Raw genomic sequence first — 143,700 nt, forward strand, 5'->3', positions numbered from 1 at the left:
ATGGGTCACGGACATCAACACAGACGCACACTGCTGCAGAGCCACAGACCCAGACATGGCCCTGGAAGGTGTCACGGGCCAGGACCTCACCGTGGCCTCAGGAGTCTTCACAGGCTCCTCACATCAGGCTCCCCCTCCGCTCTCCCCTGGAGGCTCACTTCCACCCCTCCTTGTGCACACACACCCTTCTGCTTCTCCTCTTCTATCTCTCCACCACTTACTTGTTCATCTTAGTGGCTCCCGGGGCCTCTGTGGTGCCGGGCAGAGGTCCCCCTGTTCCCTCTTACTGCAAGGCCTTTATGTAGACTATTCTGGAAATCTGGACTCTCTCTTGCCCCACTGCATCGAGTTGTCTACGCAATCTTTAGCTACTGGCTCAATTATTCCTTGTACCTTTCCCTTGTTAGGCTCCTCTGAGAGATGCTCCCAGCCCAGCCCAGGACAAGATCAAGTCTTCCCTATGGATACTGGTGTCTACTGCTCCAGCCCTGTTCCTCAGCGTGCCATCTCTCTGTGACTAGTGGATGAATGCAGTCTTCTCCCATCGAGCTGTGAGGAAGAGATCTTGGTTGTCATGTTCAGTATCACATAGTAGGTGTTCAACAAATGTAGATTGACCGGGTGTGTGTGAATGTGTATGTGAGTGTGAACAGACCCAGGTCTAGCTGAATTAAGGCTCCAGTGGCCAGAGACAGACTCTACCAGCTAAAGAGCCTGGGAAGAGGAGGAGGCTAATTAGCAATTCATTAGGATCCATTTCCAAGTCTATAGTCAATGCTAATGACTTGTTTGTTTAAAACAGGAAGTTCTGTTCTCATTAAACCCATTAGTAAGTGAAAATGTTTCTGGGGAAGTCTGGCCTCCCACACTGGAGAGTGATATCAAGGCTGTAGCCCCTCTTGTGTAGACTTTCCTGGATTCGGCAAAACAGGTGCTGCAGGCGGGAAACACCTTAGGCTCATCTCCAGCTTCCCCAGCCTTCTGCCTCAGAGGGATGTGAAGACCCAGAATCCTAGCTCATCAGAGGACATCGTGAGGCAGGATTGCCAGAAAGGAGAGAGGCCGTGCTTGGCCATAGATGCTTAGGCCTTAAGTGTGGTTCATTGACTTTTTCAGACCTGGCTGTCCTGGGACGTTCTATGTAGACCAGGCTGGCTTCACATTCATGGCGTTCTGCCTGCTGGGCAAGCCTGAGGTTCATTGCTGTCTTAACATTTGTCTTTATATTAAAAGAATACTGTCTTCACATAGGCAGACTCCACATAAAAGCTAATTTTGCTGTGATTCCTACCTAATTCATAACTGGTTAGGGATCTCAAGGAGCAAAGGGCCCTCATTCCCCCCCCCCCCCCCCCCCGCCCCAGTAGCCTTGTTTGTTGTTTGTTTGTTTTTCCAGAAAGGGTTTCTCTGTATAGCCCTGGCCATCCTAGAACTCACTTTGTAGACCAGGCTAGCCTCGAACTCATAGAGATCCACCTGCCTCTGCCTCCCTAGTGCTGGAATTAAAGACGTGCCCTACCACCACCTGGCTAATTGTCAATCTTTTGAAAAGAAATTATTAATCTATTCATATTCTCCCCCATTTCTCCCTCCCCCTCATTTGCATGCCAGGACACACGTGGTGAGGTTACAAGACACTCTGAGGGAGCAGGTTCTCTCCTCCCACCATAGGGGTCCTAGGGCTCAGTGCAAGTGCCTTTACCCACTGAGCCACCTTGCCTGCCCAGTTTTCTAACTGCTCCCTGTTACCTCACGCCTCTGCATGCTGAGTTATGCCCAGGAAGCTGTGTCTCATTTGTCTCCTGGAAGCTGAGCATCATCGGGGGACGAGGGTGCCCTTCCTGGGCCTTACACACCTCCTGCTCACAGGGACCTTAAGCTGTCTCTGAATGCTACTGGCCTCAGACTTTGCACCCATTATATCCAGTCCTTGAGGCTGTGTGGGGTTCTGTGTACCTTTAATTCCAACACTTGGGAGGCAAAGGCAGGCTGATCTCTTAGTTCGAGGCCAGTCTGGTGTGCAGAGTGAGGTCCGGGCTATGTAGAAAAAAAATTCAAGTTATTGAGTTCTGCTGGGAAAAGCCACTGATCATTCTACTGAGGAGAAAGCTGATTCATCAAGGTTGCAGTGCTGGAGACGCATAGCTACCAGAGTGCAGACAATAAGCGACAGTCGAAAGCCCAGCCTTAAATGGGGCATCTATACCGCATGCGTGCAAGCAGGCAGGTACCACACATACATATGCATGATCTCACACACATACACACACACACACACACACACACACATATATATACACACACTTGAATACACACACGCATCCCCTCACACATAGCATAATACGTGTATTCATATGCAACCTCACACACATGCTCACACATGTATGCACACACAACCTCACACACATACACATACTTGTATGCATGCTTACACACACACACTTACATGTACACATACACATATGCATGCATGGCTAAAAACACACATAGCATGCATAGAGGTGGAAAGGGGACACGGTGGAGAGGATATGGGGGGGAATAGAAAGGGAAATCAGCTAGGGGTGGATATGATTAAGATACAATGCTACACGTATGGAATTGTCAAAGAATAAATAAAAGATTGTTTTAAAAGGGTGCATGTCTGGCCTGTACAGTAAATAACAATGCCAGGGCTCTAAGCCAGAGCCAAACAGAGCCTGGAGAAGAGATCCAAAATCAACCTGTCTGAGGCAGTGCAAGCCGCCATTCCTCAGGGAGCCCTCGAGTGGCAGCCAGCTGTCTCCAGGCTCGCCCTGCCCTGTCACACTTCCGCTGCCCGCTGCTCTCAGGCCTGTCCCATGGTGTACTGAATGCTGTACCGGATGCTGAAGGGCTTCGCTCTCCCTCTGCTTCAGGCTCCTCCTGCTTGCCAGCCGCAAGGTCTCCCCGGGTCTCCCATCCACTTCAGCCCCACCGTTGCTCCACGAAAGCATCCCAGCTCCGTGGTCTTCACTGTGGCTTCAAACCCCAGCTGCAGGCCTGCAGAGCCCTCGTGGGGAGATGCTGCTACCCTGCCTGCTGCTACCCTGCCTGCTGCTACCCTGCCTGCTGCAACCCTGCCTGCTGCTACCCTGCCTGCTGCTACCCTGCCTGCTGCAACCCTGCCTGCTGCTACCGTGCCTGCTGCTGAGCTACTGTGTCTTCCCACACTAGCTGGTCGGTCAGTTAGCCCTCCTCTGGGCCGAGCCCCTGGGAGGCAGCATTTTGAATCTTTGTCTCTGGGCCTCAAATGCTTCTGATGTTTCAAACCAGCAGCTTTAGGGTCCTGTTATATGAGCCCTGATGTATCTGATCATGTGATATTAGCAGCTTTGGGTTCAAATCCAGTGGTTGCTCTTCAGTTCTTTGGGTTAACGGGTGTTGAGCTATGTGTGAGGTTATCTATAGAATGAAGCTGTGTTTCTGTCCATGGTGCTGAAGACGAGGGCCCAGCTATAGTCCCTCAGAGAGGAAAGGGGGATTAGGATCTGGAAACATAGCGCAGATGGTGACAGGCAATGTCCCAAGAGTGTGTCCCCAGAGCCCTGAATTCAGCCTGGGCAGTCAGGAAACCCTAAGAGGCCTGGTCTGCCTCGTCTGTGCACAGAGGAACTAGATACAGTGCTTTATATAGTGTTTATAGTATTTATTTAACCATCCCACCTGCAGAGAGGGGTCCACATGATGGGACACCCCCTCCCCACATAACCATATCAGTGTGAGCTAACTATAGAACTATAAATCCACAGAACCTTCCATTTAAAAAATTGTGTGTGTGTGTGTGTGTGTGTGTGTGTGTGTGCCATGTGTGTGCAGTTGCTTTGAGAGGCCAGAAGATGTAATCTCCTAGCAGGGGTATTGGAGATGATTGTGAACCAGCTCAAGTGGGCGCTGGAAGCTGACTGATTCATCTGGAAGAGCAGCCAGCTCTCCAGGTCAGGGACATTCTGTTTTAATGATGAATGTTTTTGTAGGTTATACATGCATTTGAAAAATAAAATAAAATAGGGGGCTGGAGAGATAGCTCAGTGGTTAAGAGCACTGACTGTTCATTCAGAGGTCCTGAGTTCAATTCCCAGCACCACATGGTGGCTCACAGCCATCTATAATGGGATCCGATGCCCTCCTCTGGTGTGTCTGAAGACAGTGTACTCATAGAAAATAAATAGATCTTTAAAAAATAAACTGTAAAGAGTACTTTCTTTTTTAAAAAAAACCTAATATTTATTTATTTGCTTATTTATTTATGTTTGGTTTTCCAAGACAAGATTTCTCTGTGTAGCCCCAGCTGTCCCGGTGCTCACTTTGTAGACCAGGCTGGCCTCAAATTCACAGAGACCTGCCTGCCTCTGCCTGAAATTAAAGGAGTGTGCCACCACACCTGGATAAGAACACTTTCTGAGGATATCTTATCAGCCACCCTGTTCTGCTCTTTAGAGGCTGCGCTTGAGAACCCTCTAAGAAAGCTGCCTTGAGCCAGGGTCTCCCCTACTTGGAACAGCAGCTGTGTTCTTCATCTCGGAGCTATACATGAGCTGTCTCCTTCTGGAAGGCCGTGAGACACTCCACACATATCCACCAGGCACTCATTAGCCGGTGATTCTGGCTAGACTTTTTAGGTTACTATAAATCTTTTATTAATGCAAACATGTACCAGTGAATATGCCCCTTGTCACCCCTAAAAATGGGGTAGAAAAATTCTGAGGGCTGGAGAGCTAGCTCGGTAGTTAAGAGCAGTTGTTCCTTCAGAGGACCTGGGTTCATTCCCAGTACCCACGTGGCAGCTCACAACCATCTGTAGTTCCGGTCTCAGGGTATCCAAAGCCTTCTCCTGACGTCTGTGAGGACCATGCATGCCCGGAATGCACAGATGTATGCAGGAAGAACACTCACACCCATAAAATAAATCTAAAAAACATAAAAGAAAATTATGGAAAAGCAGTCAGTCGTTCTGCTTATATGTCTATGTGAGAGTGTCAGATCTTGGAGTTACATACAGGTGTGAACTGCCGTGTGGGTGCTGGGATTTGAACCTGGGTCCTCTGGAAGAACAGCCAGTGCTCTAACTGCTGAGCCATCTCCCTAGCTCTAAAAGACAATTCTGAATAACTGGATTGCTAAATCAAAGGGTACATAAGCTTACAACTCAAGAGTTCTAGGGGGCAGGAGGGTGACTCAGCTATTAAAGAACATATATCAGAAAATCAGGGCTCAATCCCAGCAGCCATGAGACTGTGTGGCTCACAGCTGCCTGCACCTTAACTCCAAAGGATGCAATGTGTGTGTGTGTGTGTGTGTGTGTGTGTGTCGCCAACAACCATGTGTACCCAAACACACATACATACACACACACACATGCATGACATACATGTTATTGAAAACAAATCTAGCCGGGCAGTGGTGGCACACGCCTGTAATCCCAGCACTCTGGGAGGCAGAGGCAGGAGGATTTCTGAGTTTGAGGCCAGCCTGGTCTACAGAGTGAGTTCCAGGACAGCCAGGGCTACACAGAGAAACCCTGTCTCGAAGAAACCAAATCCAAAAAAAAAAAAAAAAGAAAAGAAAAGAAAACAAATCTAAAATACACCTCTACTGTTTGTTTTTAAATATGTGGCCTAGCATTGTTCTAAAGAAGTGCACAGTCCAGTGTGTGTTTGTACTACACATGTACAGTACCCACAGAGGCTAGCAGACAGCACTGGGTCCCTTGTAAGTGGAGTTACAGTTGTGAGTGCCCATGTGGGTCCCAGGAACTAAACCCAGGTCGGTCCTCCACAGGAGCAGTAAGCACTCTTAACTGCAGACTCGTCTCCAGCCCTCTCATTCTGTTTGCTTTAGGAAATAAAAGAACAGTAACATTGGCATGACTGTGTGGTAGAATTTCTGTGCTGGGCAGGGATGTGGAGTGTCTCATCTGCTCCAGATGGCTTGATTCCATGATTGTGTTGCTTTTTGTCTTTTGCTTCAACACACAGAGCATCTGATATGTGGTTGTTTTTGTAAATAAGGAAAGTCAACACACAAACACACCTCAAAGATGATTTTAAAAAAATGAGTCTGAAGCAAAATGAGTGCCCGTGGCCTGGGAGCACACTATATTACCCCAATACCGTGTTCCAATGTGGTAAGCGTTATGAATACTTCAGTGCCACACAGGAAGGGAAGGGCCGAGCAGGGACACCTTTGCTGTCAGCCTCAGTCTTTGTGATTAGCCCTTGGGCTGCTGGAAGCTAAGGGTCTCTGAAAGAATTGATCTAATAGGCTGGAGGATATCAGCTCAGACACAGTAGGCAAAGAAAGCCTATTAAGGGGCTAAAAATAGCTCAAGATAACCCGGCTCCCGAGCAGCAACATTCCAACGCTCCACAGTCAGGTAGGTTCAAGTCAGTCAGTGAGCTTTGCAGAATCCCTAAAAACAACGCTACCCCAGGGAATGGTCTGTGCACCAGTTCATGTGTTGTGTATGCTGCCCAGCCAACCTCCAAGGAACTTGTGCCAGTTACAAACCCATCTTCCGTAGTGTCAACACTGTCTCAAAGCAGATGTTTTAAGAGGTGGGATTGGGCTGGAGAGATGGCTCAGTGGTTAATAGCACTGACTGCTCTTCCAAAGGTTCTGAGTTCAAATCCCAGCAACTACATGGTGGCTCACAACCATCCGTAATGAGATCTGATGCCCTCTTCTGGGGTGTCTGAAGACAGCTACAGTGCACGTACACATAATGATAAATAAATCTTTAAGAAAAAAAAAAAAAGAGGTGGGACAATGCTCGGAAACGGATCCAAACCCTTCTTCACAGAGCAGATGGGACACCAGGCTCATGAAGATGGAAGGAACACCCAGGGTCACCTACAGCTGGTACCAGTTTGGTTCCTGTCTCTGGTGCCCTGGGACAGATTGAGAACTCACACAGGTGAGGTCCCTGTGTGAGATGGGCCATTGTGAGGTGGGGCAGTGCCAGGTCTCCCTCTACTGCACACCAGCTCACTGGGAGATGTGACGGATTTTATATTTCCAGAAGAAACTCGTGGTTCTCTCTATTCCCGTCCCGCTTCTTGCCCCACCCCCACCTCCCCTCTTTTCCCTTAGAAGCAGCCTTAGATTCTGAAGATGCTTTCTTTACTTCTGAAGCCTGTGTGGGAGGAAACTGAAGACGTGAGGGTACTGACTGAGAGAAGGGTGAGACCTAGCGCTGTTGTGCAGGAAGAATAGCAAATTACCCAAGGACTGGGACCAGAAGTGGGTGGTGCGGTGCCGGCAGGCAGCCATCCATCGGCGCCGTTTAACCCTTTCCTGCAGCAGGAGCTCCTTGGTGCCCGGCCACGGCTGCCTCAGGGGGCATTTCCACAAATGGTAGGTGCTGAAGGCTTTGAAGTGAGGAGGGCCCACTCCCTCTTTGGACTTTGCAGTCAGGCTTTGGCTCTGGGTAAAACTGTAGGAAAAGGTAGAGGAGCTCCTAATGTCACAGATGATTCCTGTGGGAAATCAGGCTGCTTTTCAGGCATGATTTGAAAAGCCGCTGCCTCCCAAAGTCAGCGGTGGTGGGGTGGGGGTGGGGGGCGATGCCATTTATAAAGCAATCAGCGCTTCGTGAGAGTCCCCCATCACTCAGAATTATTTTCTGAAATTTGGCCTCTGTTCCTCACTCCGGAGGAAAGGCAATCCGGGCGCACGGCGCGCAATCAGGCGGATGGGGAGGACTGGGGCGAGCCACACAATGGGAGTGGGGCTCCTGCATTGTTCTGCACAGCTGGAGCTCAGGAAAATCATTTCCAGGGCTCCTCCAGGCCGCTCGGATGGAACCCGAGGAGGCCTCATCAGAAGCCCCATTCATCTCACTCCGTACTTTTAAACTTTAAAGCATATATTTATGTGCCTCAAGTCGCTCGTGAACCACCACGCGTCAAACAGTTCGGAGCTGATGGAAGAGGTGCACGCTCTCGTCCTGGGACTTTCAGAAACACAATTTCATTGCTGGCCCCTCTCCCTCCCCGTTTCTTCCGTGTGCTGCCAGGAGATGGAGATCCCAAGGATGCTCTCGACACATTCTGGATGGAGCATTTTCCAGGATGAAGGGGTGGAGCCCTCAAGGCTGGACCCTGGGTTTGGCATTCAAAGCTCTCTGTAGGTGTGGCCTCAGCTTGGCCACACACCCCTTCCCAGCCCCCCTTCCAGAAGGTTGTCTCTGTGACAGGCTGTAAATGCAAGGTGATAAATGGCTGTCATTTTCCTCCTCTCCATCTCGGTGTCTGCAGGCAACTAAACACAGCTCTAGCTTTAAGGGAAACGACACTACCTTAATCTCTTCTCCACATGGTAGGGTGAACTAACCCGGAACTTGTGCTCCACCCTGTCTGTGAAGATGGAGATCAGGGGTTGTTCAATTGTGGTTAGAAGGGGATAAACCAACCCATTTGCTTATTTTTATGAGACCTTTGATCTAAAATGATCTTCATATTCTCTAAGAGGATGTGAAGGAGCTGGAACAAGAAGCACAAGGGATGGTAAAATGCTTGTGTTAGGATTCTAAGCTCCACCCCACAATTACCTGGCAACGGCCAGGTATGCCCCACCCCATAGACCTGACCCACTATAAAAGGGGCTGCTTGCCCCTCCTCTCTCTCTCTCTCTCTCTCTCTCATCTCTCTTGCCTCTTGGCACTCTCACTTCTTTGCCCCTCTTGGGCTCTCCTCCCCTCTCCCCTCTCCACGTGGTCATGGCCTCCTTCTCTCTCTCTCTCTCTCTTTCTCTCTCTCTTTCTCTCTCTCTGCCTCTCTCTGTCTCTCTCCACTTCCCATTAACTCCCATCCTCTGCCCTGAATAAACTCTATTCTCTACCATGTCTGTGTGCATCTGGTTCCTCATGGGGGGAAGAGGTGCCTGGGCATGGGCCCGCCTAGGCACCCCCTTCCCCCACACTGCCGTGCCACACTCTCTAAACCCTTTTCTCTCTTTTTATGACCCCATCAGCTTGTCTTGTAAGGATGAGGATGGAGTTCAATGCCCAGCACTGGCAGGAAAGCCAGGTGCAGTGGCACAGCTGGGAGGTGGAGACAAGTAGACCCCTGGGGCCCTCTGTCCAGCCTGCTGTGCTTACTAGGTTGAGATCCAGGCCAAGCAAGAGACCTTGTTTGAACAAATCAGGTTGAGTGGCTCCTAAGGAAGGACACCATGGTTGACCTCTGGCCTCCCCACCATACACGTGTGCATTTACATGTACATCTGCATGCATGTGCCTTTCTCCCACACATATGTGCACCCACAACTAACAGACATGCACATACACATAAATCTAAAAAAAAATTTTTTTTTTTTTTTTGGATTTTTTGGTTTTTTTGAGACAGGGTTTCTCTGTACAGCCCTGGCTGTCCTGGAACTCACTCTGTAGACCAGGCTGGCCTCAGAAATCCACCTGCCTCTGCCTCCCAGAGTGCTAGGATTACAGGCGTGCGCCACCACCACCTGGCCTCTAAAATATTTTTAGGGGTGGTTAGAAACAGGGTTTCTCTATGTAGCAGCTGTGGCTGTTCTGGAACTCACTCTTCAGAGCAGGCTAGGTTCACAAAGAGATTCACCTGCCTCTGCCTCCTCTGCCCAGCACAAATTAACATTATAAAAGGGTATTAAAAAAAATCAGGCCTCCCAGTGCTTGAGAGGTAGAGGCCGGCAGAACTCTGAGTTCAAGGCTAGACTGCTCTACAGAGTGAGTTCCAGGACAGTCAAGGGTGGTTACCCAGAAACCCTGTGTGTGAGTGTGTGAGTGAGTCTCAGGCTGGGCAGTGGTGGCACACGCCTTTAATCCCAGTGGACTAAACTGAACAGCAGGAAGCCTGGACTTCAGTGGCCACCTGGAAAGGCTGCAGACAGACATTTCTGATGGATAGAGGCTGCAGGAGAACAAAGGTCACACCAGGGAAACAGGAGCCAAAGGCTGGAGAAGGCATGTGGAGTCTTCCGGCCTCGGTGCACATGCTAGCTTAAGGCTCTTAGCACTCCCACAGCAGGCAGCATGGTTGTAGACAAAGGCAGGGAAGCCTCTGCCTGCGAACACAGCTTTCACTCCCCTTCTGAGAAGTCACCGCATTCCCCAGGCCCTGGCTGGGACCCTCTGCTCTCCCTAGTCCTCACCTTCCTGGAGCTCTTCTCTGCAGTGGAAACAGCCAGCAGCAGCCGCCCCAGGCAAGCCCTTTCCCAGGTTAACACCGCCCGGATACTGCATGTCTCCTTCCTACAGGTCCGACAGAAGTCCCAGTGTTTGCACTCTTGAATTAGCTTTTGTCTAGCCCCAACCTGCAGTTCCCTTCAGCTCAAAGGCTGGTCATGCTGAGGGCTAACCAGGGTCTGTCTGTCTCAGCCAGCAGTGTGCTGGAGGACCATGCAATAGCCATGGCAGCAGGTTAGAAAGCAGGAAGCCCTGGTGGAGGCCCAGTCACAGCGAATGATACCAGTTTACAGAACGGATTCCTCTTCACACAGCTTTTGGAAGAGGCTAAGGCAGAAAGTGCACGTGAGTGATGGGAAGTGGGGCTTGGAAGTATAAACGACCATCCCAAGATCGTAGTCACTTGGAGGCGAACGCCCCCAGCTCTGATGTTCTTTCTACAATGTGGCGCCTCCAGCCACCTTCCCAGGATGCTCTAGGTCAAGTTCTACGTCTCCCTGCTCAACAGAACCCTTTACCACCTCTAGTAGCTCAAATACACTCAGAACATTGCTGTTTTATTTTTCTTCATGTGTGTTCGTGCACATGTAGAGGCAAGAGCTCATCCTCCAGTGTTTTTCCTCAGGAGCCACCCACTGTTTATTTATTTATTTAATGGACATTGCTATTTTGTCTGCATGTATGTCTGTGTGAAGGTGTCAGATCCCCTGGAACTAGTGTTACAGACAGTTGTGAGCTGCCATGTGTGTGCTGGGAATTGAACCTGGATTCTCCAGAAGAACAGCCAGGATTCTCAATCACTGAGCCATCTCTAACTCCAGTTTTAAAATCTGCCATCCACCTTTTTCTTTTCTTTTTCTTTTTTGGTTTTTTGAGACAGGGTTTCTCTGTGTAGCCCTGGCTGTTCTGGAACTCAGTGTGTAGACCAGGCCGAACTCAGAAATCCACCTGCCTCTGCCTCCCAAGTGTTGGGATTAAAGGTGTGTGCCACCACTGCCCAGCCCATCCACCTTTTTGTAAAAATAATAAAAATTATGTGTATAAGTGTTTTGCTTACATGTATGTATGTGCACTATGTGAATCCCTTGGGGGGGGGGTCAAAAGGCATGGTCAAAAGACACCACTAGAGTTCGTGGTGATGGTGAGCCACCACCCCAGCCTCTACCTTGAGACAGGCTGGTGGAACTTACCAAGTAGGCCAAGCCTGTCTCCAGTTACAGTGTGCCAAGCCTGGCTTCTCTGCGTGGGTTCTGGGGATTGGATTTGGTTCCTTATGCTTAGAAGGCAAGCATTTTATTAGTTCATTTGTCTGCCCAATCCTTCATTTCTTTCTTTCCTAAGACAGGGTTTCTCTGTGTAGTTCTGGCTGTCCTAGAACTCCATCTGTAGACCAGGTGCTTTCCAACTCAGAGGTGTGCCTGTTCTTCTTCAGAGAGCTGCGATCAGAGGAATGCACCACTGCTGCCCGGCATCAATTCCTCATTCTTGTCCTTGGTTTTATTGTTGTGTGAGTGTAGGAGTATGTGCCTGTGCCTGTGTGCCGTTTTCTCCTTCTACCCTTACATGGGATCTGGGGTAGAATTCAAATTGCCAGGCTTGTGTGGCCTTTAATAGCTGGACCATCTCACCAGTCCTTTTCCTGTTTTTGAGATAGGGTCTTACGTATCTCAGGCTGGCCTCAAAACTCAACATAGCCAAGGATGACCTCGCTCTTCTGAACCTGCCTCTCTCTAGGCCTGGCATCACCCCGTCTGTCTACAGTGTATTGGTGCTATTGCATACTGAAAGGAAGGAGAAGCTCTTCCGCTTCAGCAAGCTGGAAGTGGGGGAAGGCCCACTGTGGGACACCCATGCTAACAAGGGCTACCCTGAGTCAGATGGGCAGGCTCAAAATTAAAGTTGTCTGAATATAATAACAGAGGCACACTAATTAGTTTTTTAAATCAAGTATAACATTCTGCCTGCTGGACTCTGAAAGCAGCTTAGTCTATTTTAACTATTTGTGGAGCAAGAGTGGGTTTGGAGCACAATGACAATCCCTCCTGTGCTGTCACCTGTGCCCCCATCAAGTCACCCTGGGAACATAAGCCACACATTAACCAGCTGTAATTCTCCATAAGGTGTGCCACCTTGCTGACCTGTTTTCTCATTTGCCAGAGGCTAGAGAGTGAATTAGCCGATCATTTTGTTTTGGTAGAGTTGGGAACAAAGCCACCCCAGAACTCAGTTGGAAGAGAGCCCATGATACCACATGCTGCCCTGGGCTCTCAGCTTGGGGGCCCAGGTGAAGTCTTGGGGGTTGTCTAGAGTTCGGTGACATCAGCTAACTGACATGGGGGCTGATGCTCTCCATGGTGGCAGAGGAGGGGCCCAGAACTCAGACTCAGAGCCTGCCTCTCTGGCCTGACCCCTGGCACCTTTCAGCCTTGCATGGGCTGTTGAGGTCAGAGAGGAAGCCCATGAGGACTCGTCTGCCGAGTCGTAGCCACCAAGACCCGAGGGGGCTGGACACCCCCTGCCCAGGCAGTGATCAGTGGAACTAGTCCAGTGTCCCTCATGTCAGTGAGGGGCTGATGCTTGGGGATCAACATCTGTCTGGTGCCGGATTCCTCAGATGGGAAAGAAAAAAGAATTTGCTTTCCTGACTTTTCTACAATAACGGTAGCTACAAGCTATACACGCTTGAGGAAGGTTCCCGGCACTCAGGCACCCCAGGCAAAGGCAAGCCTGAATGGGGACTTGGCAAAGCAATATTTGGCAACCTAATGAGTGAGTGGTGACAGCTGGGCACACCATTGACGGCTGCTACAAGGAAAGTCATAGCTGCTGATGGAAGTGAGTAACATACCTACGGGGGGGGGGGGGCAAAGCCAGGAACCTGCCCCCCCCCACCTCCATACCAGAAAAAGGGTCACGCCTGGCTCAGCACTACGGCTGTTTCCCAGTTTACAGAAGTCCTGGAAGGGTCTGAGCTGGCCCTGTGTGAATGCAACTAGTAAATCCACGCAGCAGAAGTAGGAGGCCATGGAGGATGTAGACCAGCGGCTACATTCTAACGGCGGGTTCCCTGGAGGGAGAGATGGGTATGGGAACGGGGGGGGGGGGGGGGAGCAAGAGAAAACACGTGGAGACAAAGCATGGCTTCCGGTTCAAGGCTCCATCTTTAATTCCTCTCTCCCAAGACACAAAGGCAGGCCAAGCCCCTCCCCTAAAGGCTGGAAACAGGCTCTTCCTCTTCTTCAGAAGGCGGTACAGGCTGCTATTCTTGAGAACAGTGGGCTGGGGGAGGTCACAGAGGAGACAGCAAACCCTCCAAGGAAAGAGAGGTGCAGGGGAAGCTGTAAAGTAAGAAGTATTCGGGGACACAACAGTACCCCAGTGTATACAGCTCACCTTCACTCTGATGTGACGGGGAAATGAAGACACTGAGCATCTGAAATCACTAAAGGACCCCTCCTGGGCTTTTTCCATATGGCACAGCAGGCATTTGAAAGCTTATGTCAGACACCTGGGATCTGAGAGTCACCCCCCCCCCCCCATCAGTGAGCTGGGCAAGCGAGCAGGGCTGTGTGTGAAGCAAAACTGGCCAGAGATTGAGGACCCTAGCTTACGCTGGTGAGTACATTCTGTGTGTGGTGCTAGACTCAAACCCAAGGCCTTGGGCACATTTTACTACTTAGCCAAATCCATCCCAGCCTTTACCAGGGCTCGTATGCTAGTACCAAGAGTTAAAACAACAACAACAACAACAACAACAACAACAACAAGCCCCAAGCTGATAGGAGTAGAGAGACTGCTCAGCAGGCAGTTACGAGCACTCGGCTGCTAGTCCAGTGGACCCAAGTTTGATTCTTAGTATCTACATGGTGGCTCACAAGCACCCAACAACCATCCATACTCTAGTTCCAGGGAGACCAACCTTTTCCAGCACCCAGCACACACATGGTACCCGTACATACATAATACATGTTGGCAAAACACTAACACCTGAAAAAAATGAATTCAAGCTGGATGTGATAGTTTATGTCTGTAAGCAGAGTACTCAGCAAGTTCAAGCCAGCCTTAGCCATGTTGTAAGTTCCAGGACAGCCAAGGCTATAGAGTAACACTGCCTTACAATAAATGGGGTGTGAGGCAGCTGGAAAGATGTCTCAACAGGTAATGGTGCTTCCGCCAAGCCTGTCAACTTGCGTTCAATCCCTGGGAACCACACGATGGAAGGAGAGAGGCAATTCCTACAAGTTCATTTGAGCGACATGGCATGCGACATGGCGTGCCCCATATCCCAAAGCAAAGAAATGTAAGAAAAAAACCCTCTCTTCCAAATATGAAGAAATCAATCTCTCACCAAGACATTTTTGAAAAGATTTATTTATCTTATAAGAGGCTCATGAGCGTGTCTGCACCATGTGCAAGTCAGGTGCTTGAGGTCAGAAGAGGGGGTTGGAGCCCTTGAAGCTGGAGTTACAGATGGTTGTCAGCTACTAATGGGTGATGAGAATCGAACTTGGGTGTGGAGCACAAGGGATGTGTGTGTGTGTGTTTGTGTGTGTGTGTTTAGGGGACCTGTGAGGCAGAGGGGCTGTGCAGAACAGTAGGCTAAGGAGTTAAACTCTTAGAGCCACCAGACAATGTCATCTGAAAACACAAAGAGTGAAATATAAATAACAGTAAGCTACTTTTCCTTCAGTCCAACTTCTTTTTTTTTTAAGATTTATTTATTATTGTATGCAAGTACACTGTAGCTGTCTGCAGACACACCAGAAGAGCGTATCAGATCTCATTACAGATGGTTATGAGCCACCGTGTGGTTGCTGGGATTTGAACTCAGAACTTCCGGGAGAGCAGTTAGTGTTAACTGCTGAGCCATCTCACCAGCCCTTTCAGTCCAATTTCTAAGCAGTTGTGTGATTGATCACTTTATACACGGATCGCCGTCTAATCCACCTTCACCGCTGTGCTGCTGCAACTATATCCAGCAGGGGCGGCTCAGCTCAACTTCTGGCTGGCATGGCTGGCAAAGTCTGGCAGGATCACTGCAGTTGAAGAAGCAGGTGGCACACATTGGTGGCATAGGGGTTCTGTGGCTTAGTGGCCCCCTGCAGCTGTACTGGGTGAAGGCTGGGGTGCGGGGCTGTGAATTGCTGCACAGGACAGTACAGTTCGTGCAGGAGAAGCCAGGTGGAGTCTGGGTCTACTTTTATCAGGTGGAGGAAGACGCTGTGGAGAGAGGATTTCATGAGTAAGGGAGACAGGAGGGGAAAGGGATGGGAGGAGGGCTACTGCTCATCCGAGGGCTGTTTACTGGGCTGAGAAGTCACTTCAAACAGCAGAGGCACCACACTTTAGATCCTAAGACGGCCATTAGAATGGTTCCAAAGCCTAAAAACCATGCAAACAGCTCCTGACCCACTGACCCGGAGTGAAACAGTAGAGTCCACAGAGAGCAGTGCTGTCACGAGAGGCTCCTAAGTGTATGGCTGGAGTCTGAAGGAACGACAGGCCTGGCCCTGCACCATCTCTGCCTGGGGACCTGGGCCAGCCCTCAACTTTTAAGGTCCTTGTGTGCCTTGGGGAAACACATTCTGGTCACTCAGAGCCATGGTTTCTTAGCGGTCTGGGTCCAAGAGCCAACAGAATCTGTGCTCATCAAAGGTTGGCCAAGGACTCTTGAGGCAGTATTGATGTCCCGAACAAACATAACCCAGAGCTCAAGGGCCAGGGCCATGGTATGTTGCCAGAAATGAAATTCTCCATCTTGATCTGAACTCTTGGCTACTGTCTGCTCAGCTCCTATTTCTGAACCAGGGCCACCGGAGTAGACAACGCCTCATCCCTGGCTGTTCACTCCCAGGGTGAGTGAAGCCCTCCCCATGCTGGCCCCATCAGCCCACACATGGAACCGCCTGCTGGAGGGGCTGCCTGCCCAGTCTGTCAGGCGATCCCCATACTTATGTCTCCCGGTCTGTTTCTCAGTAGCATGGGTGTGGCTCAGCATACTGCAGTCAGTGGATACCCGCTCACTAACAGCCTCTCATTTGTTTGAGGACTGAGTGGCTCATCTGGAGGCTGGCTAATGACTTCGAGGGACACCCTTCCAGGAATCTCTACAGTCTGTGAAAGGTCCTGGAGTCATCAAGGAAGAACAGGCACAGACTTTGTTACTATGCGTGACAGCTATGTGGCCTTGGAACATGTATACGTGGTCTTGCCTCACTTTTCCAAGTGCTTTGCTTTATTCCCTTTGAGACAGGGTCTCACGTAGCCCAGCCCGGCTTCATATTTGCTAAGTAGCCAGTACTGACCTTGACCTCCTGCCTCCACACCCCACATGCTGCTGAGTATAACCAGTCATACCTGGTTTTCACTTTTCTCATTTTTTAGGGTTTTGCTAAGGTTTAAAGAACATATCAGCCGGGCAGTGGTGGCACACACCTTTAATCCCAGCACTTGGGAGGCAGAGACAGGTGGATTTCTGAGTTTGAGACCAGCCTGGTCTACAGAGTGAGTTCCAGAACAGCCAGGGCTACACAGAGAAACCCTGACTCGAAAAACCAAAAAAACAAAAACAAAACAAAAAACAAACAAAAACAATAAACTACATATCAGTCCCTACTAACTCTATTTAAACATTTTAAAAAACATGTTTATAGATTATTTTGTGTGTGCTTGAACACGTGCCTGCCATGGCATGTGTGTGTGTGTGTGTGTGTGTGTGTGTGTGTGTGGGTGGGGTGGGGCGAGACCTGCAGGAATGGCTTCTCTTTCTGCCATCGAGATCCTGGGATGGGACTTAGGACAGCAGGCCTCACGGGGAGCCTTTACAAGCGCTCTCTACCCTCCACACATGTTTTAAATTCATTTTTGAAATCAGCACACACAGTAATGGGTTTATTACAAAGTTTCACACATATATGCCAGTATATGTTTGCTGCTCATGCCCATCTCCACGCGATCCCCATTTACCAGCTACAAATACCATCAGCCCTCTGTATTAGTGACTCTGCCCCAGAATTAACTAGTGAATTCAAATATCCGAAAACCAAATTCCATTTGCACTGCTCACACACAGCTTTGTCCTTGTCCCTGTGTGTTCCCATCTGTCAGGCAATCACCACGGGCCCCGGCTTCGCAGACATGCTGCCTTTCACAAAGGACTTGGCACCAATGGGCTCCGAGCTGACTCTCCTGGGAACCAAGAAAGGGCAGACAAGACAGTGTACAACACAGTGCCTATCTGATGATCAGAGCTCCTTCATGACAGTTACTTGTAGGCCTGTTAGTGCACTTTTGTGTGTCAAGTGGGAATAAAATGATTGCTAACTAAAACTTAATTTTTGATTTTTAGTTTTATTAATCTGAAAAACCAGTGCTCTTGGAAGAGCTGGGCCTTATTCTTTGAAGGCAGTTTTGCTGTCTTCTTTGTGTGTGGTGGGATTATGCTGGGGGAGGGGACAGGTGGAGGTGGGTACATGTGTGTAGGGAGGCTCTGGGAAATGTACTGGGCCTAAGCTGCTTGCCTAAACTATTTTAAGTTTCTTAGCTTAGAATAATCTTGTGTTTATAACCTATGCAGTGGTTGCTGAAGAAGTGATTAGAATATTCTAATTCATCGTTTCCACTTCACTGCAGAAAAGCGATGGGGCTTGTGTGGGAGGCAATTTTTGTTTAAAAACAAAAATATCTTTGATAATTAGAGTGGTGAGGGAATGATAAACCACCAAACCCAGGAAGCACACTTGTGTTTGCATGGAACACTGTTGACAGTTTTTCCTTGGTGCCAAAGACTGTTAGAATGCAAATGATTTCATTTGATTTTTTTCCCTCTACTTCAAGAACTGGAACAATTTCTCCAGCTGCAGCTGTTCTTCCTTCAAGGAATACTTGTATCTGGGCAGCAGTCAGCAGGAGGTACCATGGCCCAAAGCCCTGCTTTGACTGTAGGCCAAGCACAGCAGGCCGAATGGGAGCGGTGTTCACCCTCAGAGATCTCCAGATACAATGCTAACAGGGAAGAAAGCAAGCCCTGCGAAGAGTTCACGCTTTTGTTAAGCGGAGTCAGGCTCCCCGGAATCATTTTGGGTGTCTGTCAGTGTTCCGCTCCTGAGAGGGCAGATACCCGAGCAAGGCAGGCAGCAAACAAGTTCCTCCTGCCTCAGCTGCTGGAAGCAAGTCATCTCCTGCCCGAGACTGCTTCTACTTTCTCCTGAAGATGATCCCAGGCAGCCCAGCCTCCCCACTGGGACTGTTCTGAGGTAGGGTGGAGAGGCAGGAGGAAGCATTCTCCCTGAGTGTCTAATCACAGCACTGTTCCAGAGACTGAGTGATACAGAGAAGGAGGGGAGAGGGAGAGACACACAGAGACACAGAGAGGGGGTGGAGGGAGAACAGAGCTGGCGCCTAAGGAATGATGACTCCCATCTCTAGCAACATGGCCACCATGGATGTGCTCAGTCTGAGAAGGACAAGACATTTGTCTTTTGTCTGACTCCGTTCCACGGTGCCTTGATGGGGCCCAGTTCTCAGCCACAGGCTTCTAGTTTTGGCTGTTGTATCGGGGACAACAAAATGCAGTGCATTTTACCTTCTGCATGCCTGAGGTGCCATGTAAGCAGATGGCTGGCAGGCGCAGCCGCACTCTTGCTGGGTGGGAGGCATGCGGTCTGCTGAACCCTAAACACTGACAAATTCTTAATCCGAGCCCTGTTGTCTTTGTCACTGGAGCTGAGCCTGAGGCCTGGTAGGTTGTGCCTAAGGGCTCCAGAGCCCGTGGCTTTGATCTCCAGCTCTGGAGAACCTTGCTGGGGGCCATTTCCCACCCAGCCTTTTTACAAAATCTAGCCAGAAGACAAAGCCCTCTGCTTTGAGTGACCAAGGCAAGTGCTTGGAACGCGTCCCTAGTCTATCTTCAGACGTGGCAGGACGGTTGTCAAACATGCCAAATGGCCAGTTTCATCTTTTTTCAAATCCAAAGAAAAACAATTTCTGAAAAATATACATACACTATTTAATTCCTAAACAAAACTCCTTTCTCCTTCCCCCAGGCCCAAATTGGTGGCTCCAGGGAGCACAGCTATCAAGAGATTACCTGGTCCTCAGAGCACAGGAGGCACTCAGCTGTGCCTCATGCCTCCACATGTCCTGAGGCAGGTGATTATCTCTCAATAACCTGTAGGGCTGTGTAGCTTAAATGATAACTTGACTTTAAAAAATTTAGAACTCGCCGTTAGGCAGTTTCTAAGCAACCTCTGTTTCCATGGCAAAGAAGCCTGGTGTTTATACTGATTTTTCACTTAAAATGCGGTTTTATTGAATTTTCCTTCATGCAGGCAGCCATTTCCCTGCACTTCAGCCCTATCTACAGTTGACGGTATCAGTAAGTACCTAATAAACTCCAGAAGCCAAGCCAACAGAAGAAAAGCATCCCTTCAGGATCAGCACTGTGGTGTGGTAGCCTGGGGAGGCAGGAAGTGTGTGAATGGCAGGGTCTTATCTTTGTGGCTGAGACATTTACAAGTATCCCATCAGCCCAGACACTGTGCTAGGTCTCTGGGATGCTATAAAGGTAGTGGAGGAAGGCTGTGGTTTCAGGGTCTCATCTGCTGGGAAAGGCGGACTCATTAAGGTGTAGTATGGCTAGGCCATCCTAGAGGCCCTCTGTGGATGCAGCCAGGGAAGGGTTCCTAAGGAGAGCACATGGCTAGTGGTGACTGGGGGGGGGGGGGCAGACAGTTGTAATGTGCTGACTGGCTTCCACAGGCCACCACAGATCTACAGCATGAGCACTGGATTATCAACCCCCATCCTCAGTAGCAAAACCTAGAAGAAATACCTGTGCCACAGCTACAGAGCATGTCTTCAGCATCTGTCTAGACAACATCTGCTCAAACTAGACTCTAGAAAACCCTCAGCCAATCGGGGCCCGGCATAGCTAAATAAACTGTAGCTGAAGTGCAGGGCTCCCAGCCCTCCTAGTGACAGGCTAGTCTTTCTCTTGTCAATTATTTGCTGGAAGGATCTGATGTTCCTTTTCTCTTTCCGGACCTACAAAATGCTCTCAGGAGTTGTCAGGGCGAATGTCGGACGGAGGTAAAGAACTGTGGCTTTGTAATCTGTTTATTTTGGACGTCTAAGGAAGTGGCTTTGGGATATCTCCTTAGTAGCATGTTACATACTCTTTCCACATGCGCCTCGCAAAGGTTACCAAAAAGCAAGCCTACTTACTGGGCAGCAGGCTTGCTGTTCCCTCTCTGGCAGAACAGCCTCCATACTCCTCTTTCTCTGGCCATCTCTCTTCTATTACTCCAAGCATGCCAATACTGCAAAGGAGGCTGTGTGCTGCCTTTTAAACAAATGGATGCCGGGGCGTCAGATTGTCCCAGCCAGCAAGCAGTGGGGCTGTGTTCCCATACTCAGTAATTTACTCTAATGGCTCTCGGTTCATTGGTTAACCAGTATTTCAAGCCTGTCCTTTTCTGCTATTCAATTTCGCTATCTTCCTCTGCACCGAGGCTGTTTTTTGTTTTTAAATGCTGGGAATGGGGGATTATGACTGGAAGCAACAATTTACTCTCCAAATACATGCTACCAATTACCTTTGCAGCTACACTTACTTGTTAGACCTAACTATATTTACCTGTTCAAAACCATTCATCCATCGATCGACCTCCAACACGCACACTCAGAGATTCCTATTAAAAATATTTAAATGTAGCAAGGATAGGATTTAAAACCATAAGCACTAGTAGCAGCGTATGATGCTAATCATGCCCCTAAAGTACCACAAGACAGAGTATCATAAATGCAGTAGAATCCTCCCATTGCCTCATGCATATTTAGAAGGCCTGACATGGAGAGGCCCAATCTGTTAGAGACAATTCAAAAGGGTTTAACTCCTACTGGGTGGGTTCTAAACGCAGCCCCTTCCACCTGGCTGGCTCTTCCACCTCTAGGCTAAGGTCCCAGGACAGTGCTGCTGGCCACTGGCTTCAAAGCTCATCTGAGCATTTGCCTGCATACTCAGAGGTCACTAGCAGTATTTCCTGCCCCTACCAGAAAGACAATATTTTTTGTGACAAACTATATGACTTGCCCTCTTCTACTCAAATTACTTTTCTATAACTCATTCTTTGGCCCTAGGCCAGCAGCTCCCACTGATGGGAAACATAAGAAACAAGTCTTAGAAGTGTATTTCTGGTGGGGTATGATGGTACATGCGTGTGATCTTGGCACTTGGCCTCTGCATCACACACAATGGCAAACAAGCAGGCTAGCAATCTCATGACATACTACAGCATCAGGGAAGTGTGCACTACAGGCAACACATGGTTTCAGTGGTGCAATATCCCTGCCTTCATTTCAGAAACCCAGAAACCTGCTTTGTTTGTAATCTGCATGGCAGATGTCTCTTATCTCTGACACCATAAAATCATGCCTCTCTGTGCACAGTGAGCAGCTTCAGATCTGAGTGTATTTTTAGAACAATGGGCCTTGAAAAGAAAAGCAGCAGTGGCTGTCAAAGATGGATAATAGGAAAGCTAACTACTTGGGTCTGGATTTGTCAACTATTAATCAAATGTCAAAAGGAAAAATATGAGGAGTGCCCTCATTTTCATGCCGTGTGCAATCCAGGGGAAACAGCTTTGTAGGCAGGCTTCAAATGAGCTGCCCCTCATCCCCATTCAGGGGACCAGATATTCATTTTGAGCTAGCCTAACTAGTGGATCACCTCTGTGGCTCCTGATCTGTTCAAACAGACAGGCCTGTGTGTGGCGTAGAGAGGAGTCAGGCCCTGGCAGGGATGAAATGAAGGAGCCTGTGCTAGTCGGCATTGTCCAGGGTTTGAAGGCACCGGCTGGTTCTTTGATGGGCTGGGATCCCACTGCTAGAGAGAGAGCAGGGAAGTCAGTTGATAAATGAACCTTCAAACCTGCTCCTGACTTCCTCCACAAATGGAGGTGGGGAGGGGTGCCCCAATTAACATAAAAAAGACTCTTTTAAGAAGAAAGCCCTGTTCAGACATCAGTGACAAGTAGATTTAGAAGGAAGGATGCATTCAATATATACAGCACACCATACATTTGGTCAGTATATATACACATGCACATGAGGGCAGAGGCCTCCTGTCCACTTTCGTCCATTTTCAGTACCCAGACAGTCCTTGTCACACAGAGTTCAACTGCACAAATTTCAGAGTTGACTTTCTGGCTACATAAAAAGAACTCATCTGTACAAAGACCCTGTGAGGAGGGTATTACCATCAACTGGAGAAGGAGGAATGAACACCATGCCGCCCTCCCTCTCCCACCCAGGACTAGGGGATAACAGCATCAACACTTGCCCAGCCGGAAGGTATGCCAGCATCCCTGGCTAGGGGCTGGGGTTGACGGATGGGGCAGGAGTTGACAGAGACCAAGCAGTCTGGGAGCTTTGTCTATCATGAAACTTATTGGGCATGGGCTTCATGTTTTTACCAGTAGATTTTGCTTAGTTTTATTTGCTTTTGGTCCAGAGTGAAGGTGCATATAAGACCTCACTGCAGGACAGAGAGCCCCAGAGGCTAGGAGGAGATTGGCCCACTGAGTACACAGACTCAAGAGAAAACTAAAATTGGGGTGGGGTGGTGAGTGTGGGCAGGGGTTGCTCTCCTCTGGAATTCTTTTCAGTATGAAATTGCAAAGTCCCAGTGGTCAAAAGGGCACAGAATTGCATGCTGGGAGATATCCTGGAGGTTTCTGGGCTACCTGGGAATTTAAATCAGTTAAGTTTGCTCCTGCTTTCTGCTTAGGTGGGCCCCAGCTGATCCAGGACTTACTCTTACTGACACTGTCTTCTTTACAGGTTTGTTGGCCATTCTTCCCACACCCTTAAATATGATTTACTTATCTGTCATCCATTAAAGTTACTTAACTGCGTGGGATCTGAAGGAGCGCCCCACCCCCATCACCAGTTAACAGTGACACCTGGTGGTAATAAGCAGCAAGGTTATCTCCTGCCCCTACCCATCCCCCAAGTGGAAAGATTTATGCCCCTCCTTACAAGGCACATTTGCCAGATAAAAGCATTAAACTGGAATGGCATCTCCACTCTTAGCATTTACAGCCTTGGTTATATCAACCATCCCCTGATCAATTTCCATTTCCAGAGTTTACGACCTAGACGTAAGCACCTGCCACGAAGGCTATATTTAATATGACAAATTAAAATCACAAACAGAGGCTTGGTCATCCTTTGAAGCTAGGGAAAGCAAACTAGAGGAAGGAAGGAAAACCCAGCTATGATGTGATGACAGCACTCTTCCTTCGCTGCCAGCTTGGTATTCCACATCATGCTGCTCTGGGGCCCACGGAAACACCCACTCCCAGGCATGCTGCTTACCGTGCTGCAGAAGGCAGGGCGCTCAGAGCAGTCCCTGGCCCTCGAAGCTTCCCTCACTAGCTCTCTGGCAGGGTGGGGAGCTCACCTGTTCTGAAGGGAGTTGGGCCATCCGTGGACTCTTCTGACTTACCCTGTTATTTCTGGAGTCTAAACCGAGGTTTGTCTTTATAAAACCTGCTACAAGCTCTTTACACACACAGTTCTTCCTTCTCCCATGAGAGTGTTGTGCTGTGTGACTCTGCTATGTGGCGAATACTGAGGGGCGGGGATAGAGGCTTCTGTGGTGGCTCAGGTCATGGGTCATGGTGCCCTGACTACATGGTACTTGGAGTAGAAGAGGAACAGTGAGTTTTCCAAGAGGGCAGATAGGTGTTATCTTGGTGTGGAAGAGAGGGGTTAAGGAAAGAGAACAAGGACAAATCAGCTGGAATGGGGCCTCCATCTTACTCTCTCCTCAGGACCACCATGACTGCTTCTGTACAGTCAGCCCCACCAGGCCACTCACCCACATGGCGTGTGGACATGACACCAGGCCTGTCCTGTCTATTGCCTTGGGTGAGTCCTATTTAGAAAGCTCATTCATTTCTGAATCAAGATGCCAAATCAGCTCCTGATCAAGCACAACACTAATTCCCACATCTCTCACTCCTTCACAGTCAGTCTGCAGATGAGCTGTGGGTGAAGCAATCAGCCTTGTACTTCCTCTCCCTCCCATAAGGCAGAAACAGGCCATCTGACTAAACCCAATCTCCGGTGGAAAAGAAGGTGCTGAAGCAAACAGAGGGAACTGTAGCCGAGCGGCCTAGCTGCATCCCCCGCTTCCAGCTACCTTGAACACCAGCTGAAGATTCAGCAAGGTCTCATTCTGGGTTTAATTGCTTTCAGAGGCAAAAACAAACAAACAAACAAAACAAAAAACAAAAAAAACCAACCCACAACCAACCATACAAAACAAAAAACACCTGAGAGCCGGGTAGTAGTGTTGCCCGCCTGTAATCCCAGCACTCGGGAGGCAGAGGCAGGCGGATTTCTGAGTTCGAGGCCAGCCTGGTCTACATAGTGAGTTCCAGGACAGCCAGGGCTACACAGAGAAACCCTGTCTTGAAAAACAAAACAAAACAAAACAAAAAAGAAGAATGAGAAATGAAAAGATAAATGTATTATGAATATTAGCTGATTTGATGGCTCTAAACTTGAAGGATGGGATGCAGTGAATGAAGGGAAAGCAGACTGGGATGGGAAGTGTGAAAATCAGATTTTCATAAGACAAAGCCATCATATGCTGGGGTTGCACCTTACGTCATAGTGCAACCAGCTATGGCTTGGCCCAGGAAGGAACACTTTCATCTGAAGCTGGTTCTTTAAGAAACGGGGGTGCTAGGGATAAGAAGCTCCTTGGGATGTACCCATATGCTCCAGAAACCATGATTGAGTCTGGGTCTAAGAGAGTTGATGGTAAAGGGACAGAAGGAAATAAAACTACCAAGGAAATCAAAAGCAAAGAACTGAAAGACAACCAATTCCAAAAGATATTTCCACCACTTATAGGGAGTGCAAGGCTTATGATACTCTCCTATTCCAGTCAGAGTGGCATTCCCAGCTCCTTCATCTGACTCCTACCCCAGCAAGGGTGATCAGAGCTAACTCCAGATAGCTGGGGAGAAGGGGCTCTGCCCAGATGAGGCTGGCAGGGCAGGCAGCCCTGGCAGCAGATGTCTAGGGGCAGGCAGCTGCACAGCACAGCCTGTTCCCAGTAGGCAGGAGTGCTGGGCAGAGGAGGCCAGGGCGCACTCTGGGTCTCAAGGTAAGGACACTGCTGTGCTTAGTTTCAACTTATACGAAAAATCACTTAGTCCTCGAGGAACCAAAACAGCTTGCATCAGAGGCACTGCTATTCTCTAACAGGCATGGCCAAAACTCTGGGGCATTAGGTTAGTGTAATTTTGGAACCCAAAGGTCTCACTAGTTGTTCTTTGGGTCAGCTTATTGCCAGAAGTAGTTGAGTGGTGTAGGCCCTGGACATGGGCACGCATCTGCCTGCACTACACCCAGTTTTACAGTCTTCTACCATGTAAGACTTTCTGTAGAGTGAGTCACGGCACACCTAGTGCTTTCCTTTGGCTTTGCTATGGGGGGAGCAGAGGCACAGTAAGGTGTTGGGTCACTGATCACAAGGAGCAGAGCCGAGAGCTGGAAGCCCAGCACCCAACCTTTGTGCTCTGTGCCCTTCTAGAATTGTTGCTGACATTGCAGCGCAGGAAAAGGTCTCCTGCAAAAAGAAAGCATCTAGTCAAAATACCATCTTTGGAGTTGGCACAGCTAAAGAAATCATCTTAATTCTCTCTCATCTGGTGAGGAGAGAGAAAAGGGAGCAGAGATCGCCTCAGCTCTGCCCACCATTAGCAAATCCTCTATAATTTAGAGTAGACGTAAGGAGATGCAGTGGTGAAGCAGACCTACCTCCGGGCGGCCTCTTGTAATCTCATGGGCTGTTTGGTGCTGAGGTAAATCAAGCAGGCATCAGCCACTTTATTCAGGTCACCCTCACCTGTAGGGTAGAAAAACAAAACAAGCCTCAGGCTCTCAGACTGCATTTGGGACAAGGGATAACCAATCACTGTCTAGGGACCTAAGATTAGCCATGCAAAGCCCTTAGAAGTTTTTTACAATTTCCAGCACACCAGGAATACCCTAAAGTAAAAGGCAAGGTGGGGGGCCAGGGTAGAATGAAGGAGGTGTCCAAGAAGGGAGGTGAGGGACACAAGCCCCACAGAGGATGCGAAGAAGGGGCATGGAGTCTCGTGCAGGCTCTGTGGCTGGGAGACCACGTGGTACCTACCCAAGTCCAGACTTTCACAGAGGGGGCCCAGGCCCTGCAAGACAGCCAGCTGTAGCTTGAAGGCCAGTGTGTGAGAATAAACTGGTCCAGCCCTGGCACTGATGGGGGCCTGGGTGATTAAGGAGCTGGCCAATTTTGGCAGGACATCTTTGCAGAACCTGCTCCGTAGAAAATCTCCACATCTGCTTCCAAGTGTCTGTAAAACCTGCAGAAACAGTTCCCAACCTGGTGACTGCACACTGCTAAAGCAGCAAGAGGGCTGGAACATGTTTGGTAATTCAATTCTATCTAGGTCTCCACTTAGAAAAAAAAATAGAACTACTGCTGTTAATTCCTTGCACACGGTTTGTGATTCTGACAGTTATGAATTCAAAGGTCTCTGCTTCCAAGGCATAGATGCTTCTATCCATAAATACAGATTACATGGGGAGTAATTCCGAGGGAGCTTTGTTGATGAATAATATGATTAATACCTTGATTTCCTTTCCTTTTTTTGGAGAGAGAGAGAAAGAGAGAGAGAGAGAGAACTTAAAGCAGTCCACGTAGATCTAGATCATCTCTAGAATCTCCCTAATACCCCCTGAGAAGACTGGGGCTTTTAACACTTGCTAGCTGAACAAACTCACTCTCCAGGCTCAGCAGCTGCCATGTGAGGACATCAGGGGATGGCACCAGACTGCAGTCCCTGGTTAAGCCAAGGCTGGCCCTTGTGGCTGGAGCCATCACTGTGTTCTGTGTGTTTGACTGCATAATCTCTCATGTACATCAGCCTTTTTCTATCTTTCACAACAGGCAGTCTCTTTGCATGTGTCGTTTAAACTTCCTGTAGCAGAACATATTGAAATGTTTTGCCCTGCTGCACAAGACTGAGCAAACAGGAGGATAGGAATTTCTTTAAGAACCAGTAAGCAAGGCATAATGGGCACTGTACAGCACCCGTCCAGTCTGCAGAGTAAGGGCCTCCTCTCAGGACCTGAGCTGTATCACATGGCTTCAGGTAAAGCACTATTAATGTGTCTGCAGTGGAGAGAGCAGCCGTGCTCACAGTGCACACAGCTTTGGATCCTTCCATTTTTCTACACTGCCTGTCATTTTAAATAACCTATTAATTTTCATAAGGGAAACAGTGCATCTGAGTAAGATTTAGTAATCCCTCCTTCCCACTCTGCCTCCCCCAGGCTCTTTTCTCTCTCCTCCCTTCCTCTTAACACAGACAGACAGACAGAGACAGACACATACACACATACGCATTTTTTCTTTGGAATTAACATTATCAATTACGTCCTTCAAATATAAGCTGGTGTTCTGGCTGCTGGAGATGCCGGGCATCCAGACTGTGTTCCAGCTCCCACCTGCCACCCCTCCCATCTCTTCCCTCTGCCTCATCTTGCTCATCCACTTCCAGTGTATGCTGTCTTGTCTTGCATGGTAAACATATCTCTGTAGGATGCTGTTTAGTGCTTTTTAGAACACGGAAGGATATAAATAAATAAGTAAAAATTCATGTGCTAATCTAAGCCAAACTAACCAGGGAGAATGACATCTGTGCAGGCTGTAGCTTTTCAAAGGCCTTCCCCAGAGTTCTAGGTCATCCCTGACGCAACTGTACCTAAGCCCCACCTGAAAGTAGGTGACTGTGGGCTTGGGCTGGGCAGGTGGGCCCATCACCTTGACTCTCCTGCAGTTCAGGAAGCATGAGCCTAACCTGGGCTCTGTCCCTTACTGGCTGTACAGTCTCAATGTTATTATCTCTGAACTTGGCCAAAAGTAGAGGTAGCAAGCACCTTACAGGTTACTATGAAGTAAGCGTCCATGTGGGCAGTGCCAAGCTTACTGCCTGGCACACAAGAGATGCTCAGTGAACACTAGTGGCCTTCCCTTTACAAGTTCACTCAGCTTTAAAGTCTAAAGACTGTCATAGAGTCTCTCCTGTGCTTTTCTTATTTTTCTGCACTTCTTCAAGCTCTTTGTCCAGAGGGCAGAGAAATTAAAGTGATGCAGAAGATGGGGGCACCTTCCGTGCTTCAGACCTGCATCCCATGACAGACAGGGGCGTCAGTACCTTGAATGCTCTGAGCACTGCCAGGGGGTCATCACTTGTGAGTCGGTGCACGAGTGAAGGCCAGGCCCGATGAGCCAGGGGAAGGAGCTGGTTCTTATGGGTCTGTAGAACCTCCACACACAAACCCAGCACATCCAAGACCTGAAAGAAAAGACAGGATTTCAACAGGCAGTAGAGCTTGAAACCAGATGCCTGGGACCAAATCACAGTTTAACAGAGTGAGTCTGGGAAATGCATTAAGATAGTAATAGAAACTTGATAGACCTTTTGGTTCCAAAATGAACCTAATCCCCCAGTTTTGGCTACTGTTTACCTCAGTCCAGGCCAGATATTAAGAGACACCCAGAATATACAGACAGACTATATACACTTCCTTGCTTTCATGGAATTTACAGTCAGCTGGGAAAGACCTTAGATAAATAGAGAAATCGCTAGTTACTGTGCCAGGAATGACTGTAAAGGGTGTAATGTAAAGAAACAAACAGAAACCTTTAAAGCACAGACTTGGGAAGGCGTCTCTAAGGAATGGCTTCTAAAAGGAGATACAAACGGTGAGCAAGCAGGCACTAGCTCAGCTCACAGTGAGGGTCTCTACAGCTGAATCAAAACAGAGAAGAGCCTGAGGCTGGGATGGACCTCAGGGATAAAGTACTTACTGAGCATGTGCAGTGCTGTGGGTTCCATACCTAGCACCAACAAAACAGCAAACCAAAAGAGACCCAGAGCATGTCCTGCTTAAGAAACGATGGCAGCCACAATAGGAGAAGCATGAGGCCGAGCTGGACCATAGAAGGGCATGTTAGGAAGCTTTCATTGTGTGCTATGTATACTGGGGCATTTCCAAGTGTCTTAGCAGAGGAATGAACCAACATAGACATGTTTCAAGATAGACTAGGTGCTGAGTGAAGAAGGCATGTGAATTGTGTTGGGAAGAAGTGATGAGACCTTTAGGAGATTGCAGCAGAGATGTGTGATCACATGATCTTGGCAGAACCATGAAAGGACTTGAACCTGTTCTGGAAAGCATTTGAACTGTTTGACTTCAGCAGTACTGTGGGACATCATGAGAGCTGCAGTCAGGTGTAGGAGATGAGCAGCAGAGCCACTGAAGGAGACAGGAAGCAGGAAGGTGGAGCAGGCTGGGAAGCTGCTGGGGTCCAGTCTTGCCACTGTTATCCAAAGTGAGCAGGAAGCTGAGGGCCAGCCAATCTCACAGAAGGGTGGGTTAGCTTGGGTGCACACTGCCCTTTTAGCCTACTACTCATCATCATTTGTGTGTGTGTGTGTGTGTGTGTGTGTGTGTGTGTGTGTGTGTGTGGTATCTGTGTACCAGAGTATGTGTACCACAACATTATTGTAGAGGTCTTGGAAATTAGTTGTAATGTGTGGCTAGCCCAACTGACACTCATTCATTCATTCATTCATTCATTCATTCATTCATTCTTGAAACAGGGTTTCTTTATGTAGTATTAGCAGTCCCAGAAGTTGCTTTGTAGATAGTAGATGAGGCTGGCCTTGAACTTCTGTAGATATACCTGCCCCTGCCTCCCAAGTGCTAGGACTACACCTTGCACCAACTGACACTGTTAATAACTGCAGTGTGTACATAGCCATCTCAAAGATGAAGAGTATTCAGAAGGCTCCCAAACACTAAAACTGAATCCTTGCAAGTCATAAGTACCCAGCTCCAAATGCTTGTGGAATGAGGATGAGCTGTCTCATGAAGACCGAAAAGGCTCCACAACACAGACCCTGACACTGGCCATAGCGTGCAGATCAGGTTCCCTGCCTGTACCCCATCATTTAATAAGGCTACTGATGCAGAGCAAGAAGGCAGGTGTTCTTCCTCTTGCTAGGTCAGGGGAGGTTGATGCTTTTCTTTGGCTTCAGAACTTTTCTAGAGTGATTACGAGGGCCCCCCTTCCCTTTGTCCTTTTACTGAGTCACCCGTGTGGCTCAGTCCTCATGATGGGGGCTTGCCTGGGAACTGCTGACATATGAGGGAGTGAAATTGCAGAAAGTGTTAGATTTTTTTCCTATGATGAAAAGAGAAATAGAAATAAGCGCCAAGTTTTAACCACTTTAAGTTACTAGAAACTGCAACCTGTATCAAGTCAGCACAGAAACGATAGCCTTCGGAGCACATGCTATTCTTTGCCTTGGGGACTCAGTGAACCCACCAGGCTCCACAGTTTTCAAGGTAGGGGACTCAGCTCCCTCTTGGCATTTGAGCTGACAGAGAGAGATGTTAAAACTGTCATCCCACAGAAACACTCCTCTTGATGCTTCTTATAAACATCAATCATGGACCAGGAAATGAGGAAATGTGCTTGCTTATCTAGTCACCACTGACCATAACACATCTCAGACTTGCTGCTCTACACATGAAGAGAAGGGCCGCACACTGACCTTCAGGCGGATTTTCAGATTTCTATCTGATAACAAGTGGATGCAGCGCTCCATCACGTCCTTGGCTATCTGGATGTGCACTGGCAGTGGTGGCTCCACATCTGGAAGGGTGTCATTCTCATCCACTTTGGGAGGGGCTGACTGCTCCTCTGAAAGAACCAAATTGGTGAGAATGCTTTAGAAAGGTGCTCCACCCAAAGTGACTGCCAGCTTTAGACTCCAGAATAGGACTTAAGAGGAAAATGACCACAGAAGCACTGTAAGAAATTTAGGCTAAGTTACATAAGAAGTTTGCTAGGTGTAGAGGCACACACCTATAATCCCAAGAGGCTAAGAGGCAGCGGCAGGTAGATATCAGAGTCTAAGGTGAGCCAAGGCTACTCAGTAGGTGACAACCCATCTCCATGCTGGCCAAATACAACACAGGCTCTATGATATGATTTTCTGCATGAGAGGAAGAATAATAAAGTATTGGGAGGAATAGGAAATGGGGTAATAGACAACTTAAAACTTTTTTTATGGCACAGTTCTAATTTGAAGCCCCAGGCTGGGCAGTGTCTGGTGCAGCCTTTTCTCTGTTTTCTTCTTCCTTTTGATTCATTTTTTGACCACACAGGGCCAAAGCTTATTATTTCTACTAGGATCTTTGGATGGCCAGTACCAACACTTCCTTATCTTTGTTCGAGAGCTGACATTATAAGGCAGCCTGGTGCAATACACAGATATGGGGCTTGGACAGGGAGACTCCACAACCTGTTAATGGCCTCTTCTATTATACATTACCTCACCTGCACCAAAGGGATAAGGCCTATATCCATTTGCTGACAAGGAGTGACTGAGGAGGATGTCACATCTCTCATCATCTCCCTACCTGAAATCCAGGCCCCATCTCCACCCTACAGGACTGTTCTGTCTACTTAGAGGCCCCACCTTGCCCCACTATCCCATCAGCAGCTGTGAGTGAGCATTCTCACTGGGCTGGGCATTGCTTCCTTAACTTTTCCTGGGTTCAGATTCCTCTGCTGGAAAACCTGAACCTTATAATACAGCTGTACTAGTCTCCATGGAAGCTGAGAAGATGAATGGAAATGTATCTCACAGAAAGAGACTTTGGATGTATAAGGTGCCTTTATGTGGTTAAACAGAATATTCTTGTCAAACTTGTATCAAGACCAACAATCTTATGAAGTCAAGGAAATCAAATACCCATGAAGAGTGGGAATTGCAAGAGGGACAGGGCTAGCCTGCTTCTCTTTGAAGTAGGGTAGGGTAAGATCTGCTGTTTAAAACTTCACTGTTGTGGAGTGCTACTTCAGGAGTGAGCTTCTGCTTTGGAGGAAGGTTTGATTCATTCCAACTGATCCCAGCAACTATTCACTAGAACCAGAGCCTTGTGTGATTGTGTGTGCATGTGGGTATGTGTGTGTGTGTGTGTTCATGAATATAAAGGCTGGAAGTCAAACTTGGGCATTGTTCCTCAAAATTTCTTTACCTTGCACCTTGTTTTTTGAAACAGTATTTCTCACTTGATCTGGAGCTCACTGAATAGACTAGGCTAGCTGGAGAGAGCTCAGGGACCTGCCCGTCTTCACATCCTCAGTGCTGGGATTACAAACCCATGCCAGGCTTTTTAGGTGAATTCTGAGGATCAAACCTAGGTCCTTATGCTTGCACAGCAAGCATTTTACTGACTGAATTATCTTACCAGTCCAAGATCCAAAGATCTTAGTCACAGAAGAAGAGATTATTGATGGGACTTGAATTTTGCATCAGAATGACAACTTTGATCATGATAGACCCAGTCACTCCCTACCCCTTTCAGAGCTGTAGGCTCAGGTAAGGTTGGAGTATGGTTCATAGAAAGGTTTGGGCTGGGCTGGAGAGATGGCTCAGCGGTTAAGAGCACTGACTGCTCTTCTGAAGTTCAAATCCCAGCAACCACATGGTGGCTTACAACCATCTGTAATGAGATCTGACACCCTCTTCTGGGGCATCTGAAGATAGCCACAGTGTACTTGCATATAATAAATAAATCTTAAAAAAAAAAAAAAGAAAGGTTTAGGTTGGCTCAGCAAAAAAGCAGAAGACAAAGCCTGGCAGGCTACAACAGAGCAAGCACTCTGTCCGTGGGAGCCATACCTGCTCTACTCTGCATGAGCCTCGCTTGGACCTGGGCCACTTCCCACTGCTCAGAAGACAATCTGCTGCATTCACTGTGATGAGCTCTACTCTCCTGTTATCCTGGACAGTATACTCTCCTGTTATCCTGGATGGATATGTTGGCTCCAACTTAACTAGAATCAGAGCACAGCTGGGAAAATGAAAAAGAAAAATAGAAATCTGCTCACTTCCAACCTAACAAACTAATTTGGGACTCAGCTCGATTTAGGATAGTCCTGGGACCATCGAGCTCATTATGACTTGGCATTTTATATTTGCAGAGGCGATTCTAATAATTTATTAATCCTTCCGTGACCTGAAGCTCCAGATTGAGTTTGTGAATAAAACAAGAGGCCAGAGCTGATACTGGCTTGAACTCTCTTTTTCCCTCCTCTCATATAAATAGGTAAGAAAAACACTGCAATCTTTCTCTACCAATAAAGATGAAGCTTATGAATAGACAATGGACCTATAGGGGGATAATAAGAAGAGGCATTAAGAAATATGTCCAGCCAGGCGGTGGTGGCGCACGCCTGTAATCCCAGCCCTCTGGGAGGCAGAGGCAGGCGGATTTCTGAGTTCGAGGTCAACCTGGTCTACAGAGTGAGTTCCAGGACAGCCAGGGCAATACAGAGAAACCCTGTCTCGAAAAAACCAAATCACAAAACCCAAAAAACCAAAAAAAAAGAAGAAGAAGAAAAGAAGTATGTCCAATTTGGGCACTAATCAAAGGCATGCAAAGAGCAATAATAAGCCATTTTTAACTTGTCAACATAGAAAAAAAATGAAACAAGTAATTTTTGTACCCCTGCCATTGTTTAGAAGGTGTAGATTGATCTGGCTCTCTGGAAGGCAATCTGGTCAGCATCAGATGATGTTCTTATCTTAGATGGAGAAATCCCACTTGTAGGATTTATAGAGGTGTATGTAGTGGAAAAGATCACTTAGAATCACCCCTTGCCACACGATTTATCACAGCAAGGCTAGAGGCAACTTCAACTTCATATGGGAGATGGACACTTGGTAGCTGCCACCCCAACACTGAGTATAAAAACCTGGAGTGTCCTTTTAATGAAAACTAGAAAGGATGTGGTACATTTAGACTCTGGTGCAGTGGACACATGGGCCTGGCAGTAATAAGTCCTAGGTTTAGTCCGCATCAGTATAAAACAAAAACAAAAGCAACCATGTAAAACAAAAGCAACCATGTAAAAAACTTTGTTTAAAAAAAAAAAAAAGGAATGGCTGGGCGGTGGTGGCGCACGCCTGTAATCCCAACACTCTAGGAGGCAGAGGCAGAGGCAGAGGCAGAGGCAGAGGCAGAGGCAGAGGCAGAGGCAGAGGCAGAGGCAGAGGCAGGGGGATTTCTGAGTTCGAGGCCAGCCTGGTCTACAGAGTGAGTTCCAGGTCAGCCAGGGCTATACAGAGAAACCCTGTCTCGAAAACACCAAATCCAAAAAACCAAAAAAAAAAAAAGAAAAAAGAAAAAAAAAAAAAGGAATGGAAACTGGAAACACTTTACACACACAGATGTGTGCACAGCATAAGTTTTGGGGCAACTTCTCTTCTACTTTCTGCAATGATTTTGTTGTTTCCACAGTGATCTGTTTCAAGATGGACACCAATGAAAGCAAAATAAATAGCAATTACCTTCTTCAGCTTCAAGGTCAGCAACATTCCCTTCCGCCACGTCCTTCTCTTGGAGGTAGCTCAGCACAAACTGCTCGATGTCCTGAGCTGTGGCGCTAGCCTCGCCAGCTGCTGCCAGTTGCTGCCCCTCCTCTTTTAAACTGCGCTGCTGGAATTGCCCAGTGGAACCCGCATCTGGGAACCAATGTGCTGAAAGAAAACATTATCATGATGACCCTGCTCTTTGGTGACAGGCACTGCCACTTTGTAAGTAGATTAAGCTCTTTGTCAAGATTGGCATGGCTCTGAACTATCCAGACACTGACTACTTCCTGGTGCCCCAACCCCACTCCAGTCAGGTGCCTGACAACTTTTTCAGTGGCTTTAGTAGGTGAGGCATTTTCCTGCCTTAGAACAACTCTTATATACATTGCTCTCGAATGTCCAGAACACTTTCTTTACATCTGGCTAATCTGGATGTAACACATTTTAGAACAACCAGAAAGTTCCCAGTAAAGCTATCCCTTACACAGCACAATTTTCTTCCCCACGTATTTTGTACTGTATTTATTTTGTGTGCACTGTTTGGTTTGTGAATCTTTACCATGGAACTCTTGACCCTAATATGCCCACAGCACTGGGTGGGAACTCAAACAGTGTAGAATGAAAACCCATAAGACTGGAGAAGAAATACAAATAATGTAACTCTGAGAACAAGATATGACCATATCTTATTAGAAGATGTCTCTCTTCTCACTTAGGACTCTAACAGAAAAGGCTCCAAAGCCTCTGACATGTCACCAAAGAATAAACTTTAAGCCATTTCAGTGGTTTTCAGTTGTGCCCTGAGGGGCTATAGATCTCTGCAGAGACCATGACAGGGAACCAGGAGGTAGCAGGTCAGAGTGACTGTGCAGTGTCCACCAAGGGCTAAATTCCTTATTTGACTACAGCAGTTCTAATCTGAGCCATTCTGTGGTATTGAGGCCCTTCAAAGTCTTTAATTAAAAAAGATTCTAAAAAAAAAAAAAGATTCTGAATACTTAAAAAGAAAAAAGCAGCACCTCCAATCTTACAGCCACTGGTCAGTACCCTCCCTTCTGCAGATAAGACGACAAAGACCTGTCCCTTTTAGCAACCAATAATCTCCTTTTCATTAGGAGCCATTGCCCAGAACCAGAAGAGCAAAAGGGAGGTGACAGGTTCAGGCACCTGAGACTCTCACAGAGGAGTCAAGATGTTTGCGAGGGGCAGTGTCCTGGCCACTAGGTGGACATTCTTATTATACATAGAGTTAAACATCCTCTTAAAATTTAATTTAATTTTGAAGACAAGGCAGAGACCCATTTGCCTCTACCTCCTGAATGCAGGGAGTTAAAACTGTGCTAAGTGAGGCGTTTCTTCAGTGTCCCACTCCCAGGTATAACTTAGGCTCTGGGTACACTCTAAGGTGCTGGTCCCAAACGGTTAAAGTCCAGCCACAGCACTTCTGCTGTTGGAGTCCACACTGCAGATTATTCTACATTCAGAGCTGGTGTCAGATTGGAAAATGTCTTTGCTCACAAATGGGTTTTAAGCATATGAAAAGAAGCTCAACTTCATTCTTAATGCAAATTACAACTATAATAAGGTGCTATTTTTCTCCTATTGGATTAACAAAGATCAAAAGCTCAGTAATAAGAAAGTATGGGTGAAGGTGTGGCAAAATTGGCACTTTTACATTGCTGAAGGAGCTTAAATTGGTACAACCTCTTAGGAGAACAATTTGATATTCTCAATCAAAAATTTAAATGTAAAACTCTTGAACAAGTTTTTTTTTTTTTTTTTTAGGGAATTTATACTACTGATATACTGAAGGCAAAAGAAGTGCAGCAAATGTAATCTGAGACAAAGGCTGAGAAAGGACTGAAATGCTAACCAAGAAGGGCTGGTTAGACTCAGTGCTGTGACCCAGTAAGGTGTGGTGCAGCCTTGTGTGCATGGGGTAGCCCCCACACCCCAGGGTGGATGGATCGGGACAGGAAGACCTCCTGGTTCATTCTTGCTGTGAATGGTTCTGCTCTCACCGGGGCTCCTGCTGCTTTTCAGTCAGTGCATATGAAGCATGCATGTTCAGAAGCTCAATGCATATGAAGCATGCATGTTCAGAAGCTCAATGCATATGAAGCATGCATGTTCAGAAGCTCAATGCCCTAAACCATGTATCTGGCTCTTTCGTGACTTTTCAGAAATTCTTTGAAAGCAACTTCCATTATCATCTTAAAAGAAAGGCCATCTGTTGAGCAATTTGATGACAATTGCAATGCTAGCATCAAGTGTTGCTGTGATCTGTGAGTGAGCATTAATTTTACGACTTACTATTCAAAATGCAATTACATAGTGAGTTGTTTCAAAACTTGTGGAAAATCCATCTCCAATTTTGTCTTACACCCCCACCCCAACACACAATGTTCCAGACACCTCAACTGTCCAATTTTCCTTTCTGTAATGTGGACCTCACTCTTCTACTTCAATTTTAGAAAGTCCTACACAGGATGTTTTGACATTTCTCTTTCAGATTACCAAAGACATCAGAAATCTAAGAAAATTCAAATTCCAAAATCCAAATCTGCTACCTCGTGAAAAGACACATTTCCTATGCTTTAATTTTTTTAATTATTTTATGTATATGAATGTACTGCTTGCATGTATGTGTCTGTGCACCACTTGGGTGCCTGCATTAGTAAGAGGAGGGCATCAGATACCCTGGGACTGGAGTTACAGATGTTTGTGACCCATCATGTGGGTGATGGGAGCTGAACTTGGTTCTTCTGCAAGAGCGAAAGTGCTCTTAACCGCTGAAAATCCCTCCAGCTTCCTAAGCCTTTTTATAAAATGCTTAAATTTTAAACTGAACTATAATCTAGCCCCCAGTGTAGCAGAGATGGGACATCTAGGCCACAGAAGCTGGTCCCAGACTGTAATGTCTAAGTAGTTAGCTGCCTGAGTCAGAGGTTCAGGCCAGTCTACTGTGTGGGTTTTGTTCATGGCTGCTTTGCTAGTAACTTTTAGCATAGACAGGAGTTATGGTTAGGATCTGAAACACCTCCCAAAGGCCATGTCCCTTAGCTAGTGAAGCTATTTGAGAGCTGGTGGCAACTGTAAGAGCTGGGACTTAGGTGGAAGAAGTAATGACTGTAGGTATACCCAGGAAGTCCTGATTGACACGATGCAAACAGCCTTCCTCCACCATGGCCCTTGACTAAAATGCTTCTACCTTACCACAGCGCTAAAAAGCAACAGAACTGGCTGACTCTGGACTAAACTTCTGAGACCACAAGTTAGATAAACCTTCCCTCTTTCAGGGTGTTTGAGCCTCAGCACTTTGTCATGGTTTTGAGTGACTGCAGTCTAGACTAAACTTTATCCCTTGGCCTGTGTGCCCAGCAGGACTGCCCTATTTGCTGTGTAATTATATTCTCTACAGTATCTTCTTCAAACACTTCATCCCCGTGTATGAATAGTAGTCACACCACTCTGCTGACAGTGTTCTTAGAATCACAGAGAAAGTGCCACCACCATGCACAGCCTGGCAGCCTCCTCCACCTTCAGGTCACAGTCTTAGTGGTACTTCCCAGAGAGGCCCTCCCTGACCATTTTTCCCTTGCATAAGGTTTTCATTTCCTTCAAAGCACTTATCAGCAGTTTCCTGAGCTTGCTTAATGCTTTCATTACTTGTTTATCATTTCTCTCAGTAGCAGGAAAGCTCCTCGAGTCTGTTTATCTTGTTCACGCCGTAGCCTCACTACTTAGAGTAGCCTCTGACACACAGCAGGCATCCTTTATGAGCAAAGCAAGTATTCACACTCTGTGAACGCTCATGAATGAACGAGTGAACACTGCAAATGTCACCTCAGAGCAGAGCTAGTCCTTGTCCCAGTCGCTTCTCCTAAGAAAGTTTCTCACATGATCTTGTCCTTTTAACCTGGTAGAACGAGGTCAAGGGTCTTTCCTCTGCCCCTTTCCTTGGGGGCTATTAACAGCACTGGAGATATGTTCTTTGGATTAAGGCACCAGAATATAGCTCTATGTTTTTCATTCAATGATTAACTGTCCAGCTGAGGGATTTATTTCTTGATTAGCCATGGTCTTGCTATACAGCTCAGGCTCGCCTTGAATTCATGATCCTCCTGCTTGGGTTTCCTGGCAGCTGGCATTACAGGTATAAATCTTCCAAGTCTGGCTTTTTTTTTTTTTTTTTTTTTTGTGGTACAAATTGTGCCTTGTTAATGGCACAATAGGGTAGCTTACAGATACCTGTAATACCAGTTCCAGGGGATCTGATGCCCTCTTCTGGCCTCTGAGGACACTGCATGTATGTGATGCATACCCCCAAACCCCTCACCCAAAAATCAAACAAATCTTAAAAAAAAAGTTAAAGATGGTCATAGTGGCACATTTAATCCCAGCACTTAGGAGACAGAGATGGCACAGCAGTTAAGAACACTGGCTGCTCTTCCAGAAGGTTCAGGTCTAATTCTCAGCACCTACATGGTATCTCGCAAGCTAACTTCAGTGCTAGGAGATATAGAGCCCTCTCCTGGCCTCTTCAGTTACCAAGTACACAGTATGGTCCACATGGCTATAAAAACCAGACAATTAAAATTTCAATTCCCTACTGGATCTAATGGTTCATACCTGTAATTTCAGCACTAGGAAGGCTGAGGCAGGAGGGACGCTGCCAGTTCCAAGTTTAGAATACATAATGAGTTCCAGGGCAGTCTGGGTTGCAGAGTGAAACCCTGTCTTTAAAAAGGCACCAAACCAAAATATTCAATTCCCTAGTAGTTTTAGCCACACACGGCTACTGGCTATTGTAATGGGCAGAAGAGACATAGATCATTACCATCATCAGAGAATTCTATTAGAGGGTTAGGGATGGGGTTCAGTGGTAGCATACCTGCTTAGCACATGTAGGTTCTGAGTTCAATTCCCAGAGCCAACCACTACCCAAAGAAAGAAAGAAAGAAAGAAAGGAGAAGAAAGGTTTTACGTGTGGCTATAGCTCTCTGTGGTGGAGCATTTCTGCCGCTCCTGGTCTCTACTAGCACAGATACTGCCGGTTCTAAGAAGCATCAGTAGCAGCATAGTATATTGGGAAGAATAAACTTGCCACAAATCCAACTTTAACCCCTATTAATAATGTGACCCTGGCTAAGCAGGTTCTCACTGAGCCTTGGTTTTTCTTATTTGTAAAATAAAAAAATGCTAGCCTTTTTGGTTTATATCCTTGCTATAAAGCAAGGCTCAATAAATGGTAGAGATATTCAAAGTATAAAAAATAAAGGATGGAGCTCAACAATCCCCTGTGGGGTTGGTGAGACTACCTTTCCAATGTTCTCTATAGCACATTCGTGAACATGGACTAAAACAAGAACAGGAAAATAGGATCCTGGCTATCTCAATTGGAGTCAAAAAGGGCTTTCAACGTACCTAATGCTGCCAGCAGAGCATGCAGAACGCTGACAAAGGAAGCAGCTCTCTTATCATAAAATTGGTCCAGAGTGGCCAAGACATCTTGAATCACATCTGCTACCAAAGGAAGTAGGCTAGCATCTGAGTTCCGGAGCATGACTTCTAGGACTTTAGGGGTATGAGGGTGCAGAGTGAGGTGGCGCAGATTTAAGGAGATTCCATTCACCAAATAGTCTGAGTTCTGATTGATGAGGTGCTGTACAGAGTTATAGCCACAAGCGTGGCAAATATCTACCATGGTGCTAGTAGCCACTTGACTAATGAGCAAGGTTTGGTCTCCCGCCTTCTCCAGGACTGGATAGAGAGCTGACATCAAAAGCAAACGAAAGTCTTTTCCTAATGCATGAGCAAACTGGCCGATGCCTTCCAACTGAATGCATATCTGCCAGATGTTACTGTTCATGGAGCAGATAGTGGGACTCGACTTTGACAGGGCTGGAAAAGATACAACTTGGCAGGTGTGGACACCAGATGTGACAGCCTGGAGGCCTTGCTGCTTCATCACCATCCCCTCCTCCTCCTCAGCTTCAATACAGGTAATCAGATACCAGTTTTCTTGGCTTGTGTATTCCTCTAGGATAGATTTCACAATCTCTCTCAATTCCTCTAGGCTCGTGCTTGTACATTTGTTATGAATATCTTCTACATCCAGTCCAGCAGCCCCTACCACCAGTTCATTCACAATCATGGCAGCTTGCTTCCGGAAAACTACAGATGTACGGTACAGTTCCAGAAAGTGGTCTACAAGTAGATACAGGTCCCCATAGTAACCCAGGAGCTGACAGATTTTCCGGAGGAGCAGGAAGACTCTTTCATCAGTGAAGCATCGGAAGTATCGCCTCTGGATTCTGCTCCATGGCCGAGCAGCTGAAGCCTCTGCAGAAGCACTCAGGTTGTCAGAGTTCCAGCGCCGCTCTTCCACCATCTTGACATCAGCCACCTCTAGCTCCAGTACTTGGATGAGGGCCCTGGAAAGGCGCTGCACATGGGCCACAGAATTGAGAATCACATGTACTTTGGGGCCCAACAGTTTCAGATACCCAAGTAACAGAGAAAGGGTAGAGAATTTTCCCTGATCATCCTGTGTGTTCATCAGGCGGGGAAGAGACGTGGCCAGTGAATGCAGGCTTTCTGACAAGATGTCAGCCAAGGCTCTGCTGCCCACTACTACTTTCCGATCTGCAAGACGCCTTAGCACTGTATTGCACTGGGCCTGGACTTCAGGACTTTCATCATTCACTAGGCCAACTAACACCTTCAAGAGGGGACCTGTGGATTCAACCAGGGACTGAGTACACTTCAAAAGCAGGACCTCCACAAACTCTACCAGTTCCAGCCTCACCTTCCAGTGTGGGTGAACAGAGACACAGTCAATTATCTTTTTAATAAGAATCGCCAACTTGTCACCAGTACTTTTTACCCAGTCTGCTTCTCTGTGAATCATCAGGGCTGCCACTTTGTGCTCAACTGCAGGCTTTGCTCGGACCTTTGGGATCCTTGTGAGCTGTTCATCAGCCATGATGAAGCTCACAGTCTTGTAAAAGACCTTGAGAGAAGACACAACAATGCTGTGACCTTGTTTAAAGTCTCCTGTGATGACTCTGGTCAGTGCAGTTGAGATTCCAGGTAGGAAAGATGCCAACAAATCCCCCAGCTGCTGCTGCTCCAGGTCATCCAAGGGCCTCGGATGGTCCTGACATTCACACTGAAGGAGGAGAACCTGTAGACACTGTAAGGCAGCAATTTTAATCTGTTTTGACTTCTCCTGCTCTGCCAAGCCCAACAGTAAAGACACAGCAAATCCTAAACGAGGCAGAATGGAGGGCTCATAAAAAGTCAGAATGATGTCCCTGTAAGCTGAGTGCATTAAGGTGCTAAGTCCCTGGATCACAGCCAATTTCAACTCCTCTGACAAGGCTGCGGGTTTCTGGGAGCTGGGAGAGTACAGACAGACGGAAAGTTCCGAGAAGAGCTCCTGGAGAAGCTCCTGCTCTCTCACACATGTTGAGGACAGGACAAAGGTGAGGCATTCCACCACGCTCTGCACTAAACGCTCTTTTTTGGGCCCTGGGGTCTTCAGGGCAAATCGCAAGGGGAAGAGAATGTACTGCTGTAGTTCCTGGAGGGCAGTGTCACTTATGGCTTGTAACTGTGTCTGCAGATGCTCCACATTCTCCACTGTCTGGGTCTTTGTGAGCTGAACACAGACTGGACGTAAGACGCCAAAAGCCTCCTCAGGAGTGTCAAACACCGCCATTGTACAACCACCTTCCCTTCACCGAGGAAACATCCTGCAGGCTAGAGGAGAGAATCATCTCAGTAAAACGGGTCAAACTCAAAGCAAATACAAAGTGAAGGTCCATCGGTCCGACACTGGGATGGGGGCCCAAGTGCTAGCCCTTGCAAAGGGGGACAAGGAAACTGCAAAGAACTAACTCCTCTTACTGGAGTGTCCCCAGCTTAGTGAGAGATGTAAGCAGACGCCAGTCTCTAGGGATTAGGATAGACCTAAATTTAGGTTCTAAGTGAGCAGGGAGGAGTCACATCCCAGGGAAAGCCAGAACTGAGTTTCACAGTAGCATGCCTGACCAATGACCTAGGCCAGGCCGACTTTGGGTTTTAATTCCTGGACTGCTAATAGAGGCAATATACAGAGTAAAGCACACTTGGTAAGTCAGTGTACATTTTCATGTGTGTACAGACCTACAGACGATGTTTTTAGCACCTGAGAAGGCTTTCTCGTGTCCTTTACAACTGATTCCTCTCTCCTCTACAACTCTCTCCTCTTCTCCCCCTACCCCTGGAGATTTCTTTTGCCTGTTCTTGTCACTGAGAGATTTTAAGTGAAGTTGGGAGGCTATGATCATCTTTATGTGGACGGAGGAAGGATCAGAGCTGGGTGAGGCTGACAGCCACACACAGGGAAAAAGAGCACGCCAGAGAGAAGGACTCAGGAGCGCATACTGCCCTGGACATGGTGGGGAAGAGATTCCAGCAGCACCGGAGGCCGGGTGGAATTCAGGAAAGCAAAGGAGACAGGTTTAGAGGCAATAAAGAGGCTCAACAGCGGGAACGCTTTTCTTTTCTGTGAGGAAAGATTCAAATTCAGAGACAGATGTTGAACAAAAAAGAGAATAAACACTGAGCTTGAGGAGAGAAATAAAAGTCCCAAACACGCCCTTAGGGAAAACAGAGCAACATGCTGGGAGGACACTAACCTATGGCCCAAGGGCACTAAGGATAGAGCGGAAGTTGAACTATAAATGTATAGCACTGTGAGATGCTGGCACTGGGTGAAGTGATCACCCCTCACTGGATTAGGGTCATCCAGTCTGGTGGGCAGGCTTGCACTTTTCTCCTCAGGTGTCCATCTCTATCTGCATGAGTGAGTACTCCTAAATCCAGTGGCCATAGGGTTGGCAGGCCAGAGGAGCATGGTGCGTGTGGGCCGAGACTCAGCCATTTCAGAGCTGTGCTGGACGGTACCTGAGAACCAGGAGAGGGCTCCCACACACAATCAGATACCTAGAGCCTGGCATCTGGAGTTCCACAGACGCTGTGAGGAAGGGTATTTCTGGCATCTGTGACTTTTTTTTTTTTCCTTTTGATTTGGTTTTTCTGAGACAGGGTTTCTCTGTATAGCCCTGGCTATCCTGGAACTCACTCTGTAGACCAGGCTGGCCTCAAACTCAGAAATCCGCCTGCCTCTGCCTCCCAGAGTGCTGGGATTACAGGCGTGCACCACCACCGCCCAGCCTATCTGGCCTATCTGTGGCTTTCATGAAGCCAAAGAAAGGATTCTAAGCTTCATCTAGATCAGGAAAATGCCAAATGTGGATGCCACAAGCTTGGCTAAAGACCAATACCACTCCCCTGGGTTGTGGTTTACACATTAACTGTGGCATCTTCTGCCTGAGGTACTCGTAACTGGACTAGTGAGTAAGAAAGGAAGCTGACTTCAGTCAGAGACAAGAAACGCATTTCAGACTCTGGAAGGTAGTGAAGCTTACTTGTAGAACTACTACTAGAGGCAGATGAGAAGTTAAATAAAAGGACCAGTTAAAAAAGTTCAAGTGCACAACAAAAGATATTTCTTACCATTAAAACTATGATTTTCAGGCTGGAGAGATGGCTCAGTGGTTAAGAGCACTGACTACTTTTCCAGAGGTCCTGAGTTCAATTCCCAGTAACCACATGGTGGCTCACAACCATCTGTAATGAGATCCAATGCCTTCTCATGTGTCTGAAGGCAGCTACACAGTGTACACATAGAATAAATAGTTCTTTAAAAAAAAAAAAAAAACAAAACTATGAGCCGGGCGGGCGGTGGCACACCACACGCCTGTAATCCCAGAACTCTGGGAGGCAGAGGCAGGTGAATTTCTGAGTTCTAGGCCAGCCTGGTCTACAGAGTGAGTTCCAGGACAGCCAAGGCTATACAGAGAAACCCTGTCTCGGGGGGGGGGGGGGGGGGGAACCAAATTCAAAAAACCAAAAACCAAAACAAAACAAAACAAAAAACCCAAACAAACTATGATTTTCCATATCCAAGAAGTCCCTTGATGAAATAATAATGAATAGATAATAGCTAATCCCTGAGACCCAGTGAGTGGTCTGGAACGTCAAGCAGTATTAGCTTAAACCTGAGCAAGGGACTCTGCAGGTAAGGCGCTTGTTGTGCAATACAACAATCTCAGTTCAATTTTCTCTGAGAACGACATGAAGACAGGTGTGACGGCATGCATGTGGGGTAGAGAAAGGATCGGGACTGGCTGACTAGTCAGTCTAGCCTAATTGGTGAGCTTGAGGTCCCAATGAGAGTTTTTGTCTAAACAAACCACGCCGAATAGGTGGATGGTTCCTGAGAAATGATACCCAAGACCTCCACACACTTGTGCACCCATGTGCACAAGCACCTCCCCTCATATATGCAACCATAAACACAGACATACAAAAACAAACAAAAAGCCACAATAGAGACCTAAGAAAAAGGAATAAAAAAATAAAACAATGGCATTTTTTTCCTTTTGGTATAGAAATTTTCTTCAAATAAAATGCTCAAGTGGATATCTAGTATATAACACATAAAACTCAGCAAAGGCTGAGTTTAGGGCAATGGCCTGGGGGCTCTGTATCTCTCTTAATTCACCTTAGGAATTTCAGAAAAATAGCTAGGTGGTAGGAATCCCTCAGGGCAGCAGATCCCAAGCTCAGACTGTGTATGGACACGGGCCTAACGGCCTAACGGAAAGAATGGCGTGTTTGGAATGGCTTTCCTTTGTCATTTATGACCCTCATTCAAAATAGAAGCCTTGAGATCTCTGCTTGCTTTCATTCTTAATTCCACTATTCCTTCAATTTCACTTCTTCCACTCTATCAGTGCGTCCCTAAACCAACTTCATGTTGGGCAAGCTCTAACAGCCCCACCTCACCCTTGCTCCCTTGTCTGTGTGCTGGTCCTTCTTGAATCCACACTTTAACTGACAGTGTTCTCTTCTCCTACTACCTCCAGCACACACCTCTAGCACAGTGCTGAGAGGCTACAGTTGAGCACCTGTGTCTTACTACTTTAGAGCAGGGCACTGGGAGGATAAGGGCAATCCCATAATCTCCTACCTAGAAGTAGGCCCCGGCAGACGGTCAGCATCTCTACAGATCCTTACAAATCCTGCTCTCAAGTAGGGTAGAGTAGGATATGACAGACTAACCCCCTTACTGATGGCTGAAAGTCAAATTACAAATTTTGTGTGTGTGTGTGTGTGTGTGTGTCCTCAAATTCATGGCAAACCTTCTGCCTCAGCCTCTGAAGTGTTTGGATTAGAGGAGTCATTACATCCACCCAAAAGTAATTTCTTAAAGCATCCAATACCTGAGGAACAAAGACAAGTAAACTAACAGTGCAGAGCAGGGGGTGCTCAAAGTGAGCGGGTCCCCGGCTCCCACTCAACTCGGTATCCTGAGGGCTGCACAGGTTAGAGCTGTCACTGGAGAAAAGAGAAAACATGATGGTCTAGAGACAAATCTAGTCTAGAGAAATGTCAAAATACAAGATTCTGGAAAGGCTGTTGCTGAGACAGAAACCAAGAGATGTTCTGGTATTCTTCAAAGCTAGAGTAACAAAACTAGAGGTTTGCCCTCAAACTTTAAACGCATGGTTGGTGACTCATCAGTCCCTCTTTAAGCTTAGTTTTGGCTCCTATGTGTGATGAGTCTCTGAGAAGACAATATTATATGGAACCACTAATAGTCTTTACATACTCTTTATATGTAAGACTCCCTGAACAAGTGAAGAAACAAGACCATATAACTGACACTCCACAGAAAAGACAAAAAAAAAAAAAAAAAAAAAAAAAAAAAAAAAAAATTGCAGACCTACGGATAACTGAAACAGCCAAAGTTTTTAAAAAACAAGATTAGCCCGGCAGTGGTGACACACACCTTTAGTACCAGCACTTGGGAGGCAGAGGCAGATTAGTCTAGTCTGTATTGTGAATTCCAGGGCAATCAAGGGTTCTCAGAGAAACCCTGTCTTGAAAAAAACCAGAAGTAAAAAAAAAAAAACAAAACCAAAAAGCCAAAAAACCAAAATAAATGAATAAAATAATTAAAGATTAACACAGTAAACAAACAAAAAACCCCACTCTTTTCCTTTCTCCCTTTTTTAATTAAAAAGTTATGTAGGTAGGTAGCTGGACAGACAGACTGTGCAGGTCTGGCTTCTCCCTCTCAGGGCAAGCACCTTTACCCACTAAGCCATCTTACTGGACCTGTTTTTCTTGAGGCAGCTTCTCTGTTTATCTGAAGGTATTACTTACTTATTGCTGCCATCTTTTTAGTAAGTGAATTATAGATGTTAAAGCTAAAATTAGAATCAGGAATTGAATTCTTTTTTTGTTTTTGTTTTTCGAGACAGGGTTTCAAAACCCAGAGCCAGGGCTCTGTGTAACCCTGGCTGTCCTGGAACTCACTCTGTAGACCAGGCTGGCCTCGAACTCACAAATCCACCTGCCTCTGCCTCCCAAGTGCTGGGATTAAAGGCTACCACCACCTGGATAGGTAGACTTTTAAAATTCTTTTCTTTCTTTTTTTTTTTTTAAAGATGTATTTATTTATTATATGTAAGTACACTGTACCTGTCTTCAGACACTTTTTCTTCTTGCTCTGTCCCCACTGGCTCGCTGTAGCTGTCTTCAGACGCCCCAGAAAAGGGTATCAGATCTCATTACAGATAGTTGTGAGCCATCATGTGGTTGCTGGGATTTGAACTCACGACCTTCGGAAGAGCAGTCAGCACTCTTAACCTCTGAGCCATCTCTCCAGCCTGAATTTTAAAATTCTTAATAAGAACTTTTTGGCTCTTAATTCACACATCTTGACTCCATTTTATTTTTTATAAAATGTCCTCTAAATACAAATATTCTTTGTTTGTTTTGAAAAGGGGTTTCACTATGTAGCCCTGGCTGTCCTGGAACTCACTATGTAAATCAGGCTGCCCTTGAACTCACAAAAATCCACCTGCCTCTGCCTCCCAAGTGTTGGGATTAAAGATTATGCTTGGCTAAAATACTATTGTTTTTACTAAAAATAATTATCTGCCGGCATATCCTTATAGGACTGCAATCCTATCACTTGGAAGTAGGAACAATTATGCGTTCAAGTCTAGCCTTGGCCACATGGTGAGACCTCATAAACATAACCAAAACTTTAATTTTAAAATCTTTTTTGAGTAAATGTCTCCTTCCTCCATCAAATAGTCACACAGAGCTAAGAAATACAGTATCATTAAGAACACACTGTAAGGCTTAGCAGCAAACGAATTTAGCAGTAGACAAGATTGATGTGGAAGACAAATCAATAAAAACTGCCCAAACTCAAGCAAAAAAAAAAAAAAAAAGAATGGTAAGTCAGGTGATAAAGGAACCTGGGAGATCCCAGAAGGAAGAACATTAAACAAAGCACGACAGAAAGGTCCGAAACAAAGCAATCAACACACTGATCAAGATACTAGCAAATTGGCTGGAGAGATGGCTCAGCGATTAAGAACACTGACTGCTCTTCCAGAGGTCCCCAGTTCAATTCCCAGCTAGCCACATGTTGGCTCACAACCATCTGTAACGGGATCCAGTGCCCTCTTCTGGTATGTGTCTGAAGACAGCTACAGTGTACTCATGCACCTTTAAAAACCAAACCAAACCAAACCAAAAACAAAACAAAAAACCCAACTAGGCCAGGCCTATAATCCCAGCACTCTGGGAAGCAGAGGCAGGCGGATTTCTGAGTTCGAGGCCAGCCTGGTCTACAGAGTGAGTTCCAGGCGGATTTCTGAGTTCGAGGCCAGCCTGGTCTACAGAGTGAGTTCCAGAATAGCCAGGGCTACACAGAGAAACCCTGTCTCGAAAAAACCAAATCCAAAACCAAACCAAACCAAACAAAACAAACAACAACAACAACAACAAAAGATACTAGCAAATCCCAAGTTGATTAGGGCAAGAACTTATACAAACCGATCACAGTTGTTCTGCTGAAAACCAAAGGGAAAAAACAAACTTTTTCTTGCAGTGGCATGGGAACAAGAGACAGTCTCCCTTTGTAGCTTAGTCAGGCTTCTTATGTTCCTGCTGCTTCTGCCTCTTAGTGCTGGGGTTACAGATGTATACTACCATGCCTAGCCAACATGGAAAATCTTAAAAGCAGTAGAATAAGATTGACAGATGGCTTCTCAACAGCATGACCAAAATCACAAATGACTAGGGCAATCTCTTTAATGGGCCTGCTAACAACTAACAACTTTGAATTTTATGCCATACAAAAATGCTTTTAGAAATGAAGACATGCCTTGGGGTATAGCTTGGTGGCAGAGTGCCTGCCTAGCAGGCTGAAGGCCCTGGGTTTTAGACTAAAATCTGAGGGGTTCATTGCTATCAGGATGCAGTACAGGAAAAAGTAAGATTGGAAAAATGAACCTAGATAGAAGCATGGAAAGTAGGGAGAATGAAGAAAATGGAGCTGTTAAGTGGCATGTCAGTTATCATCTAGTAGTTTACACGGTAGGAAACTAAGATGCAATGGAGTTCAGTGTTCTGGGAGTCTTCAAGTGCCAGGAAGTGGCAGATAATTTGTATCAGATACATGGTATCGAGATGTCAAATACATGTCAAAATCTAGAGGATGTGCTCTTAAAAGTGGTGTCACATGCCTTTAATCCCAGCATTTGGGAGGCAGAGGTAGGCGGATTTCTGAGTTCAAGGACAGCCTGGTCTATGTAGTGAGTTCCAGGACAAGCCAGGACTATACAGAAAAACTCTGTCTTGAAAAACAAAACAAAAAAAGTAAACAAATACCCTCCTTACAAGGGCAGTAAAAATGGGATAATATTTCTGTTTAATCTAAAAGAAGGTAAAAATGTCCCTGTGGTGGTGGCACACGCCTATAATCCCAGCATGCAGGAGGCAGCAGCAGGCAGGTTTCTGTGAGTTTGAGGATACCCAGGGCTACACAGTAAAAACTCTATCTCTGAGTAAGAAAAAATGGGGTGGGGGGAGAGAGGATAAAAAAACAAAAAAAAACAAAAACAAAAAAAAAAAACCAACAAAAACCAACAATGAGCCACTTAGAAACCAAATAGTAAGATGGCAGACATGGCCCAACCAGAGCACATTAATTCAGAGCTTCTTTCAGCAAAGCTACTGACATTTTAGCTGGGTGATAATTTTCTGATGGAGGGCTGCCCTGAGAATTGTTGAGTACTTAGCAGTTTTCTTGGCCTTTTGATTTTAGATGCTATTAGCATTTTCACTGCTATGACAACTAAAAATGTCTCCAGGTATTGCCAACTATCCTGTGGAGGCCAAAAATCATTCTTGGATGAGACCCACTGAGAAAGTCCACATGATTCCAATCAAAACCTCAGCAGGACTTTTCTAGAAAGTTAAGTCAGTCATGGAGGTATATGCCTAAACCTCAGCACCAGGGAGGCTGAGACAAAGTATTCTGTGTTTGAGGCTAGCTTGGACTATACAGTAAGACTCTGCCTCAAAACAAGTAAACAAGCACGCACCAACAAACAAGAAAGGTAGGTGCTTCTAAATGTTCTAAATGATCGTGAGAATGTAAAAGACCTAGACTAAGAAAGGCAACTCTGAAGAAAGAAACCAGAGAACTCACCTTAGCTGATTTTAAGATAAAAGTACACTTATTGCATACTGTCATAAAGAAAGACTTGTGTACTTTTGGAAATGAGTAAGGTCTAGTGTTAGTATCTTATATAGAACACTGCCCAATGCTGTTCATACTTGGCAAAGGTTATAGTGAAATGCAGTGGAAGAGACAAAGTTTCTCCATGTAGCCTTGCCTGTCATGAACTTGCTTTGTACACTACACTGGCCTGAAACTCAAGAGATCCGCCTGTCTCTATCTCCTTAGTACTTGAGTGCTGAAGTGCCATCATACTTGTTCAAGAATGACCTTTTCAACTAAAGATGCCACATCACTTGGTTTTCCATATGAAAAAAAAATATAGTCATTTCTACTTACCTATGGGAATGTCCTGTAAGATCCCAATAGGTACCTAAGACCAAGAATATATTAAACTCTATATATATTCTTCTTTTTCCTACAAATATTTACTCTGAAAAGGTTTAATTAATGAAGCAGGCAAGAAACAGATAAACAACAGCAATAATAAAACTATGTGAATGTAGTTTATAATAAGTAAATAAGCCTATGAATGTGTTCTCTATTAAGAACCACATTTGTGATCATCAACTTAACACAACCTAGAATCAGCTGGGAGGAGAGTCTGTCTCAGTGAGGACTGTTTAGATGAAGTTGGCCTGTGGGGGATTGTCTTGATTGTTGTAAGTGATTCGGGAGGACAGCCTACAAGTGGGTAGCATTATTCCCTGGTTTGGGGTCCTGGACTTTTTAAGAGAAGAGAGAGCTGGCCCAGCACTAAGCAGACAGGCATTCATTTCTACTTGTTCTTGACTGTGGATACGACGTGACTAGCTGCTTCAGTTCCTGCCACTGTGACTTCTCTGCGGTGATGGGCTATAAACTGCAACTGTGAGCGAAAATATTCTTTCTTCCCTAAACTGCTTTTTTTCCTCAGGATATTTTATCATAGCAACAGAAATGAAACTAAGAATATTTTTGAACCATGAAAGTCAGAACTGTAGACTATGGTGATTTCTTTCTCTCATACTATATTTAAACTTAGAATGCAAAACAAAGAAAAATTCCCAAAGAAAGCAAAGTACAATACTTCTGTGACTTTGAAATGGGCAAGCACTGGACCCCAATTCTTTTTCTCTCTCCAGGATTTACTATGTAGCCAGAAGGGCCTTGGCCTTCCTGCTTTAGTTCTCAGAGTACTAGAATCCCAGGCATAACACCCAATCAGCAAACATCCTTTAAACAGTACCTGAAAGTCTAGCATGGTGTCTCACATTTATAATCCCAGTTCTTGGGAGATTGAGGCAGGAGAACTGTCTCAAGCTCAATGCCACCATGGAATCTACAGTGAGTTTAAGACTAGCCTGGGCTACAGAGTTAAGACTGTCATAAAAAACAAAACGATTCCTCAAACACCAGAATATTAAAACAGGATACATAAAAGAAAAATAAAACAAAAACACCCAGATGTGTTGACTATTACACATAAAAAATACTCATCAAAATATACTACTAAAAGCTGGGAGGAGAGAGAGAGCCAGCAGTAGAGAACTTACTGCTTTTATAAAGGAACTGGGCTGGAGTTCCAGTGCCCATATGGTGGTTCACAACTGCCTGTAACTCCAGTTCTAGGAGACCCCATTCCTTCTTCTGGTCTCTTGGGCACCAGGCACATGTGTGGTACACATATATACATATAGTGAAAATACTCATACACATAAAATAAATAATAATAAAAACTGGGTAGAGTGGTGTATACCTTTTGTTTTTCCCCTTGGGATTGGTTTTTTCGAGACAGGGTTTCTCTGTGTAGTCCTGGCTGTCCTGGAACTCACTCTGTAGACCAGGCTGGCCTCAGAAATCCGCCTCTGCCTCCCAGGTGCTGGGATTACAGGCATGCGCCACCACGCCCGGCTGGAGTCTTTGAGTTTTGAGGCTAGCCTGGTCTACAAAGCAAGTTCCAAGGCAGCCGGAACTGCGTAGTAAGATATATCTTAAATAACCACGACTGCCACCATCACTGTGGCTAGAACAGGGGAAAAAGAGGAAAGGAAAATAGTAGATGCAGGCAAGGCTACAAAGCGCCACAATCACTCAGGAAAACTCTTTGGCAGTAGCTAATTCTGCAGGAAAGCAGGTGTGCTCCCTGATCTAGCCACCCCACACTGATATTCACCCAGCAGAAACACCTATATAAGGGCCCCAAAAGATGTGTTCAGGATGATACCACCCACCATCAACCTGGAATGGATGCTACCAAATGCATATCTATGGATAAATGGTGCTATCATCTCTCAATGGACTGCCATCCAGATTAAGGTTTATCACAGCCAGACAGCCAAAGAATGGGCTAAGGATCAGAAATATAAAGCAGATTTTTGTAAGGAAGATAGTATAACACATTGCTACTTTGATATGACTATAAAAGGCAATCATATAGCTTTATGGGGCAGCCATGAAATCGTGCTTGTGTGACAACATGTCAATTACAGAAGGAACTGCTTAGAGATTTAGAGCCTTAAAGTACTGCATTCTACTCCTTTAAACTATAGCTCTGATGATTTAACATGGGGCTGCTGCTGCAGTTTAGTTTACCTAACAGAACAGGGGTATCTGGGCCAAAAAGTGACCCTGGGATGGACAGTCAAGCAGAACAAGTACACAATGGGGAATCAGACAGTAGCTGAATAAACAGAAGTGGGAGTGGACAGCATGTCTGCTGGCCATGTAAAACCCTCTTAGTTTAATGTGCCCTCTGCGGTCTTAGACATGCTACTGCAGAGGTGGCAGATGAGACCTGCCAGTGGAGAGCAGGAATCACGTCCTCCCCCTGCAAGCTTTCCTGTCTCATATCAGAGCTGTGCCATACCAACAGTGGGTGAATCCAAAGGCACCCTGTATAGGAAGCACCGCTGTCTTTTACAGACACTTTCTGGTTTTTTTGGATTGGTTTGATTTGGTTGGGTTTTTTTGTTTTGTTTTGTTGTTTTGTTTGTTTGAGACAGGGTCTCTGTTCACAGCCTCAGCTGTCACTCTGTAGACAAGGCTGATCTTGAACTCAGAGGTCCCCTGCCTCTGCCTTCAGTGCTGGGATTAAAGGTGTGCTACCATGTCCAGCTTCTTTACCGACATATGAAGGAGAAGAGGGCAGCTCACAAGGCACTCACCATATTATGCAAGCAAACAATGAAAAGCGCTGCTAAAGGAGCTTGGAAGTGGAATGCCAACAGAGAAGTGCTCACAGAGGAGAGGACTTATGCTGAGGAAGGAGGGACAGTGGTGTGTGTCAGGCTTCACACTGCAGTGACACTGATGAGACCACATGTTAGGCTTTCCACTTACTGCCCCTGAATAAGTTCACGGTGTACTTCCTCTGGTCTCTTCCAGATGTGACTTCAGAGCGAGGCCTTCTCAACACCACTCTCTGAAACTATAAGTCACCCTTAATTCTTCTCACCTCGGACCTCCCAATGTTCTTTCTCCGCCTTTGATTTTCCTTCACAGCACTTAGTACCACTTGTGGAAATAGATTACCCCACCTGTTTATTTCACTTTTGGATTCTACCCAGGATCTCCTCCCTTCACTCAAATGTGGGTTCTAAAGAGCACGATCTTTGCCTAGCTAGATTCTCGCTTTTGGCACTGCGTATTTTATGACCCAAAATACCCAGCCATGACCCAAAAACCAAAGTGAGAGTTCTGGTTCTCACTCTTGATGGCACTCTGATGAAGCGATGTTAGAACTGGATTCTGGATAAAAACCACCATATAGTTCTCTAGAGGTTTCCCTCTGGGCAGGCGATCTTATTCACAATGGAACAGCACTGCTGTAACGGTGTTTGAGGTAACCAGTTTCAGATTGTGGCTGTTCCTTAGGCCACTTTTAGATGTTAAGCCCAAACAGGGTTTTTAAGATGTGGGTTTCAGTTCAGGTTCTCCCAGAACTTGGCTATGCAGTTTCCACAAGTTTTAGCTTCCTTCAAAGGAATTAAATTGATATATAAGATAGTCTACAAAATTTCCGATCTCTAATAACTGCTGCTGGAAAGGAAGACGAGATTTAGACTATAGAGACAGGTAAGAAGTTCCAAGACAAATTCCTAAAGACAAAGAAAATTAACATTTTGAACTTTTTTTTAAAGGTCAACACCCTACTGGGGCTTGAGAGAGGCCTTATTGCTGCTCTTACAGAGGAGCTGGATGCAATTCTCAGCACCCACGTAGTGGCTAGGAACAATTTTCAGGGGATCTGATGACTTCTGACCTGGCACTGGGCATGCATATGGTACAGAGACATACACACAGGCAAGCACTCGTATGAGTAAAATAAATAATGTTTAAGAAAATCATCATCCTGTGACAGACACTGTACTAGGCATTTGTGTGTTGAACTTGTTAGTGTGGATGTGTACATATTTGTATAAAAGAACTCATGAGAATGGAGGCCGGAGGTGGACATTAAATGCCTTTTCTCAATTGCGGTCCACTACTATGTTTTGAAATAGAGCGTCTCACTGTATCTGAAGTTAATCATCTCCGCTAGACTGGTTGGTCAATGAGTTAGAGATATATTCCTGTCTCTATCTCTTGGTTTCCTCCCCCAACTCCAATAAAGGCTTTAGCAAGTATGATTTCTGCCTTGTTTCTTCCTCCTGGCACCAAGTAGTTATTTTATGGTGCTAGGGGTTAGATTCCAAGGTAGGTGGTAATCTGGTTTGACAGGGGGTGCTAAGTGCTGTGGAGAAAAACAAAATACCCCTAGTGACGGATCACAGGTCACACCTGTTCCTGGATTTCCATGTGGGTGATGGGGATTGGAACTCAGGTCCTTATGCTTTAGTAGCAGGCACCTACCTACTTAGCCATTTCCCCAGCCCCCATGCTAGGTCTGTTTGAGACAGGGTCTCACTATGTAGTCATAGCTGGCCTAGAACTCACTATGTAATTCAGGCTGGTTTCAAACTCACAGAAACCCACCTGCCTCTGCAGGTATACAAGTACTGGGATAAAATTCATACACCTTTGTGTATGTGGCCATGCTAGATATTTTATGCCCATAAATTCCTCATCCACACAAAAGCCCAAGCTTTAGAAAGAGAAGTAAGGCCCACACAACAGGTATCAGACAGGATTTGTCTCATGCCTGACTCTGAAGAATATACCAATATTCTTTGTACTATACCAGAGGTTCCCAGTCTCACTGCTCATCAGAATTAAGGGGCTACAGTTCAAGTTCAGCTTCCTAGGGCTCCATACTAGATCTATTACAATCTATTCTGAGGGGACCAGAATGCTTAGGATCTAAGGCTTTAAAAGTTTGCAAGGTTAGTCAGGAATAGGAAGGAACCCTGCAACATGTAGTCTATGCAGTCTCTTTCTGAAAAACAGGAATTCTGCAATGAAAAACGTTCAACACTCCATAGACAGTCATGTTCAGGTGTTTGGAGGAATGCTGTTTGCTTCAAATGACAGCTTATTTGTCAGTTTCTGCACTAAAGGCCATGTTCATTTAGAATTGCAGCTTTGCCTAAAGTCTGCCCCATCACTTAATAAGTGAGCAAAAGAAGATATCAAACTCTCAGCACACTGAAGTACTGTTGTGTCCTGTTTGGCCTTCTTCCTAGCTAGAACTGCTAAGTTACAAACCTGTAAGGTACAATAACCATTGAAAAGGCTACACACACAGATATAAAAACATCGTAAGTAGCTCAAATGAAATTCTAAGAGTTGTTCAAGCAACCTGTGGGAAGGTTGGAAAAAGATAACAGAAATAAAAACAGAACAAGAGGCAGACTTGAGTTCTAACATGTCAATAATTATGTTAAATGTAAAGAGCTCAAATATACTAATTAGAAGGCAGAGACTGCCAGAATGGATTTTAAATTGTGATCTAATTATAAGACTGTTACAAGAAATTCACTTCATATAACTTATTGTTACACGTAGCATGACAGCCAAAGGATTGAGAAGATATTACCATGCAAATGTTAATTAAGGGAATAGGAGCTCTATTAGATATAGACTTCAGATCAAGGTTATCTGAGACAGAGAGGAACATTATATAACAGTTAAGCAATAAATCTACTAAGAAATAGCACTTCCCATTACATGCATAAAACAACAGCTGACAAATGTATGAAAAATAAAAATAAAAAAGCTACAAAGTAGGCATAAGAACAAGTGGAGGGATCATCGCTCCTCAGTTAACAACTAATAAATAACCAGGCAGAAAATCAACAAGGATACTGAAAGAGTCACTGCCACCCCTAAGATCAATGCTGGGTATACAACACTCTACCCCACAACTGCAGAATATACTTTCTTTTTAAGAGCAGGCAGAACAATACTAAGATAGGTCACAGGACTAGAGAGATGTTTCAACTGTTAAAAACACTTGTTACTCTTGCAGAGGACCTAGGTTCAGTTCTCAGCACCCACATGGTGACTGAAAACTATCTGCAATTCCAGTTTCAAGGGATTCAACATTCTCTTCCGACCTGTGTGGACACCAGGCACATGTGTGCACATACTTGCATGCAGACAAAACACTCACATGCGTAAAAGTTGAATAGGTGCTTGAAACAAATCCTTTGTCAGATACCTGTTCTCTGTGTGGGCCTCACTTCACCTTCCTGAGGCTTGGGCTCCTCATTATGTGGATAAGGAATTTATGGAGTTCAGTGCTGGGAACTTAACTCAGGTCCTCTGCAAGAGCAGTGCATCCTCTTAGCCACAGAGCCATCTCGCCAGCCTCCAACCTCAGCACATTTGAAAGAACTGAACCCATATAGAGGATGTCAGAGGATGTTCTCCAAGCATAATGGAATCAAGTCTGAAATCACTAGGAGGGTGTTTGGAAAAGCCTCACAAACATGACAAGTTATCAACACACGGAACAAAGAAGGCATGGGAAGAGAAACAAATGAAACCACGGAAATGGATGAAACAAGCACATACCATTTCCCCTGGGTGGTGACATGTGCTGTGACTCAGCACTTAAGACAGTGCAGCAACAGGGAGTGTGTGGGGGGGAGGGGAACACTTTTAAACAAACCCTCAAGATGCAGGTCTCTGAGTTTCAGACCTGCCAGGCCACATAACTGTAGACCAGTGGTAAAGCACTAGTTTAGCATGCACAAAGGTTCAAATTCAAGTACTCTGTGTGTGTGTGTGTGTGTGTGTGTGTGTGTGTGTGTGTGTGTGTATACACTCGAGAGTGTGTAACCAGAAAGCACATGGAGGGGAGGGTGTAGGGAGAGAGAGAGGACCCAGTAAACAAAATGAAAACACCTATAACCACCAAGAAACAGATTATTTATTTATTTATTTATTTTATTTTATTTATTTTGTGGGAGCTGGGAATTGAAATTGAACTCAGGCCTATCAGAGATAGGTAAGTACTCTGCCACTGAATTATATATTCCCACTCCAGAGGTAAATTTATAATACTGTTATGTATTAGAAAAAGGAAATAGTTTCAAACAACAACAAATCAAAATTCATTTCCCAAGATTCTAGGGGAAAAATGGTAAACTAACCCTCAAACAAGCAGAAGGAAGAAAATCACAAGGATCCAAAGTAAAAACAAAATCAATACACAAAAACTGGTTCTTTGAAAAGATCAACAAAACAAACCTGTATCAAGACCAAAAGAGAAGAGAGTAAGAACAGGGGAGAGGAATATCACATATTAACATCAGCGATTAAATGGAATAATAGGGGGCTGGAGAGATGGCTCAGCAGTTAAGAGCACTGACTGCTCTTCCGAAGGTCCGGAGTTCAAATCCCAGCAACCACATGGTGGCTCACAACCATCTGTAATGAGACCTGACTCCCTCTTCTGGTGTGTCTTGAAGACAGCTACAGTGTACTTACATACAATAAATAAATGTTAAATCGAATAGTAGGGCAGGTTTTGTATACATCACAAGGACAACACAAATAACTTTTCAAATTAATCTGAAAACTCAGACAGTGTTTGCCTGATATTTGTTACTACATCAAAATCCCAGAAAGCAGAGAACTCCTGCTGCAGCTCCAGTGAGGAGCTCGTCATTCTTGACGAGGTGTGACTTTGCAGTGACTCTGTTGCTTCAAGATCACCCATGCTCCTTACCAGAGCCCGAAGGGTGGCTTTCACCAGTACTGTTTACAAAAAGACCTTCTGGAGCCATTGCTGCAACCCATGCAGGCTTGCATACTGGGTCCTGTGCTGCCTATGCTTAGGACAAATGCATCCAGCTATGACTGGGGGTGTTTCCATACTTGGACCGCTGGATCTTGTGCTCGCTTTCTTGCTGTGGGCTTTCCAGTGTGGACAGATACATGGCATCTCTGTATGACCTTCGTATTGACAAAGACTTTTGTGGAGAGCTATGGTAGATGGGAATTTGTGAGACGACCTTGAAGACAGATAAAGATGAGCACAGTACTGGAATGCATTTACCTCATCCACGGGTACCCACAGGATATATTTACCATTACTCTGAAATCCACATTACACTGTGGCACCTGATACCCAAATTCATTCCCATACATGAACATGTATATACTACATATACACCATACAGAGATTAAAAATTGCATTTATAAATAATCTGTTTTAGAATATAGCAAGTCTCCAGTTACAGAAGATTAACCATTCATGCTGCTCAAAAGACACCTAAATTTCAGTTTCTTTCTTCTTCTTTTTGTTTGTTTGTTTTTTTCTCGAGACAGGGTTTCTATGTATAGTCCTGGCTGTCCTGGAACTTACTCTGTAGACCAGGCTGGCCTCAAACTCAGAAATCTGCATGTCTCTGCCTCCCAAGTGTTAGGATTAAAGGCCTGTGCCACCACTGCCCAGCTTAAATTTCAGTTTCTAATAAAAGGCTATACAAGTAAAGTGCATTCACAGGCAGACTACCTAGTTCTGGAGGTACAAGGTCTAGAGGATGGGCTAGGTGATGATGGTCTTCTTGCTACCAAAGTCCCTGAAGTGGCACAGAAGATCACACAAGAGACAGAGAGTGCATGTGTACACTTGTTTGGTATTCTCCGTATCATAAAGCTACTTCTATCAAGGGAGTGTTCCACTTTAACACACTTAATTGTTAGTAATCCCAGTTGCTTCCCCAAAGATAACCTCTAAATGCCAAAGTGCACATTCACTCAAAGCCCTACAACTGAGATTACGTTTTAATGCATGAAGCATTAGAGAACCCTCAAAACATATCCAAACCACAGCAGGGACAAAATGGCTTAAATAAAATCACTGTAATAACATATTAAGAAAGATTACTGGGAAAGATTTGCAACTTTCATGGAATACAAGTTTGTTATTTAAAACCTCATTGAAAAAGAGAGAAAAAATATTCACTGGCAAATTCTAGTCAACATTTAGAGATGAACAAACACAAATTCTGCACAATACAGAAAGAGCAGATGAAGAAACATCTTCCATCTTTTAAAATCAGTAGGATGCTGATACCCAAACCAAAGACAACACAAAACAATACCAAAGCTAAATACTAAGGTCAGAGCCAGGCTTGGTGACACAAACTTTTAATCCCAGCACTTGCAGGCAGATCTCTGAGAGTCTGAGGCCAGTCTACTGAACTCTGAAAAGTTGACTTCTGACCTCAACACAGGTATGCACACATGCACATGTGCACACACATACACATGCACACACAAAGTAAACAAACATAAACAAAAACACTTTAAGGTGTTTAAGGGGGGAGGGTTGCTGAAAAAAAGGCTCAGTGGGTAGGGGTGCTGACCACCAAGTCTGACAAGCTGATTTCCACACCCAGGAGCCACATGGTGGGAAGGGAGAACCAACTTCTGTAAGTTGTCCTGTGCCATTCAGAAAAGTGCTAGGCATGCAGTATGAACTCACACACAAATAATTAATATAAACAGCAACAACAAAAACCTAAAGACTAATTTCCTTCATGTCTACAGACAGCCAAGTCCTAAACTAAATAATGGGACATATGCTTTAGCAGTGCATAGAAAGTTACAGACTACAATAAAGTGAAATCATTTCAGAGAGTCAAGGCTGGCTCCATATTTGAAGCCAGCCACTAGGATTAATGCTGGAAGGGTGAAGAGGCAAGTTGCATGACCACATTACCACCATCTTCCAAACCTCTCAACTACGACACGTCCTGAGCCTCAGCCTCTGTCTGCACCTTATCTCTCACAACTCCTACAAGTTCTGTAGCACAGAACTTGCCCTTGAGTTCCACAATGATAAATCCAATTGTCTATGTACCTGTATAGATGGCCTTCTTTACCTGTGAGCCCCAAACCACCAATTCAACCAAGCACACACCAAAATTATTTGGTTAAAAAAAAAAAAACCCAAATCCTCCAAACCCTGAGACTGTACTGAACAAGTAGTCTGTTCCTTGGTATTACTTATTTCTTTAAAAACTAGTTACAATGTTTACATGTCATTTACTTATGTAGTATATTATACTGTTATAACCTAGACATAATGTGGCACCTGTATGTGGTGGGTGCATGTGTCCAAGAACCACTTCCCCAGACATTGAGCAGTGATTGGTGACTGTTTATAGATAAGCATTTTTAATCACATGTCCACTCTGCCATTTTCATTGCTTAAACCCATCTGTTTGTCTGTCTGTCCTCAGTAAATTGAAACTTTATTCTCCTAGTTGCTTAGGTCAGTTTTCCTGGGGCCAACTCTTGTCTTCTTTCACATCTAAACCCAGACTCTCAGCAAATCCTGTTAATCTCTTCCTTTAAAGCATCTCCACATTCTGTTCTTTTTCTGCTTCCTCTACTGACACAATCCTGGTCTGCATTATCCTTTTATCTGGGTTATTACAATAGTTGACAGCCTGGTCTTCCTGTCTTTCTTGTACCATGCTTGTCTCCTACAATAACAGCCTTGCTTATATAAGCAAAGCCTGCATGCAAATATCACAATAGTACAGTGCAATAAGAATAAGTGATCTGCCCGCACTTGCCCCTGCCTGTTCAAAGAACGCTAACCCCTTACTTGTGCCTATCCGTGACCATGTGACACCGTCCCTCCATACTTCTGACTTTATGTCTAACTACCCTCTGGTTTCTATCACTCTGGTATACTGTCTTCTCAAGTCCTCAAAATGCAAACAAGGGTGTGAAGTTGGTTTCCTCACTACCAGGAAAGAGAGCTTATGGCTTGTTCTCTAACTCCTTGCAAGCAAGCAAATGTTACTTTATCTTCCCCAAAGGGCATATATAACATACTCCTATATATAACACACTCCTATATATATAACATACTCCTCTGTGACCAACTCATTTTTCTCAAGCCCATACACTCTCTACCTCCTTGGCTTCCTGGATTTTTATGCAAATTGCTTTTTGATTCATTTTATATTTGCATGCCCATTTTTCTCTTCTCTAGAAGGCAAACTCCCAGGGACAGCTTGTCTGTTTGCCTAGAAAAGTGCTTCAGACACTGATGCTCAGAAATTATTTACTGAATGAAGGAACCTCTGGCTAATATGTGTAGAGTTTGGGATCAGGAGACCTTAATTGTAGTTTTGTCATTTCCTGGCTCTGCCTGAGCAGCTCTGGATAGGTTATACACTCACATTTCATGTGTTCTCTTTATCAAATGGTAATGGCAATACCCACCCTAAAGCATTGTTGTTAAGAACTGAAATTTAGAAGCTCTAATATGTTGGATACATAGACTCAGTACTAGGGTACTCAGAACATGACAGTTACTCAGTACTCAGCAACTATTTAGATGAGGTCTCAAAAGCCCTAGCCTTTTCTTCTTTTTTAAAGGCAGGGTCTTAAAAGCTGGGTTGGAATTTACTACACAGACGAGACTGGGACTGGAACTCTCAGAGACCCACTTGCCTCTGCCTCCCAAGTGCTGGAATTAAAGGTGTGCACCATCACACCTAATCATTATGAGGTGTTGACTTGTGCCTTAATTCACTCAATCAGCTATGACCTCAGCTTTGATCCCAGATGCTGGGACACACTAAGAAACACTCTCTTCATTCAGATCTTAGCCATGTAAGCTTGAAACTTATGTGATCACCACACCTATGCAACCTTCTGTTTCTTCAACTGTTAAGCCATGAGAAGATAATACCTACTTCATAGCTTTGAAAAGTGTCTAACACCCTGAAACTTTTTATTACACTATGATCATGATGTACTCCAGTTGAAGAGTCAAAGCATGTATATGAGGGACAGAGAAGCTAAGAAAACCAAGCATCAACTATAGGAATGTCTTCTAGGCTGGGAGGGGCCCTCATCTAAGAAGGTCAACAACAATGGTCAGGAAAGTAGTAGGTATGTGTGTTGGGGCTGGGGGGTGCACGCACAGAGGACGTCAGGTGTCCCGTTCAACCACTCTCCAGCTTAGTTTTTGAGACTGAATCTTTCACCGAGCCTGGAGTTAAGCAGGCATCTAGCAAGCTCCGGCGACTTTGCTGTCTCAGCCCCAGAGCACTGGAGTTACAGACCTAGCCCATCAACTTGGGCTTTTTAATGATGGGAACGCAGATCCTGATTCTTGCATAGCAAGCACTTGGAGCCATCAACCCTCAAAAAAAAAAAAAAAGAAAGAAAGAAAAAAAAGGAGGGGGCGGGGTTCCGTAGAGGTCCGCGCAGTTCCATCAGGTGAGAAAAGGGACATCACTGCTGAAGACAGAACAGGAACCAAGGTGGTGGAGGCCTGCGAGGATTCGTGTCTTTAATGGAACTAGAGGAGCGCGGGGGAGGGGGGGGATCAGGCACGGAGGGAGGTGTGGCCTAGGCCAGCCACCTGAGCGACGCGGCCCTTCCCACACCCAGGTCCCGCGCTTTTTGCCTCAGTGTCCACTAAGGACTCGCTTCTGGACGCTCCTAAGCGGCTGAGCTCCCTCACTCTCCCGCCACTCTTACCTCGTCTTCCAGTCTTTCCCTCACTCTCCCGCCTCTTGCACCCTAGGCGGAAATGACGAATAAGTAGTGCGTCGCACCGCGCCAGAAAGGTTCTGCCGGAGCGGGAAAAAGGGTTCCGGTGAGGCTTACTGCGCCGGCGCGCGGGCTCGAGCGGTTAAAGACCTTTTCGGTGTTCGAGTATCTGGATTTGCTCCCTCGGCCTGCCCGGTTAGAAGTCCCTTCAGCAAGGACCAAGGAGACTGCCTCCTCCTAAAGATCGTTTTCCTCCGGCTCCGAAGCCTCTCGGCGCCCGGCTTTGGCCCTTGCCCTTTGACCCCGTGGCGGCGGGGTGAGAGGTCGGGTGGCCATCTTGTGGCGGCGGCGCGGGCGGCTGTTACTGCGGAGACCTGTCCCCTCCCCCACCTGGTACCCCTAGCTGTCTGTCAGTCGGCAAGGAGCCCTGCAGCCTGTCAGCGGAGGCCTGGGCCGAGTGCGGTCGCTTTCCCCGTCTCATCGGACGGCCCAGGCTGCTCCTCACCACCGCCACCATGTCCTCCTTCTCGGAGTCGGCGCTGGAAAAGAAGCTCTCAGAGCTTAGCAACTCTCAGCAGAGTGTGCAGACCCTATCCCTGTGGCTCATCCACCACCGCAAGCACGCAGGACCCATCGTCTCCGTGTGGCACCGCGAGCTCCGCAAAGGTGATCACCCCCACCCCTGGGCTCTCCCATGGGTGTGTTCTCTGATCCACTTTCCCACACCCCTCCAGATTCTTAAACCTTGCTTTGCAGGCCTAGGTCTCTGATTGAGGTTCCGAGATTGGAAACAGTGTAATTTTATTTCTTGGAGAGGGAAACTGAGGCCCGGTAAGGTATGGGATATTTGTCTTAAGTTCCAAGGGCGCAAATGCCTAGACTTGAAGTTATTAAGCTCCTTTCCTCTTCAGGCTCCCCCTCACACCTTAGGACAGTTGTTTTTGTTGTGTTGTGTTGTGTTTTAAATCGTGGCTGTGCTTGGATCTGGGAGCCCCGTGTTGAGCATTTGGAATAAGATCCAGACGTCTCAGATCAGACTGCCTACATTGAGACCTGGTGCAAACGTGTTCTAGCTAAGGATACTGTGCCCGTGTATTCTAATCTGTAAAACTGACACAAACCTACCTGTACTGACTCCATGTTAGTTACTATCCATAGACTTCAGAACTGGCTGGTAAATTGGGTAGCCTTCTGCACTTTCTACTAAATTCAGACTCTCAGGATCTGACATTCCCTGAGCTCTACCTGTTTCTTGCCAGGCCCTGTGTTGGATGCAAGTTGTTTCTGGCCACTGCCTGAAAGTTAAGCCTGTCTTTGTCACTTATCCCAGCAGCTTAACCTCTATGTCCTTTATTCCTTATATAGAAAATGGAGATGATGCTAGTTTATGTTACTATGGCTTGATCATGTGCTGCTGTCTTTATGCAGGTTGCTTTTGTTTTTGCTTTAGGACAGAACCTCACTATTTAGCCTTTACTGGTCTGGAACTCCCTATGTAGACCAGGCTGGCCTCGAACTCAGATCCACCTGCTTCTGCCTCCCAAATGCTGGGATTAGCAGCTTATGCCACTATACAGGGTGGTTCTTTTGTTTTTTAAATTCTTGGGGCCTTTTGAAGTAGGAATTTTATAGATGGGGAAAACACAGGGCTCAACAAAGCAGATTCTGGTAAGAAGCCAGGATAACCCACCCAATAAGCATTTTAGTGTGCCGTGGGCACAGTGCAGGCTTTCAGTAGAAGTGGTACGTTAGGACTGTTGAATGCCCAGTGCACAGCTTGGTCTCTGCCTTCTGCTTGCTACATCCTGGTGTGGAGCAGCAGGTACAGTACTAACTCACACTGTGCTGCCTTCCTTAGACTGAGAATGGAAGCTTAGCGGGACGTAACTCCCTCAGTGTCTCTACCCTCTGTTGTAGATGAGGAAACCGAAATGGAGAGTAGTATAGTCAGCCTTTGCACTGATGAGGCTACACAGCAGGCTAACTCCAGGGTTTTTCAGGAGACTGGACTCTGGGCTTCTCGCAGAGTCTCCCAGTTATCTTTCTTTCTTTTTTTTTTTTTTTTTTTTTTTTTTTTTTTTTTTTTTTTTTTTTGGTTTTTGAAGACAGACTTTCTCTGTGTAGCCCTAGCTGTCCTGGAACTCACTCTGTAGACCAGGTTGGCCTCGAACTCAGAAATCCGTCTTCTTCTGCCTCCCAAGTGCTGGGATTAAAGGCGAGCACCACCACTGCCCGGTGAGTCTCCCAGTTATTTGCTCTTCTGACATAGGCATCCTTTCAGCCCTCTGGGGCAGTTAGAGCATATCTACAGCATCTCTGGTCTGTGACCTTTGCTAAGTTTCCTTTGGCAGAGTCTCTCAATCATCTTGAAATCATCAGCCCATCTCAGACTTCTGTTGTGAAGCCTTCCTTATCAGTTCCTCACTTTACTGTACCTGAGTTTGTGAAAAATAGCCATTTAGAGAGAAGTCTTTCATGGCTGAAGCTCCTTTATCAATAATCTTATCTGATGGGTCTTACGTAGCAAATAGATTGGCATTCCCTTTTTTTGTTTGGTAGGCTGGCATTCTTATCCCCATTTCATAGAAGATACAGCAAGACCAGTGGCTTGTTCAGGAGTCTAAACTGGGACATGGGGCCAGGGAGGACTGCTACCAAGACTTAATGCTTTTTCAAGTACCTAGTGCCTCAATGATCTTAGTTCAGAGTGCTTTCCTCCATTGTACCCTCTGCCACCCCATCCACCTCTTGCCTTTCCTTCATTTTACTTACGTCTCTTTCTCTAGGTTTGTTTTGATCAGGGCTCTCTAATGCACTTAGAATTGTGTCTATCATGCAGTTAACAATTAGTTGAGTAGTTTAGTTGTACCTCTGATAATGTTTTCATGTTTAAGTAAAGAAAGGACCGTAAGTGGGATTGCTTTAACTATACAGATAGTTTCAGAGCTGTGTCTCTGTTTTCCACAAGGCAGCACATAGGTTATTTCTCCACTGGTGAAATGAGCCCATTCAAGTCAGGTTAGATTAGATTAAAGGCAGGCCTATTTGGAAGCTGCTCTCGGGCGATTTGTTTTTGGACCTGGGACAAGGAACTGGGGTGCATATTTACATATCAAAACAGATCTGGCCTTCAGGTGCTCCCAGCATCCCTCAGTCCCTAACTGGCACACTCTACCCCAACCCTGAACTTTCCAGCTCAGCATCTGGGCTGCCCTTCCCCTAAAATCTCTTTCCTATTAATCCAGACATTTCAGTCTCTCTCTCTCTCCTCTCTGCTTGAGCACCCTTTCTCCACCTCCCGCCCCCATAGCGACCTCCCTGGCCTTCGCTGGGCACAGTGAACTTGTCCACTGAAGAGCAGCTTCCCAATAAGCCAGCCTTTGATATATTCTAATTTGGCTTAAATTGGCTTATTTCACCAGCAGAGAAATAACCTATCCGCAGTCACTATCTACATGTGGTTATTGGACATCTAAAATGGTGACAAAGGAATAAATATAATTGAAGCTTCAGTCCCTCAGTTTTATTAGCTCAATTAACTGTTGACTGGCCACCATGGTTGATGGCTCCCAGATTGAATCTTGCAGAACGAGAGTTCTTCCCCAAGCGTTGAGATGGGTATTCATCTAGAAAAGGGTTTTGTACTCTGACACTGAAACTGATTAGCCCCTTGTGACCTAGCTTACCCTGAGTTTTTAAAAATAGCCATCTGTGCCTATGAAGAGGTTTTCCTTGTCTTAGACATTACCTCCATCTTAGAGTTATCACTAAGCACTTACAAGAATTATTTCCTTTCATTTAGGAATCACTTCTGTTTTTAATGTGTTATTTTCTTTCCATTTTCTAGCAATTATTAATGAGTACTTTTAGATTGAAAATATAACTCTTTTCTTTGTGGAATAGTTGGGTATTACAGTGCTATTAGCTGCTCGTCCGCTCTATCTATCTATCTATCTATCTATCTATCTATCTATCTATTTTGAGGCAGGCTATCCTGGGACTTGCTTCATGGACCATACTGGCTTGAAACTCCCAGAGGGCCTACCCTTCTTTGCCTCCCAAATGCTAGGATTAAAGGTGTGTGTGGCTAAAATGAATTATTTTTAATGTTTGTTTATTTGTTATTGTGGCCACAATGTAGGTAAATACTTTCTTTTTCCAGAATTCTTTGTAGTCTTTCTCTACACATCAACATTTTTTTTTTCCTGAGACAGGGTTTCTCTTTGTAGCCCTGGCTATCCTGGAACACACTCTGTAGACAAGGCTGGCCTTGAACTCAGAAATCCACCTGCCTCTGTCTCCCAAGTGCCAGGATTAAAGGCATGCACTACCACTGCTGCCTGGCCACATTAACATTTTTGATTAGCCAGTCTTTTAAACTTCACTCAGCAAGGAGGTGGGAAGATACATTTTGTCATAGTGCCACCCAGAGTTGGGGTAGTGAGAAGTGTGTATTGTGTGTTGGCTGTGTCACAGTGCCTCTACACACAGGGTACTTGTATTTCTCTTTTAGGGTACCCAGTGCGATTTAGGCCAGAAGAAGGCATTGGATCTCCTGGAACAGTAGTTAATAGGTAATTGTGAGCTGCTGTGTTGGTGCTGGGAACCACATTTTGGTCCTCTGAAAAAGCAGCCAGTCTGCTCTTTTTCTGAGATAGGGTCTCATTGTGTAACCCTGCCTGGCTGGGAACTGGCAGAAAGAGACCTGCCTTCTTCTGCCTCCCCAAGTGCTGTGATCATAGGCATATGTAAAGCCCAGCTGTTGGAGTGGGGTGTTTTAATCAAAATAATAGTTTATTCTTAAAAAATTCTGAAAGGAAAAGCTGTAGTAATCCTGATCTGAGTGACCACAGCATACACACCGAGTTTTGGGTTATATAACTAGGTGCCTATGAGAACTAAGACTTTTTAATATGTTTGAGTGCTTTATTCCTCTTTTCTATTTTCACTCTTCATCTTACTTTGTTTAATTCATATGACGTCATATTAATTCATTTAATTGTATTTTTAAAATTAGTTCTTTTTTTTTTTGAGATTATAATATAATCATGATTTCCCTTCCTTTTCCTTCCCTCAAACCTTCCCACATGCCCCTTCTTGCTCTCTGTCAAATGTATTCCCTCTTTTTTCTATTAGTTGTTGTTACATACCTATATGTGTATACATACATATTTTTAAGTATAACCTGAACAATCTCTATACTGTTACTTTGTGTATGTTTTCAGGATGACCGTTTGGTATTGGATAAACAGTTGGTGTGTTCATCACTGGGGAAGACTGTCTCTCCCACTCTCAGCATCTCTTAGCTGCCTGTAGTTCTTTGTGTAGGGTTCAGGACTTTGCTCTGTCATGTCAGCATATCTACTTTGTCCTTATTCCGTTTGTCATGTTGGTGAGACTAGGAGTGTAGCTTCCAAACTCTTAAAAATCTTTCCACTCCTTCTCAGGAGCCTGAGCCTTGAGTGCAAGGTTTATTTTATAGATGAATTCATTGAGACTGAACTCCACAACTACATTGTGATTGGTTGTGGTTTTCTGTAATGGTCTTCATCTATCACAAAGAAAAGATTTTTTTGACGAGGGTGAGGTCTATGCTTATTAGGCCCTGGAGAAAGATGTGCACCAATAGGAGTATTCTTTTTGGTTTTTTTCAAGACAGGGTTTCTCTGTGTAGCCCTGGCTGTCCTGGAACTCACTATGTAGACCAGGCTGGCCTCAAGAACTCAGAAATCCGCCTGCCTCTACCTCCCAAGTGCTGGGATTAAAAGGCATGTGTCATTACTAACTATGGAATCATCTCAACTATTGCTACTTTTTTTTTTAACATTTATTTATTTGTTTGTTTATTTATTTATTATATGTAAGTACACTGTAGCTGTCTTCAGACACTTCAGAATAGGGCATCAGATCTTATTATGGATGGTTGTAAGTCACCATGTGGTTTCTGGGATTTGAACTCAGGACCTTCGGAAGAGTAGTTGGTGCTCTTAACCACTGAGCCATCTCCCCAGCCCCAACTATTGATACTTTTATCTTGACTTTTTTTTTCTTTTTTGAGACAGTCTCAATATGTAGCTCTGACTGCTTTGGAACTTGCTAGCACTATTTAGACCAGGCTAGCTTCAAACTCACAGTGATATATCTGTTGCTGCCTTCCCAGTGTTGGGATCAAAGGCATGCACCACTAGGCCTGGCTTTGTTTTGCTTTTAAATAATCATTAAGATAATTATAGATTTCTCATGATCTTCTCAGTTATTTATCTAAGTTAGGTTATTACTAGATGGCTAATGAATGTAGTTCAATATCTCCTTGTCTAAACACACAGCCAGTCATATTGAGACCCTGTCTCAAAACAAAACCAAAAAAACCTCTAATGTGTTTAACAACCCTGTTTTTAATTATTCTGTGGCTTTAAAATATCAAGTCTTCTGCCTGCTGTCCTTTTCAAAAGGGTTTTTTTTCTTTTTTTGAGAGCAGTGGAGCAAGGACTAGGTACACAGTTGTATAAATATTGGCATAAATACTGCTAGAGTATTCTATATAGCACTGAAGCAAACTTAGTGTTTTGAAACATTTTATTATATTCATATTTATTTCTTTTAAAAGAAAACAGGGACCAAAAATGATATAAGTGATATAACTTTAGGGTTGAGAACTTATGTGCATAGAAGCCAGAAAATTCAGTAACATTCCCCCAAGCAACAGTAATTCAGGTGTGTTACATGAAGCTTTTATGGTGTAATATATGATACCATGTAGAGTAATAGAAAACAGTACATTTTGTATGTGTAACAAAGAAGAAATATGGGTTTTGAAGGAGCTGTAATTTTGCATATTCTGATTTGAGATGTGTATAAATTTTCAACAATAATACACCATTTTTTCATGTTTGTGTTTGAGATAAACATTAGTGTATCTAGAGAATCTTCTGCACTGTAAAGTCAGTGTCACTGGCTGACTATGGTTATTGGCATCTCAAAGAAAGATTCTCAGTTGAGAGCATCAGTTGCAAGATTATCCTTCGAAGTAGAATCCTAACTCCTGAATTCACTCTAGAATGTTTGATAATGAAGATTGTATTTGAAGTAGACTTCATCATACTACAGTAAATGGACACCTTGGTTTAGCATTAAGTTTGACAGCTTATCTTTAAGACTTGTTTTTGAATTATCTTTATTTTTGATGTCAATTAATTCCCTGGTTAAAGTAACACACAAATGAAGCTAATGTTTTTCTTTTTTTTCTTCTAAAATTGTATTCCCAGATGTGCAAGTTAGACTTCAAAGGGCTCCTTTATTTTATCCCATTGTTTTATTCAGACACCTACTTGACTCTTTGAGGTTCACTCACATTAGTGTTCTTGTGTGCAGGGAGAGGGGGAGAAAGAGAGAGGGAGGGAGAGAAGAAGGGAGGGAGGCAGATTGATTTATTGAGACTGAGAAACTGCATTTGCTTGCTGTGTGCAAGCACATATGTGTGTGGCCCAGAAGTTGATGTTTAGTCACTCTCTACCTTATGTATACCAGGTGGGACCTCTCGTGTAAACCCATAGCTCACTCGTTTAGGCACTCTACCTGCCAGCTTGCTCCAGAGAACCCACCTCTACCTTGTATTTTACTTGGGTGTTAGGGACCCAAATTTCAGTCCCCATGTTTGTATGACAGGCGCCTACCTGCTAAGCTGTCTTCTCATACCTGATGTACTTTAGGAATATCCTAATTATTACTAATTAGAATTTTTTTGCTAAAAGTTAAATTGTTCTTTCTTTTTTTTTTTTCCCCAGCCAAATCAAATAGAAAGCTTACTTTTCTGTACTTAGCAAATGATGTCATCCAAAACAGTAAAAGGAAAGGACCTGAGTTCACGAGAGAATTTGAATCTGTCCTTGTGGATGCTTTTTCTCATGTTGCCAGGTATGTTTTCTATTGGGGGCTTTTCATTTTCCACCTTTTTGTTCTGTTGTTTTTGTGATATCCTTTGCAATGGACAGTGTTGTACTTTACAGAGGGTTGTGAAAACCAGATTATGCTTTTAGGTTTTTCTGGGCTCTTAACTATCATCTCAGACATGTAAACATTTTGAAACACTAAAGAGATTCTCTCTTGTACCAGAAACACATTTTTCTCCTCTGAATTCACCCACTGGATTTCTTTCTTGAGTACATTTTCCATGGCTGAATTGTCTCATTAGTTTATGATAAAAAAAAAAAAATAGAGCTAGTAGTACGAAGGAGCATTTTAGTAATGTCTCTTCAATAGCAGAAATTGGTTACTGAGACTTTTTTATTTCCTCCTCGATTTCTAGTTTACTAAAAATAGTAGTCATTACTGTCATTACAAAAATAGTCATATAATGTGTGGAAAAGTAGATGCTTAAGCTACATCATTGTCAATTTGCAACCGGAACTGCAGAGTGCAGCACGGTAGAGCACACAGGCAGCTGGGTAGAAAGCCCACGCCGGCTAAGCTTCCCTGTCACTCAGGCTTGTTTGTAGATGTGAGATAGGTTCCCAGGAGGAGAATTTAGGTTTTTGTTTGTTTGGTTGGTTGGTTTTTGTTGTTTTGTTTGGTTAGGGTTTTTTTTTGGCAGACTGTTATGTTCACAAGTGTGCACAAAAATATACAGATCTTTGCAAAAGAAACCATGAAGACTAGTGTATTAAATAAAAATGTTCTGGAGTCTAAGACTGTTATGTGGGAATTGAAGTCAGTATTTGGAGGATTTGAGATGTTTAAAGGAATAAAATTAGTAGTCCAAAGTGTTCAAACAAACAAACAAACAAACAAACCACATTGAGCTTTGTGAAGCTGGAGGATTTTGCCTGTACCTGTGGTGCTAGCTTCTGATGAACATGGGCACTGAAGTAGCAGAATGTATTAGGAACTTGAAGAAAATTACTGAATTTTCAAACAGCTGGTAAGCTGAGAGTAACTATCTGAAATTGGAGTCTGGGGTTTGCTGTTTTGATGAGGCTTAGCTGCGTGCTTTAGTGTGACACTGCTCTGTCTCATGTGCCACGTGAATAGCCTTGGGTGTGTAAGTTACGTTTCTGAGCCCAAGTTAAAAGGCAGGGGGCGTCTTAGAGGCCGCCTCTGTGTTTCACTCATCCGATTTCATGGCCTACAGTCCAGGCAGGGAAGGGACTGCCTTCCTAGCTCCCGGGCCACGCACCTTGTAGTGCTTACATTCAAGGAGTGCACTGGCATAGTCTCTCACAGGGTGTCCCACGATGCAGCAGTACTGCATCTGTCCTGGGGCTGAGTGGGGGTTAGCAAATATGCTTTGATTCAATTAGGATAATCATGACTAACTGGGGAAAAGATCTGGTTTAAGGGTACTATCGCTGCTCTGTAAGTTTAATAAGCCAACGCTTTTATAATATTCACTGTTCTAAAGTAGAAAAGGGTAAGTAGAAAGGACTAGAATGTGGATACCAAGATTCAGAAGGCTTGCCTAGCATGTGGGCATGTCTTAAAACTATACAGAAGCCAGGCATAGTAACACTCCCATAATTCCAGCACTCAGAGGCCAGCCCAGGCTATGTAGTGAAACCTTGTCACAAAGAAAATAGATATAGACAGGAGACATTGGGCTAGCATCTGGGACATTCCACCTGGTGTTTCCAGCTCCTGTCTGTATCCCAGTCTGTTTAAGGACCAGTTTGGACCATATTTCAAGGCTTCTTTCCTTTACCCCTCATTAGAACAGAAAGTACAATAACTACTTTAATACTATTGTACCTCATCAACCAAAAGTAATTTAGTAAGTGTTCTTGGTGTGCTTTTGCTGTGACCAGATGGTGAACAAAGATAGCTGACCCATTAATCCCCAAATTGATTAGCAATATTTTTATATTTTTATGATGCTTCCCTACTTTCATCCCCAAGCCCCCCCCCAAAAAAAAAAATTTCGTTGAATTCAGAGAAAGCACAGTGTTCATAGAGTAGATTGGATTTGAATAGTGGTTTAAATAACTATACTGTGAACATGTTATACTTACAAGTACCTTGCTTTTTTTTAAAGTTTGGAAGTAGTTATACATTCATTATTCAGCATGTGTTTGATCTATGCCACACACTAATCCAGAGCTTGGGGAACAGCAAGGAAGAAGACAGATAAGAACAGTGAAGTGGACAAGACACTTGAAAATGATACGGACCCAGTTCAGTAGAAGAGTGCTCTGGAGGGCTCTTCTCCAGGCCTCACGGGTGAGGACCTAAGGGAGAAATAATGACTGGGACATCTTAGGAAGAGCTGGATGAAATGGATGTGGTAAACAATGTGAGATGCGGCCCCAGATGACATCAGAGAGAAGAAGGAAGTGGTTCCTCATTCCCTGGGATTCTATTCTGATAGGATGTCAGTCAAGAACTGTAAGCCAGAAAAGGAAAACATTTCCATAGATATTATAAAAAGCCCAGGTAAAATTAGAAAGAGAAAACAAAAAGCAAAACCTAACCATATAACTAGTATCTTTTCCCCGCTTAATCCACTTGTTAATTGTGCTGCCGTGGACAGTTGATAAAAAGTTTAATCATTTATAAAATCATAATAAGCACTTTTGGTAAAAATTGTACCTGAAAGAAAAGTTCATTATGTTAGCACATGTATCTCTTTAGTCAACTAATGTATGATAAGGTGATAAGTATATATCTTTTTATTATATTGTAGAAAAAGTTTTTATTTTTGTTTATTTTGTTTGTGTTTTTTTGGAGACGGTTTTTCTGTGTAGCCCTGGCTGTTCTAGAACTTACTCTGTAGACTAGGCTTGCCTCGAACTCACCTGCTTTTTGCCTCCCAAATACTGGGACTAAAAGAGTGCACCACCACCGCCTGGCAAATTAATAATTTTTAGAGGCTTTTATTAGATCGAAGAGATGACTCAATGGGAAAAAACCAGACTAGCTGAATCATCTATTTCTTGGTACAATTGAGAGACCTTATCTCAATATGTAAGGTGGAGAACAACACACACACACACACACACACACACACACACACACACACACACACACGGGCTCGTGTGGAGAATGGGTTGTGAAGCCTGAGTTCAGAAGAAGTGTGGCTGTGGTGTTGGAAGGAGTGTGGCTGTGGTGATGGAAGGAGTGTGGCTGTGGTGTTGGCTAAGGTGAGATCAGTTAAGACATTTGCAGTGAAAAGGCTCTCTCCATTTATTGAATGCTTATTTTGTAGTTGGAGTCTTTGCCCTTGTAAAATGTACTTGATTTCTTGAAATGAAATGGGAGCTGGTACTGAGGGAAGAGAGAGATTTTTGGTGTAAGTAGATGGCTGGTCTGAACTGAAGACCCTGGGGGCAGGAGGAGTTTGATGGAGGAAGTGGTTTTGTTTGGTTTTGGCCATGTTAAGTTTGAGGTGGCTGGTTACATGCTCCAAGTGGTACCTATGGATGGACACATAGGTAAACTAGTTTACAGTTCACAGAAACTTTAATTTTTGTTATTTCATGTATATGGGCATTATGTCTACATGTGTGCCTGTTATGACTACAGGTGTGTCTGCTATGACCACATGTGTGCTTAGTACCTACAGAGACCACACAGAGCATCAGATTTCCTGGAACTGGAGTTACAGGCAGTTCTGAGATACCATGTGGATTCTGGGAATCAAATCTGGGTCCTCTGAAACAGCAGCGAGTCCTGCTAATTGCTGAGCCATTTCTCCAGGACCCCTCTCCCCCTCATTTCTTTTTCTTTCTTTCTTTTCTTTTTTTTTTTTTTTTTTTTTTTTTTGGTTTTTGGTATTTTTCAAGACAGGGTTTCTCTGTGTAGCCCTGGCTGTCCTGAACTCACTTTGTAGACCAGGCTGACCTCAAACTCAGAAATCCACCTGCCTCTACCTCCCAAGCGCTGGGATTAAAGGCGTGCACCACCACTGCCTGGCTGATTGAGCCCTCTTGATGGTTTAATAGCAACTATTTTTAAAATACTTTTCATTTAGACGGTTCTCATATACACATACTTTGTTTATTTATTTATTTATTATTTATTTTTTATTTATTTATTTTGGAGACAGGTTTCATGTAGCCCAGGCTAGCCTTCAAAGAATTTGTGTGGTCAGGAATGGCTTTGAATGTATTCTCTAGCATTCTGCCTTTGAGTTCTAGGATTACAGGCATGCACCACCATGCCCAGTTTATGCAGTGCTGGGAATCATGCTTTGTACATGCATGCTGTGAGAGGGGTGGCCCGGCCCCCTGGTGTTTAAGGCAGGGGGGAGTGCAGGGACTAGTATCTGGCTCCTTCAGCCCTGGTATTCGGCAAACATTGCTGCGGGGGTTGGGGAAGGGTGTCCTGTAACACTCGGGGTGGAGTGGTTCGACACCATGCCACGGGTGACAACTGCCAAGCGATCTATATTCCCAGCCTCAAGAACTCTCGGTGTAGAGTGAAGTAGTGAAAGGTAGTGAAAGGTAGTGCCCCTTCTTTTGTCAGCTGCTTTTCTGCTCTAACCATACCTGCTTATAGGTGCCACAGTAATGTCTACTTCAGTGCAGTGCCTTACTTCAAAACTGGTTAGTTTAGTTAATTTGTGACTTGAATTACTTTGATGTGGAAGAGTTGGAAGTAAAGTATATTTATATAAAGTTTTTAAGAAATTTATTTTAAAAAAGATTGATTCAGCCAGTATGGTGTTTCTGAGGGGGAAAAAACAAGCCCCTTCTGTCAGGAAGTTGTATTTGGATGGGAAGAGTAAACAGGTGTTCTGTGCAGCAAGTGAGAGATGGGTTGTGTGAAACCAGATGAAGGCAGGGCAAGAAGTGCCAGTCTGTGGGACTGGGGAGGTGCTGCTGGAGGGGAGGCAAGGGCAGACCTGAGGCCACCTGAGGCCTAGCTGACTTAGGCTCTAGACCTGATGACCAGATAGGTGAGGTCAGAAAGCCCTGACGGCTTTGTAAGGACTCTGTTCTGAGAAGAGTGGAAAGAAACAAGAGATACCTTCCCACGGCAGCTAGAATTACATTGTTCAAACTGGAGAGTAGGCTGAAGGAGGGCAAGGCTGGAAGCAGTCATGAGGCCAGCGGAGAAGCCAGTGGAACGGCTGCCCCTTGGGCCAGGTTGTTGCCAGAGGAAAGGGTGAGAGTAACTCATTTCTGCACACACTGTGAAGAAAGACTTAGTGCTTGCTTATAACTGAGCTCTTTAAGATATAGCAGAAGGGTTTCCCTGTTTCCCTAGGAGTTTCATCCTCTGAGTTGAAAAAAAAATTAACTTATACATTTCTTGACTTAGTACTTTGATCTCAGTTTAGTGGACTTGCTACTAGTAATTTATAAGTAGGACACTTGGCCAGACCAGGCTGAGTGTTAGCGTAAGCTTCACAGAAATGCTGTCCGTGCTGAGGGTGGGTAGAGTTCCTGTCTGTTGAATTTGGTATTCTTGATGTTGTTAGTAAAGATATTTGACTTCTACGCTAAGATGCGGAGGTCTTTTCCCCTTCCCCTTTTTGGCATAGTCTTTTGGCATATATCCTCACTCAAGTTGAGGATGCAGGACCTTGAATTTTTGTTACTCTTGCCTTCACTTGCCCAGTGCTGGGTTACAGTGTTGGCATTGAACCCAGAGCTGGGCAAGCATTTTGCCAAGTGAGCTACAGCTCAAGTCTCTCTGATTTGAAAGTTATGTTTTAATTAATTAATTTATCTGGGAAGACGCATGGCCTACTTGAAGAACTTGTAGGAATTGGCTTTCTTTTTGACCGTGTGGTCCGGGTATGGCCCTCAGGTTGTCAGGCTTGCCGAGGCATCTTGTGAGTCTCGGGGTGTCCCTTCTTAAGGTGCTCAGTGTTCAGATGTTGGCTTTTATGCAGTCTCACTAAACAGATAGCGCCTGGGAGCTTACAGGTGGCAGGGGCCTCTCTTCACAAAGTCTTGTCCTGCTTGTCTGCTGCTATCTCAGGTATTACCAGAAAAAGAGTGCCTGACTTTTTCTTTCAGATAAATATTACAAAGGACTGCATTATTTCCAGTGCTTTCCAAGATTATCCATTAGATACATTAGTGTTACCACAGAACTCAGACTAAGTCCAGTTTAAAGTCGTTATAAAGTTGTTATGGTTGAGACACTTTGGCACATACATATTGTACACACATATTTATGCATGTAGAGGTATGGAATGTTAATATAGTGAATTAAACACTTGTGCTTTTAAAATCTTAAAGGCTTGGCTAATTTTAATGTCCAGTATATGTCTAGGGTTGTATTTAAATTGATATCTTTTAAAAAGCCAAGTTGGCAAAATCAATATTGTCAGTTTGTTTGTTTTGTTTTATTTTCTGTCTGTTAAAACCAGTCGTGCCAGGCAGTGGTGGCGCACACCTGTAATCCCAGCACTCTGGGAGGCAGAGGCAGGCGGATTTCTGAGTTCGAGGCCAGCCTGGTCTACAGAGTGAGTTCCAGGACAGCCAGGGCTACACAGAGAAACCCTGTCTCGAAAAAAACCAAATCCAAAAAACCAAAAAAAAAAACAAAAAAAAAAACCAGTCGTGTAGGCCTTTCCCCTATTTCTTCCACCTTGCAAAGGGGAAAAAGATTGTTCAGGTCATTGGGTGCCTCTTCCCAGCTCACCACTGGAGGGATGTAGTTTCTCTCAAGACTGAGCATTCAAGTAGCACAGGATAGACCCCATTTTTGCTTTAAGTGTGTAAATCATTTTGGCAGTTGTTGTTGTTGTTTTTAAAGTAAATCTGTCCTAATTAAAAACAAAAAAAGTGTAAGCTTATATATATATATATCTTTTCTTCTTTTCTGGGCAGAGAGGCAGATGACGGCTGTAAAAAACCTTTAGAGAGATTGCTGAACATCTGGCAAGAACGGAGTGTGTACGGCGGCGAGTTCATACAGCAGCTGAAGCTGTCTATGGAGGACTCCAGGAGCCCTCCCCCAAAAGGTAGAGGCACCCACGTGTTTACAGCTCTTGGTCTTTGCTCCTCGCAGCCCCATGTGAAAAGCCGCAGTGGGGGCCGCTGTGATCCACCAGCCGCTTTATGGCTTCCGAGGGTCGGGACGCTCCCGAGCGATGGGAGGACTTGTCCAGGGTTCCGCGGCAGGCCTGGCTCCTCCGCTCACGACGCCCCGCTGGCGCTCCCTCACGCTCTGGGTGTTCTTCATGGCCCTCCTGGCTCCTACAGACTGTCCTTGTGCAGGGAAGAGCAAGGCCTTTACAATTGTGCTCGACTAAAGACTGTCTCATCCTGGCTCTCACATTGACCACAGCAGGCCTTGGATACGTCCCTTGCCCTTTTAGAATTCAGATTTAGAAATAAGAAATTTGCTTTTATATATTTTGATGACTATCAGATTACTGTCTATATTGATTTTCATCTTTACTGAGCCCAGGGTATCTTTGTGAAGTATATGTGTGAATTTTAAAGTTCTAAAGAGTTTGTGTTCTTTATTTCTTTAAAGAATAAGTTCAACTATTTGGTTATTCAGTCTCTGGTTAGCCATGGCTTACTCCTAGCTGGCATGACAGATTTCTAAGCTGTCACCCTGTTCCGACTTTATAAGTACTGCTAAGGAGCAAGTCTGAGTGCCAAGTATTAGCCATCTTGAGGTGCCTTTCTGATTCAGACCAGCCCTCTTTGAGACTGTTCTTCCAGCCTGTCCCCCAGTGCTGCTCCTGGTTCTTTGGCCAGGCTGAGTTTCTGAGTGGCCCTCGTAGATGCTTTGCTAGTTGTTTCTCTGCACATGCGCACGTCTTCACAACCTGTCTTTTCACCTGTGGCAATACATCCTTAAAGAATGCTGCTCTGGCACCCAAGCCTTCTGTGCTGTGGGCCATGTAGCCATCCCCTCCTGTTCTCTGGTCCTGTACATGCTTGTGCTGTCCGACCTCTCGGGACTAGCACGGATGGCGGTAGCATGCATTTGTACTCTTCACAGTCTTTCCAGGTCTAAAATTACATAGCCTTCGCAGTAAACTAAAAGAGGCTTTCTAAGAAAGTGCTTTTGAGGCTTTGGGCCATTGTTTTACTTAAAGCTGATAAAAATGCTCCTGAAAAGCGAACTGTTTCCTGCTTTGGGTTCTATTAGTGACAGCATTGTGGCCCTTGGGAATTTCACTCTATAGTTTTGAGAAAATATCCAGCATTTTTGCTTGTACCCTATACTTCATTCAGTAGTGCCTGGGGCAAACAGGGAATCTCTTGCCTTAAGGAACCTTGAAACCTATGTTGGAATGTCTAGTCAGGCATTACTACACATGTGTGTGGGGCTGAGCTTTGGAAAGGAACACAGAGGAAGAAAAAAAACAATTGTGTTCCCCAGGGAACCATCACAGATGTGGCAGTCTTGGACATGGCTCCTTTGGGGTTTGGATTTGTTTGCAGGCTAGTAGTGACATGTTCTGGTGACATTTGTCTAAAGAGTGTTTTTCTTCCCCTTCATCTTTTAAAGATCAGGCACTCAACAGGCTCCCTGGGTATTCTGGTCTTGGCAGCTGATTCTTGTCTTCTCAGGGCCTAGATGATCAAAATCGTTTATATGATTCTTTCAAATACCCATGACTTCCCAAAAGGGTTCATTTATTCAGTTCATAAAGACCTGAATAGTTCTTTTATATTGTAGTATTGATTCATGGGTAATTCATTATTTTTAGGCAACTTGTAGAGTTTGCTTTTACCATAAAATATTTTTTTTGAATTTAAAAAAAATATTTTTATTTGTTTACTTTTATTAAATAAAATTTTAATTATGTGTACATGAACCGGAATTACAGACAGTTGTGAGCTGTGATGTGGTTGATAGGAACACAGCCTGGGTCCTCTGCAAGAGCAGCCAGTGCTTTTTCCACTTTACGTCCTGCTCACTCCCTCCTGGTCTCAGTGGGACAGCCAGTTCTCTTAACCTAAGCTACCTCTTCAGTTCCGCGACCCTGTAAATTTCACTCTGCTCTTCTGTTCATATTCTGGTGTGTTCCTTTCACATGGCACTGTTATGCTGTAGTGGCTAAGAATGTGCGGATTGTACCTCATGCCACATTACGCAGCTACTGTGCACACAGTTCTGAACTTAATCCACATAGAAAATCTCAGTTCTGTGTGGTTTTTTGTTTGTTTGTTTTGTTTGGTCAGCTAAAATGCTGCCTATAAATGTATAGTGAACAAAAAAAAGTAAAACTAACAGTTGCTTTTGCTCTGCACAGTGGTACATTCCTTAAGTTCTAGGACTCAGGAAACAGAGGATTGCTAGTTTGAGACCAGCCTGAACCAGCTTGAGCTGCAACACAAAGGCTCTCCCTGAATAAACAAACCATTGTCTAGGAGCAAGCTGAATGCTAGGGGCAGCCTGGAAGGACAGGTCCCTAAGTTTCACTCTCAGCACTAAAGAAAAACAGAAAGTAAACACTGAAATAAAGTAACTTTCACTGTAACAAATACATGGAGAGAAGTTTGAGCTGTCTTGCCTTCAGCTTTTAAAATACTAAGAGAGAGTTTCCCCCTTTTTGTTTGTTTGTTTGTTTTTTGTTTTTTTTTTTTCAAGACAGGGTTTCTCTGTGTAGCCCAGGCTGTCCTGGAATAGACCAGGCTGTCTCAAAGAAACCCTGTCTCAAAGAAAGAAAGAAAGAAAGAAAGAGAGAGAGAGAGAGAGAGAGAGAGAGAGAGAGAGAGAGAGAGAGAGAGAGAGAGAGAGAGAGAAAGAAAGAAAGAAAGAAAGAAAGAAAGAAAGAAAGAAAGAAAGAAAGAAAGAAAGAAAGAAAGAAAGAAAAAACAAAGACAGCCTCTATCGTAAATGTGGCTGCCTAGTTTCTCCTTCTCTACAACAAACAAAACCAAAGGGGAAAAAAAAAGCAATTCATGCTTTTGCTTGGCCTTCCTGTCACAACTTAGCAAATGAATGTATACGATTGAAAACGGGAGCTACATCTCTGGTTCCAGAAGAGGCTTAAGAGAACATGTGCACATCTTTCTGGCGAGTTACTCTGTACATGCAGCAAGTCCCAAGGCGGGTGGGCGCCTGGTATCCCCCTTTGACAGATACCTGGACTTGTGTACAGTGGAAAGAGTATCAGTGAGGCTGTCGTGCCAGACTTGTTTAACCTCCCTGGGTCTTTTTCCTCTTGTAATGCTCTGTCAAAATTGTTGAAAAGATAAAGGTAAAGAAACCATTGCAATGCACTGCACATACTTGGTGTCCAATATTTCTGTTAAATGCAGATTTATCATTTAGATTTATTTTTTCAGTTGTTTGTGCTTGTTTTGTGTTGCCCAATGTGACGCACTAGAAATGATTTTAGAATTAACACATCTATCATAATCATGTAAAAGCATGCAACTTGCCAGCCTCAAAAGTAGTTAATTCTAGAAAAAAAAAAGTAGTTAATTCTAGAGTGGAAATGTAAATCATTTCTTCCAGTAGTACAATCACATTCCTCAGTAATAGGTTTTTTAATTTTATAGTAAAATTGAGTTTATTCTGGTTTTAAAGAAAGAGTTTAAAGGGTACTTGTACTTGAAATCTTTGACAGTTTAATTGATGAATCTCTCCTTCCTATTGATTTCCTACAGGGATCCTTGGAAAGCACCGAGCTGTTTCATGGGCAGTGTGTGCTCTGCCGCCCTCGTACATGGTGCCTTACCTCATTGTATTGCCTCATGTATCTTACCATTTTACTGTTTACTTCTTTTGAAGGGAGGAAGGTTCTAATTATGATAATTGGGACATACCACTTCCGGTAGCATTTCCTTGGACTCAAAGAGTCAATCTGAGATGACAAACTGGGAATTTTTTGTCTCTTCAGTAACATAAGGAACTACACCAGTTTAAAATAACTGGCAAGAAAGTTAGCATGAAGCCATTTCTGAAAATGAACACCTCCTTTCCCTTCAATTTTTGCCTGTGGTCATTGTCCAAAGCACTGGATGCTTATGTAGTAGGACATGCAGCTCACGCTTGTCCCTTTATCTTCCCTAGCAGCAGAAGAGAAGAAGTCTCTAAAACGAACTTTTCAGCAGATACAAGAGGAGGAAGATGATGACTACCCTGGAAGCTACTCTCCCCAAGATCCTTCTGCAGGCCCTCTCTTGGTAGGTGTCCCCAGGCACGAGGGGACTCCAGGTGACCTTTAACTGAAGATCATGACCACAAGGTGGCGCTGTTACCAGTAGTGTGGCTTCTTAAAGGGCAGGGATGCAGTAGCACACTCAGATTCCCAGACATCTATCTTCACCCTGCCTTTTACACCTTGACTTTACATGGGTTTTTGTTTTATAAAATGTTTGGACTTGATTTTGTCTATTAAAAGTTAAAAATACTCTAAAAGTAGATTTATATGATATAATAAAGATGTTCTGAGGCACTTTGCTGTGCCTGTTGCTAGTAGCATTCTTGTTTATAAGCAAATAACTTATTATCTAAGGACAGTCTTGTAGTCACTGATAGTAAATTTATTGCACTCTGTTATAAGTATTGCAACAGGGAGTTTGCCTTTAAGGATACATTTGCCTTGTACAGTCCCTTATAAGATAAGCTTGATTTGGTTCATCTGTTTATTGTCAAAGAAAAAGCCACAAAACAAACAAACAGATTAAGCTGCATTTAAGTAACTTGTCAAGTATCTTAATTTGAATTAAGATCTGTCATAATTCAGAGTCATTGTCCTTTTTTTGTGTGTTTTATTTTTAATGTTTTGAGATAGAGTCTCACTATGTAATACCAGCTGGCTTTGAACTTGAGATCTTCCTGCTATGGCCAGATTATAGCTGTACTGCTAGTCCTAGGGAGTCTGAGGCTGGAGGGTTATGAGGTCAAGATTAGCCTGGCTATATAGTGAGACCTTCTGCCTCAGCGTCCCATTCCTGGGATGACAGGTGTATGCTGTCATACTTGGCTGTCCATGACCTGTTTGTTGGCTGAGACTGCCTTATGTTAATCTTAACTGTATTCTACATGGTCATGTGTGGTCAGGACATAGGATAGGTAAATAGGTCACATGAGTATGTGTGTGCATGTGTGTGTATATGTGGTGTTAAAATGATGGATGAAACAAGATTAAGTAATAGCAATGTTAGGTCAGATCTTTGCATCTAAAACCTTTAAAGAGGAAGAGTCTGACTGATAAACTTTGAGGGAAATGTGATTATTGCCTGCAGAGCCAGCTGTCCTTAGGTCGTTGTGCTCTGCCACCATCAGCACCCTGCACTTTCTCACGGTTTGCTAGAACCCTTCTGATAGACAGGGTGTATGCTTTTCTTATTTTTAACTCTTAATGAGTTAATTTATTTGACATTTTAATATTGGCAGGGATTTTTATTTTGTAAAGCAAATTCTAGAAAGAATTTAATCAGCCAACACACAGCTGCTCAGCATCTGGCATTTATGCCTTTTTCTATATTGTATACTTTTATACTGTAAATAATGATTCGTTTGAAATTAAGCAACATGAACTGGAATCTGTATTCTTAAGTTGCCAAAAATATGCTCTTTAATTTTTTTTTTTAAAAACAGAATTCTGTAGAGGTTTATTTATGTGTATGTAGACTTAAAACAATTTTATATCATTTAGAATCCATATAATTTCCATCCACAAAGTTCTGGAACTAAGACAGTTTTTGCGTGACTTTTGACTTGTTTTTAGTGCTAAGAATGATGATTTTTATCATTTGCCTCTGGCTGGTTTTCTTTGACCCCTTTATGTCTTAATGGATAATATTATTTGTCTTTGCCTTTTATAGACTGAGGAATTAATCAAAGCTTTGCAGGATCTGGAAAATGCAGCATCAGGGGATGCTACTGTTCGACAGAAAATTGCTTCCCTGCCCCAGGAAGTGCAAGATGTGTCGCTGCTGGAAAAAATTACAGGTGAGAAGGTAGTTTGGGTGGAAGATAAGAAAGTAGGAGCTATTTGGAGTCACGCTTATGTCTTAGGTAGAGGCTTTCCGTGTGATATTGGGTACTCTGCCATCTTGGTGTGTGAAGCCATTTACAGTCTAAACAAGAAAGCTCTCAGAGGGGCGGGGCAGGCAGCTCCACACTCAGAGTAGTTCCTGCTCCATTTCACACACCTACGTTGGGCAGCAATCCTTTAAGTACAGCTCAGGGCATCTGATGTACTCTTTGGCCTCCGTGGACACCCACACACATACAGCATACTTATATATACTCATACATGTAAATAAAAATAATACAAATAAATCTTGAGGCTGGAGAAATGGCTAAGTGGTTAAGACCTGGGTTTAGTTCCCAGCACCCAAATGGTGGCTCAGCTGCTTCTAACATCAATTCCAGGATCTGATGCCATCTTATGACCTCTTTTAGCACCAGACTCAGCTGATATACTTACTTACATACATGCAGACAGATACTCATACACATAAGAAGCAAGTAAAAATCTTAAATAAATAGATAAAAATAAGGTACAACAAAAAGAAGCGTTTGAAACAAACTGAGTAGTGATTTGACTGGTTAGAGCAGACATCATGGAGTGCCATGGCCTGTCACTCTCTGAATAAGATCACTTGGCACTCAGTGCACATTGGGTATATGCGGAGCAGTGGAGGCCAGGAAGGGCTGGACTATGGACTGCTGACAGAAACGTATGGTCCACAGCTATGCTGTTTAATGTATTGCACACTGACAAGCCTGAAGGGGATTCAGTGTCAAGAGTTGCAGGTGTGTCGTTGAGCTCATCACGGTCAATCCCAGTTAAACAGGAGTTGAAGAAGGGAATGAAGTATGAACTACTCTTTTAAAGAGCATGCTCTGCAGTACTCATGAATATTTGAAGAACTGATTCTCATGTGTAGGAAGAGATTGAGACTATAAAGTTAGATATCTTGGTCAAGATCACATAGTCTTCTTACTGCAAAATGCCAATCCTTTCATCCCATTTTCTCCACAGGTCATTTTCCCTCGATCTCTTTTTTTCAATTGGATATTTTATTTATTTACATTTCAAATGTTATCCCCTTTCTCGGTTTCCCCTCTGCAACTCCAACATCCCATTCCCCCTTACCCTGCTTCTGTGAGGGTGCTCTCCTGCCTACTCATTCCTGCCTCTGCCCTCGCATCCCTCTACACTGGGACATCAAGCCTTCACAGAACCAAGGGCCTCCCCTCACATTGATGCCAGATAAGGCCCCTTCAGTCCTTCCCCTAATTCCTCCACTGGGGTCCCTGTGCTCAGTCTGATGGTTGGCTGCGAGCATCTGCATCTGTATTGGTCAGGATCTGGCAGAGCTTCTCAGGAGACAGCTCTATCAGGCTCCTGTCAACAAGCACTTCTTGGCATCAGCAATAGTGTCTGGGTCTGGGGTCTGGTGTCTGCGTGTGGAATGGATCCTCAGGTGGGACAGTCTCTGGATGGCCTTTCAGTCTATGCCCTACTCACTGTCCCTGTCTCCTTTATATAGGAGCAATTCTGGGTTAAATTTTTGGAGATGGGTGGGTGGCCCATCCCTCAGCCAGGGGGCCATGCCTAACCTCTAGATATGGTCTCCACAGGTTCTCCCTCCCCTTTGTGGGGATATTTCAGCTAATGTCATCCCTGTGGAGTCCTGGGAGGCTCTTGCTTTCCTGATATCTGGGATTTACCGGTTGCTAACAACACCCCGGCCCCCGTTCCCTATCCCCCATTACTACACACCTCTGTTCAGTTTCCTGACTCACTGTACATCTCCATCATCTCCTTCCAGACCTGATCCTGCCCCTCTTTTTCCCCTCCCCTTCTCTTCCTCCCAAGTCCCTCTCACCCTCTACTTCCATTGATTATTTTGTTCCCCCTCCTAAGTAGGACTGAAGCATCCATCCACTCTTTGGCCTTCCTTCCTCTTGGCTTCCTGTGGTCCATGAGTTGTGTGATGGGTAGTCCATGTTCTTTGCCTGATATTCAGTTATCATTGAGTATATACATGTGTGTTCCTCTGTGACTGAGTTACCTCACTCAGGATGCTACTCCAGCTTGTTTATTTCCAGCCTTTTACTCTGAGTTAGTGACTGTCTTTGTCACTGAGGTGCATTTCCTGTATGTATCAAAATGCTGGGTCCTGTTTGTGTATCCAGTCTGTTAGTCTATGTCTTTTATTGGGGAATTGAGTCTATTGGTGTTAAGAGATATTAAGGAATAGTGATTGTTGCTTCCTGTTACTTTTGTTGTTAGAGGTGGAATTATTTTATGTGCTATCTTCTTTTGGGTTTGTTGAAAGAAGATTGCTTTCTTGCCTTTTCTAGGGTGTAGTTTCCCTCCTTGTGTTGGAGTTTTCCATCTATTATCCTTTGTAGGGCTGGATTTGTGGAAAGATACTGTGTAAATTTGGTTTTGTCATGGAATATCTTGGTTTCTCCATCTATGGTAATTGAGAGCTGGGCTGGCATTTATGTTCCCTTAGGATCTGTATGAGGTCTGTCCAGGATCTTCATGTTTTCACAGTCTGTTGAGAAGTCTGGTGTAATTCTGATAGGTCTGCCTTTATATGTTACTTGACCTTTTTCCCTTACTGCTTTTAATATTCTTTCTTTGTTTTGTGCATTTGGTGTCTTGAATATTATGTGACAGGAGGAATTTCTTTTCTGGTCCAATCTGTTTGGAATTCTGTAGGCTTCTTGTATGTTTATGGGCATCTCTTTCTTTAGGTTAAGGAAGTTCTCTTCTATAATTTTTTTTTCCTTTTTATTTTTTGGTTTTTCCAGACAGGGTTTCTCTGTGTAGCCCTGGCTGTCCTGGAACTCACTCTGTAGACCAGGCTGGCCTCTAACTCAGAAATTCACCTGCCTCTGCCTCCCAAGTGCTGGGATTACAGGCATGCGCCACCACGCCCGGCTTCTATAATTTTGTTGAAGATATTTACTGGCTCTTTAAGTTGGGAATCTTCGCTTTCTTCTATACCTATTATCCTTAGGTTTGGCTTCTATAATTTTGTTGAAGATATTTACTGGCCCTTTAAGTTGGGAATCTTCACTCTCTTCTATACCTATTATCCTTAGGTTTGGTCTTCTCATTGTGTCCTGGATTTCATGGATGTTTTAAGTTAAGAGCTTTTTGCATTTTATTTAACTGTTGTGTCAGTGTTTTCTATGGTGTCTTCTGCACCTGAGATTCTATCTCTTGTATTCTGTTGGTAATGCTTGTGTTTGTGACTCCTGATCACTTTCCTAGGTTTTTTATCTCCAGGGTTGTCTCCCTCTGTGATTTTTTTTATTGTTTCTATTTACATTTTTATTTTGTTTTTGTTTTTGTTTTTTTGAGGCAGGGTTTCTCTGTGTAGCCTTGGCTGTCCTGGAACTTACTCTGTTGACCAAGGTGGCCTTGAACTCAGAAATCCACCTGCCTTTGCCTCCCAAGTGCTGGAATTACAGGCATGCGCCACGCCTTGCTCTATTTACATTTTTAGATCCTGGATGGTTTTGTTCTAGTCCTGTTTGGTTTTATTTTTGGTTTTATTTTCCTGTAATTCTTTAAGGGATTTTTGTGTTTCCTCTTTAAAGAATTCTACCTATTTATCTGTGTTCTCCTGTATTTCCTTAAGGGAGTTATTTATGCCCTTCCTAAAGTCCTCTATCATTATCATGAGATGTGATTTTAAATCAGTCCTGCTTTTCCGGCATGTTGGAGTATCCAGGGCTTGCTGTGGTGGGAGAATTGGGTTTTGATAATGGCAAGTAGCCTTGGTTTCTGTTGCTTATGTTCTTGCACTGGCCTCACCATGTGGTTATTTCTGGTGTTAGCTGGTCTTGCTGTCTCTGACTGTGGCTTGTCCTTCCTGTAAGCCTATGTGTCAGCACTCCTGGGAAAACAGTTCTCTCCAGGAGGAATTTGGGTATAGAGAGCTGTGACACAGGATCAGTTCTGGGACGCAGACAGAAACCAGAAGGATCCTGTCCTTTGGTGTTCCTTGGTTCCTTGGTCCCTGTGTCCTGATGGCTCTGTGCAGGTCCCTCTTGGGCCAGGAATTTGAGCAGAAGTGGTGGTCCCACCTGTGCTCTCAGGTGTGTCAGTACTCTTGGGAGACCAGCTCTCTCCCTGCAGGATTTGGGTATGGGGAGCTGTGGCACAGGGTCAGCTCCGGGCGTAGATATAAACCAGAAGCTCCCCTCTATCTCTTTAAGCTGGCTGCTGCTTTGGCTTCTTCACCTAGAGGAAGTCAAAGTTACTAAGTTACTGAGGCAACAACTTACTTCATTTTGCGTATCTTTGAAGCTCACTGTATATAGTAGGTTTTCCTGGTGCCATTCCCATAGCTGAAATTTCCGGTATTAAATGTTAAGAAGGAGGCAGAGTTAGTGGGCAGTGAATCCCTGAAGGAGATAAAGGTGATCCGAGAAAGCTCTGTGCTGTGGGTGTTTTTGAGCCTCCCTGCTTTGGGTTTGTATTTTACCTCCTTTGTGAAGCCTGTTCCAACCCCTTATTGAAAATGCTGATCTCACTCCCAAAGCCCCACTTTTTCCTTTGCTCATCTTCAGCTGGTGAATAATCCAGCACTATGTGTGCCCCCTTTCTACTAAGAATACAGACTTCTTCTGGGTGAGGGTGAGGCTGATTCTTGTCTCCTGCTGACCAGTGAAGGTGGGAAGAGCTCAGGGGTTGTCTAGGCATTGGAAGGCTCATTGGGGTGAACTTGCTGACACAGGAGAGAGGGCTGGTTACAGGGACTGGAATTGCCTCTTGAGATTGCTGTTAATGGGAGCAGGGAGGTGCGTTAATACTGGGGAATGCTTGCTGGTAGGGAGACGGAGAAAGCTTGGGGGACTCTCCGAAACTGGGTGTTTAAGTGAGTCAGCCAGGCATGCAGGGTTCTCCAGCCCTAGTGGAGGACTGGTCTCAGGAAGTCTACTAAGGCATGGGGAAGGCAGACCAAAGAACAGCCACGGTTGGCCTCAGGCAAGATCTGCTTCTGCATTTGGTCTGCATCTTTTTGTAGTACCTACCTCCCTTTATAATGGAAATGATCTTTTTCCTACAATATATTCTGACCACAGTTTCCCCTCCCTCATCTCCTCTAAGGGCCTCCCCAACTCTCCACCAATCAACTCTACACTTCTTTCTCTATTTTGAAAGCAAACAGGTAAATGAAAGAACAAATAAACCAGAATTTAAACAAAAAACAAAACAGACACACAAAACTTATAAAAAACAGAAAATCAGAAACCATAATATATAAGCAAAGACCAGTAAGATAGATAAAAGTCACCCAAACAGCATTTCACCACAGAACGTCTCCTAAAGGACAAATAAATATGTTCTGTGTTAGCCGTCTACTGCTGGGCATGAGGCCTACCCTTAGATGTGGATTGGTTTGATTGTCCAGTGGGATTTCATTGGAGAAACTAATTTTTTCTTTGCAAGCATTTGACACTTGGAGGTAGTTAGGCATCAGGGCTCTTGTCCACTTTCTCTGTCAGCACTGGGACCCCATCTGGCTTGGACCCGGGTACGCGCGATGCATGTCTCTCAGAGTTCATGTGTGCATGGGTCCTGTTATGTTTGGAAGACACTACTTCATTGGTGTCCTCCATCCCCACGGGCTCTCTGAGCCCTGAGGGAAGGGATTAGATGAAGATGTCCCATTTAGACCCAGCGTTCCAGAGTCTCTCACTCTCAGCACATTGTCCAGTTGTGGGTCTATAGAAGTTTTCCTACAGGGGAGGCTTCGATGGTGAGGCTGAGCAGGACTCATCCCCCAGTGTGGCTTTGTGTGATTCTCGAGATAAACAAGCTGTGTTTCTGGGCTGCAGTTACTTGTAGAAATGATCTGGTTTCCTAGACAAGTTCTGGGGGTGAGAATTGACTTTTTAAAAAATCATCTCTCTTAAAAATTGGTGTTTCTTGCCCCCCCCCCTTTTTTTTAACCACAGGTACTCTAGCGTCTTACTGTTATAAAGAGGTCAATAGTCAAGGACTGACCAAGATAAAAGCAGTCACACTTGAGCACTGCCAGTCTGGAGCACTGCACTGGTCCCCTGCCCTCTGGCATAGTCCCTTGCCCCACCTTGTCTTGTTCACCCCCTCCCAAGTGTGTGTTGTTCTCTAACCCTGATGCCAAGCCTGATCGTTGGCACAGGTCCCAATTGGGGAGCCCTCAGCAGTTCATTTCCTAGTGTTCATAGAGGCCAGAAAGGACCAGATGGCTGTTCTATGCTAGAAATTTCTAAATTCCAGTGCCTTGAAAAATGCTGAGGGCTCCCAGATTTCTGTCACTGAATGGTCTGTGTAACTGCTGGCACCTCTGGTGTCCTTTGTTTCAAAGCATCAACCTGCTATAAAAAGGCCAAAAGACCTTTTTATTTTATTTATTTTTAATATTTATGTGTATGCATGTACCTGCATGAATTTATATGTACAAAATGCATGTATAGAGGTGTCGAGATTTCACTGGACCCTCTGGATTGTGAGCTACCTAATGTAGGTGCTGGGAATCGAACCCGTGTTCTCTACAACAGTCGTAAGTGCTCTTAACCACTAAGCCACCTCGTCAGCCCCCAAAAGACCTTTTAAAGCAAGATGTGTGTGTTTAAGGTCTGTTGCCACCACATAGGCACAGCATGTCTTAATGGACCTAAATTTTTCCTTGTCTTTGCTCATTTGCTACACCAGCCTTTGTTTACCACTTCTTTCCAAGGAGACCCTTTCTTACACTTAAGGGTTTGCTCTTTTTCTCTCTCCAGCACATAGGTGACGAGCCATTATTTGGACATGAAATCAGTCTGGTCCATGATGACTAACACTTTGAAAATACAATACATAGTAAGAAAAGGCTATTTTTTCTCCTTTCCTTCTCTGGATCTTGCTATGTAACCCAGGCTGACTGGAATTGGTGGCAGCCCCCCCAACCCCATGAGTGTGTGCCACCATCTGTGGTGCTGCTGCTTGTTTGTGTTTTTACAAACTGTTTCCACGGAGGGTCATGTTTATGGACATGTGAAAGGCCCTGCTTTTTGCAAGTGTGGGAGACAGGCTTGTTCCCAGGTCCTAGGCTCTTTTTCTCTGGTGAACAGAGTCCTGCAGATCAGCTTCTGAAGCTCTCACAAAGCTTCTGTCTTCTTTCAGTCTCTACACCTAAGACACGAGTGTTTCTTCAGAACAGTAGGGAAAGTATTCTTAATGTAGTAATATAAGCAAACATACTTCATCCTCTCAGAGGAAGAGAAATCATTTCACAGATGACTCTGAGTACCTTTCTGCTGGTTTTGTTTGAAGAGCTTTTGCTGGAAGTGCTTCAGTCTGCCAGCTTTCCCGCCCCATCCAGTTGCCTCACTTCAGGCAGTTCAGAAATGCGTCTTCGTGACAGTTGGTGCCTTTGGATTCTTGGCCAGCCAGCACTGTTGGTTCACAGGTTCTGGTTTATTCTTGGACTCTGAACCTTCTCTCAGGAATGTTTGCAATCATACCTATGTTATTTGTATGTTGTCTGTTTCTGCTCTTATTTGTACTCAGACAAAGAGGCAGCTGAACGTCTTTCAAAAACAGTAGATGAAGCATGTCTGTTACTAGCGGAATATAACGGGCGCCTGGCAGCGGAACTGGAAGACCGGCGCCAGCTGGCTCGGATGCTGGTGGAATACACCCAGAACCAGAAAGAGGTTTTGTCAGAAAAAGAGAAAAAGCTAGAAGTGAGTACATTGCAGGGCAGATCCAACTGCCTGAGCCCCTCCTTCCTACATCCCATGTTATTCCTGGATCAACCTATTTATCTTCTGACAAACAAGACGGGAACATTCATCCAGTAACTGTAATTACCGGAGCCTCCTTAGAAGTCAAAGTCATGTTTTTATATGTCCAGGAAAGAAAAATTCATACTGTGAAAACAGGGGCCTCTTAGTCATTGTGTTTAGGATCTTAAAACTGCTTCAGTGTAGTGATACAGTTAAGAAATTATAAATTGAGGTACATAAAGATTAGCAAAACCAAAGGGTACTTAATTGGTTATATTTGGGAATCTGAGTTGTTTTAACGTTTGTTTTTGGCATATATACATGTTAAGGCCAGTAAGTCACGTGCCTACAAGCCCTACCTGTACGTATTTTAAAAGTTTAATCTTGCTTATGTAGCCCAACTCAGATGGTGGGCGGAACCCACTTTTCCTGAGCTGAGGCCACATTCCTCAGTGTCTCCAGCAAGGAAGGGCTAGAGTCATCCCCTTGCTGTCTAGAGTTGTCCCCTTGCTGTCTAGAGTTGTCCCCTCGCAGGCTGGTGCCTTAACTCAGCCCAGCTCCTGTCCCTAGGAGCAAAGCGAGCAGTGTGGCTGGCCGGGGTTTCCTGTCCCACCTGTTAGACTGTATTTCTTAACTTCTTCTCTCTCTGTAAAAGATACATGGAAAAGATTAGGGAGGGAGGAGTGGAGCTGAGCTGGAGAATATTGTAATGACCACAGCAAACACCTCGAAGAAGCCCCTCAGTAGGTAAGGGAAGGGACAACCACCCTTCTTCCAGTGGGGCACAGAGGGAGGGCATACTGAGCTAGCTCCAGTGATATGCAGTTGCCATTCTACAGTCAGCTGACTGGAGAGGCAGTACCATATCCTTCCCTGCAATGATTATGGGAGTTGTAATGGCTAGAGGTGTGGGGGACTTCAAATGCCTGGCCAGCTTGAGTGTGGCAGATAGAAGACAGCTGAACAGTAGTATGGCTTTCATGTAGATTCAGCACTGACCACAAGTCCTAAAGGGAACTTCATCAGCAGGAGCAGACGGCCATTTATCTGCAGCACTCATCTTTCACTGAGGAAGCATTTTCACTCTACCCTGGGACTAATAAGAGATTGTAATTAATGATTCTGGTTGTAAGTCATCATGCCATCTGTTGAACTGCCCCTTGGCGACACATTAAGGGTTTTCTCTGATCTGTCAGACATTGATTATCACGTGGCAAGCTACCATAGAGGACGGTCTTTGAGAAGGAGACTGTTGCAGAGCTAGTTAACTCTTTGTTCTGTTTCTTCCCCGTTTATAATTAGCTCTGTTGGATGAGGGTTGGGACAGGGCTTTTGCAGAATAGGTAGCTTACTGGTACCCTAAGAAGCTATGAGGCACAGGTCAGAGGTCAGTCATTCTGTAGCTTTGGCAGCTCCATTGTTGCTAGTTCACCAAATGGCATGCCATTGGAACCCAGCACTTGAGGATGGAGGAGGAAGATCCTGGCATCACAAGGCAGTCAGAGCTTAGGGTTCCTGTCCCAAACCATATCAACCAGCTGGCTGGGTTGGACTATTCATTGTGATAATAAGATGAAGTTTGCTGCAATTTAAAAAAGCAAATGACTAGATAAAATATAAAAGACTGAGGGGTGGCATTAGCTCTTTGTCCGTGCAGACATGAATAGTCTGCTCTTTTGAATTTAAGATTTCCTCTCACTCCTTATAGTAGACAGATCTTCTTCCATTCTGTCCTGATGGTGGTGATAATAACCCAGGTGTAGTCTGAGTGAAGGCTCAGTGCCGCATATCCCTCCACCTTCCTTCCATCACGCAGCCAGTCACTGACACTGCCAAATCAAAAGGCTGGTTAAATCTGTTGGGAAATCTTTCATTGCCTTCAGAGTGTAAATGCCACAGTTGATGGACTCCTGGACATAGAGTTGTTTTCTTGGGAGTCTCTCCACAATTCTAATTAGCTAATTGTCAAGTTTTTCTGTGTTTTATTCTTTCAGCTTTGTATTTTACTTTAGATAGCAAACATCACTCTCTTTCATAGAGAACTTTATGTTGGGTTTCTAGTGGCTTCTGAACCTTGACAGGGGTGGGGTGGGGGGAGCACTAGATCAGAATCTAGAGGAGAGGGAGACCCATTCTGTCTCCCAGAAGGAAATTGCATAGTCTGTGTCAAACCATAGATAAACATGAAACCAGGCAGCTAGTGAAGTTACGACAATCAACAATTCTGGTCGTGGTTTAAGATAGTCCCTTCTGAGAGTAAAGCCTTTTTGTGAAAGGAACTGGCGATTGAAGAAGAGAAATATGAGTATAAGAGGGGAGCAGTCGGGGGCCTGGACAATTTGTGAAGAGATATAACTTGTATGGACCTAGGCACTGGAGACCCTGTGGGAACCTGGGTTTCATCCGAAGGGAATAACCAGTTCTCCTGTTCACCCATGGACTGCACATGTGCCAAGATGGGTACGCTTGCGCCGCCCGGCTGGAGGTGCTGCTCAGGAGCAAGGCTTTCCCTGAAGGGCAGGAGCCTGCATCCTTTCCTCCGGGACTTGCCCTCCAGAGAGGGCTGCAGCAAGCAAAGACTTAATGGAGAGTGTGGGAAGGCTTAGAGGAAGGAGACTCACAGCTCACCATGCTTATGTTGAAACAAACCAAGAAGAGAGTATTAATAACGTTAATATGACCATATATTTATTGATAATGTATGAATAGCGTCAAATGCATAAGTTCTTTCTGAACTCCAGACACTCCAGCTAGCCTCCTGAAGTCTGTTGGGCATTGTGCTCTTTGACTGTGGTCATAGTGCTAGGGAGATATTTGTTCTTCAGAAAATGCTTGCCCTTTACTTAGATTCCTTAGAGGAAGTTACCTTTTCCTATACAGAGAGCTGTTTCTAGGTCTATTAAGTGGTGTGAGAGGTTTGATTTTGTATCTGGTTGCAGAGAAGCTATTAGTAAAGGTGACTGTGGAAGAGACTCATACGGTTTCCCCTTTGTGCGCCCTTTTTCCTTTAAGTAGAATTAGGATTCATTTAGAAATGATGCCTTTGTAAAACCATTTTTATGCTTTTGAGTGTCATGGTTGACACTACTATACCACTCTTCCCCTAAACTACAAGCAAGGTCAAAGAGAAAGCCGATGGAAAATGTGTAATGCTTTGTATCGTAAATAGTGGAAACCTAGAAATGGAAAAGAGGACTGTGGAAGGGACCGGTGTTACTAACAGCTGAGGTCAGGCTACAGTGTGGGGCCTGAGGCAGGGCGGACTGCAAAGGTAAAAGCCAAAGGTACTGGAACAGCCTTCAGACTTCACTGTCAGAACAAAGGGACTGTTTCTTCTGACAGATGTGACTCTTAGGCCAAGCAGGTGCTTAAAGCTCACAAGTCTTAGTCTGAGCAGGTTGATTAGCGTTCCGTCCTGTCATTTTGGATGAACCGTGGTGTGCATCTGTTCCTCAGAGCTGTCAGGTTGGGGAGGGAAAGGTGGAGGAGAGAAGCTGCTTGTAAAGCTTTAAAGTAAAACAAAACAAGAGGTCGGGTCGGGTCGGGTCGGGTGCCTGCAGTCTCACCTCCTAGCCCAGCAGCTTTGTGCATCACGTCATGGCGTGTGTCCATAAAGGGGCCGGCCGTGGTCTCCAAAGACTGCCAAAAGGACTGGGCTCTAGGTGACTTCCTGCCTAGAGATTTCTTTGTAGGTTGAGGTGAAATTATATAACAGAGTAAACCATTTGCAAGAGCGTACACTTCGGTGACATTCAGTACTTCCTAGTACAGAGCAGCTGTCCTCTGTAAAGGCTCAAGCATTTCCTCGTGCAGAGGGAACCCCATGCCTGTTAGGCAGTCACTCTCGTGCCCTCACCCTCTCTGCCCCTGGGAACCACTGATATGCTTGCTGTCTAGACAGAGCTTCTCCCGGGGATTTTACAGACTCGTGTCTCTGCTTTCATTTAGGTAATAATTTGAGGTTTATCCACACCGTTCCATGTACTAGTACTTCGTTCCTACTCTAAGGATAAATGTTAGTGCAAATATTGATAATTATTGCAATAGTAGTAGCTAATACCTGTTTTGTGGATCTGCCACAATTTGTTCATTATTATTGAATGGTATCTCAGTCACATCCATTTTTTGGTTACTGTGAACAATAAATAATGCTGCTGCAGATAGTCACATATAAGTTTTTGTAGATATGTTTTCATTTCTCTTGGGTGTGTTATACTAGGGTTGAGGTTGCTAGATCACGTAGTGATTCTGTATTTAACCATTTGACACCCACATGCCAAACTGTTGCCCACAGCGGCTGCCTCATTTTCCGCTTCAGTTCTTCACATTCCTACTAATGCTTACCACTTCTTTCCCCACCCAGCCTGGGACTGTGAGCTTGTACCTGTGGTGACTAACTTGTGTCTCAGAATCACAGTAGTGATGATTCTAATGGCCTTCGCTGTCCTCGGTGGAAGCATGTCTGGTCAGGTCCCTTCGTACACTCTCTGGTTGGGTTGTTTGCAGTTTGAGTCCACGTGTTCTTTATGTATTTGGATAGTTATGTTCTTACCAGACAAAGCTTGCATGCATTTTTCCTACTGTGAAAGTTATTTTTATTTTAATGAGTTCCAATTTTACTCTAATTTTTCATGTTGATCTTATTTTGGGTGTTGCATCTAAGAAACCATTGGCCAATTCTAGGACATTAAGATTCTTCATTGTGCTTTTTAGGAGTTTTAGTGTCTGAGCTCTTACATTTAAGTTGTCATCAATTCTAAGTTAGTTCTGTATATGGTGTGAGGAAGAGACAGTAAAGCTGTTCATTTGCCCAGCAGGATTTGTTAAAGTGACTGGTTTTCCTTCAACTGAATGTGTGATACCCTTGTCAAAAATAATTTGCCATAGATGTGTGCATTCTCAGGTGTGCTCCACTGATGTCTGTGCCTACTGATGGCACCTCACTTTAGTGTCCAGCTCTGTAGGAAAGTGAGAAGCACATGTCTTCAGTCTGTTTTTCCCCCTGTTGTTTTGTGTAAGAGCTCTTAAAATTCCATATGAATTAAAGAATTTGCTATCACCTTTTCAATATCTGCAAAAGAAAAAAAAAGCCATTTGAGTTTTGCTAGTAGTTCCATTTAATCCTTATAGGTGGTGGAGTCTTGTTTCTTAGTCTGTGAATAAAAGCTGGATGACCTTACACTAAGCCCGCTTTAATCTCTTCAGCAGAATTTTAATAAACATAGCAGAGTGTCCCTTACTGGTGTGTTTGGCATTGTAGAAGCCCCATCTAGGCACCGTAAGTCTCCTTGGTCACAGATTGAGAGTATAAATGTCACTTTTTGCAGCCAGTATACTCCTCATCTCTAGAAGGCTTGCATATGTATCCTCTGTGAAGTTACCAGGGTGCCCACATTACAAAAAAGAGTGACATGGATGCCTGGATATCCATGTAACAGAATAATTGAGCTAAAGGAATTTTAGAGGTCATGAGGTTTGATTTTTGAATTGGTGAAGGAACTCAGACCCAGAGGAAGCTAGCCACAGGGCAGGAAGAGGATACAGGACACACATCTGGTAACTTTCCATTCAGGTTTGTAAGGTTTTGTTCTTGAAAATTCATTCCTTGAAACAAACAACAGGAAGGCATCTTATTCTTCCATGAGAGTAGCCAGAGTGGAGCCATTTAGACAATTCCTAAAGCATCTTGTTGTGGAACAATGATACCTCACGCAGGGAGGTAGCTGTGACTCAGGCAAGCAATCTGCCCTGCTCCTTGCTGCCCTCTGTCGCCTATGTGCATGCTCTGGTGGCAAGGGAGAAATGACTCCATGAACTGGCTGTTGCCGTTTCTCTGCATTTGTAGGCACCTCTTTCTGGCCTGTAATGAGTCTTTAAGAACTTGACTTCAGACAGCACAGTTGGGAGGGCAGGATGATGTAGAATCCAGCCTTGCCGTGTGACTCCTTGTACTTCTGTGCACTGCAGGTTTTAACAACTCGAGAAATTCTTTGGCTACAGTCAAGGGACTTTTAGACCACACTGATGGCCTATTGGTTTTGGCAGCATCTCTTTTTCAGGGTGCAGATGCTTAGAAACAGTTGTTTCAACAATGGGACAAACAGTAGGTGGAGATAGAGAGTTCCTTTGTCAGCTTTGAAATACATTCTTCCTCTTTCACACATGATCAAAACCATTATCTTATCAAACTGTCCCTTAGAGTAAATGCAAGTAATCATAAAAGAACTAGTCTTGTCTTTTACCGAGGAATTAATCTCTAGGTTTATATAAGGAGCTCAGGGTCATAGTGTCTGAGATCTCCTGACCTTAGTGAGTACGGCTGACCTGCCTCCCAAGGAGCTTGTCAGGACAGTGAGTGGCCCGAGATAAACGAGTTGGACCCGAATATCCGCCTTTGCAATGCACAGCCCTGATGCTCCTAGACTAGCATTACCAGCTCTAAGGGCAGTTAGAACAGCTGCTGAAGCAGGCGATTGTGCTTTCTCCTGCCAGGTGGTCATGGGGTCTGGTACTTGGATCCTTTCCATAGCTGGCCATGGCTTGCTTTCTGCCTTGTCTTCCCTGCTTTGATAGGGAAACCTGTCCCATTCCCAGCCCTTCATGTTTTCCTCCAGTCTGTGAGGACTCCTTATTGACTTGGTATGTGAGGTTCTGTGAGTGGCATGGGGCTGGACATTGTGGTATTGGCTTCCTCTTGATCCTTTCCCTTGGCCAACCCTAACAGTTCAGGCCAGATTTACATCTAGCAAGATGTGAGTGGTGTAGGTGCGTGTGGTGCCTTAGGGTTGGGACCCAGGGCCTCACTCATGCTTAGCAGGTGCTGTGCCATCGAGCTGTACCCTAACCCATCATTGGCAGCCTTGAACCCCCTCTGAGCAGCCCTTGGGGATTCTGCCGGAGTAGGCGGCACATACAGTGTGTGTATAGTTGCAAACCGGCTCTACCTCTCCTCCAATTCTTGCCTGCTATTTAGCCATTCTTACTCTCCAAATATTCTGTTCTGTCTTCTTTTCCTCTTTATAAAAATAATAAACCAGAGGAAATGCAGAATATATATATATATATTATATATATATATATATATATATATATATATATTATATATATATATATATATATATATATATATATATATATATCTTATAATCTCATTAGTTTATAACCTACAAAGAATTATTTTAATTTTGATCTATTTCTTTCTGTTGAATTTAAAGTGGAGAGCCAAGTGTGCTAGAGAGACCTGTAATTCCAACAGTGAGAAGGTGTGAGCCTGGGCTGTATGTGCTGAGACACATTTTTCCCCACAAAGAGAAATTTGTGAAATAAATGGTGATGTGTAGAGTTTTAAAATCTTGGGTTTGTTTGTTTACTTTGCATAATGACTTTCCTTGCTAAGAGAAGCTCTGAGCAGTTTAGATGCCTCCAGTTCCTTGTGAGGATTTCTTCATTCTGCCTCCATTTTATCCTGTACCTCCTCTGGTAACTGGTGTTTTGATGGTTTTCCTGTAGATTTCTAGAGCTGTTTCTGTGTGTCTTCTGCATACTGAAGGGTGTTTGTTTCAGGGTCTTCCCCTACTCTGCATTCCTGTCTTAGGAGCTGTCATTCTCTTCTGAAACTTACAGATGCAGCCCCCACTCCAAGTTAAGGAGAGTTTTGTTAAGTAGATAGTGAAGAGTTAACTAGGCAGAATGGGCTGGCTTTAGGCTTCTAAGTGATCTTGTTTGCATTAGTGATAGCTGTGGGAAATGGCATATACTTAGAACACTGACTTGAGTGAGTTTTAAGAGCAGAGTTCAGATGACAGACATTTGAGCTGTGGTGGCTAACTCTGTTTGCCCCAGTGTGTGCTATTTTAGTCTGTATAAATGCCCTGCTGTTAATTTGGACCTCTACTCTTATTCAAGCTGGTACTTCCGGAAAGGGGAACTTGCAGGCTAGTTGTGTGCTTTGCAGTCTAGAAGTTACATCTCTGCTTCTTTCTGTAATGCCAGGTGTACACAGCTGTAATCCCTGAATTCAGAAGGCTGAGGCAGGATTTTGTTTCTTTTCTTTTCTTTCTTTCTTTTTTTTTTTCTTTTTGATTTGTTTTTTTCGAGACAGGGTTTCTCTGTATAGCCTGCATCCTCTGTATAGCGTGTGCCACCATCGCCCGGCTTGAGGCAGGATTTTGATATGAGCTCAAGACTAGCCTTAAGCCTTAAGATGAGACTACCTTTAAAAAAAAAAATAAAAGAGCTGGACAGCAGTGGCACATACCTTTAATCCCAGCACTCAGGAAGCGGAGGCAGGTGGATTTCTGAGTTCGAGGCCAGCCTGGTCTACAGAGTGAGTTCCAGGACAGCCAGGGACAAACCACGGAGAAACCCTGTCTCAAAAAAACAAAAAGTAAGGAGTGGGGCAGATGGCTCGCTCAGTGGTTGCAAGTGTGCACTGCTCTTGCAGAGTACCATTTCATGACCCAGCACCTACATGGGGCTCACCCACCTCCTGTTCTTTGAGGGGACCCACATTCAGTTCCTAGCATCCATTGTCTGGCAGCTCATAACGGCCTGTGATGCTTTAGCAGACAGACACCCAGTCTGGCTTCCCAGGGATATCTGCACTCATGTGTTCTCCTCCCTGCCCCACTGTATATATAATTTTAAAATAATAATTAAAATTTTAAATTAAATAAAAAGCCTGCCTGTAACTCCTTCTCTAGGGGATCTGACCCCCTTCTCTAGCTTCCTTGGGCAGCTACACTCAGACACCCCATCACCCAGACCACAGTGTTAGAACTAAATGAAAGAGTTCAACAGAAGGAAGGGCTTAAAACAAGGCCAGAACTAGTCTTTCGTGTAGGACCACTTCCTGGTTACTACAAGGAGTAAAAATGAAATTTAAGATGGCTCCGTGTACCATTCATCAGGTACTAGCCAGGTCATTGTGGCTCCGCCCACCTCCTTGTTTATTCGTTTCATGTTTTGGATTCGTTATCTTGAATTATTATTTGGAGAAAAGTGTGGTTAAGTTTCTTTTTTAAATTTAGCACACACAGTAACTTTGTAAATTTCAACACAGCAAAATTACCAGCAGGGAAGGCCTCAATACCCTTGAGAATACCCTTGAGCCCAGCATACTGGCCATGAGTGGGCGGGTGCGGTTCTCCATGCTGTCCCTGGTGGTTGCTTTGTTCACAGTGTTTACTTCTGATGGGCATAGCCTGGCTGGGAGTTGTTTCTATAGAGTTAGACCTGCCCTACTATGACGCCTTGCAGGATGCTGCATAGCTGCGTGGCTCTTCCAGACCTTCCAGGGTCCTGCCATTGTGGCTGCTGTAGCCTTTGAGCTTTGATATGTTTTTTGTTGTTGTTGTTGTTGTTAAAATTTATTTTTTATTTATGTCTGTTTATATATATGCATATGTATGTGTGTGTGTGTTTGTGTGTCTTTGTGAATTTATGTGCATTTATGTATATGCAGTAGTCCTTGGAAGCCAAAAATAGGGCATTAGATCCTAAGAGCTGAAGTTCTAAGTGACTGTGAGGCACCTGGTGTGGGTGCTGGGGACCAAACCCATGTCCTGGAAGAGCAGCAATTCCTCTCAAAGGCTGGTCCAGCCGCCTCTCCAGTTATTTGATTTTTGTCATTTGTAAAGTAAGTTTTAGTCTGGGGTAGTTCTCAGTCTGTCTCATGACTGTACCCTCTGACCCTCTCTGTAGCATTTGATACTGTGTCTTCATAGAACCTGCTGTTGCCACAAGCTCCTAGTTTCTCAGATTGACCTGTGATGGTTTGTGTATGCTCAGCCCAGGGAGTGGCACTATTAGAGAGGTGTGGCCTTTTAGGAGAAGGTGTGTCACTGGGCGTGGGCTTTGAGACCCTCATCCTAGGTGCTGGAAACAGTCCTGGCTTCCTTTGGATGAAGATGTAGAACTCTTAGCTCCCCCCAGCACCGTGCCTGCCTGCCTGCACACTGCCATGCTTCCCGCCTTGATGACAATGGACCGAATCTCTGCACCTGTAAGCCAGCCCCAATTAAATGTTGTCCTTTATAAGAGTTGCCGTGGTCATGGTGTCTCTTCACGGTAATGGAAACCCTGACTAAGACACCCTCTTTAGCTCAGCATCAGGGCTGGTCATAACCTGATGGAGTTCTAAGCGTGGTTAAGTCTTTAGCAGGGACCTTCCTCCAGTCAGAGGCGGTTCTCATGTGGTCTAGGTTCACTTTGTAGACCAGTTTCTTCTGCTCTTCAAGCCTATAGATGGATGATTTGGAATGTGGCGCCACTTAGTTGAAAACTTCTGCTTTTGTTTTTGTTTTAGATTTGGAGGTAGGCTTTTGAGAAGAAAGGATGCCTCTAGTCAAAGGGCCTTTCATACACTCAAGACAGTGTCTGATAATTTGCTTGACTATAAAGACAGTTGAATAGTTTATGAGAAGAGGATTTTGTATTTCATTAATAATTCTTTTTCTTCAAATCTACATGTCTCTTAACATATAAATCAGAAAGATTAAATAGTGCTCATAATGTAATAATTACTAGGTGGACTGGACGTTCTTTTTGCCTCAGATCTGTTCATTCATACCAGTTCTGTCCAGTTTAGTCACCCACAGTACAGCCATAGTTTCTATTCCTGTTACAGGTCTATAATTTCAGGGAAAGATGGAGGTTAACCTGAGCTACATAAAACCTTGTCTTTTTTAAAAAAAAGTTAGTATTTCAATTTTCTTGGTATTGTATACTGTGAAGGGTCCCATTGCACGAGGACATGCCTTCTGAAGGACCTGGGGTCTTCAGTGTGTTTTATAGATCTCTGTCATTCTGCTGGCATGCGGTTTGTCTGTCTGCTTTTGTTTCTGTTTTCACCTCTGAGGAACTGGAGCTGTGATGTGGGACCGCCTGTGTCTCCAGCTCTCCTTTTCTTTTCTTTTTTGTTTTGAAGCAGGGTTTTACTAAGACACCCAGGCTGGCCTTGAATTCCCTCTTCAATTGAGGCTCACCTTAAACTCCTTTGTAGTTCAAACCGCCCTTGGATTTAGGACCCTGTTATTTCAGTTTCCCAAGTAGCTGGGATTACAGGGCTAGCACTTCACATTGTAAATGTCTTGTTGGTTTTTTTTCCCCCACCACATTAAAATTATCAGGAATTGCCTAGTCTTAAAAGTAATTTTGTTTTTTATCCTTTACAAGTTCTCAGTGTATGTATAGACGTGTAACTTTGTATTCTTGCCTTGTTTGTGAAAAATCTCTATCAGATTTGTTTGTTGGGTTTTTTTTTTTTTAAATTATTTTCTTTTTTATGGGTATGCATGTTTTGTCTCCACCTGGGCATTGCATTCATGCCTGGTGCCCACAGTGGTCAGAAGAGTGTGTCAGATTCCCTGGAACTGAGTTACAGATGGTTGTGAGCACTCTATTGGTGCTAGGAATTGAACCCAGATCCTCAGAAAGAGCAGCAGGTCCCAAGCCAAGATGGTCCAAGCCATCTCTCAGGTCCCAAGACTGGGGTTTTTGTTGTGACAATAGAAACACTTGAGGGTTCCCAGAGGAAAAAGAAGGGCCCAGAAAAAGTTTGTATATGTTTTAGTGTTTAAAAGGCCAGCTGTCATGTGACAGATGGGTGCTGTCTGGTGGATGGATGTCAGAGGACATTCCTCTGTGCTCACTTACCATTTGTCCTTTTAGAAGGTTCTGTATGCATGCTTCTCAGTGGCTTCAGTGATGAGCTGACCAGTCCTCAAATGTGGGGGATGCAGCCACAGTGTTTTCTCCTTGTATCTTCCCCAGCATCTTACTCAGCAGCTCCAGCCCTGCTCTGATACCCAGACTGTATCGTTTTGAAATGTGGTAGCTGCCCTGGAGCTGTCAGGGAGAAGGGGACAGGTTAGTGATGATTTTTGTTCTACATGGATCGATGACAGAAAATTTAAAGCAGCATTCTTATTTCCAGTGTGAAGATGTAAGTGCTATTCTTTCAACCAGATGACGGTTGAACAGATGTGCTTGCTGAGGTTCTGATTGTAAGAGCAGGCCCTGTGGGCGTACAGAGGAGGAACCTTCTGGAGGCATGAGAGGGCTTGGGCTAGGTTAAACCTTATCCAGGTGAAAGTTTACTTCCTTTTTTCTCTTTCCACTTCCTGGGGCTGGCATTGGAACTGGGGCCCTGTGCATGCTGGGTAAGTGCTCTACTACAGAGGCATGAAAGCCAGCTGCTCCATGTTACAAAGTAGCTCTTGGAGTTACTTCAGCGTGGTACTGCCATTATTAAAAGCAAGGCCCTTCATGACTGCATTACACATGATTCTCTCTAGGAGGAGCGGTGCACAGCAACATGTGATAAATGAGACAGCCGTGGTGCCCCATAGCTGCTTCTTGGCATTCAGGCCACCCCAGTGTTAGGACTTATGTAAATACTCCAGCCAGGGAGAGAACGCTCGGATTCGGGTCAGCATCTCTTTCGTGAGTTGCTAGAGGAAACACAATTTTGTTTGTTTTGAAAATGAAATTCCTGTAGAAAGGTCTCTGTACTGTCAGCCCCTGTCATTTTTAACCCTCTTATCCCAGAGCTCATCTGCAGCATGTCAGGTCTGACTTACTGCCCTGGCCATAAAAGGCAAAGAATGTGGAAGGCCCTGCTCCCTCAGTGCTTTGTTCCTTGTGCCATGCTGCCTGCATTCAGTGTGTTAGCCAGCGCAGTTAGTGCACTTTCTCCTGGAGTTTGTGGCTGTGAGGCAAGACTCCAAAGCTTTGCCAAGAGCATAAATCCTAGACATTATCTCAGAACACACCTTAGGCTCTCTCTATTGGAAACATTACTTGGCAGCCACAGAGATCTAGAAGTTCATCACAGCCCTCTGGATCTTAACTCCAGTGGTGGTGGAAGGTCAGATGTGATTTGACCTGTTTCAGGTTTCTGCACTGGTGTTCAGTGGGCAGGCTGGCAGCTGCAGCTAGGGGCAGTAGGAAGGGAAGGGATGGGGCTGTTGTTGGGTTTGCCTTGGCTTCTGTACTGGATGGTTTTGAGTGTCAACTTAACAGAGGCTGGAGTTATCACAGAGAAAGGAATGTTCAGTTGAGGAAATGCTTCCATGAGATCCAGCTGTGGGGCATTTTCTCAATTAGTGATCAAAGGGGGAGGGCCCCTTGTGGGTGGTACCATCCCTGGGCTGGTATTCTTGGGTTCTATAAGAGAGCAGGCTGAGCAAGCCAGGGGAAGCAAGCCAGTAAGAAACATCCCTCCATGGCCTCTGCATCAGCTCCTGCTTCCTGACCTGCTTGAGTTCCAGTCCTGACTTCCTTTAGTGATGAACAGCAATGTGGAAATGTAAGCTGAAGAAACCCTTTCCTCGCCAACTTGCTTCTTGGTCATGATGTTTGTGCAGGAATAGAAACCCTGACTAAGGCAGCTTCTCAGGGAAGGCACCAGTGAAGACCAAGAGCAACAAAGACCTTGTGTTGTGACTGGGAGGGAGGCTGCCAGAGAGACCGTGGCCAGCCAAGCACTGCAGCAACAGCATCCTGGGGTGTCCATGGCGTGACTCCTAATCTCTTAAATGCATGGACCAAACAGGGAGTAGTAGACTCCAGTGCTTGTGTCAGGATCACACACAAGCATAGGAGACTCTAAACAAATAGCCTGTGGATTCCGTCCTTGCCTTGTTTGAGTGGCTTTCAGGTGCTAAAGCGACAGGAAAGCTGCACCCTTTGGAAATCAGAATTCTCCTAGTGGGCCTCCTTACAGGAAACCCGTCTGGGTGATAACCACTGTTCTATCACTGCGACCAAAGCAATGCTTAAAAGACAAAGCATTTAACTAAGAGTTTGCCTACAGTTTCAGAGGCTTAGTCCATTCTTCTGACAGCAAACATGGTGGCACACATGTGTTGTGGATAGCCCTGGGCATGTATTTTGATGCTAATTCCACTCCTCAGAGGGGCTGCAGATGAGGAGTTGCCTTGTGAACCTTCTCCCCCACCTTAACTTTTCAAATAAAGGCTTGAGCCAATGATTGGGCAGGAGGAAGTGGGAGGAGCTGAGAGTGTAGGGGAGGAGCTACAGGAGAGGAAGGGAGAGGCCGATGAGAGAGTAGCTGGGGGCCTGGAGAAACCACAAGTTATAGGGGGTAATATAGATTGAAATAGAGTAATATAGTAGGAGATCTGCCCAATCTAGGCTTGTAGCTTGTTTTGTTAAAGGATTGAATTGAGCTTTCTTTTACCGGGGAACTGGGTTGGAAACAAAGTAGTAATACACATGACACTAGAACAATAGCTAAGAGCTATATCCTAATCCTCAGGCAGAGAGAACTGGGCCTAGCATGGGCTTTTGAAACCTCAAAGTCCATCCCCAGTGGAACACTTCCCCTGCAAAGGCCACACCTACAATAAAGCCACACCTCCTAATTCTCCTCTAGTAGTGCTGCTCTCTAGTGACCAGGGACTCAAATATATGAGCCAGAGAGGGCCATTTTTATTCACATCACCACAGGTCGCACTGTGGAGGGGACAGGAGTTGTGAAGTATGCTGTTCTCCAAGGGAGCCTTGCAGCCACAGCTCAAGGACCACACACTGCCAAGAGGAAAGGCATAAGAGTCTGAGTTTCCTGAGCTCTTATTGCCCCGCTTAAAGCCAGAAAACTGGGGCGTTCCCTGGGAGCCGGAGTGGAGGTACACTCCACTACCTTGGGGAGTGTCAGAGAGGATTAGAAATGTGAGCTGAAGCTACACTCAGGGTAGCTTTGCTTGGGCTTGTTCTTGAATGCTTTGTTAGGCTATGGCAGCATTTATAGTTGATTTCATTTGGAAAGCCTGACTCTTCAACAAGGGAAGAGATGGAGTCTGCTCAGTGACCGTAAGAGGGCTAGCTACAGCTTGACTTGTTCCCCTATCTGTCGCTAAGCTGGGTTGTTCAGCTGCCCTATGAGGCCCTCGTTCTAAGGCAGTCTTACTTGCATTTAGGTACTTGGAGGCTGTGCCTGCTTACCTTGTTGATTATTTAACCCTCTTGGCCTGTAAGGCTTTCATTTGTTCTGCTTTTGAGACAAGATCTCTCTGTGTAGCCATGTTGGCCTTGAATTCGTGATCTTCTTGCTTCAGCCCTCCAAGTGCTGTGATAAGTAATTCATTATATCTAGAAAGAGACCATTGGCCTGATGCCTTAGACAAAGGCCATGCAAGTGTTGGTATAGGCAGAGGTGGGGCCTTGGCCTTATAGAACCCAGACTTAAATGTGGCTTCCATTACAGGGATGAAAGTGTTGCCTGAAGCCCAAGTTTGAGGAAGATTTCTATACCTCTGTTTGCTCTCTGTGTTGCTGATTTGTCCTGCTACCGTGCTGGGCACTGTTGGGTGTGGCTGATGTGCAGTGAGGCACGTGTGTCCAGAGCTTCCTGGTTTGATAGAAGAGTCCTCATAGTTAATAGTTTTACATACATCCTCAAGCTTGTCTCCTTGTGTGCGAGATATTTGGCATTGAAGAACTGAGAAATTACTGCTGGGTGTAGTGGTGTACACCTTTAATTTACTTGGGAGGCAGAGGTTTGTGGGTCTCTTGTGAGTTCCAGGACAGCTAGGGCTACATAGTGAGATTCTATCTCAGATCTTCCTAGTCCCCCCCCAAAGGACTGAGAATTAAAGAAAGGTCTTCATGCGGGATGGTGGTGGAGGCAAACAACCTTTATCTCAGCACTCAGGAGACAGAAGCAGGTAGATCTCTGAGTTCAAGGCCAGCCAAGTTTGCAGTTCCAGGAAAGACAGGGCTTATACAGAGAAAATATCTAGAAGAACCAAAATGGAAGGGAGGAAGGGAGGGAGGGAGAGAGAGAGAGGGGGGGGGGAGGGAGGGAGGGAAAGAAAGAAGATGATAGATAGATAGATAGATAGATAGATAGATAGATAGATAGATAGATAGATAGAGTCGGTCTGTCTTCGTGGTAAAGGCTGTACTTCAGGCAGGGAAGGAGGAAATGCGTCTTAAATAGGATGGAGGAGACAGAATCGTTGCTAACTGCTGGCCTGAGTCTTCCAGTGTGTTGGGTGCACTCCTGAAAGAAAGTCTACGCAGCATGATCCAGTCTTGAGAGCCTCCTTATCCTTACAAAATGCCTTGTCAAGGAAACATAGGCCTCTAGGCATTTCTAAGCCTCAGAGCTCACATAGCTCAGTGTTTTCTCATACAGATTTATTAGAAATATTTGTGAGCTAGGGACAGAAAAACCTGCCCCATTTCTATCACTGGGAGTATAACCTAGAGGAATGTAGAAGTCGGATGTGACTTAGTCCATAGAGCAGCGTACTGGGGTCTCCAGTCAGCCATCAGGGGCAGGGGCTGTAGATCAGCGATGTGGGTGGACACCTGTTCTTTGGGCACTAAGTGGATTTTCTCAGGCAGGTGGAGCTCAGCCAGTAGGTAAAGGGGCAGAAGCAGACCTTGCTAGAACCCAGAGAAGCAAGAGACCCTCCAGTATTTTGGGCTCTGACTCATGGTGATAATGGGGCACATTGTACCTTCTCAGTGGAGAGGATATAGGAAGCGTAGATTCTGGGTGAGGCTGGCAGCCTCCTAGACAAATCAGCACAGAGACTTCAAGGACTACAGACCCAGGTGGTGGTGGCAGGTGGGTATTGTGAGCATGTGGAGAACTTGCTGTGAGTGATTGATCTGGGGTGGTCTGTAAGCTTTAACACAGAAAGTGTGCTTTCATCCCTCCTAACACTGTGACCCTTAATACAGCTTCTCTTGTTGTGGTGACCCCAACCATAAAGTTATTTGTGTTGCTACTTTTATAACTGTAATTTTTATACTGTTATGAATTATAATGTAAATATTTTTAGAGATACAGGTTTGCCAAAGGGGTCACAATCCATAGGTTGAAAACTGTTGGTCTAGATGAAGCTCTCAAAAATCTCAGCAGCATGTGAGCACCTATATATATCCATACAACTGAAACATATCACTGATTTTACTTCCTCACTTCATGTGGTGGCCTGCACGTCCTTCCACAGGCTCTCAGCCTTATGGAAAACTGATTGCTTCTTTGATAAAGCTGGACCTTTGGGTGCTTGGCAGCTGCAGTGGTGCTGGTCCTGAGGAGCTCTGTCAGTGTGGTGGGGATGCGGGCAAGTGGGTGGGACTAGCTGGCTGGCATGGGGCAGCCCAGCAGTGTAACCCAGGGTCTCTTTTTCCTTTGTCTTTCTAGGAGTATAAACAGAAGCTTGCTCGAGTAACTCAGGTCCGCAAGGAACTCAAGTCCCACATTCAGAGCTTGCCAGACCTCTCACTGTTGCCTAATGTCACAGGAGGCCTGGCACCTCTGCCCTCTGCTGGTGACCTCTTTTCAACTGACTAGGACAGGTATCATGTCCCAGGTTCCCATGTGTGCCAGAGAAAAGAAGCAAGTCACTGTTGGAGACAGTCCCCTGGCCCGGGCTCCATCTCTTCAGCCAGCATCTGCCTCAGCAATGAAGCGGGAACTCTGACTTCACACTCTCCTCCGGCTCCCTCCTGAGCATGGCTCAGAACTGTGCAGACGACCCAGTGTTTGCTAAGAACACAGACTCTCCCTCCCATTCATGTCTCTTGCCACTGCTGCTTTTCCATCCTTAGCTCTCTTACGCCCATAAGCCATGAGAATCATGTGTACTTCTGGAAGCTTTCAGGAGAAGCTTGCCTCAATGACCGCACGTCATGGAAGTCTGAGCTGGCCTTGACCAGGTTCTGAACAGGCTCCCAGTGAGGATTCAGGCTGCAGGGATCCGGCTTTCCTGGCCACCCTCTGCTCACCAGGTCGGCAGCGCAGCTTTGCCACAAAGAGTTTGCCAAATAGCTGACCTTTCCCGACCTAAACCACCTCTGTTAGAGAGCTGTTGTCATGGTGACCTTTCCTGACCTAAAGCACCTCTGTTAGAGAGGTGTTGTCATGGTGGGTAAGGTTGTTTTGCCAGCATTCTAGAGAATCCAACAATAAGGCTGATCTGAGACAAAGCCACAGCTCAGTACAGAGGGGCTTCTCACCACAGCCTTCCCGGCCACACACTTCCAGGGCCCCCTGGGGCTGGGAAGGGAGCTGTTGGGATAGCATGCCCAGCTGATAAATGCTCCACAGCTGGAGTCTGGGCTCACCCTGGAGCGTACAATAACTAACGCCACCATGTGGACACACATCCAGTCTGCTGACTGAACCTGAGCATCTCTACAGATAGGACACTGAGCGTGCCAGGCAGCCCCTGCCGCTGTGCAGCCATGCTCCCATGCAGAGAGGAGAACTCATACGAAGGACTCACCTCCAGCAGAGGAGGGGACTGGAGGGAGACTAATTTGTGGTTTAATTCCATTATCATGCCAGCTGACATTATGACTGAATGATGTAGTTAAGATTTTTACGTCGAGTGAAGAGTGGGCCCGGACCTGGAAGTGATTGTAATCTGGCTTATTTTTGACATTGGAAAGGGCAGGATTCATTTTGTCCTACTAGTGTAATAGGAATTGTCGCCTGGAGCTGAAGTCCAAAAGCCCTAAGAAGGAATTCAGTAAAGGGGCCTTGGGAAGCTTCATTACTTTACGTGCTGTTTTCAGGATCACACATACACACACACACACACACAAAAAAAAAAAAAAGCACACATCTTTTTTACACGTTAAAGCAAACCTGTGTGTCACCAAGTAGTGAAGCCACCCACCTGCTGTGAGGTGAGACTCGGTTCCACTATGTCCGGCCTGGTCTTTGTGGAAGCTGTTACTCACATCAAATGCAGGCTGCTGTTTGCTTGATCACTCTGCCTTCTTTGTCCCATCGTTTTCTCCAGAGGCTACAGGACAGCACTGACTCAGGTGAAATCCCTGTCTCTGCTGTGGAACAACCCCCACACAGCACACCACTTTACTGTCACACGCATACTCGCATGCAACACCTCCCCAGACACACACTCACATGCACACACCGCTCTTAGCACCTCCTCAGACATTGCTTGCCCATGAAACAGTCCAAAAGACAGGAGCAGCTCTGCTCTGAGGACCGCTCAGTAGACTCAGCTCAAGGCTGCTTTATTCATTGGAGTCTGACCAGCAACCAGTGTGCAGCTCTTACACAGGATCAAGACGTGACCAGGAGCCATTATGTAAATGAATGTGTTGGCCTCTTAACACCTCTTGCTAGCAGACTTCCTGTGAGGAAGTTAGTTTTAATGAAATGCTTCAGTTTTTAATTCTCCCAGTTGTGTGCCCCCCCCCCCAAACCCCTATCTCCTGACCCTATGCTTACTTTCTTTGTTTAACTTAAGTGAAACTTTTGTCCTGAGAGTTGATCTGGTGGGTGGGGTGGGTGACTTCTGGTTTTGTGTTTCTTTAGGGCATCCATAGGCCTCAAGGATCTTTCCTTTAGGATTATATTCCTCAGAAAGTCTTCAGTCTTTCTTTGTTTTTGTTTTTCTTAAAGGATATTTTTAAAGCTTAAATTTGTATATTAATTTAGGATTTTATTTAGAAGTATAGGCTGTCGTTGGTGGCAGCAGTATATTCTGAAATGTCTCATAGATATATATTTTTGAATAAAGATGGTGTTGTTGAACAACAGTATGTGATGTTTCTTCTCCCTGCCTTGTGCAGTGATTAGTGGTCATCAATGGAGAACTCTCTGTATGCACAGAATCTTCCCTTTGTGGCTGGTAGTGGTGCATTCCTAAGACAACAGGATGAGTTTACTCTCCAGGCCTTTCTTGGAGCCTGATTGGCCACTTAGCAGTACACACTGTGGCAAAGAGCGCCAGCTGGGTTTCATCCTTGGGCAGGACTGAAGACTGGCTGGGGTAGGGGCGATGGGACTGGTGGTGCCCCCTCCCCCCGCCACGGGATGGCTTGGGAGGCCTTTGGTTGCAGTGTTTTCAGTCACACCACCAGGCCTGCTGGGAATTGTTTGATTTGCAGTATGGTGAAGCTGCTCTTAGAAAAATGGAAAATAATCAAACACCATCTTTTTAACGTGTTTTCATGGATTTCTGTTCTCCTGGTGTTGACATCCAATGGAAGACCCCATGACTGAATATTGTTGGTTAAAACTCAAATAGAGGAAGGCCCTAGAGACACGGTTCTCTGAAGCAACTGATCTGTCTAGAGATGGTTGTGATCTTCCCCCTAAGTTATGGTGCTGGTACCTCCCAGGTATGGTTACCTGTTTCTCACCATGGAGGGACTTTCTTTTTAGTAATGGTGGTCCATCAAGATCACTTGCCATGCCGGGCAGTGGTGGCTCACACCTGTAATCCCAGCACTCTAGGAGGCAGAGGCAGGCGGATGTTTGAGTTCGAGGCCAGCCTGGTCTACAGAGTGAGTTCCAGGACAGCCAGGGCTATACAGAGAAACCCTGTCTCCAAAAAACCAAAAAAAAAAAAAAAAAAAAATCGTTTGCCACTGAAGTCCAAGTTCACTATCAGGAAAGTGTGTGAGTTTTGCCTGCTTGTATGTATGTGCACCGTGTACATGCCTTGTGCCTGACAAGGCCAGAAGGTGGCATTAGATCCGTTGGAATTGAAATTACAGACGGTTGTGCACTGGGGCTCAAACCTTGGTCTTCTGTAAGAGCCACAAATGCTCTTTACTGCTGAGCCATCTCTCCAGCCCTTCCCCCAGCCCCCACAATGTTCTGGTTTAATAAAGGTTGAGTGTAAAGTGTGAATCTAAATAAACAAGATCTCCTGTGTTCCAGCTTTCCTGACCTCATTAATTCCTTCCCTCCTGCCTATAAATAGTATGTCCATAATTCTCTGTTGATTTCCATTAGCATGGCTCTGAGGTCCTCACAGCTGGAAGATGGAGCAACTCATGAGTTGACAAATCTGCCAAAACACTACCTTGTATGATTAGAGCCTTTAACTCCACAGTGACCTTTCTGGAGCAGGCGCCTCCCCTCCCCCCGCCCCCACCTCAGTTTTCTTGTCTTTGAGAAGTATGGTGCTAGATTATTCCCAGGCTCTCTGCCAGCCTTGAAGCTGAAGATAACTGCTGCCCCCATCGCCTTTGAGAACTCTGGGTAGCATGCCCTGGGGCGCCAGTAACATAAATGTGCTAAGTGAGTAGGGTCTCCCGCACTGCTAGACAGGCTTCAGTGACACCTTAGAGATTTGGGTCTGCAGGGATGAGCACCCGTCAAAATTGCTGAGGCCAGGAAGATGGATGAACACAGTGGCTTGCCAGCTGTCAGCTGTGCTAGGTTTATTTGGGGTCTTTTAGAAAAAGCCATTTTCTGGGCCTGGCTTTGCTCTTTCTCCTGGAATAATTTATCTGACTGAACTTATTTCTTACCACCTCTGTGAGGTTTCCCATTTAAAAATCAGTCTTCCACTCTCAGGCACAGATTCAATTAAGAATCCATTATTCCTCTGCACAGTAGGTTGGGATTCATACAGCTTTATGTAGTGTTGAAAGCCCAGTTTGTTCAATTTTTTTAGACCAATAGTTATTTTGCATTAAAAATGCATTCCCACCACTGCTTTGATAAATATTAAAATTAGCATCACGACTCAATTTGTCTTTTAAAAAAACAAACAAACAAATAAAGGGCGGCTTTGGAAGGCTCTGTCTTGTCTCCTGTGATGACCTTGGGCAGGTCTCCCAGCAGTCACCTGGGCGCTTGGCTGATTTTCATTAGGTTGACCAAATAACTGCTAAGGTCCTTTCAAGGTCTGAAGTTTAATGCCTGGACTTTCAGAAGATTTCTGCCTAGTGAGGATCTTACTAGTGAACTCAGTGCCTGCATAGTGCCCTCCACGGGTTTTAAATGCTGGCTATCTGTGTGAGTCTTAGTTAGCAAACAGATAAGGCAGTTACAAACATCTAATAAGCACAAGGTCTGTCAAGTGGGACTGGGACCAGTTCTGAGACAAATTAGGCCACATTGATGGCCGTGATTATGTTAAATAATGTACGTAGGTATTTACATGCACATGTGATGAGAAATTAAAAGTGTAATGTATTGGAAGGCTGTGTATTATAGATGATATTTATAGTAAAGGGGGTCAAAACCCCATACTCTAACCCTCTCACCTCGGGGTGACACATTAGAACCAAAGAAAGATGTCTGGGCTGAGAATTCTTTCAAGGAGTACCACTGGTCAGTGTGTGGGCTCTCCCAACAGCGAATTGTGGGTGCCAGCAGCCTCTTACTGAGATATAAGGAGTCCATGAGCTCAGAGTACCTGTAGGGTGGCAGTCCAGTGGACTGTGATGTTCTCTGCCTGGCAAAAGCTAAGTGATGCTGTGCCAGTAGCAGGTGCACAGATGAAGGATCAGAGAAAAGGTGTGTCCCAGCCTGGTGAGGCCTCCACACCTCGGGTCTGTGAGGGTAGATGGGGCGGGGGGAGTGGTGCCCACATTCTGGCATGCTCTGTCAGGATATGCTGGGGAAGGACCATCAGTGACTAAGAGCCAGGGAGAGGACATCACTCTGGAAGACTCTGGGATGGTGTAAGCTTAGGGGACTGGGAGAAGAAGGTGAGTACACCCCAGAGGAAGCGGTGATGCTTTGGTCAGGCAGGCGGTGTCATTTCCCTAGCCCCACTCAGTCCCTGGAGGGGTTAGAGCCTGAAAGGAGGTCTCCCTGCACTATGCCAACATCTCACCTGCAGCGGACCGGAGCAGCCTTGACAGCTTACACTGCAGCTTAGCTTTGTGCGTGTAAATAGCTGAGGTGGAATGGCTTGCACCTTCCTTCATACTCTGCAGGGAAATGTGGGCTCCTGTCTTCCTTTGGTTGGAGGCACTTGTTGGAGGCTCAGTGGATCTCAGTGCTGCTGAGACTGGAGTCCCACCAACCTTGGGTTGGTGGTGTATTTTTAGGCCCTTCAGTTCTCCTTTCAGCTGCTGTGCTTCTGTTACCTGAATTCATTTCCACAGCACTAACCTGTTAGTGCACACACTACCCTTCTCTGCATGTATGTCAATTCTTCTTTTAATTGTGTTAAGATACACAAAGCATGATTAATCACCTGACCCATTTTTAATGCTGTTTGCTGTGTGTGTGTGATTGTTGTGCAGCCAGAACCACTATCCAGTTCCAGGACATTCTCACCCACCTTTAGGAAACCAGATACCCATGAAGCAGTCCCTCCCTCCATCCCTCACTCCCCTGGCAAACAGCTTGCTTTCTATTTCTTTGAATCCCTTAATCTAGATATCTAAAGTAAATAGATTTGTACAAATGTGACCTTTTGGACCTGGCTCTTTGCACTTGGCACAGTGCTTCCTGGTTCTTCTACCTGCCTTTGTGCCAGGTGTCCGATCCCATTCCTTTCTAGAAGGGAGTGACATTCTGTTGTATGGGCATGGCACACTGTGTTTGCCGGTTAACTTGCTGACCTTTGGTTCTGTTTGTCTTGCTTCCCCTCTCGGCTCTGTTGATGAAGCTGCTGTGAGCTCATGTTTTGTTTTGCACACCTGTTCTCAATTCTTTAAGGTATGTGTCCTGGAGCGCAGTGGCCAGGTCACAGGGTAATTGATTGCTTAACTTCTCATAGAATGTGTTAGTCGAGTTCTCTGAGGAGGAGAACCTGCAGAGATAAATTGCATTGCAGAAAGGAACCTATTAAATTGGCTTGCGCAGTTGGAGGCTGACTGGTCCTTGGCTATATGCATGCTAGAAAGCCAGAAGACCCAGGATCTGCTCACCTCAAGAAGCTAGAAGCCTCAAAAAAAGAGGGATTGAGCTGATACAATCCCAGTTGGAGGCTGGAAGACCTGGAGGCTCCCCAGAGTCGCAGGTTTGAATCACATTCAAATCGGTCAGACAGCGGCGTGGTGTGCGCATGCGCTGCTTCCTTCCCCTTTGGTGCCATTTGGGACTGTTGCGGACCACCATCCACATTCAAACTGACCCTTTACCCTTCATTTGCTCTCATACAAACCATCATTCTCTTGAGAGGCCCAGAATCTAGAATGCAGGCTGCTTTCCAGCCAGTCAGGGTGACATGATTAGCTGTCATGAGCAGCTTTGCACAGCACCTGACCGTTCGCATCTGTGCCAGTGATTGGGCAGCATTCCTGTTTCTCAACATTCTCCCTGTTATACGTGGCAATCCAAGAGCACGAAGACTTAACTGTGGTCTTCCCAGGTTTGATATAATCTTTATAAAGAGTGGTCATTACCACTATAAGTGTGTGTGTGTGACAGTTGTGACAGTTGTAAGCCACCATGTGGATGCTGGGAATTGGACCTAAGTCCTTTGGAAGAATAGCCATTGCTTTTAGCCACTAAGACATCTATCTCGCCTGCCCTTTGGTTTCTTTTATATAATTACATGTATTACAGTGTGTATGTATGTGTGTTATGAGAGGTAGGGTGGCGCACTTGTGGAGGTAAGAAGATGGTTCTGTGGAGTTGGTTCTCTGTGGGTTCTGGGACTTGAATTTGGGTCTCCAGGCCTGTGTGGCAACCACCCTTCCAAGCTGAGCTGGCTAGCCAGCCCTATCTTGAGAGCCCTCCAAGGTACTTCCTATTATGGATGTACTAACTTTTGTGTTCCCAACAACTGTGCATGATAGCTCTCTTGCCCCCACATCCTTGTCAGCATATATTGGTTAGTTCTTCTATAAGAGGCATTCTAACTGTAAAGTGGCATCGCCTGGGTTTGATCTACATTACTGTGATGACACGTGACACTGAAGTTTTTTTTTTTTACTATATTTGTTAAATACTTTGGTGTCTTTTTTTTTTTTTTTGAGAAATGTCTATTCAGAGCACCTGTCAATTTTTGATTGGATTATTACAATTTTGTTGTTGAACTTTTGTCTGTCCTGGACACTAATCCCTTGCTGGAAGAATGGTTTGCAAATATTTTCCCCCCTATCTCTAAGTTCTTTTGTTGATTGCTTTTAAGTTTGATATAATCCCATTGGTCGATTTTTGGTTTTGTTTCCTGGTCCTAGCAATATTTGTAGAAGAAATTATTCTTTTCCTTTGAATGGTTTGGGTTTCTTCTCAAAACCTTGATTTTCTTTTTCCTCAGAACTACCCTCTCCCTACTATTGGACCCTGGAGACAAGGTCTTACTATCTAGCCCAGGCTAGCCTCTAATTTTCTTGTCCTGAGTTCTAAGATTAAAGATGTGCATCACCACATCTGGTGCTAAACACTTTAAGATGGGAATTTAAAGTTCATTTGGTCATGTGATGGCTTAGTCAACCCAGGTTAACCTTAAGGATTTTCTTTCCAGCTCAACACTTAATAAGAATGCTCATAGAGCTTAGCTTCCCAGTAGAGTTGTAAAAGTCAAGACTATTCATGAGCTACCTCTAGACACACTTAAAAAAAAATCTCTACCAATCTTCAGTAAGGGCATCGTCAGTTAGTTAAATGGCATTTTGAATAAGAGTTAATAACAAAAAAATAGCCAGACAGTAGTGCCGCACACCTTTAATTCCAGCAAATGGGAGGGCAGAGGCAGGCAGATTCCTGAGTTTGAGGCCAGCCTGGTCTACAGAGTGAGTTCCAGGACAGCCAGGGTTATACAGAGAAACCCTGTCTTGAAAAACCAAAAGTAAAAACAAAACCAAAAAACAACAAAACCAACTGAAAAATAACTAACCAGTGAAGAATTAGCTGCTATGGGTGACCCTAAACTTAACCATGTCAGCAATCACAAAATATGCAACAAGTCTGAACATCTCAGATGACAGAAGCAAGACCCTACTATGTGCTGCCTGGAAGAAACAAACTATAATGGACACAAGCAGTTTAAAAACAAGGACTGGGGAGGCTGGGAATTTAGATCAGTTGGCAGAATGCTTACCTAGCATGCATGAAGCCATGAGTTCAAACCCTGCGTGTCTAGTCCCAGTACTGGGAAGACCCAGGCAGGAGAATCAGAAATGCAACATCATCCTCAGCTGAGAGTTTTGTTTTGTTTCATTTTGTTTTGTCTTACTGAGTTCAAGGGTGGCCCGAGATACATGAGACTGTCTCTTTTTGGTTCTTTAGAGGAGTAAAGATGACAGATCTATATCATGCTTATACCGAACCAACCTGGATAATAACAGTGGGAAAATGATATCAAAGAAAAGAATGTTACTATTGGTGGAACAGCTCAGTGTGTAATGGTAAGAAGCTAAGGAAATAAAAAGGTGTAATCTAAGCAACTGTGCATTTAATAACAGCTTACAAATGCATAGTGCAGCCGGGCGGAGGTGGCGCACGCCTGTAATCCCAGCACTTGGGAGGCAGAGGCAGGCGGATTTCTGAGTTCGAGGCAGGCCTGGTCTACAGAGTGAGTTCCAGGACAGCCAGGGCTATACAGAGAAACCCTGTCTCAGAAAAAAAAAAAAAAAAATCCAAAAAAACCAAAACCAAAAACAAATAAAAAAAAAATGCATAGTGCAAAAGCTGATGAAGTTGGAAGGAAAATAGGCAAACATACTATTGTAATAGAGATGTCAATACCTCCTCTCAATGATTGACGGGATGAGGAGGACAGACTACACTTCAGTACTCATCCATCTGGGATGCTAGAACCCTGGACCCCAGAGTGATAGCTGAAAATAAGGTTCGAGGTCTCGGTGGGAGGTCTCTACCCGAGCAGTGTCAGGCTGTAAACACCCAGGAGGGGGCAGCTGAGGCTGCCAGTCTTCACACACACCATCAACTATTCATAAACACTCAGACCCAGACCCCAAGGAAATCTTTGCCAGCCTCTTGAGTGTGGGTATGTGGGGAACCCATGGAGGCCTTGGGCATGGGCGTGACCACGCCAACCATATACATTTACTCAGGACTTTACTCAACCCTGGCTTCCCTATACCCGCACCCCCACCCCCACCCGGCTCCCTACACAGGAGATTAGCTCACTGGCAACAGTGTAGTAAGCTTGGGGAGAAACACCCTGGCCCTGACTTGACCCTGAGGTCAGATACTTGGGGATCCCTGTGCTTTATCGGCCAAACAGAGTTTCAGAGCTAAAGGCCAAGCAATACTTCCGGCTGCCCTGTATTTTTCCAATAGCGTACTGCGCATGCTTCAAAGACCCTGTAAAACCTTACCCCTCTGCCCAGCTCTCAGCCGGCTCTCTTCCCAGTCACAGCCCTTATGCGTTTTCCCCAATAAATCTCCTGTGCGAGTTTTGTTGCCTGGTGTGACTTTGTGATACCCTTGTAGGGAAAGCACTTTTTAAAAAATGTATTCGCCATTGCTCTCTTTAGACAGAAGAGGGCATCAGACCCCATTGCGGATGGTTGTGAGCCACCACGAGGTTGCTGGGAATTGAACTCAGGACCTCTGGAAGAGCAGTCAGTGTTCTTAACCACTGAGCCATCTCCCCAGTCCAGGAAAACACTCAGGCTCTTCTGTTGCCTGTGCTCCTGTTGTCGGGGTCTAAGCCACACCAAGACCCTATCCCTCCCTCATCTCCAGTCCGCCTACAATGAACTCATCTTCCAACTCACTCATCACTCGGCATCCCTCCACCCCCACCTCCACCTCCACCCCTGGCAGTAATTCAGGAAGTTTCTCCATCAGTCAGCATAAACAATTTCCTGAGTCCAAGGAGTGGCGGTTGCAGTGGAGGTTACCATGGGCTATGGATTTAAGGCTATGGATGGCCCTCTTCGCTGACAGATAGCTCCCCTTCCCAACCTCCACCATAGCTGCAATCTTGCAGCTTCCTTAGGCCTGACTGGGCTATTGCGACCCTTTCCTGCCCCCACTCTATTTTCGCCTCTCCCATACTCTCGTGGCTTTTCTACGATTAGATCCCATTCCCTGTCCCTTTCCTGTGGATTAGATCCCATTCCTGAGTTTGTTTTTTTTTCCCTTGCCTTCTGGCAAGCCTTTGGAACTTGTCAAAAGCCCTGGTCCCCATTCAAGTCCTCCCCGAAACCTGGGAATGCTAAGGGCTTCTATGACCCCTTTTCCTACACTTCCCCCCAATCTGTGGGACAGTGAGATCCATACCATCTCATTCCCCCTTGGGATGCCTCCTAGAAAACTTCCTACCGCTCCACCTGGCACCTGACCTGAAGGGTCCTAAATTTGGCCTCAGTAACCCTTAGATTACCAACCCAAATGGCTGCCTAATAGCACCCTGGATCCCAATAGTCAGGACCTTTATAACCACTGCAAGTGCTCAGGAAGTAGGAAGAGAATCCCTTTGACCAGGCTTTCTCTTGTCACCTGTCCAGGTTCTCTCTCTGTTCCTCCTGTTCCTCCACCCAGCAGCTCGCCCTAGCCATGAAGCCTGAACCAGATGGTTCCCACTACTTTTGACCCAGCTAATGTGCCTCCCCCATCTGCATCAACCCACAGCTCCTTCTCCTCCACTGGCCTCTCTGGTCTCCCCTTCTTCTTCAGCAACAGGCCACACTCATGGAATCTCCCTGGCAATCACTTCCTGCCCACCTTCAGCCCTCAGCCCTCAGCCCTCCTGCAGCTGCTTCCCACTGCACCACTGGACGCCCCCTCCCTCTCCCTCTCTCCCCCCCCCCCCCACCTGGCCTTGGTTCTCCCTTTGCAGAAAGTCTCTCAGATGGATGGCTTCATCAGAGTATATTTCATCTTCTCACTAAGCAAACTTTCTCGGATAGAAAAAAGGATTGGGATCCTATATCACTCCTCCTCCACCTTTATTAAAGAATTCTGATATATACCCAATCTTTCAACCTCACCTTCCAAGAGGTTTATATGATTCTCACCAACAGCTTTCTCCCTGAGAGCGCTAGTGAGTCTGGGAATAGGCACAGGCAGAGTCCACCAAATTAACTCTGCCCACTCGGTCAGGACCCAGGCAGTCCCAGACCCGGATCCCGAATGGAGCAATACCTTGGGGGCATTTTAGCTAGAGTGCAACTCATAGCTTGCCTCCTGGCCAATCTCTGCAAGGATGTCCCCAAAGAGGGAAATTATGAAAAATCTAAGAGGTCATCCAGGACAAGCTCAAAACCCTGTCTAGATTCTTAAACCACCTTCCGCAGGCCCCACTATGATAAACCAATCTGGATCCCAAGACTTCAGGTGGGAATCAGCTCCTTATGGTCTCCTCCTCCCAGAGTTTCCCTGATGTTAAGGCCAAACTTGAAGGCCTAAAGAGGGGTGCCCTGACTCCACAGGCAGAAAGTCTTAGTGGTGGCCTTCAAGGTGTACCATGGGAAAGATGAAAAAGCCCCCAAACTAAAAAACTGATGCTAGCTAAGGCCTTTCAGTTGGCCATAGCAACTGCCAGGGCCCCCTTGCCTCCTAAAGTCTGAGAACCTCCAGGTCCCTGCTTCAGATGTGATCGGGGGTCACTGGGCCCAGGCCTGCCCAAGCCTTCGTAAACCACTTCACCCATGTCCAAAGTGCCCTCATGTTGTCTGTCCCTATGTCCCTCAGAGTGTGGGAACATCAGGCCCAGATTATCCTCTAGCCAACCTCTTAGGCCTGGTCATAATGACTGAAGAGGCCTGGACTTCCTAGGACCAACCACTGCACTCCAACAGGTAGCCACGAATATCATGGTATCACAGTGACCATTTTCCTTCCTTCTGGACATTGGAGACACTTACTCTGGTCTGATGGACTTTTGAGGATAAACCTCTCCTTCTTGTTCCCCTATTATTGAGGTTGGGGAGACAGTCTTGCCAACCTTACCAAACCACACCACCCAGTTGTGTCTGTAGGGGTATTCCACTTACTTACTCCTAGTGATACCAACCTGTCCCATCCCCTTGTTGTGTGTGTGGGGGGGAGAGACCTCCTAGCCATAGAGGGAACCTCTGTTTCCTTTGTTCCCTTCACCTGCTTGATCCCAGGCTCACCAGCCATTCCCCTTGCTTTCTCCTCCAAATCACATGATCTGATACCTTTTCCCTTGCCAGACTGACTTCCAAGTACATCCCTGAGTCTGGGGCACTCACAACCCTTTTTTAGCCAAACATGACCCACTTCCCATCAAACTACAAAACCCTTTCACTCCTGTTCATGGCAAAAAGCGAGATGTCACCCTCCCTCCCACCCACCCACCCACCCACCTGCTTCTGGTGGTTGGGAAAGTTTTGTCTGTCTGTTTTGTGTGTACAGACCGCTCTGCACTTTCTGGTGTGGCCTCCAGTCTTGTGGCAAACAAGGGAGCCGAGATGAAAACAGGTCAGGCTCAGCTGAATGCGTGAGTGATGGGGCTACCTTGTGTTTTGTTTCTGACTGGTCCCCTTGGAGCTTTCTGTGTTCAACATTTACTGGTTATATCTGCTCTCTGCCACTGCCAGCCACCAGCCACCATCACTAATGCTGCTTACCATGGCTGCTTTGATGGCCAGGGCTTAGAATTTATCTCTGAGCTTTCTGGTCACTGGAGTCAGTACAGCTGGGATTCAACTGTCTTTTGAGGATGCAGATCCTCAAGTTTTGTGGATAATATTAAGGTTGTTTTATGCTGTTCTGTTTTATTGGAAAGCTGGCTCTGGAGTTGGGTGATGGCTCCCCTTCCTCTAGACCCTACCAAGTGTATCTAAACGTTTCCTCCAAAATCTCTGTCCTGTGTCAGGCGGGCCACCTGACTGTGACAGAGAAAGGAGAGCAAAACAGAAAGGAGCTAAAGGATTCAAAGGAACCTGCCTCACAATGACGGCCGCCAGTGATAACTGCTCACGACTCTGGTGAATGTTAGATAGAAAACAGCAAAGCTTAAACAAGTTCCGAAGGTCTAAAGAAGCGAGGACGGGAACCCTGGGGTTTTAAGGTATGAAAATGCAGGATGTAAAGGTTACAAGAAAGTAATCTAAGATAGGAAAAATGTTTCAGATTTCTTTCTCCCTCTATTTTGAAGTTGCAGAGTTTTAATATTGATCAATGGAGTTCTGATAAGCACTGACTGACGTTGTCTATCACAAACTCCAGACTTTAAATTTCCTTTGGTTGTCTAAGTATAGACTTAACGGTGCTTTTCATCGTGCTAAACACACCTCTGCCCAGGCTGGAGAGATGGCTCAGTGGGTAAGAGCACTGACTGCTCTTCCAAAGGGCCTGAGTTCAAATCCCAGCAACCACATGGTGGCTCACAACCACCCGTAATGAGGTCTGACAGCCTCTCCTGGTGTGTCTAAAGATAGCTAAATTGTACCTACGTATAATAATAATAAAATGAATATTAAAAAAAAACCTCTGCCCAATCTCTATGTCCATCCCTCTAGACAGAAGAAAAATGTTCATGCTTTTTAACTCAAAGCCTCTACTATGACTTGAAAGTGTGAATCCACTCCAGCTGTTTTAGAGACAGCTGTTAGCTGCTTATCTGAAACTTTTATTTTATTTTATTTTATTTTTTTGGTTTTTTGGATTTTGATTTTTCTGAGACAGGGTTTCTCTGTATAGCCCTGGCTGTCCTGGAACTCACTCTGTAGACCAGGCTGGCCTCAAACTCAGAAATCCGCCTGCCTGTGCTTCCCAGAGTGCTGGGATTAGAGGCATGCACCACCACTGCCCGGCTAAAACATTTATGTCTTCTTGTAAGCAATAAATTCATATAAGCTTCAGGGAATTGAGGAAGTCAGAAGACTTGGATCCACCTCTCATAGGTCAACTGGACTAAAAATAAGTTCAGCCTGTTTCCCTGCCTGCCTACTCCTGAGGCCAGGATCTCTGTCCCTGGTCTTGGGGCACTTCCCTCTCCCAATTACCAGGACTTACGGGCCCCAAAGTTCCAAATATATGTTCTTCCTTTAAGTTCCTAAACTTTAACTTCTGTCCTTAGTCTATCTCTATCTCAGCAAAATTCCACTCAGCTGGTAAACGCCACCACCTGTACCCCAAGGGCTGCCAGCCCTGGGCTTGCTGAAAGCTGATATGAACCAGTCCAGCTAATGTGATTGCCCCGTCTCCTCAGCTGAGCCAATGAACCAGACGAAGGTGCCATTGTGTGAGTCCTCTCCTGGCCTGTGACTGGCACCCCAGCCTCCCTGTGACTGGCACCCCAGCCTCCCTGTGACTGGCATCTCAGCCTCCCTGTGACTAGCATCCCAGCCTCCCTGGGTCCTGACAACTAGTTTCAACAGGAAGTGGTTACAGAAGAGAGCATATTGCCCCTTCTAATTGGCTGGAGTATTATGTCAAAAGGAAACTCCCGAGCATAGGGGACAAAATGGTTACTCTAGTGCCTGTCGGCATACCAGGAAAGGTACCTGATAAAACCGAATTGGCCCAAATCTATCAACAGGTAGATTCTTTAGCTGATATAGCTCTACTATATGATAGGGCACTCCACCGGCTTTATGCAGGACAAGGAAATTATTTCGTGGCTCTAAGGGAAAAATAAATCTTGTTTTACACAAACCACTTGATAACCATTAGAGAAAACCAGCTAGGATTAGGTCCACTAACAGTGGGGAAGGGTGGCCTTTGCCTCTTCCCCAGGGAGAAATGCTGCTTCTAGGCCAACCAGTCAGGTACAGAAAAGGACTAGATCTGACAACTCCAGACAGATCTCCAAAAACGTAAGGAACAGCCCCATGCCTCTGGCCAGCGGATCCTTGACAATCCAATATGGAGTTGATTTTGTTCTCCTTTTCCTAATCTTAATTGTTTCCTGTCTTATATACTTGTCTAGATTTTTTTTTCAATAAACTTGAGAGGTTTCTAACCAGACGTTAAATCAGTTGTTCTTATAGGATTATCAGCCCCCTACCTGTGGAATCAGAGGCCTACAACCCCCCCCCCATTATGCCGTGATGGTGAAGATCAAGCTTCCAAGGACTTTGATGACCCCATAGAGCAGGAAGTAGTCCAATGATAATGTTGCCCTTGTTCCCGACTTCTGATTAGTTATCAAAAGTAAACAAAAAGGGAGAAGGCCACAAGAAAAACACCCTGCCCCTGGCCTGCCCCTAGAGACTTAGAAATCCCTGGGACCCCTCCTCCTCAACTCAGCATCAACAGCCAGATGCTGTTTTGGAGTCACCGACCGAGCGATACTTGCTTTCCCACGTGTTCATTGCGCATGCTCCAAAGAGCCTCTAGCGGCCCTCCCTTTCTCCCAGACCTCTCCTGTTCTCTTCCCAGTCAGAGCCCCTGCCAGGCTGTGTTTTTCTCTTGTGTTTTTCTTTGCTGTGTGGTGTGACTTTGTGGTATTCCTTGGCTTCCCATTGCCGAGATACCCCTATACTGGAAAAACACTTTTAAACAGAACTTGTGTCATCCTCTCTCTGGCCTCCCGGTGAGGGCCCGGGACGAAGGAGCTACAAGCCTAGCAGTGAGCTTTCTCCAGCGCCGGCCACACTGCCTCCTCCATCATAGATGTCCAGCCTCTAAAACTAAGAGTAATATATTTCTGTAGTTCAAGCCATGCTGCCTATGCTGCTTGCTGTGGCGGCCTGAGGGGGCCAACACACGGGAACTGACTGGAGCATCGGCTGATCTGACCCAGGGACGTGTCTGTCTCCAGCCCTGTTGCCCAACTACCTTCTCCAGGTCAGAGGTAGCAATAAAGACCATAAAACAAGAACAATCATTTCGTTTGTTTAGTTGTTGTTGCTGTTGTTGTTGTTTTGAGACAAGATCTCACTATATAGCTTTGGTTGTCCTGGAACTCACACTGTAGACCTCGAACTCAGAGATCCACCTGCCTCTACTTACAGAATGCACAACCATGCCCCACAAATCTAGTAAAATTTAAAAGCCCTAGGAAGTATGCTCTCTTACCATTGGGGAGCTAAGTTAGAAACAAACACCAAAAAGGAATCCTCCTCCAACATCTGGAAATACACATGAATTCAAAAAGAAATCAAAGGGAAGTTCATTGTCCAGCCCCATGCAAATGCCCAGTTACCAGAGCTATGGAGATAAGTCAGTAAAGGGCTTTCTGTGTCAGCATGAAGTCCTAAGTTTGGACACTCAGCACTCTGTAAAAGCCAGATGTGACAGTGGACACCTACAGTCCTCACCTTGGGGGACAGCCAGGCTCCAGAGACTCCCTGGCTGCCCAGTCTAGGAAAAACAGTGAGCTCCAGGTGAAAGACCCTACCTCACAACCCAGGAGAGTGGCTGGGGGGATGGCTCAGTGGCTGAGTCTCCTGCTGCTGGATACAAGCCCCACCCTCAGAAACTGCATGGTGGAGGGAGAGAACTGACCTCCACACACATGCAGGGGGATGGCCACGGATGCTCACAAATCAACAAAAATGTAAAAAGGAAAATTTAAAGATGGAGAATAATAGTCACCCAGCATTGACCTCTGGCCTGGACATGCACATAGCACATATATGGGCAAGCACACTGCATACATACACACACCCCTTATACACATACGCACCTTCATGCACACAGATGTGTGCGCGTGTGCACACACACACATACACACACACCTCTCCCTCCCCCCACGAAGGTTCGGTTGATCAGTATGCACCTCTGCACTAGGAAGGAAGGGGTTTCCCCTTCCTTTCTCCCAGCATCTCAGTGACCGCACTGCGGTCCCATCTTACAGGTGGGGGAACAGAAGATCCGAGAGGTCACCGCCCACCCAAGGGTGTGAGGGGTGGAATTCAGCCCTCAGCTCTGCCTGACTCCAGCCTTCCTTTTGCTGTGCTCCGTAGATGGAGTCTAGACTTGGAAAACACGGAGCCTTTTGTTTTACACAAGGAAGAATCTAAGGTCCAAAGAAAAGAACTCTCTCTCTGAGTTCCCGCAGCTGTTTCTTGCCTCCAATTTATTGCTCCATTGTTACAGCCAACCGGAGGTGCGCGGTGAGACAGAACCTGACTTATCTAGTAATGTTAACATGATTCAGATAACTGTTGTTCCAAAACAGATAATCATATTTCTATAGTGTGTGTGCATGCACAAGGGTGTGCATATGTGTGTAGGGGTATGTACAGATGTTTATATAGGTATATTCTGTGTGTAGATGTATATGTGTGCAGGGGTGTGTATGTGTGTGTAGAGATGTATGTGTGTGTTTATGTGTTTGTACCTGTATATATGCATAGAGAGGTGTGTATGTATGTGTAGAGGTATGTATGTGGGTGTATTGGATATGAAGGTGTGTGTATGTGGACGTGTGTGTGTGTGTGTGTGTGTGTGTGTGCACATGTGTGATAGATATACTGGACGTGGAACTCAGGGTCACCAAGGCACATCTCAGCCCAGCTAATAGTTATCAATCCATCTTGGGCGGGGCTATGTCTGGTGCCCTTGCTGTGCCCCAGAGCCCTCACCTCTCACAGGAAAGGGCTGTGCTCTGGGCACTTCTAGGAGCAAGGCCAGAGAGTCCAAGATATTTTCAGAGTGATGGAATAAAGAATATGTAGACATGGTTTTATGGATTTTATGGTAAGAGGACTCAGGCTACAAGCTTTTTGGTGCTGTGATTTATGGTATGGTGTGTGTGTGCGTGCTGTGTGTATGTATACATGTGTTGTGTGTGTATATGTATGTGGTATGTGTGTATGTATATGTATGTGATGTGTGTATATGTATGTGATGTGCGTATGTGGTATGTGTGTGTGGTATGTGCATATATATGTGTATGTGCATGCTGTGTGTATGTGTACATGTGTGTGTATGTGTGTATATATATGTGGTGTGTGTATTTTGGTGTGTGTATATATGTGTGCATGTATGTGTATGTGCATATGTATGTGGTGTGTGTATGTGTGTACATGTGTATATGTATGTGGTGTGAGTATGTGGTATGTGTGTGTGTGGTATGTGTGTATATATATGTGTATGTGTGTGTGTGTGTGCATGCTGTGTGTATGTGTACATGTGTTGTATGTGTATGTGTGTATATATATGTGGTATGTGTATGTTTGGTGTGTGTGTATATATGTGTGCATGTATGTGTATGTGCATATGTATGTGGTGTGCATATGTGTGTACGTGGTGCATGTGTGGTATGTGTGTGTGTGGGATGTGTATATATATATGTGTGTGTGTGTGTGTATGGATGTGTGTGTGGATGCTGTGTGTATGTGTACATGTGTGTGTATGTGTGTATATATAGGTGGTGTGTGTATGTTTGGTGTGTCTATATATGTGTGCATGTATGTGTATGTGCATATGTATGTGGTGTGCGTATGTGTGTACATGTGTATATGTATGTGGTGTGAGTATGTGGTATGTGTGTGTGTGGTATGTGTGTACATATATGTGTATGTGTGTGTGTGTGCATGCTGTGTGTATGTGTACATGTGTTGTATGTGTATGTGTGTATATATATGTGGTATGTGTATGTTTGGTGTGTGTTTATATATGTGTGCATGTATGTGTATGTGCATATGTATGTGGTGTGTGTATGTGTGTACATGTGTATATGTATGTGGTGTGAGTATGTGGTATGTGTGTGTGTGGTATGTGTGTATATATATGTGTATGTGTGTGTGTGTGTGTGCATGCTGTGTGTATGTGTACATGTGTTGTATGTGTATGTGTGTATATATATGTGGTATGTGTATGTTTGGTGTGTGTGTATATATGTGTGCATGTATGTGTATGTGCATATGTATGTGGTGTGCATATGTGTGTACGTGGTGCATGTGTGGTATGTGTGTGTGTGGGATGTGTATATATATATGTGTGTGTGTGTGTGTATGGATGTGTGTGTGGATGCTGTGTGTATGTGTACATGTGTGTGTATGTGTGTATATATAGGTGGTGTGTGTATGTTTGGTGTGTCTATATATGTGTGCATGTATGTGTATGTGCATATGTATGTGGTGTGCGTATGTGTGTACATGTGTATATGTATGTGGTGTGAGTATGTGGTATGTGTGTGTGTGGTATGTGTGTACATATATGTGTATGTGTGTGTGTGTGCATGCTGTGTGTATGTGTACATGTGTTGTATGTGTATGTGTGTATATATATGTGGTATGTGTATGTTTGGTGTGTGTCTATATATGTGTGCATGTATGTGTATGTGCATATGTATGTGGTGTGCGTATGTGTGTACATGTGTATATGTATGTGGTGTGAGTATGTGGTATGTGTGTGTGTGGTATGTGTGTATATATGTGTGTGTGTGTGTGTGTGTGTGCATGCTGTGTGTATGTGTACATGTGTTGTATGTGTATGTGTGTATATATATGTGGTATGTGTATGTTTGGTGTGTGTGTATATATGTGTGCATGTATGTGTATGTGCATATGTATGTGGTGTGCATATGTGTGTACGTGGTGCATGTGTGGTATGTGTGTGTGTGGGATGTGTATATATATATGTGTGTGTGTGTGTGTGTGGATGTGTGTGTGGATGCTGTGTGTATGTGTACATGTGTGTGTATGTGTGTATATATAGGTGGTGTGTGTATGTTTGGTGTGTCTATATATGTGTGCATGTATGTGTATGTGCATATGTATGTGGTGTGTGTATGTGTGTACGTGTGTGTGTATATATGTATATGTATGTGGTATGTGTGTGTGTGTGTATATGTATGTGGCGTGTGTGTGTGTGTGTGTGTGTGTGTGTATGTGTGTGTGTGTGTGAGAGATGACTCCTTTAACGCTGTGGCAGTTTTGGGTGCTGCCATGGTGCTTGCAGAACTGCTGAGGAGGCCCAGCCATTGTGTGACCTGACTTGCTCCATAGCACAGCACAGGGACCAACCTGTTCTCACCTGTCTCCGGAAGTATGCTTTTCCAAGAACGCAGCCTGCCTGTGCGCTTACATGTGACTGCAGCTGCTTTGCCCCATGGCCCAGCTGGATGGTTTAGGCAGACACTATGTCCTACATACCTTAAAATGCTTCGTCCAACTCATGCATCCTCTTACCACATCCCAGGGTGGATGACAGCAGTTAGCACGGTGTCTGCTGCGAAGAGCAGTGATCTGAAGATGTCACCCTCTATGCGGCTGCCAAGAAATACACCCTGTGCAGGCACTGATGAAACAGTGTTTTACAGGAGAATAGTCAGCTTGGTGTCTGTGATGAACACTGCACCCTCAGAACCCTTGCCTGGGACCAGTGCTGGGCAGTGACTTACAGCATGGCGCAGCTCCCTCTACAGGGCCCTCCACAGGGCAGGCTTGGCAGAGCTCTGGCTTCAAGTGACATGCTCTTCACAACAACAGATGCTGCGGTGGCCCCGAGTTATCTTGCTATTAATGAATGAGGTTGTCATGTGTTTCCAACATGTGCACTTTCAGACTCTTGGGTACTTACCGTGCATACATCTCTGTACTCTGACTTAGGGACCTACTGTGCAATACAGTGGCCAGGGACCTACTGTGTAACAGAGCCTCAAGATGTGTGCTAGGCTAAAAGCCAGGTTCAAATGTGTTTCATTTCCCTAGAAAGGATCTCAGTAACATCACCTCCCTGCGGTATTCGCTTCCATTTCACTGGAATCAGATTAGTCCACTCTGAAGGCTTCAGGTTAAGGCGAAGAGCTTTGCCCTTGGACTCCATGGAAGCGCCAACCGGAAGCCTGCAGATCTGACACTAAACACTTCCAGACATCCTTAGAAGCTCTCCCTGGACATGAGCACTGCTGTGTAGAGAGGGAGTTACAGGAACTTAGAAGCAAGCACTCACTCTAAACCCAGGTGGGTTCAAATTTCAACCTCATCACTTAACTGACTTTTATGTGGGCTTCATTATTCAAACGATAATGTATGCACACGGGCTTGAATTCATACTGCTTACCTAAGCCAAGCTACATATTTCTTAGGAGCCTGTTTGCTGATGCAGAATGCGGCAGGTGGGGCGGGGCGTGGGGAGTGGGGATAGCCTGAGATGAGCTCCGGATGGATGCAGCCTTTCTCCTCTGGAGAGGTTGCCTCAAGAGCTTCATGTTTTGAAGGCCACAGCTGTTCTGACAAGATGCTGAAAGGAATACCAGCCAGGCATAAGAGGGTGGACAGACCTCCAGGGAAGGGCTGGAGGACCTGGAAGATCCTAGCTCGTAAAGAAAGAGAAAACAAGTGGGGGAGTGCTCAGGCTATGCATCTGCGTGGGTCACGGAAGGCAGATAGACAGCTCTTACAGGGGCTATGTGTCTGTGTGGGTCACGGAAGGCAGATAGATAACTCTTACAGGGGCTATGTGTCTGCGTGGGTCACGGAAGGTGGATAGACAGCTCTTACAGGGGCTATGTGTCTGCGTGGGTCACAGAAGGTGGATAGACAGCTCTTACAGGGGCTGTGCTTCTGTGTGGGTCATGGAAGGCAGATAGACAGCTCTTACTTGAAGGATAAAACTGGGACCAAGAGCTAGAGGTTCTAGGAAGAAGAGCTGTTGAGATGGCTGGCCCTTCTCAGCCAGGAGCTCTAACAAAGCCTCTTCTTTACAAAGAGAATTAAATAGCCTACAACACACCAGACCCTCTCCGAGATCCAATAGTCTAGACTCCTAGCATTTTTGTTGGCCTTGAGATGAGGTTCATTGATAATCTTGATAGGGACAGGACCACTTCTATTTTAAAGCTGGATGCGCACCAAAAACTTGATAAATGCTGTCCTTACAGATTTGCCAGGCTGCTTCCTGACCAAGTGCCCAGTGCCCTGACATCATTTAGGATCTGCCCGTTTCTGACAAAGTCGGGAGTCAACCCAGATCAGCACCATATGGGAAACATGGTCATTGCTCAAGAATCCAGAGGAGGTCCTCCAAACACTTTTGATATCTGCCAAGGTTGCCTGCGGGACTTCAGACCGGTGGAGCAGATGTGGCCCTGGTGCACCCAGAGCACAGCTGCATCTGGACTTCATTGTCATGACCTAAGTCACTGCAGCCTTGGCCTCCTTATCTGCCTCAGCGCTGACAATGAAGCAATCAAAGTTTATGTGGCCTGTAACAGACATTCTGCCGTGACCTGTTTCTGATAAGACATGGCTAAACCAGGTTCTCTCTCACCTCCCCAGCCCTCTTCCACAAGGGAGCAACTAGTGGTTATCGACCTCTTGCTAGAGGTATTGTCTTAAGTCAGTCATCTGGGAGAAGATTGAGAGGAAAACAAGTCTCAGCTGTGGTGGAAGAGAGGCCATAAATGCCCTGGGGCTGGGGAGACTGAGAAGGCTAAAGAATGGATAAAGAAAATGTGGCACTCCCCGACAGCAGAGTTTATTCTGCCTTAAAGAAGACCGAGATTATGGAACTTGCAGAGGACTGGGTGTTATCTTCAGTAAAGCATGCCCATTCTAAAGAGACAGAGTGTTTTCTCTAATATACAGACTCTAGATGTGCAAGTTTGCACATGTGTGCATGTGTGTGCGTGTGTGTGCACACGAGAGATTGTGATTGTGAGTGTGTGTGTGGGGGGGATTGAGCAAGAATGGGCAGTGGGGGTGAGTATGAACCAAGGAGGGGTCGTGCCTGTGTGAGGATGACCTAACAAGACCCGCTGTTTTGTATGCACATTAAAAAAAAACAACCCATTTTCTCCGTGATAACAAACAGATGAAAGAAGCAGGCGAGCAGGCTGGAGAAGAGGATAGCGTGTGGCTGCTGGACGGCGAGCCGCGCTCAGTTCAGCCAAGTGTCGGCATGCTGGACTGCATCGAAAGAGGGTCTGGTTTTCCTAAGTTAGGGAAGCCGAAACCCTGGGTTTTCATGTGAAAGCGCTTGGCTTCAGAATACCGGTTCGCCACTCTTTTAGAAATGGTCCCCTCCTCTGGAGGTCAGTGGCAGAGGTCCACACAGCGGGCTGTGTCTGGGGAGCACTCTAGTTTAGGAACAACCTGCTAGCCTTTGAGCAGAGCTGAGTCCCATCCTACCTGAGTTCGAGGGGCCAGGCTTGGAGCTTAACTCTGCTTTCAAGGCTCATAACCCCCTTTGGAGTTGGCCTAGAATATCCCAGGCCCTGACCAACTCTAAAGATCTAGAACCTTCCTGTAGGGAACTCAAAGAGATGGAGTTTAGAAATGTGGAGGTGGTTCCTGATTTAGGGTTCTTGATTTAGCAACTGTTTCCTGATTGGTTGTGTATCTTTAGGGACTGCTGACACCTAAAAAATTTGCAAAGAGGAGGCTTTGTCGGTGGCTTGCAGAGCCTTTGTGCCAGAGGCTTAAGGCTGACAGAGTGATCTGCTGGCATCTGTCCGCGGCCCACAGTGAAGGCTGGGCAGTAATGGATGGAGGCAGGCCTTGCGACATGGAAATTGGCAGGGAAGCCAGTCATACCAGTGGCATGGCCTCTTGACAGAAGTCTTACTGGCTACAGCACGGGTGGCCCTGTCTTGTCTCTGGGTCTCAGTTTCCTCTCCTCCACATGAAGCTGATTTCTGAGTGTCCTCTTCACCCCAAAGTTGGGTTGTTCCTATCTTTTCCTAACTGTTCTTTACCATCAGAAGGACTTCGCCTGTGGCCTCGTGTAAGAGAACATGTTAGTGGGTGAGTGTGCTCGCGTGTGTGGGCACCTGCATGTGGGTGTATATGAAGGCCACGAGGCAGCCTCAGACGTCATACCTCAGTCCCAACCTACCAGTTTCCTTTCAGACAGGGTCTTTCAGTGGCTGGAGCTTTCCCAGAAGGCTGAGCTCGGTGGCCTTCAAGCTGCAGAGAGCTGCCTGCTTCTGCCTCCCGAGATCTGGGGCTACAAGTGACTCACCAGTCTAGGAGTTAGATTCCAGCCACTGTGACTGGAGTACAAGAGTCTTAGCGACTGAGCTATCTATCCTCCCAAGTCTGTTTGCTTTGTTTGTTTTTCTATCTGTCTGAGTCAGGGTCTCCCTCTGGAACCCACTTGGCCTGGACCTTGTGATCTAATCCACCACTAGGCATGAGGCGTGATGGGTACAGTTAGCAAAAGGAAACACAGTTGGAGCTAGGATGTAATGCTGTTAGCAGAGTGTTGCCGAGCACCCCATGAGCGCAAACTGGTGGTACGTGCCTAGAACCCCAGCACTCAGCATATAGTGGCAGAAGGATCAGAAGTTGAAGGTCAACCTTGGCTCCATGACAACTTTGAGGCTAGCCTGGGCCACATGAAATCCCATCTCAAAACAAAACAAAACCCACAGTCCATGTTTGTCTGGCGTAAGCAATCTTGAGGCAAACATGATGACCAGTCCCCCAAAGAATGGGTACTCACAAAATGTACTGTGACAAGACAGATGAGTGTTCACAGGTAACTCAAACCTGGTCAGGGCAGGGAGGAGGAAGTGGCTCACACTCGGGGCCAAAGGACAATGAGGGGTTAATCGGGACGAGAAAAGTCATCCTAGAAAAGGAACACCAATGTGGGAAAGCCAGAATCAAGAGGGCACAAGGTTAAGTTAAAGTCTGAAAGGCTGCATCGTCTCACATGGTGGGAGAAAGCCGTGCAAGGTCTGGAGCTGGGCCTGCAGATGTTGGAGACCAATGACTGGCTCTCTGGAGAGTGTCATGAAGGTGAATCTGCCTCCAGTCTCTGTGGCTCCAGGAGTGCCAGGTCCCACCAACAGCTCCCACAGGGCAGGCAGCTTCTGAGACACCCTTGATCATCGCCTCCTCCTGAGCATGGCTTCACTTGTTGACTGGAATCTAACCAAGCAGAGGCACCACGTGGAGAGGTCACGGTTGCAATGACATGTGACAGGCTGGGACGTGGATCTTCTGAGACCTGTCAGCAGCTAGTGAGGAATTGTGGAACATGATCTTGCCCTAGGCAAACCTTAAGTTGACTGTCGGTAAGGCTAACGTCCTGAATGCAGCCTCTCAGGACCCCGGTGAGTCAGGATCACCCAGCTAAGACAGGTTCAGATCCGACTTTCAGAAACAGCTGGGATCAGTTCATGGCTCTGGCTGCTATGTCCTGGGTGACCGATTAAACAGCAATAGAAGACCATCACAGCTCATCCTCCTGGGCCTTTGCCTGACTCCAGGGGATGGAAGGGGTAACCCTAGAGTCTGCACTTCAAGGGAGGCAGTGAGGTGTTATTCAGAGGCTAGGTCCCAGCTCTCCAGGAGTGCTGGTCAGAGGAGGGACTCTTGTTGGGGAAAGGGACGTTCTGAAAGCTGGTATTTATTGGTGGCTTCACCACCCTCCATGATGGGCCAGCAGAGAGCAGAGCCAGCGAATCCCCAACAAGCATCAGCTCCCATTTTACAGGGGAGAACATGGACCGTGGGTTTTGAGGCTGTAAAGTTCAGGACCGTCTGTCAGTCAGTCTGGGCCCAAAGTTGTTCAGCCTCCTCAACTGCTCCCTAGTGAGGAGGAGTGTGTTAGCAATTTAGGAGAGCTACTTTGGGGTAAGATCAGAGAGCAGTAGAGGCAGGATTCCTCATCCACACCTGCTCTTATAAAACCAACTGGGCCATGCCACATCATGGAAAGTTCCATTTGAAACAGCTACAAAATCCCCAAACTGAACCAGGCAGCATGATTCTTTCTTTTTTTTTTTTTTCCTGTCAGAGTGTGTGGTCTGATCTGAGAACGTTCCAAGTCTCAGGTCTCCATGTACTGTGGGAGCTAAAGTGGTTCTCATCTCCTGGAGATTTGGTGACAATGGGGACTCAGCATGCAGAGCTCTGAGCACAAAGTGCTGCTGCTATTCGTAAAGCCCTGTGACAGGGTGTGATACGGAGGGTCTTGCTCTGGGCGGCGGCAGCTTTGACAGAGACCTCTCTCCGGTCTTACACTTGTGGCGAGGTCTCCAGCTCAGCGGCCATCTCCAATGGCGCACGCCTGAGCTAGGAGGCAGCCCTGGCGGGTGAGAGTTGGGGGACGGTGGGGGAATGATCTGGTGGGGTTTCCCCTGAAACCAAAAGCCGATTAGACAGAGGCAAGATGAGGAATAGCTGCCTCTGCTTCCCGGAGCCATAAATCTTGGCTCATTTTACTGGCAGCATCAGGGAGATTAAGTGGACTCTGAGAGGAGCCAGAGGCAAGCTGAGGCTGCCTCCCACAGCCTCTGAAGAAGGGCTGAGGGCCTGCTTGGGGAAGGACCAACTTCTCACTCGGTGGCCTCCCGATTCCATATCTACCAGCTCTGGAGGCAGCTGGTCCTGTCCCCGCCTGAACTCTTCCCGTAATGGTTGCTTGTTTGCATGTGGAGTCATCTGTTTCCACAGAAGTCACCCCTTAATGTTCACAAGAGCTTCTTGCCTACGCCACACAAATACCTCCCTGGCAGTTTCCTTGAGTATCTACCACATACCAGTGCTATAAAGGGGGAAGGACTGGACACCAAGTAGGAATGAGTCTTTACTCTCAGGAGATAAAACAGATGTGTTCAGTCTCCTGCATATGGTGGCTGGGCTTGGAATTTTCTGGCCTTGTGATGGTGTGAAAACAGAACACAGTCAGGAGATAATGCTTTGGTCTTTGAAATTTGTCGCTTTTGTGGGCTAGTGATGTGAGATGCAATTTTCTCCTGAGATCCTGGGCAGTGATTGGGTGGGTCACAGCTCCAAAAGAGCCACACTGTCACAGAGGAGACAACGGACCCCAGTAAACTCCTGTGGGCTAAGGACTGTTTTAGCTACATTTCTGTTGTGGTGGTGAAATGCAATGACCAAAGCAACTTCTAAAGCAGCAGAAAGTATTTAATTTGGGGCTCACAGTTCCTGAGGGTTAGAGTCTGGCCACCACAGCAGCAGGCAGGCAGGTGTGGTGCTGGGGCAGTAGCTGAGAGCTTACATCCCCATCCACAAACATGAGGCACAGATCTAACTAGAAATGGCACGGACTTTTGAATCCTCCACACATCCCCTAATCCTTCCCCAAACAGTTCCACCTACTGGGGGTCCAAGCATTCAAATACATGAACCTATGGGGAGCGTTCTTATTCAAACCACCACAGGGATAGCCAGTGCATCTTAAGATGTTTTCGCCCTCAGTGGCTTATCGGGTTGCAATGCTGTCATTCATCGCAGGCAGCAATCTCAGGCCATAAGTGCTGTCAGGGAAACTCGAATGGGTGAGGACTGTAGATGTGGCGTGGCTGTTAAAGATGGCTGCAGAGATGGACCAGTCGATAAAGTGCAGGGGTGTGAATTCAGTCCTCAGCACCCATGTAAAAAGCCAGGCACCAGGGCACAAATGCCAGTGTTGGGGGAGGCAGAGACAGGGGATCCCTGAGGCTTGCTGCAAAGATATTCTAGCTGAATCAGTGAATTCCAGCTTCAGTGATAGACCGTGGCTCAATAAGTAGGGTCAGAAAGCAGGTAAGGAAGACATAAAGTGACCTCTGACTACTGCATGCACACACGCACACATATGAACATTTGTACACAATACATGAAAATGCATAGATACACACGGACATACTCAGATACACACACAGACATATACACACTCGCACACACACATGCACACACATGCACACACACACCATGTACACACACATGCATGCACATGCACACACACAACATACAAATACATGCACACATATGTGCACACACATGCATACACATACAAATACACACATACACACACACACACACACATGGACCATGGTAGCAGTGATGCTGAGTCCTCTCTGGATTCTCCTGCTTAGGTTGCTGTTGCCCTTGTGTTCTTGGGAGTTTGTTTTTAGGTCACTTTGTTTTGGAATCAGATGCCAGGGGAAGCTGAGGCTACATGGAGTGTCCCTGTGTGGGTGCCTAGGCACTGCAGCATCAGTGCTAGCCTTGTGAAGGAGATGTCTGAGCATCCTGCAGTGCAGGGAGCCTTCCGGTGACAGAACGCTCTGGAATACTGGTGATCGAGATACCTTTGAGCACAGGCTTTGGAGAAGGGAAGGACTTTGGGCACTAGTAGGCAGCTGGCGGGAGAGAAGCATGCATGGCCGGCACTAGAAGGATCGTTGAGGGATTTGGGCAAAGGCAAGGAATGCAGATTCTGTCTTAGAGAACCTCCTGGCATCTGAGAGGAGACTGGGTAAGGAAGGGCACAGCACCCTGGGGTGCCAGTGGGCTTGTGCTCCTGGGTGACCCTTGTGAGTTCCAGGTAAAGACTCCGTGACTTGGGAATAAAATCATTAGGTCTAGAGGGATAGGAGAAAGGTTGAGGGCACTTTATAGGTTTTGGTTCTGAACAACTGAACGGACAGCGAAGCCCATTACTAAGGCGGGCAGGTCTGAGAAGGGGCAGGTTAGAGAGGAAGAGTCTGTTTGGATCCATGGGAAGCCTGGGGTCCTCGGCAGCAGCCTCACAGGGGTGGGAGTGGATAGCACACGTGCCAGTGTAGTGTTTGGAGGAGGGTTCTGGGCTGGTTAACATACAAAGCTTAAGATAGATGGGTTGGGTAAGTGGTGTCAGATCAAGCAGGGGAGTGGGCTCTCGGGTGTCCTGCCATCAGGTGTCAGGAGGAGGAAGAGGAGGCAGTGTGGAGGAGGCCAGGAAGTAGGGACCAGTGAGCTCTGAGAACAGGGAGTGCTGAGCCCTGGCAGCCAAAGGAGGGGATTATTTCAAGAGAGAATATGGTCTGTTAAGTGCTGCAGGCAAGGTCCACCCCAGCAATAGTGAGACGTAGTAGTGCTTAGGGAAACAGCTAACGTTAACTCTTTCACCCACGATAAAAGGCTTGGCTACCACACCGACCCCAGAAGAATCTGTGTGACAGGTTCCACACACTGAGGCATTAGACTTCAAAAGAAGGTCTCCTGGAACTGGTTGTGGAACTCTCGGCCAGAGAAAACAGTTGAGCCGTAGTTCTCACAGCAATTTTTCTTTTTTGTTCTTTTTCATTCCTTTTCTTACCTACGGGTTCCTGGTAGCCCAGACCATGATCTTAAGCAAGAATAATGGGTACAAAGCCACCCCTTAAGATGGGACACTAACATGACCTTATCTCCAGGGAAACCAACGCTTCACTTTTCAAATCGTTTACAAAATTATTATGATAGATAAAACTTTCCCAACAATAAAATTTCATATGGCTGCATGTGTGTCATCGGAAATGGATTTTGGTATATGATAAAGAAAGCCTTAATTAGAAAGAATTAAAATAGTTTAAATTTATGCTCTGAAGATTTATAAAAAATCAGGTATTAGATGTTAAGCAATAATTAATCATAGGGGCTGGAAAGTTAGTTCAGTGGTTAAGAGCAATGACCATAAAGATTTATTAACCTGTTCTTGGGAAGATGCCAATAGCCTTGAATGATCACCCTATTGAATATATTCTTTTAGAACTGTTATATTTCTGATGATGATGTTACCTGTTCTGTCTGTGATTCACTGAACATGTAGTTCAGGGTTGTAATGCTTAGATGATTTTTGTATTTTACTGTGCCAAGTGATTCTTGTTGGTATTCACAATTGTTTCATTGGATATGGTTTCTAAGAGTTGTGTCATGTTTGGTTTTATGTATAAAGTCCCCTGCTTGAGAGCTGCAAAATACACTCAGATTCAAACTGCCTCTGTGTTTGTTTCTGTTTGTCACTGCCAAATCCTTACCACCTGGGCTTCGAGAGCCCTCATCCCAGGGACCCCCATATCTAGCTGGGGTGGTCTGTGGCAGCTGGCACTTCAACGCTGGGCTTGAGGCAGGTAAGCCTTCTCTCTCCTTTTTTTCTAAAAACATTTTTCAGGTAAGGATAGGATCTCTTTAAGAGTGCTGCAGACTCCTCGATAGAGACAGATCGAGTTAAGACCATGAGAAGGTAAGAATCATGGGGCATTCACAGTCCAAAAAGAGAGGCTTGTTCCTGGCGGGGTTGAGTCATATGTCAGAAAGTAGAGGTGTTAAAAACCTCAGAGAAGAGTTTGGTAGCATTTTATGACTTTGTACTGAGTGTCAGTCAGTGGTTCACAGAGGAAGGAAGCCTGTCTTTAGAAGACCTTATTGCTAGATTGGAAGAGGCATTAGGCAGGATGCTTCCTCCCTCTGAGGGCTCAGACATATTATTAAAACAACTTGCATGGGAAAATGTCAATACTCTCAGCCAGGAACTAATTAGACCAATCAGAAAAACAGGGACTGTGCAAGATTCCATCAAATCGTGTATAGACACCTCACCAGCTGTGGTCCAGGGTATGGCCTATGCTGCAGCAATGCAAGGGCAACATTTCAGCGCCGATGTTCAGAACTTAAAAAGCAGGAAGAAACCAAGAGGTTTCATGCTTTTCTTGCAGCCAGCAAGGACACATGAGCCGCTACTGGAAAAAAGAAGAGCAGACTTCAAAAAATAAAAATAAGAAAAACCAACCTCCGGGGTTACGTCCTCTGTGTAAGAAGGGAAAGCATTGGAGGAATGAATGTGAATCAAAATGTCACAAGGATTGAGGCCTCTGAAAGATGAGGAGACAAAAACGGGGTGAGGGGCATGCCCTCTGCCCCGAAATAAAAAAAGGGCGAAATAGGGAGACAGAGGAAGGTAAAAGTGAACTGAACCCTCGGCTCCCCGAGTTTAACATCTTAAGCTTACCCAGAGCAACACCAGGAAGTGCAGGATTAGATCTTGCAGTAGACAAAGATTGTATACTCTCTATTTATGAGGGGGTGCAATTAGTAGATACAGGATGTAAAGGCCCACTATCACCTGGCACATTTGGTCTTATACTAGGGAGAAGCTCAAATTATAAGAAAAAATTTGAAGTATTTCCTGGAGTAATTGATTCAGACTTCCAGGGAGAGGTAAAAATTATGATTAGGCCATTAAAAGAAACAATACAACTACATAAAAATCAATGGGTAGCTCAGATAAGACTTATGTGCAACTTATGTACAACTCCCCAACCCAATATTAAAACAGACTAGAGGGGAAGAAGGGTGTGGCCCTACAGAAGTGGCAGCCTGGGCTTGGGAAATTCCTAGACAAAGGGCCTTAAAAACTATTAAAGTAGAAGGAAAAATGTCCAAGGATTTTTGGATATGGAAGCAGATAGGTCTTGCACTGCAGAAAAGGACCGGCCTGGGTCATGGCCTGGGTTCATATCACCTCTACTCTGGTGGGATTGGGACTAGCTTCCAATGTAGCTCAAAGTTCGAAAATTCTGACGGGGGAATGTGAAGGCAAAGTGGGTGCTTTTCAACCTTACATTATTTCCTCTTTGCTATTCTCCTTATGGGGAAGAGATATCTTAGGGGAAATGAAAATTAAATAAACCACAGATGAAAATTGGAATGATCAGCATTTTTTATAGGGGCCGCTGATGAGTTACATGCAGATAAAATTTCATGAATTAACGATGAGGCTGTGTGGGAGAATCAGTAGCCCCTAACTCAGGAAAAGATACAGGCTCTAGAACAACTAGTAGAAGAACAACTGCAATTAGGACATATTGAAGAACCTAACAGACCATGGAATTCTCCTGTGTTTGTCATTAAGAAAAAAATGAGACAAACGGAAACTCTTACACGATCTTAGGGCTATTGATAAGACAATGCATAACATGGGAGCTTTACAGCCAGGACTTCCATTCCCAGTAGCTGTTCCAGAGAATTATTATATTATAGTTATAGATTTAAAGGATTATTTTTTTTCCGATATAAAGTTACAACCAGAAGATACAAAAAGATTTGCTTTCAGCATTCCTTCTGTTAATTTTCAAAAGCCATTTCAAAGATATCAATGGAAGGTTCTCCCCCAAGGTATGAAAAATAGTCCAACTCTTTGTCAGAAATTTGTAGATCAGGCTTTAAGATCCATCAGGGCTAAGTATAAAAAGGCTTTCATATTACATTTTATGGATGATATTTTATAGCAGAAAAACAAAGGATTTAACTGAATTAATTTTGAAAAATATGATTGAGGCATTGGCCAAGCATGGACTAAATATTGTCCCCCCCCCAATAAAATTCAACATAACAAGCCAATAAATTACTTGGGAAAAACAATTCATAACGAATATATTATATCTCAAAAATTTCAACTCAGGATTGATAAGGACACTTAATGATTTTCAAAAAATATTGGAAAATATTAATTGGATTAGACCTTATTTTAAAATTACCACAGGACAATTGCATCATTTATTTGAAATTCTTTTTTTGTTTTTTTGTTTTTTTGTTTTTTGTTTTTTGTTTGTTTTTTGTTTTTTTGTTTTTTGTTTTTTGTTTTTGTTTTTCAGATAGGGTTTCTCTGTGTAGCCCTGGCTGTCCTGGAACTCACTCTGTAGCTAGCTTTCGAACTCAGAAATCCGCCTGCCTCTGCCTCCCAAGTGCTAGGATTAAAGGCGTGTGCCCCACCACCCAGCTTTATTTGAAATTCTTAAAGGAGGTCCTGATCCCAAATCTAAAAGACAGCTTACAAAAGAAGCCTTAAAACAATTAGAAGTGATAGAACAAACGATGCAAGATGCTAAAGTAAAACAGGTAAACTATCTAAAACCATGTTCCCTTATTATACTTAAAACATCTTACACCCCGATGCATGTTTATGGCAAGAAGGTATATTAGAATGGATTTATCTCCCTCATACTCAAGTAAAAATGGTATCATCTTATTCTTTTATGTGTAGTCAATTAATTATTAAATGGAGGTTAAGATTCAGGGAACTGTTTGGCAAAGAAATGCATGAAGTTGTTATTCCCTATAATAAGGAACAATTGGAGTATTTACTTCAAACTGCAGATGATTGGGGAACTGCATTAACTCATTATATGGGACAAATTAAATACCAAGTACCTCAACACCCTATATTAAAGTTTGTAGAAGAAATAGAAATAATCTTTCCTTCTAAAATAGCAGCAGGACCTATTTCTTATGCCCTCTTAGTATTTACAGATGGGTCATCCAATGGAATTTTAGCTGTCTATATAAAAGATAGACCTGTAATTATTAAAAAGGCAAAAGAAATGTCTGCACAGCAGGCAAATTATTGCAGTTATTACTGCGCTTGAACACATACCTGAAGAGTTTAACTTTTATACAGATTCAAAATATGTAGTTTGTTTATTTCCAGATATAGAGACAGCTCTTATATCTGGAAATTCCAAAATTATATCACTCTTGCTTCAGTTGCAAAATATAATTCAATCAAGAAAATGAAATTTTTCTTGATATAGGACGTATCAGAGGACATACTGGCCTGCCAGGTTCATTGGCTTTAGGAAATGCTATGGCAGATTTATTGGCAAAAGAACACTTGATTGCTAGTATGGTTGAACAAGCATTAGAAAGTCATGATTTACATCATCAGAACAGATTGGCTTTGAGAAGGTTGTTCAATTTGACACGAGAGCAGGCTAGGCAAATTTTGAAGGACTGTGGATATTGTCTTGATGTATATCCTCCATTAAAAATGGGAGTTAATCCAAGGGGCCTTAAGGCTCAAGTTTTGTGACAAATGGACGTAACATATATCCCAGAATTTGGAAAGTTGGCCTATGTACGTGTTACTGTAGATACCTACTCTCATGTGGTCATGGCCACGGCGAGAGCTGGGGAGGCCGTGAAAGATGTCATGCAACATCTTATTACATGCCTCTCCTCCTTAGGTGTGCCAAAAAGAATTAAAACTGATAATGCTCCAGCATATACTTCCCAAGCTTTTGCAAAGTTTTGTATTCAGTGGGGTATAGAACATACAACAGGAATTCCATATAACCTCCAAGGTCAGGGTATCATAGAAAGGATTCATCAAAATCTTAAGGTAGAACTTCAAAGATCAAAATCTAGTGGTTATTACTATTCACCGCATCCATTATTAAGCCATGTTTTATTTACCATTAATTACCTTAATACAGATGATAAAGGTTTTACTCCTGTGCAAAAACATTGGGCCCCTACAGCAGACTGTTACTCCTTCAGCGATGTGAAAGGATCTTTTAACAGGCACCTGGAAAGGACCAGATGTGTTAACCACCTGGGAAAAAGGATATGCTTGTATTTTTCTACAGAATGCGGAAACACCAATCTGGATCCCAGACAGACTTATTTGAGCTTTCCACCAAAAAATCTCTATTGAGAACCTAGAAGAGAAAGAAGCGGAGAAGGTGAGGGAAGTAATACGGAATATGAAGACGCTTGCTCTCTCTTCGCCACATAATATTTCTAATGTTTTTCGAGGATTATTTAGACTTTTTGCTGCAACTAACAAGGTTCTT

The 143,700-nt window shown here is 45.2% G+C and overlaps 2 protein-coding genes across 4 annotated transcripts; one reads left to right on the top strand and one right to left on the bottom strand.

Moving 5' to 3' along the window:
- Positions 1-14,533: 14,533 nt before the first annotated feature.
- Tti1 (TELO2 interacting protein 1) lies at positions 14,534-63,335 on the bottom strand. Its single transcript, XM_052184146.1, has 8 exons — positions 63,251-63,335; positions 40,129-42,468; positions 34,678-34,866; positions 30,868-31,016; positions 28,459-28,599; positions 26,397-26,601; positions 26,018-26,105; positions 14,534-15,400 (listed from the first exon to the last, which is right to left on the bottom strand). The coding sequence occupies exons 2-8, from the start codon at positions 42,425-42,427 to the stop codon at positions 15,214-15,216; spliced, it is 3,258 nt and encodes a 1,085-aa protein (XP_052040106.1). The 5' UTR covers positions 42,428-42,468; positions 63,251-63,335; the 3' UTR covers positions 14,534-15,213.
- An 18-nt stretch (positions 63,336-63,353) lies between these two features.
- Rprd1b (regulation of nuclear pre-mRNA domain containing 1B) lies at positions 63,354-111,087 on the top strand. 3 transcript variants are annotated; one of them, XM_052184149.1, is made up of 8 exons: positions 63,354-63,928; positions 71,047-71,176; positions 78,037-78,170; positions 82,196-82,308; positions 83,956-84,082; positions 91,650-91,825; positions 103,640-103,735; positions 109,050-109,137. In XM_052184149.1, exons 1-7 carry the CDS (start codon positions 63,778-63,780, stop codon positions 103,691-103,693), a joined length of 885 nt encoding a protein of 294 aa, XP_052040109.1. In that variant the 5' UTR covers positions 63,354-63,777; the 3' UTR covers positions 103,694-103,735; positions 109,050-109,137. The 3 variants fall into 3 exon arrangements, with proteins under 3 accessions (XP_052040109.1, XP_052040107.1, XP_052040108.1); XM_052184147.1 differs by lacking the exon at positions 103,640-103,735 and having other exon boundaries at positions 63,357-63,928; positions 109,050-111,087; XM_052184148.1 differs by lacking the exon at positions 103,640-103,735 and having other exon boundaries at positions 63,357-63,928; positions 82,199-82,308; positions 109,050-111,087.
- The last annotated feature ends 32,613 nt before the right edge of the window (positions 111,088-143,700 follow it).

The sequence above is a fragment of the Apodemus sylvaticus genome, chromosome 5, assembly GCF_947179515.1.
Source record: "Apodemus sylvaticus chromosome 5, mApoSyl1.1, whole genome shotgun sequence".
In the NCBI taxonomy this organism is placed as follows: Eukaryota; Metazoa; Chordata; class Mammalia; order Rodentia; family Muridae; genus Apodemus; species Apodemus sylvaticus.

Bases quoted from the DNA above. Each gene is read 5' to 3' on its own strand.
- Tti1 (XM_052184146.1), bottom strand. From the start codon at position 42,427: ATGGCGGTGTTTGACACTCCTGAGGAGGCTTTTGGCGTCTTACGTCCA. The intron at 26,602-28,458 runs GTACTGACGCCC...CTGTTTCTGCAG, and splicing joins CAGTGCTCAGAGCATTCAAG to GTTTTACAGACACTTGGAAG. The intron at 15,401-26,017 runs GTAGGTCTGCTT...CTCTCTCCACAG, and splicing joins TTACAAGAGGCCGCCCGGAG to CGTCTTCCTCCACCTGATAA.
- Rprd1b (XM_052184147.1), top strand. From the start codon at position 63,778: ATGTCCTCCTTCTCGGAGTCGGCGCTGGAAAAGAAGCTCTCAGAGCTT. The intron at 63,929-71,046 runs GTGATCACCCCC...TTTTTTCCCCAG, and splicing joins GCACCGCGAGCTCCGCAAAG to CCAAATCAAATAGAAAGCTT. The intron at 71,177-78,036 runs GTATGTTTTCTA...TTTTCTGGGCAG, and splicing joins GCTTTTTCTCATGTTGCCAG to AGAGGCAGATGACGGCTGTA.